The sequence below is a fragment of the Canis lupus genome, chromosome 25 (assembly GCF_048164855.1).
Source record: "Canis lupus baileyi chromosome 25, mCanLup2.hap1, whole genome shotgun sequence".
NCBI lineage: Eukaryota > Metazoa > Chordata > Mammalia > Carnivora > Canidae > Canis > Canis lupus.
The window spans coordinates 5493438-5611143 of NC_132862.1; the positions used below are offsets into that span (position 1 = coordinate 5493438).

Sequence of the window (117706 nt, forward strand, 5' to 3'; positions counted from 1 at the left end):
GCACTCGGGGCAGCTCTGCCTGCTGCGCTCTCTGGTGCCGGGGGAGATGCCCAACTGAGGGGCGAGCTGTAGGACAAGAACGTTCCCTCTGGCCAGAGTCCTCTGCATCCATGGCGCTGCCGGCCAGGCTGGTGCCCCTGTGCTGCTTGGCACTCCTGGCGCTGCCCGCCCAGAGCTGCGGGCCGGGCCGGGGGCCGGTGGGCCGGCGCCGCTACGTGCGCAAGCAGCTCGTGCCGCTGCTCTACAAGCAATTTGTGCCCAGCGTGCCCGAGCGGACCCTGGGCGCCAGTGGGCCTGCCGAGGGGAGAGTGGCGAGGGGCTCTGAGCGCTTCCGGGACCTGGTGCCCAACTACAACCCGGACATCATCTTCAAGGATGAGGAGAACAGTGGTGCAGACCGCCTGATGACCGAGGTAAGCTGGACCTCGCCCCACCTGTGCCAGGGCACTGCCAGCTCGTGCGCAGCCCGGGAGGGTGGTGAGCTGGGCTTCATCCACGGGGACCTTAACCTCAAAGGTTGCCTCTCCCTACCCTTCCACCGCTCCCCACCCCCTCCCCCCCAAAACCCCAAAGCCGTGCTTACTGGGCTCAGTGATCAGAAGGGATCCCAACCGGGGAGGCTGGAATGGGGAGGGGAGGAGGGACTAGTGAGAGTGAAGCCCGGAGAGACGGCGAGGGCGGGGAAAAGAGGATGGCGGCCGGCGAGACGGGAAATGGCTGAGGCGTGGACCGGGGGTCAGCTACCGAGCCAGGCAGGAAGGGCTGGGGTGAGCTGGGGGCCAGGAGCTGGCCAGGCCGCAGCAGAAAGCTCTACCCTTAGCCTGGCTCCTGACCGGATTGTGGAAAAGCTCTGTGGGCTACAGAGACTGAAGGAGCCAAGTGGAAAGGGGGTGGCCAAGGGTTAGGTCACCAGGCCATCTACCTGAGAAGGGACTGGGCGGGAATCGTCTTCAGCACGGGGGAGGCATCCTAGAACCAAGGCAAGACTATTCTAGAGCCTAAACGACTGTCTTGGGTGAAGATAGTCCTCAATGGGAAGAACAGATGGGCCCACCTGAGAATCAAAGTGCTCCGGCATCCGTCAAGCTCAGGGGGGTTTACCTCCTGGGGGGTTACCTCAAGGGGTTTCCTTGGGATTAGAGAATTAAATTCAACTAGCATGTATCGAGCCTCTGCTGCAGGTTGGAACCTAAGCGACCTAGGATGGGAGGTGAGCGATGCCCTGCGAGTGAAGGGCCACCCTCTGGCCAATGATCTCAAATGTCAGACCTGGAAGGAAACTTGGAAGTCATTCTTCCACCTCCTCGCTTCAATTTTGCAGCTGAGAGCTGGGCCCCAAGAGGAAAAGCGATTTAATCAAAGTCTTAAAACTAATTAGTGGCATGGCTGGGACTAGAATTCAGCACTCCTGATTCTAAGTCTATACACTTTCCATTACACCACCTAATTGTGTATGGAGTGGGGAGCTGGAGGGAGAGGGAGTGGCGCGGATTTCCTCCGATTAATTGCCATAGTTTTCCAGGTTACTTTGTTAGGAAAACCTGTCCAGGGGAGAAAGAATTCCTTCTACTACTACTCGGAGATTAGGAAAGGGACACTCCTTCCCTCCTTGGTCATGGAATAGTGTGGCCCTGTCGCCTGGCTGCCACCTGCAGCAGAGGGTCCAGAACAAGGGACAGGCCCAGGAGGGGCTCTGACGAGGCCTGGGAACCCCTCGGTCCTGCTTATCTCCCACACCCTGGCTGCAAAAGGCCTCCATTGAGTTGGCTTTGCACTGGGCTGCTGCCCCCGCAGGTCAAGGCCCCAGGGCCTCCTTGGGGGACAAAACGACAAAAAGTTGGAAGGAGTTACCACTTTTCCTGTCTTCCCCTCCCCTGCTCTCCAACCCTGCGGAGGTGTAGAAAACTCGGGAAGAAGGGAAGGAGGAAAGTGCCCCTTTGGCACTTAGGAGAAAACCAAGTCTGAGGTGAGAGGTCGGAGCGGGGAGAAGAAAAGGAAACTGTCCTCTCTGCGCCTCCTCCCGCCGTCGGTGCCGTGGTGCGCGCCAAGGTCTCCGGCTCCCAGACGAGAGCCGCCCAGATAACCGCGGTCTCACTCCCCCGGGCGCAGGCTTCCAGCCACCGCGGCTCTGCCTCCTCTCCACTCCCACCCTGCAGGGGGCCCCCCAGTTCCGCGCAAGGGCAGCTCCCGCTAATCTCAGGTGCTGCTCCCACGCCTTTCGCGGCTGCATCTGGAGCAGGGATGGAGAGCCGGGGCTCGCGGCTGGCAGGGCCGGAGCTGGAATTGGGAGGGCCGGTCGCGCTGGGGGAGGGGGCCCGGCGGGCGGGAGCAGGGATGGGGGGCGCGGCTTTCTGCCCTTTCCTCTCCCGGAGCCGGGGCGGCTCAAAAGCGCCTTTGTGGATGGAGCTGCTGAGTCCGCTTCTCCCGGCGCGTCCCCGGCCTCGGCCCGGGATTCTCGCTCGGTTAAGTCATCCGGGAGAATGGCCATTGTACTTCGCGCGGCCCCCGCCACCCAAACCCTTTTTCCAGCAGCCTTGGTCCCGCACGGCTCGGCTCGGGCACCTCTGTGGGGGGCACTCGCACCACGAAGGGGTTAATGCTAGGGGCCGAAAGGAGGAGGAGGAAGGAAGGAAGGAAGCGATGCCCGGTGCCAGGGAAGGCAACGAAACAAAAGATGAATCAGGCGGAGGGAGGGCAGCCGGGGCTTGGGGCGGGGGCCAGCCTCAAACAGGGGCTCCTCTCGGGGCTCCGGGCTGCCCAGCCCCTCCCTGCCCGAGCTGCCACCCGCCCGCTCAGCTCCTGCCCTCTCCCAGGTTGAGCCGAGGTCCCTTAATGAGTGAGCGGCGGGCGTCGAAAGTGGGCATGGATAGGCACCCCCTCTCGATCCCTGGGGCGACCCCACCGTCCTCCCACAAACGCTCCGGGAAGGAAGTGCATATTGGCCACTACACCTCTTCGGGTTCTCGCTTCCCCAGGACACTCAGAAGCTGGGAGGAAGTGGTGTGGGGCCAGGAAAACAAGGAACCGACCCCCTTCCGTCCAGGTCCCTTCTTGCCCCGGCGGTGGCAGCGAGGAGACTGACTCCTTTATTCCCCGCCAGCGCTGTAAGGAGCGCGTGAACGCCTTGGCCATTGCGGTGATGAACATGTGGCCCGGAGTGCGCCTCCGGGTGACCGAGGGCTGGGACGAGGACGGCCACCACGCGCAGGACTCGCTCCACTACGAGGGTCGTGCCTTGGACATCACCACGTCGGATCGCGACCGCAATAAGTATGGGCTGCTGGCGCGCCTGGCGGTGGAGGCCGGCTTCGACTGGGTCTACTACGAGTCCCGCAACCACGTCCACGTGTCGGTCAAAGCCGGTACAGTAGGGGGTGGGTGGTGAGGTCCGCCCAAAGACCGCTCCTTCCGGGAAACTGAGGCTGCGCAGCTCTGGGGCGACGCTAGGGGAGACCAAGCGGGCGTTAGTGTTGTAACCCCCCCCCCCCCCCCGCAAGGTTGGGGCCAGATCCGTGGGAAATTACACGTCCCGGGACTGGCGAGGTCTGCCCCGGGCTTGACCCGCATCTCTCAGAATCTGGAACCGCTGGTCTCGATTCAGTCCTCGCTGTGCTTGTTCCCTGCAGATAACTCGCTGGCGGTCAGGGCCGGCGGCTGCTTTCCGGGAAATGCCACCGTGCGCCTGCGGAGCGGCGAGCGGAAGGGGCTGCGGGAACTGCATCGCGGAGACTGGGTGTTGGCGGCCGACGCGGCCGGCCGGGTGGTGCCCACGCCCGTTCTGCTCTTCCTGGACCGGGACTTGCAGCGCCGGGCCTCCTTCGTGGCTGTGGAGACCGAGCGGCCCCCGCGCAAGCTGTTGCTCACGCCCTGGCACCTGGTGTTCGCGGCTCGGGGGCCCGCGCCCGCGCCCGGCGACTTTGCCCCGGTGTTCGCGCGCCGGCTGCGCGCGGGGGACTCGGTGCTGGCGCCCGGCGGGGACGCGCTGCGGCCGGCGCGCGTGGCCCGGGTGGCAAGGGAGGAAGCCGTGGGCGTGTTCGCGCCGCTCACGGCCCACGGGACGCTGCTGGTCAACGACGTGCTGGCCTCGTGTTACGCGGTTCTGGAGAGTCACCAGTGGGCGCACCGCGCCTTCGCCCCGTTGCGCCTGCTGCACGCGCTCGGGGCGCTGCTTCCGGGCGGGGCGGTGCAGCCCACGGGCATGCACTGGTACTCTCGGTTCCTCTACCGCTTGGCGGAGGAGCTACTGGGCTGAGCGCGACGGACACGGAAGCCTCGAGGCGCCTGCTCAAACCCCGGCGTGCGGGCGGAGAGCTGGGGGAGTGGGCAGCAGAGGATGCTGACTCGGGGGTGGGGGAGGAGGGGAGGCGGAGAACCAGAGGCAAGCCTGGACCGCTTGGTGTGGGGGCAGCCTCCACCCGAGAGGAGATCCTGGGTCCTAGGTAGATGGTGGGTACTCCTTGACGAGGACTGTTTCGCCTCTTCCTCCTCAGTGCCTCAGCCCCACCCGATTATTTTATTTTATTTTCTATTTATAAATTGTAATATAATGACCTGCTTGCCCCGCCTGGCAAGGTGAGGGGCCAGGGCACGGCGTTAACACTGTTTGACACAGCCAGCCAATCTGATGTCTGACATTTTCCTACAGGTGGGCTAATAAAGGGAAGGCTTGCAGGAGCTTATTGGAAAATCTCTGTATTCAGGGGGTGATTCACCTCAGGAGGAGGGGAGAAGGGGACCAACCCTGAGTCACTACCCTACATCTGACTCCTCCTTCCTTACCCAGCAGCTCTTCCTGCCTGCTTCCTCCCCTCAGAGGGGGCATCCCAGTCCATCAGCAACTGGAGACCAGAAGAATCCTCCTCTTTTCTAGGCTGTTGGCCCCTTCTCCCACCCAGAGAGGACCAGAATTTTACCTGCATGACGCATACCGAACAGAGGGGCCAGGGATGTTGAAGGAGCAAGAGGGTCCACGCATGTCCTCTCTGGTTCATAGTGGCTCCAGCAAGGTCTCAGGCCGTTACATTACTGCTACTCGGAGAATTCTGGTCCCTGATTGTTAGGCTGCAGTCCTAGTCCCTCCCTGAAGGCTGCAAAGAATCAGCCTAGCTCCCATCCTACCCTGGTGTCAGAGTCTGGATAGGGATGATGTTTTATTCTGGGATGTCACTGGACCAACTGATGGTCCTTGGGAATCCCTAGCTAATTTATAACTGATAGTCCCCATACACTCTTGGTCAAGAGAAAGAACGAGAACAGAGGGCTGGAACCTATCTCTCCTGAAGGAGAGAGAACAGCTTCAAGCCCTGGCGTATGTGTGTTTAGGGGGAGGAGGGAAGGCTCTCCATGCAAGGGCCTATAGGTATTACAACCTGAGTGCTCTTCTTGATCGCCTCTCCTAGTTGTTTCTCTTGGCTTCCTCCACCATCCCCCTCTTCCTCCTCCCCTTCTCCAGGCTCTGCCTCCCCCACCTGAGTGTTCCTGGAACCTGCAGGTTCCAAGGCAGCCAGAGAGGCAGGAACTCAGACAGGTGCCCCGAGTTAGGAATGGAAGCTCAGAGGAAGTTGGACTTCAGTGGAAGGGGAATGAATGTCTGTGCTGGAGGGGATGGAGGGGTTTGGTCATACCACCGGGGAGCCAGCACTTGCCTGTAGGGAGCAGTGCAACTTCAGTCCACGGGGTCCCTGCTATCTACCGCCCTCTGGTGGCTGTCGGGACCAGTTCTCTTCCAGACCAAAGGAAAGAGCTACCTACTTCCTGCGGGGATGGGTAGACTGGACCTGTGCGGAGGAGCCTTATCTCAGGAGGTGAGAGACGGTGGGTGGGGCTGGGTAAGATGCCAGGGCTGAGCCACAGGTATCACGCCTCTCCTTGTGAAAACCCTTCTAAGTCTGGCATTTTTGCATCCCCCGTGCCTGGTTTAGCTCTGTGGCTCCCAGAAGCTGGAGGTATAGTTGTAGCCAGATTCCGTGCATGTTCAAGTTGCCACCTCATCTCTCTTACCCTGTGACCCTTGAGTTCAATGTCTGGAGGTAAAAAGCATACTTAGGGTTCCAGGAAGTGATCGATAAAGGCAACCTTTGGAAGCAGAATAATTTTTACCTTTAGTGTCCTTCCCCACACCATTTCTTTCAATCCATACCTGTTACCTGTTAATCAGGTACCTGTTACCACTCCCTCTCCCTTTCCGGATTTCACAATCCAAGCTGTGGATCTTGCCCAGAGCATGGCCTGGAAGTCATGCAGACCTGCAGATACTCATACCACCCCAAGAAGATTGTTGAGAAGATCAGTGTGTGTACCCAATGTGGAATAGACACTCTATTTTCTATGCTCTGCTCCCATTTCTCACTGCCTTTGCTGCCTTCTGCTGTTGGTCTGCTTTTCTCCTCACCACTCCACTAAAAGCAGGATTTATCCATGGGTCCCAAGTATTTTGGGGGGTCGTGTTGCTCCCATAATTGTTTGACTTCACTACACTCCTTCAGAAGGTGCTGTGTGAAAGATTTGGGCTTGCTTTAGAACTAAAGTATAATTAAAAGTGATCTTGTTTTGAGAATATACAGAGTATTTTGTAATAATCTTGCTTGCCAAGACCTCTCTGCATGCTGGGAAACCAGAGTTGAGAACCACTGCTTCGAGTTTCAGTTGACCTTTTTAAACTCCCCTAGTCCAGACTTTTTTCCCCCTTCCTTTCTTCAGGTGGGGTTTACTGAACATCTACAGTGTAGCACTGTATTAGGCATGAAAAATATATAAAATATTAAGAAGCAGCTTCCTCTATGAAGGAGTAGACTTAAGGGTGTAAGATGGTTACCTGCCAAAACAACATTGTTACTTAATCAGGATGAGTTGAATGGGTGAAAAATGTCATATTGGTGCAGAGAGCCTTGTGAAGAAAGTAGGGCCTGAATAGGGTATGGAAGCATGTAGATGGAGGAGACCAGATAGGGCATTCCAGGCAGAGGTAGCAACATGAGCAGGGACTTGAAATCTGGAATGAAAATGTGCAGACTGGCTAGAGTGGGAGATGGAGGACTGTAACTATATGTAGCTAATGTTTCTTGAGAGCTTGCTATATGTCAGGCCCTCTTCTAGCTCTTTACATGCATTCTCATTTCATGCATATGACAACCCTGTGGGATTGTATTACTGCTGAGGAAACCAAGGCAAGGACAGGTTTAAGTCACTGGGTCAAGTTTTTGCAGCTAGTAAATGGTAGACCTGGAGCAGAAACAACAAGAAGACTACCTTGATGGACGGGGCTATGTCCTTAAAGGCCTTAAGAAGTTTTTGACTCAGTGCCCCTGGGTGGCTCAATCAGTTAAGCATCGTGAACACTTGGTTTGGAGGCTCAGGTCAGGATCCCACGGTTGTGGGATTGGGCCCTGTGTCAGGATCGGAGCTCAGCGGGTTGTCTGCTGGAGATTCTCTCTTTTCCTTTCCCTCTGCCTCTCACTCTCAAATAAATAAATAAACAAACAAACAAACAAAAAGTTTTTGCTTCTTCTTCACTGAGTCACTAGTAAGTCCTAGCTTTTTGATAGTCATTTCTCTCTCATTTTCAGTGGCTCTTCTTTCTCCTGCCTGGATTGCTGGCTTCCTTAACTAACGTTACCCATACAGTAAAGGATCATAGATATATATATATATTCACACACAGAGTAGAAGTGAGTCTGAGCTTTATCATAGACTGAATATATGTGTCCCCACTCCAAATTAATAGGCTCAAACCCTAAGACCTGTGTGTCTGTTTTTGGAGGTGGGGCCTCTAAGGCTGTAATGAAGGTCAAAGGAAATCATAGGAGTAGGGCTCTGATCTGATAGGATTTCTGTCTTTCTAAGAAGAGGTGCCAGAAAGTTGCTTTCTCTCTCTTTGCATGTACCGAGGAAAGGCCATATAAAGACATAGCAAGAAGGCAGCCATCTGCAGGCCAGGAAGAGAATTCTCACCAGGAACCAAATTGGCCAGAACCTTGATCTTGAAATTCCCCAACCTCCCAAGTAGTGAGAACATAAATGTTTGATGTCTAAGCCACCCAGTCTATGGTATTTTGTTATGGCAGCCCTAGCAGACTAATACGATCTTCCAGAAACACATGAAGTAAGAAGCCGGTGCTAAGATGGAGTGTTTACTTAGTGAAAAGAATGAATTCTGGAGAGTGAGCATTTCTGACCTAGAGCTTTCACATGTTTATCCCAGACAGAGCCTCTAGGTCTCTACTATATTGGAGGAAGTGTTCTTCTCTGGCTGGAAGACAGAAGAAGCTGTCTATGGGAAGAAGGGTATAGCTGGTCAGGCTATTTCCCCGTGGGGGTTGTATGGCCATTTAGCACATTCACACTCCTCTCGCTATATATGAATTGGTTGATGTACACACGTGAACATCTCCCATGGGGGGGGGGATATCTTCAGGTTTTACTGAGTGTCTCCCTTGTGCCAGATACCATGCTGTGCCATGGGGAGAGGACAATAAGTCAGGGCTGGCTCTTACAGCTCACTTGGTCAGAGAGCTGGGGAGGAAGAGTAAATTGAGCCCAAGGAGCATTAGTAAGTTCAGTTTAGTCAAAGGGAGGTGTGATAGACTTTAAAGATTGTAAATTTTATCCTGAAGGTGAAAAACAACTATAGGATTTGAGGCAGATGAAAGGAGAAATCAAACCTGTATTTTAAAAAAGGAATTGGGGGATGCCTGGGTGGCTCAGAGGTTGGGCTCCTGCCTTCAACCCAGGGCATGATCCTGGAATCCCAGGATCCCTGCTTGGAGCCTGCTTCTCCCTCTGCCTCTCTCTCTCTCTCTCTCTCTCTCTCTCTTTCTCTCTCTCTGTGTCTCATGAATAAATAAATAAAATCTTAAAAAAATAAAAAAGGAATTGGCAATTGGATGGGCTTTTTGGGTCATCTTTAATCTCTAAGTAGGTTGGTCCTCCTCTGCCTGTGTGAGCGTTGCTAGTTTTGATTGCAAGGAGCAAATGCTCCTGTCCACACACAGAGTGTGTTATGGGAGCAGATGGTGGGGGGTTGTGTACGGATATTGGAGCAGGGTAGGATAGGATAGGGACAGACCTGAAGGTGATACCTCCAGCCCTGGCTTTCCTTCTCTCTGAAACCGAAGTCCAAACTGTCTCTTAACCTCTCTCCTTGGGACCACAGAACCTAAGAACACAGCTATTTGACTCCAAACCACATGATGTTCAAACAGGAGTCCTTGGAACTGGCAACTCCTTTTTTTTTTTCTCTATTCTCTTTTGCTGTCCAGCCATTCTTTCAGCAGAGGCAGAGTTTGGCTTAGTGAGTTGCTGATGGCCCTAAACTGAGACAGAGCTGCCACCCGGAGAGCTAGGTCTGGACTGAACATTGCAGCTGCCCAGGGAACAGCTGGCTAAGCCCTCAGCAGCTGCAGCAGCTGGGATTCCACCCAACATTTGAGCTGGGATTAATCCCATTTCCTCCACGCACGTCCCTTCCCAGTTCTAGTCCCTGACTAGTCTATAGTACCCCTAGAATTTTTGAGACTAAATGTCACAAGTCTCGCCCTGAACTAAGCTGGAGCCAAAGTCCTCCACCTTCCTCTTAGAGGCAGCTGACCCAAAGCACCTTAGGGCCATCACAGGAAAGAGGGTGTGGGTCTCTCTCCTACACAATCTCCTTTCTCTCATCGTCTCTATCCTTTGATAAACTGGCTAGGATGGATTATTCTTTGAAATGTCCGACTTTCCATAACCGTTAGAATTGTCTCAAGAAGGGGCTTCTTGGGTGGGATGAGGAGGTAAATTTCCTTTATCTTTGAAAAATTGTATACCAAGGCCTGGAAACTTGGTGGGAGTGCTACAGAAGGATCAAGCATCATATGGATGCTTGTCAGTTTTCAGCCATGATTGCTTCCCACTTAACTGTGATTCTATGGTTGTGAACAATAGGGCAGTATATTCTATTTGGTGCTTAGGCACCAGCTGTGTGACCTTGAGAAAATCACCTTGTAAGAGGTGCCAGAGGCTATAAGGAGGTGCTTCCAAGAAGCTGGAAAGAAGGAGGTACCCTGAGATTTGAACAAGGCAAATTAACACACAAAAGGACAAGACCCTTCCTCCCAGGCTCAGAGATTTGACTCCCTTCCTTCAACAAATGTTTATTAGGCCCCTGCAAGTACTAATAGGCATTTTGCTCTGCTACGGATTTTTAATATTTTTCTAGAGAAACAGGCAGTCATTGGAATAGATTAGATTAATTTTAATTAGGTTTTAGCTTGGGAGAGTGGCCTGATCAAATTTGGATTTTAAAAAGATCATTCTAAAAAAAATAAAAAGATCATTCTAGTTGCTGAGTGGGGAATGGGTTAGAAGGGAATTAGTGAGTCTAGGGAGAAGAGCACAAGAAAAAATAGGGTAGTGCTTGGTGCAGATGAGAGATGATGCTGTTGAGATAAAGAGGTGGCAATGGAGATGAAGAGAAAGGACAGCTGCAGGCAGTATTTATATTTGTGGGATTGATAGGACTTAGTGGTTGATAGGATGAAGTAGGGAGTGAAGAATAAGTAGGAGGAGAAAAGGATCTCCTTTGGGGCCGCCTGGGTGGCTCAGCGGTTGAGCATCTGGCTTTGGCTCAGGGCATGATCCTGGAGTCCCAGGATCAAGTCCCATGTCAGGCTCCCCACAGGGAGCCTGCTTCTCCCTCTGCCTGTGTCTCTGCTCCTCTCTTTGTCTCTCATAAATAAATGAAATCTCTTTTTTAAAAAAATATTTCTCTCAATTTCAGCTGCAGGATATAATGTATCTAAAATGAAAGAGAAAGGGGTGCCTGGGTGGCTCAGTTGGCTGAATGTCTAACTCTTGATTTTGGCTCAGGTCAAGATCTTAGAGTCATGAGAATGAGCCCCGTCTGTGAGTCTACGCATAGCATGAAGCCTGCTTGAGATTCTCTTCCTCTGCCCCTCCTCCTCTTCTCTCTCTCTCTCTCATTCTCTCTCAAAATAAATAAATCTTAAAAATAAAATGAACTGAAAGAGAAAGAATAATTGATCAGCCAATATCATTCTATTCTTTTTTTTTTAATTTTTTTTAAATTTTTATTTATTTATGACAGTCACAGAGAGAGAGAGAGAAGCAGAGACACAGGCAGAGGGAGAAGCAGGCTCCATGCACCGGGAGCCCGACGTGGGATTCGATCCCCGGTCTCCAGGATCGCGCCCTGGGCCAAAGGCAGGCGCCAAACTGCTGCACCACCCAGGGATCCCTATCATTCTATTCTTTAAAAGATTTTACTTATTTATTTGAGAGACAGCACAAGCAGAGAGGAAGGGCAGAGGGAGAGGGAGGAGCAGACTCCCTGCTGAGCAGAGAGCCCCGTTGCAGAACTTGATCCCAAGACCCTGGGATCATGACCTGAGCTAAAGGCAGACTCTCAACTGATTGAGCCACCCAGGCTCCCCCAATATCTATTAATCCAAAATGGAATGTGGCAAAAGGGACAACTCGGTCAATAAGAATTGTTACTTATGCCGAGATTGATCTTGGTGAGAGAGGTGCCCAGTGTTATTAGTGGAGCAGGAAGGGTTCTTTAGGCCTCCAGATGACTGGTTGAAATACCCCATAGAGAGAGTCCTAATGTTCTGCTCATCAGGCAGCAATCGGGTACCTCCCTGGAAAGGGGAGTTCCCTAGATAGAGGATACAGGCATCCTGGGCAGTGGAAAGGGAGTGTGCTGGATACATTAGCATGCATGGTAGGACCCAGACCAGGCACTGAGGAATTACTGCAAGGCTTCCCTAGCATTTAAATATTTGGAGGTGTCCTAAGCAAGTCCAGTTCCCAAATTGGCTAGACTGAGTGTTCTTCCCAGGATCATCTTTCTCAGTGGTGTCCGGGGAAGAAGCCAGACCATCTGCCTTCCTCTGGGCATACCTCTAGGCAAACTGTGAATTCACTCTCAAACTAATGATGATAATGATTACGATGGCTTTAATTCAGTGAGTACCAGCTCTTTCCTAATAGAGTACTCTATTAAGAAATGTATATCACATTCATTATCGCATTTACTTCTCACAACAGTTTGCAAAAATAAGTGTTTGAGGGATCCCTGGGTGGCGCAGCGGTTTGGCGCCTGCCTTTGGCCCAGGGCGCGATCCTGGAGACCCGGATCGAATCCCACATCGGGCTCCCGGTGCATGGAGCCTGCTTCTCCCTCTGCCTATGTCTCTGCCTCTCTCTCTCTCTCTGTGTGTGTGACTATCATAAATATCATAAATAAATAAAAATAAAAAAAAGAGAACAGTAACAATGAAATCCTACTACAGCTGCTTTGTAATAGGATGTTCTCCCTCCATTCCCACTTCTCTAAAAAAAAAAAAAAAAAAAAAAAGTATTTGATTCCAGAAGGATTTAAGCAGGTCATAGGGACCACTGGAGACTTGGGTTCTGAGGCTATGCAGCCAGAAACAATGCCTCAGAATCACAGATCCAAGCCAGTGGGGGCACTGTGGCAACTGCCAGTAAACACTCTAAACACTAGACGCTGCAATTTGCAGACCAATGCTGACACTGACATGGATGCTGGAAGGTACTGCTGACCCCACTGCCACGGGCCATCCTGGAACTCGATCTTTCTGCCAGCAACCAGAAAGAATGTCAGACATCTGCTACCATGCTGTTCCAACCATTTTATAGAAGAGAAACTGAGGCTCAGAGCAGTGAAGTAAACTGCTTAGATCACATAGGGAGTAAACTAGGATTTGACACCAGGTCTGGTTGACTGCAAAGTCTATGTTCTTTCCACTATGTTTAGCCACTGTGACTCATTTTACTTCTCCAGGCTGCTGCTTCTCAGCCTATAGTCTGGAGACATTGTGATACCAGGTGATCACCAAGGTCCTCTAGCTCTCATAGGTTATAATTAAATTATTTTGCATATTGCTGGTTATGGTCTCTTGATTGAGAGACCATTTTTTAAAAATGCATTAATTCAGTACTCTCCCCTTACCCTCACTAGAAAATTTCTGTTCTTCCTCCCTTGTCCCTTTTTTTTTTTTTTTTAAGATTTTATTTACTTATTCGTGAGAGACACAGAGAGAGGCAGAGACACAGGCAGAGGGAGAAGCAGGCTCCCTCTGGGGAGCCTGACATGGGACTCAATCCCAGGACCCCAGGATCATGACCTGAGCCAAAGGCAAACACTCAACCACTGAGCCACCCAGGTGCTCCCCTCCCATGTCTTCTAATCCTATTCATGGAATTGCCATCTTCCTTCCCTTTGCTTTATTAAGGCCATCAACTTCACAACTTCTACCTGGAGTGCCCTCTCTCTGAGTTTCGCTATCCTTTGCCTTGTTACCTGGTCCTGGCCATCATCTCCCTTCTGGGTATTGGCCTCCTAATATGACTTCCACCTCCAGCTCCAACCTTTCTTGGTACTATGTCCTCTACGGGGCTGCCAGTGTGACCTCCTAAAGCAGAGCTCTCCTTGTGGTACTGCCTCTCCCCATCACCCCACCAAATTAACGGCAAAGACTCCATTGCTTACTGCAGCGCTACCTAAGCCTTGTACTGTTTTCATGACAATGTCTATAGTGTCTTTCCACCCATATAAATGTTTAACATTCTTCTCAAATTCTATTGGCTTTTCTTACTACCTACTTTAGCTTCTGTGAAAGAATATTTGTGAAGTCATAGTTTTAGCGTTATAGCTATTGTTTTTCCCAGCACACATTAAAAATTACATAACAAAACAAAATTTTAAAGTGTGTGTGCTATCTGAATCATCTAACATACCACTAGTGGTATATTTTGAGAACCTTGGATACCGAATAAAGGTCAAATTCTTTTTGGTAAACTCTACCCCCAACGTGGGGCTTGAGCTCATGATTCCAAGATCAAGAGTTGCACACTCTACCAACTGAGCCAGCCAAGCAACCCAAATCAAATTCTTTTTTTTTTTTTTTTTTTTTGAGGGGAAGGGCAGACGGAGAGGGAGAGGGAGCTCTTTCTTTCTTTCTTTCTTTCTTTCTTTCTTTCTTTCTTTCTTTCTTTCTTTCTTTCTTTATGAGAGACACAGACTGAGAGAGAGAGGCAGAGACACAGACAGAGGGAGAAGCAGGCTCCTCCCAGGGAGCCCAATGCAGGACTCGATCCTGGATCTCGGGATCACAACACGAGCCGAAGGCAGGTGCCCAACCACTGAACCACCCAGCGTCCCGAGAGACAGCATTTTAAGCAGACTCCATGCCCAGCACAGAGCCCCATGTGGGGCTCAATCTCACAACCCTGAGATCACAACCTGAGCAGAAATCAGGAGTCAGATGCTTAACCAACTGAGCCACCCAAGTACCCGCCAAATCAAATTCTTAACACTGGCATTCAAAACCCTCCCTGATTTGATTGCAGTCTAATTTCCAGCTTTGATTTCCCGACAGCCCACATGCATAGAATGCTGCAGATATAGGGTCCACTCTATATTTCCAGAAATACCGTCTTCCCTGAACTTTTTGCCTTTTTGCCTTTTTCCCTAGGGCCTTTTTGAGATTTAAGTCTAGGCTCAATTATCAAGTACCATGTGAAATCTCTGATCCTTTCAGACAGAATCAACCCCCTCCCTTCCATTCTCCCTTCCTTCTTTCCCTCTTCCTTCCTTCCTTCATTTCTTCCTTCCCTACTTCCTTTTCTTCCTTCCTTCTTCTCTTCCTTATTTTCTTTTTCTTTAGAATGGTTTCTTCCTCTATGCTTCTAGCTATTCATACTGTGATGTGAGACTTAATATAATTTTGCCTCTAATTTTTTACTTGATAATCTTCCCTCTATAGCATTCAGAGGTATATCATTCAGAGTCCTTGGGGAAAACAGATTGCATCTTTAAATATAATGCAATATAACGTTAAGAAATGTAACGAAAGAGCTGTTCATACTTCCATAAAGTGTGGATAGGGTTAAAGAATATCAGCAAGAGAGGTGAAACATTGAGTCTGGCCTCAGTGAGGAACACTAGAAGTAGTAACCCCTAGGCCTGAAGGGGCCAGGGAAGGAAGGGTTACAAGAACCCAGAGAGATCTGTAAGTTGCTGTCGTTTAAGGAAAGGGCCACCCAACAGGGTCTGTGGCCTCTGGCAACCACATGAGTGAGTCCAGGAGACACAACAGAAGAGTTGCCAGTTCAACCCACGGAGTGAGGAGAAATAATATATATATTTAAACCATCAAGGTTTTGTCATCGTTGTTGTTGTTTTTAAGTACTCTCTATGCCCGGCATGGGGCTTAAACTCATGATCCTGAGGTCCAAAGTTGCATGCTCTACAGATTGAGCCAGCCAAGTGTCCCTGGAAGCCATACTTTAAAAAATATATAAAATAAATAAATAAATATATAAAAAATATAAAAAATATATAAATAAATAAATACATAATTTGAGGGAGAGAGTGAGAGAGAGACAGAGAGAGAGAGAGAGCATGCATGATAAGAGGGAGGGGCAGAGGGAGACAAAAAGAGAGAAAGAATCTCCAGCAGACTCCCCACTGAGTGTGGAGCCTGACATGGGGTTTGATCCCAGGACCTTAAGATCACGACCTGAGGTGATCATGGGTCCCTTTCTGAGGTCAGAGTAAGTGGCTCTTTGAAACAACTTTTGTAGATCTGGACTTTTTAAAGTATTAGGTAGTTCCACAGTATACAAGAGTTGGTCACTTAACTGACTGAGCCACGCAGGCGCCCCAGAACCCATACTTTTGATACAAACATAGTAAAAATGTTTTCACTTCTCAAGGAGATACTTAAAACAGTTTTCTGGGAGTATTTAATCTTTATTTTGTCTCAGTTGTTTGAGACATAGCAAAATATATGATGCCATCCCTAGAAATTTTATTCCAAGCCCATTTACCTGCCATTAGGATAGTTTACTTTCCTTAGTTGATTCTATATTCGTGACCTGTGTATATCTGTGATCTTTACAAAGTAACCAATGATGCATTACTCTTTAAGGTGATTGATATTTAATAAACACATATCTTGGTCCTGAGGTGTGCAGGTCTTGTAGATTGGCTCCCTGAACATTTATTCCTAATCACCTTCTCTTAACCTTCCTTTATTATAGAGGGTAGAAAAGAAAACGTTAAAATTTCCAGGCTCTCAGGGATCCCTGGGTGGCTCAGCGGTTAAGTGCCTGCCTTCAGCCTGGGGCATGATCCTGGGGACCTAGGACCTAGGATCGAGTCCCATGTCGGGCTCCCTGTATGGAGCCTGCTTCTCCCTCTGCCTCTCTCTCCATGTTTCTCATGAATAAATAAATAAAATCTTAAAAAAAATTTTTTTCCAGGCTCTCTTGCAGCTTGAGATGGCCATATAATAGTTCGGTTTAAGGAAATGTAGGTGAAAATCTGCTGTGAGATCTTCTCTCCTGTATAAAAAGAAAAAGCCACGAGAGGAGGAAGCCCTTTGTCTTAGTCCGATTCCTTTCTTCCTGATTGAAAGCAAGAGAATTTGAGGATGATTTAATAAAGAGAATATTTACAAAGGTGCGAACAGGGTGTAGGAAAACCACAGGGGTAAAGTAATACCCTAGGGTGAGTATCAGAGCAGCTGTTACCCATGTAGGCCTGAAGGGGAGGGAGCAACTAGAAAACAGAACAAGAGGGAGTGTGTATGGGTGTGTGTGTATGGGGGGTGATGTGAGGGTGCTAGGACCTTCAGTGGGGGTTACAGATACTCTCCCCACTCCATCTGAGCTTCTGTGAGGGTTTCCCTTAGACTGAATTCTGCTGGGATGCAGGCAGCAAGGTCTGCCTCCTGGAAACCAATCTGGGTGGAAAAGAATAGAGAGTTAATCTGGAAAGACAAACAGCATAAAAGGCATCTCATTTATCTTTATACCCATACTGTGCTAACACGTGGTGAGAGTATCTGGTACAAAGTAGGAGATGAACAAATTTTTGTTGAATTTACTAAATCCAGTTCTTTGTTCTACCCTGTAGTGCTTAAGACTCAATCTGAAATCTCCACCAAGCTCACTCAAGCCAAATAATTCAACATAAAATTGCTAATCTGCAAGGAACTTCCTTTACCCAGTTGAAAAGGCATTTGGGTCCCTTTCAGAGGCCAGAGTAAGTGGCTCTTTGAAACAATTTTTGTAGATTTGACTTTGTAAAGCATTAGATAGTTCCACAGTTATACAAAGCCTGTTCTCTTGGGATGCCTGGGTGGCTCAGTGGTTGAGTGTCTGCCTTGGGCTCAGGGCCTGATCCCAGGATCCAGGATCCAGTCCCACATTGGGCTCCCTGCATGGAGCCTGCTTCTCCTTCTGCCTATGTCTCGGCCTCACTCTCTCTGTGTCTCTTATGAATAAATAAATAAATCTTAAAAAAAAAAAGCACTTCTCCTCTAGTACAATCTAACTTACCTGAGACTTCAACAGGCCCTTTCAGAAGAAATAACTTCTGTGTGCTATCTATATGGCTAAGCCTCAGCTTTCACATCTGTAAAATTAGAGTAGTAATAGCTACCCATCATCAAGTCTCAGGTACAAATGTCACTCCTCAAGATATCATATAAACGGAGTACCATACCCCATCACTCTCTAGCCCATTAATACCTTGTTATTCCCCCCTTGCAGTGATTACTTTTATTTTTTATTATAGCTTATTTATTATTTGTAGATTATTGGTCTTCTCCCAAAAGAATATTTGCTCCTTATGAGCAAAGACCTTGTCTGTGTTGTTTATTGCTCTATTTCCAGCATCTAGAATGGACATGATTGTTGTTTGATAAATATTTGTTGATGAATGGATAAATAATACCAATTATCAACTTTAGGGCTGTTATGAATATTAAATAACATAATAATGCAATGCACCTGGCACAAAGTAGAACACCATAAATCTAGCTGTTGTTTTCTTTCTTCTTTTTCCCTCCCTCACCTCCTATATTCAGTCCTTTAGCAAGTCATTTTGACCTCAGCCTCAAAACATACCTGGAATTCTCTATCTACTTCATTCATCTCTACCAGCCTACTCCAGCCCCCTTTCCCTCTCACCTGGACTACAAGTAAGGCTCTTAGCTGATCTCCCAGCTTTTCCTCTTGCTCCCGTCAGCTTCATTCTTCACAGAGAGGTTGTTTTTTCTTTTTTTTTTTTTTTTTAACCAGGGAAATCCTTTATTTTTTAAAAGATTTTATTTATTTATTCATGAGAGACACACAGAGAGGGCAGAGACATAGGCCAATGGAGAAGCAGGCTCCCCATGAGAAGCTGGATGTGGGACTCGATCCCCAGACCTGGGATACCACTGAACCACCCAGGAGCCCATAAACCAGGGAAACCTTTCAGAAACACAATTCAGATATTCATATCATCCGCTGCTTTTTGGATACCCAAACTTTGCAAGGCCTGGCCCTCTGCCATCATCTTAGACTTGATCTGCTTTAGGCTGACATAAACTCTTCTCTCCCTCTCTTTCTCCTAGAATTTAACGAATTTATTTTCATCGCAGCACGCACAGCCCTGATGGATTCTTCTGCCAGAATTTAGTTCTAGCTAGCTCCTTTCTGTCTTTCAGACCTCAGTTTAAATAGGGATTCCTTTGAGAGGAAGTATTACTCAATCTAATGCGGTCATCTCTTATTTTACCACATTTTATAGCGCTCAATACCATCTAATATTTCCTTGTTTATATGTTTGTCTCTTCTAACTACGTTTTAAGCTTTGTGAGCACAGAGACCTTGTCTGTCGCGTTCGTTGCTCTATCCCCTAAGCTGGAACAATGCCTGCAGCATACAGTACCTGCATGATAAATATTTGTTGAATAAATGAATGCATTGATTATGATGATGGTCACCAAACTTCAGACGACCTGGCCAAACATTCTGACGACTTCCTCACGGATAACAATCGCATTTCCGAAAATCCTGGTAGACTGTGGAAATCGACAATAAAAAAGATCTGGGGCCGAAATCTGGGGGAAGCAGAGGTAATAGAGCGGAACTTGGGCCTTTTCTTCCCTCTCCAAGGACTGCAGAGACCTCGCAAAAGGGCAGCCTAGAATCTTCTGACCAGAAATTCCCGCCCCGCCACAACGGGTATTTTTCCATGCATGATTCTTCGCAGCCACTTCTGCGAGGTTGAAAATGCGCAAACACCTCTAGGACCCCGAGTTCCTTTCTGTTTCTTTATGAATGAACCGGCTCTAGTCTGCGCAGGCGCAGCTCCGCGTTCTCCGGCTCCACGTGAGGCCCACCCTTCCCTCCCGCGGGCGGCCCCGCCCTCGTCCTTTCTAACGAGCCAATGGCGAGCGGCCTGGGGGGCGGAGCCCGGAGCGCGCGGCACTGTAGATCCCCCGGCGCCCGGCTCCCTCGCGTTAGTCTTGCTGTGTTGTGATCACGTGGCCAGCTCCGGGCGCGGCGCTTGTTTTGGTTTCCCTCTAGCAGGTCCCTGGCAGCTCCGGAGTGAGCGACTTTCCTGGGCCGGTTGCTGCGCCTGCCTCACCCCCTGATCTCCTCCTCCTGGGGCTCCTGCAGCCCGCAGCTCGGCAAGCCCCTCGGGGCCGGCTCCTGCCATGCCGCTAGTTCGCTACAGGAAGGTGGTCATCCTCGGGTACCGCTCTGTAGGTGAGTCTCCGCCTCGGGGAGAGCGCGGACGCACCGCGGCTTTGTGGCCAGAGGAGGCGCGCTGTCGCGGGAACGCGACCCAGAGAGGAATGGTGGCATCGTTAGAACGGGGTTGTAGGGCGAGGACTGAAAGGATGGAGGAGGAAAGGCTGGGGTGGTGGCGGCGTGTGGAGGGCTGAAGGAAGTAGGAGCGTGCAAGGGTTAACGCGGGCTTGGTTGCAGGAACACAGAGTGACCCCCAGCGTTACCCTGGGAGGGGTGGGGATGGGGTCAGGATTTGATGCTGAGCGGGGCGGGGGGGGGGGGGCGCGGTCTGTGCGGGGCCCGTCTCAGGTGTCCGGGTGCGGGGCAGACTTGATCCTAGGGGAATCCCGGATCTTCCCGGGGGTGGGGTGGGGAAAGGCGGCAGGAAAGGCTTCCTGCGGCGCTGCTGAATGCATCCGGTGGCTAGGGTGCAGAGACCCAAGGCGAAGAGAGAGTGAGGGTGGGCTAAGGAAAAACATTGCATGGCACCCGCAGGCTGGGCTGCTCGTGTGGTCCTCTTTAGTCCTGGGCCACAGCCCGAAAGGACAGAGGATGTGAATGTGGTTGGATGATTTGGCTACAACTACCGCTGCTTCCCACAGGGAAGACATCTTTGGCACATCAGTTTGTGGAGGGCGAGTTCCTGGAAGGCTATGATCCTACAGTGGAGAACAGTGAGTAGATTTCTCCCCTAGGGGTGGGGCAGGGAGGTCTTTGTTGCCCCACCCAATTCCATAATTTGGGATTTTTCTGGTCCCAAGGGGCTGATTTTAATTAGCCATTAGATCTAATCTCTTCTGTAGCAATCCTGTTAGTGGAGCTAGAGTATGGGTTTTGCAGGATACTGCATCCAGGATGGTGTCGACTAGACAAAAAGAACCTGAAGGTTGTCTCTCCAGCTGCCTGGAGAGCCGCCTAGAGCTGGTCCATCAGAGTTATCCCTAGGGTTCAGAACATATCGGGGCACACATTGCTAGCCCTACAAGGCAACTCATAGTCAAGTTTTCTTTTTCTTTTCAGCTTACAGCAAGATAGTGACTCTTGGCAAAGATGAGTTTCACCTACACCTGGTGGATACAGCAGGGCAGGTACCAGTTTGGGGTAGGGTATCTAAACTTGGGGTAGAGTATCTAAACGCGGCAGTCCAGTCGGGGGAGAGGAAGTCTGGTTGCCTCTGTGGCTCATCTGTAAAGTAGTATTAAAAGGAAAGCATCTTAGCAGCTGGTAACGTGCCGTGCACATGGGAGCTACTCTGTACGTACTTGGTCAAACGGAAATGACTGCAGGAGGAAGTGCCCCAGAGAGGGTCCCCAGGACGCAGCCCACCAGCCTTTTGGCATCTGAGCGCTGCGTGGTTAGTGTTGATGTTTGTGTTTCTCGTCAGGACGAGTACAGCATCCTGCCCTATTCCTTCATCATTGGGGTCCACGGTTATGTGCTTGTGTACTCTGTTACCTCTCTGCACAGGTAAGTGACCAACATTGAGGTGGGGACTTGGGAGGATCTGAGGGCTGTCCCAGAATAAATTTATGGTTCTATTCCTTGTGTTTAAAGCTTCCAAGTCATCGCGAGCCTGTACCAAAAGCTACACGAAGGCCATGGGAAAACACGGTAAGTGGCCCTGGGAAGCAGACACACATCCGCAGTGTGGACATGATGGGACGGAAGAGAGGGGAGGGTCCAAGTTACAGAGGAGGCCAGCTCAGAGCCTATCCGGCCTGCTGGGAGAATTGTCCAGCCCTGATGCGAGGGGAGTTGGGTTCCATGTGGAGCGGAGGGTATCCTGTAGTAACTCGTATTTCTTCACAGGCTGCCAGTGGTGCTAGTGGGGAATAAGGCCGATCTCTCTCCAGACAGGTAAGGAGATCTCTATGGCTCAAGGCAAAGGGAAGTGAGATGGACTAGCAGCCAGTCGGGTTCTAGTCCTGGCTCTGCCGCGGACTTGAACAAATTGTCTCACCTCCTTTCGCTTCTAACTTGAAGGTTAAGACAAGATAACCCTTCTATTGCAAAAGCTATACTTTCATATTTAGCCTCAGTCTGAGACTTCTGGGTTCTCTTTTATTTTCTCCTTCCCCAACCCACCTCCCAAACCTTGGAAGTGGGTTGGGTCAGAAGAAGTCTAGATTCTATATAACGATTTTGTAGAGAACATGGGGACATTGCTATCCTCCATCTTCATATCCCCAATTTGCTTCTAGGGAGGTGCAGGCAGTTGAAGGGAAGAAGCTGGCAGAGTCCTGGGGTGCAACGTTTATGGAGTCATCTGCTCGAGAGAATCAGGTGCTTGGGCTGAAGATTAGGGGCAAGATCAGGGTAGTAGTGTTTTTCTTATGGCACTGCTTGGTGGTGGGGATGGTGGGGGAGTGGGGTTTACACCTCTGAGCTGGGTCGTATTGGCAATGAACTGACTTTTTTGCCCGAATCTTTGTCCTTGCAGCTTACCCGAGGCATCTTCACCAAAGTCATACAGGAGATTGCTCGGGTAGAGAATTCCTATGGGCAAGAGCGCCGCTGCCGGCTCATGTGAGCCCTCAGGCATTGGGTAGCTGCCTTGATTCTGCCCCTGGCACTTGCCAGGCTCCAGCGGGTGTAGGCCCTTAGGACTTCACGGGTATGGTTGCCAGCTGTGTCCCCAGTCCTCTGGTCGCACAGTGTGGTACCCTCATGTTTGCACACTATTCCAGGCTCCAGTGGCCTGGTTGTCAATGTTTACAATGGGGCAAGGATGTCTCATGGGCACTGGCCTCTAGTCCTCTGTTTTTGCTAAATGAATTGTTATAACTTGCAAGATTGGCATATGAGTCCTAAGCATTGTTTATTTAGGACTCAGTCTTCTGTGCAGGTTTTGGGTGTTGGCTGGGTGAAGGGAGCTGGGGACTCCTGAAGTGGAGCTGGCTCCCTAGTGTGACAATGTATATATGCAAATAAACTGAGAAATCTTTTTGTGGTTGACTTCTGTATGTGGGGAATGCTTGGGGCCAGTATCTATTTTTCCAAGGAGTGGTGACTATGACTTTTGGTGGGGAATCAGGGCTCTTGCATTCTACCTTATTCCTATTCCTTACTCCTCACTCATTCAGGAGGACCATTATCTGAAGACTTACTACTTACTTTTTCCCACCTTTTTGCTAGGCTCTCCTATGCAGGTACCAGTTGGCTGCCACTCCCATCCAAGATTGTAGACTCAAGATCCCCTTAACTACAGAAACACCACCCTCTAGTGGCCAGCTTCCACATGCTGACCTAGCTTCCCTCCTGGGGCTTTGGCATTCCCTGGCTGGCGCTCAGAGAGGCTAAGGTTTGGGGAGGAAGGAAACTCCTCATCATAGGGATGTAATAACTGAGAAGGAGTGTAGAGGCAGGGACTAAAGTGTTGGTGAGGATTTTGGCTTTCGAAGAGAGTTGAGTAAAATAAGAAATAATGCCCCTGGTGTATATCAATCCTGCTCCCCATGTCCTCAGAGCCTTTCATTAAATGGATATTTGGTCTTTTCCTACCATTGGTGACCTCTTCATACCCTTTACATCTTTGGAATTGTGCCACTTTTTTAGATGTCAAAGGGTAATGCTTCTCTTTTTTTAAAAGATTTATATTAGAGAGGATGAGAGTATGCCTGAGCCCAGGGAAGGGAGGGGCAGAGAAAGAAACTCAAGTAGATTCTGGGAGCTCTATCTCATGACCTTGAGGTCATGGCTAAAGCCAAAATTAAGAGCCGGCTGCTCAACTGACTGAGCCACCCAGGCACCCCTACTTCTATTCTTTCTTATTGACCAGCCATCCCAGTAGGAGCATAGACATTTCAGCTAGGTAGGGTTGGTCCTATCTGCCTCCGCTTTTCCTGCTCACCCTCCACCCCTACCAGACCTAGGGCCTAACTGGCCAATACCTCCTCTAAGGACCTATAAGGGTTGCTGGAATAGTGTATCCTTCATAGGGAGACACAGACTTCTCTTGCTACCTGAGGGAGCCTGAGGTGGGAGGATGGGGAGGATGGGCAAAGTCTTAGCTGTGACCTTGCCAGTGCCTGACTCTAGGCTAGTTGGGCTTACAGTTGGGGAGATTGTCCTGCCGGTCTTCAAAAGTGCTGCCAGCTGCTTTTGCATATCTAACTAGAATCTAAAAAATAAGAGCTGTTGGAAGGGGCATTATCCAAACAGCAATCTCAGTAGTTTGGGATTCTCTTTAGGGTTGTCACCACCCTCTTTTTTCTTACATTAAGATCGGGTCCTTTTCCACATCTTACCTGAAATACTCATCACAGGCTATCTATTGCCCTGCTGCCATTTCCATGAGGTCTAAGACAAGTCTTGTTTGAAATTTTCTAAAAGTGTATCAAACAATCTTAAAGGCCTGATAGAAGAATGAATATTAGTTAATGGCTAGGTTGGAATACTTTTCCACTTAGCTGTGTGACCTTGTATAGTCCCTTACCCTCTCTAAGCCTCAGTTTCTTATTTATGAAGTATAGTTCAACCTTCACAGAGTTGAGGTGAGAATTAAATTGAGGTGATATATGAAATGCTTAGAACAGTCAAACATAATAAACTCTTAAATGGTGGCTATAGTGCTATTGGAGGTCTTTTTGGTGAAGGTCAGCCTCCTCGTTTCTGGATGTAGAAGGTAGGGAGAGACCTAACATTTTCCAACTTTGTAAAAAGGTTTATTTTTAAAGATTTTATTTTAAGTAATACCTATACCCAACATGGGACTCAAACTTAACAATCCTGAGATAAACAATCACATGCTCTGACTGAGCCAAGCCAGGTATCCCTATTTTCCAACTCTTGTCTTGGTTAATTAATTAAAATATTTATTCATTCATGAGACACACACAGAGGCAGGGACACAGGCAGAGGGAGAAGCAGGCTCCTCACAGGGAGCTTGATGCGGGACTTGATCCCAGATCCTGGGATCACGCCCTGAGCTGAAGGCAGATGCTCAACCGCTGAGCCACCCAGGTGTCCCTTGTCTTGGTTATTTAGTATAGCTGAGACAGGTGTGGGGTCACTGCTGGACTTTTTGTTGAAATAAACCTGAATGGTCAGTGCAGGCAGGGTACGTGATGCTAGCATGGGCTAGCACAGGCTATTGCCTATTTCTGATCCCTCCTATGAACCTGGCTGGTAGGGATTTAGGTTTTCTGCACTGTCCAATATGGAGGCCACATATGGCTACTTAAGTTTTAGTATTAACGTTAAAAAGTTCCTCAGTTGCACCATCTACATTTCAAAGTGTTCAACAGCTACATGCAGCTAAGCCAAATTAGACAGTGTAGCTGTAGTGCATTTCCATTATTGCAGAAAATTCTATCGGACAACATTGTAAACCCTTTCCCACAAAGCCAGCCCCCGTCTCTGATTTGCCTCTTTCTCCACATCCTCCTTAAAATAACGTTATTTTATATATATATATCTATCTTAGGAAAAACATGGCCATTGGTTTGAATCATGGATGTCACTCGATGTGGTTCACTGGGAAATTTTACCTATTTCATTTTGCCTCGATCTCACCATCACAGACTTAATTCCACATAGTTCATAAAGAGGGTGAGGAATAACTAAGAATGTATAAAGTATCTAGCACATAGTTAATTTGTCTCCTCCTGTTCGTCCGCGGTTACAGCTGATGCAGAAAAGGCATTCCAGTCCCTTCTCACCCAGACTTTATGGGGGTCGATGGGGGAACGCCTGTAAGTAGTGTTTTGGGATGTTGGCTAGAGTAACAGCACTCCGGCCAGGTAGCAGGAGGGCTCCAAGGTACGTCCTCTCTGTTTACTAAAAAAGGGGACACAGGCCCTGGAGGTCCCGAGAGAAAGACTGAGGGTGGGGGTGGGGGGGGGGAGCGGGAGCACCCGGGAAAGGAAGGAAACTCCACATTTATGTTTTGATGGGGGAGGTGCGTGTGGCGACTGTGGGGGCACTGACTCTTCTTTCCCCACGAGGGGGTTGCAGAGCCAGAAGGAACGGCTGGGGACTCGTCCCGCTCTCCTCTGGGCCCCCGAACGTGGCAAGAACCCACCCATTGCAGCGCCAGGCGCCGTGCCTCACTTTCTCCATTTGCGGACTCCAGTTCCCAGGATGCAGAGCAGCGGCCAATCTCCTGGCTCTTCTTCCATCCCCCTCCCGCGAAAGGCTGCCCCTGGCCAAGGCAAGGGGGCAGGTGGTTCCAGGGGCCGAGAACCGCGAGGGAACGGCACTAGAAAGTGGCCGGAGTCCTAGTTCCCGCAGCCGCGCGGAGAGGGAGGCAGGTCCAGGGCCGGGGCGCGGAGGAGGGGGGCTTCGTTCCCACGTGTCTGCCCCGCGGCCGGCCCGGCGCAGTCGGGGTTAACCCGGGGCGGAGGGATCCCGCAGCGTGTGCGTAGAACTGCAGAGTCACAACCTTTCCTCCGAGAGGGCCGTATCCCTCCGCCGCTCCGCTCCAACACAAAATAGGGCCGCGTCTTCTCCTTTCTCCGCTTCTCGAGTGGGGTTCCCCAGGCAAAAGGGCCCCCCGGATCTGGCGCCGGAGGCTTCCTGAATCTCCACGACCGCTGCCGAGCTCTTGGGCCAGGAAATAGCCCCTTCGCAGGAACCACCCTACCGGCCGAACAGGAGGCGGAGGGGGGGAGGCGGAGCGGCGCCGCGCTGCACTACTTTCCTCTCCGGTTGCAAATGGCTGCCTCGTTCCCCACTTTCCGCTCAGTTTCCTGACCCCCCGGTGCCGGGAGCCGGGGTTGGGCCATGCACCTCTAGGCCCCCCGCGATCACAGCCAGCCGGGGGTCGAGAGGGTGCCGCCGATCACAGCCGGCCAGGCCGGGGGCGGGGCAGCTCCCGAGGCCAGAGGGGAAGGGAGGCGAGCGCAGGGCCTGGAGCGGCCGGAGGGGAGCGGGCAGAGGGCTCGCACCGCCCGCCCCTTCCTCTTCCTCGCCCACCTACCCTCCTCCCTTCCCCGGGGGGGAGCAGAAGGTGGGGGGCTCGAAGCCTCAGAGGGCGAGCGCTCGGGGCCGAGGAGCCCGGCGTTGGGTGTGTGTCAGGTTCAGCCCCGCGGCCCCGCCGGCTCCGCGTCGCCGTAGCTCGCGCGGCCCCGGGGCGCCGGCCCGGGCGGGGAGAGGGGCTCGGCGCTCCAGCGAGGGTCTCACGTTCCATCCGGGCCCGGCGCGGGGCGGCGCGGCATTCCTTCCGGGCTGCTGGGGAGGCGCCTCGACGTTCCATCTGGAGAGCCTCGACGTTCCGCCCGAGCCCAGCGCGGGCGGCCGGGGCGCTGGCCCGGCCCTAGGACTGAGAGGCCGCCGGGCGACGCGGATGCGGAGCCTGCTTGCCCAAGATCAAAGCCACCGGTGCTCTCTTTGTGTCCGCTCGGGATTCGCCGCCCTCGGGCTGTCCATGGAAACCTAAACTGCTGGAACCCGAGGCAGAGAACCCTTCTTTGGCTTCTTGCTTTTTTGCGGGGGGAGGAGGGTGGCCACTCCGACCTGGATTTACCGTTCTTGGCCCCCTTAAGCCCCCCCGTGCGGGGGGCGGCTGTGATCGCTCTGGCGGTTGGAGGTCGGGGAGCGGCCCGGGCTCTGGCCATGTTCTCGGATGAGGATTTCTGGATCGCCCTGTGAAGAGGTGAGTGAAGTCTGCCCGGCCAGGGCCCAGAAAGGGTTGGACTGGGGGCATAGCCAGATGGACTATCTTGGCCGGAGCTGGCCTTTAGGTTGGAGAAAGGGGTGCCAGAGCTGAGGAGGGTTCCTTTGGCAGGGTCTGTCAAGGGAACCTGAGCCAGTCGCCGGGGCAGAACTGAGGCCTGGTGTCTGGGGTGTGCCTCTTTAAAGACTAGGGGTTCAGGGAACCACGGGAGTTTGGGAACCTGGCCAGATCGCCTTTCTGCCTGTTTATTTTTGTGTTGGGGGGAAGCTCTGCTAAACTAGGACCCAGGCCCCGATGCCAGCACCAATCCCAGTTGGCCGCTTCTCCCTCAGGGTTCCTTGTGGGCCTTGGGAACAGAACAACTTTGGGAGGGACGGTAGAGTGCCACTGCCAGGTCAGACTTACTGCCAGGTTGGACTTTAAGGTTGTTCTGGCCCATCCGGGCACCCAGAGCAGTCACTGGGAGACTCCAGGAACCCTGGATCTTTCACCAGGCCTTGTTTCACTGTGCAAAGGGGGAGAGTGTGTGGAAATTGCCTAGTGTGATGAACTGGGTGGCTGGGGCAAGAAGGAGGCGGGGCTGGGGGCAGCTCTGGCCTTGCTGTTCAACTTTAAACTGCCCCTGCCTGGCAAAGTGACCCCAGCGAGGCCTAGTGCTGTCTTAGCCTGCTTTGCCTCCCCTCCTCTGGGGATGGACATAATCTCTAGGGGATTATAGAGGAGGCCGTTGAGATTTGCTCCCTGCGAATGTGGGCTGCAAAAAATGGCTTTTGTCTCCCGCTTTCTCTGGGCCTAGTGTGGAGAGCTGGTTGCCCATAAGTCCCCAGCCAATCCCACAGGCTCCTCCCAGACCTCTCCAACCCTTTTCAATCAGGGAATGTTAACTGGTCCTCTGATCCTGCCCCGAGCCTGCAGAATAGGGTGGCCTGTTCCTCTTTGGAGGAGAAATGACCTGATCAGAGCTGTTTCTCCTGAAGCCTGTGTTTCCAACCCTGGCAGGAGGTGTTAGGGAGAAGGGGTGTGTGTATGAGTGCATGAAAGGTGCAGCATGAGCCTCATGCCTCTGGGCCTTGGGCTGGGACAGCCCCTCTCAACAGCTGTCATGCTGCCCAGCAGGGATTTGGCTGGTGTGTTTCGCTCCCTCACTCCACCCCCTCCAACATACATAGGCTAGATCTCTTCGAGCCTGGTCTTGGAAAGGATAAAATCGGGATTTTGCTCTTGAACGATTTCTGGGTGGTAACCCTGAGGTGAGAGGTGCTACAGGGGTGGTGGAGTGAGGCTAGCTGTCACCCCCCCCCACTCTCTGCCCCTGCTTCTTCAGGAGGATGACTCCTGTTGTGTGTCCCCAAAGAACTTCCTTAGGAGAAACCTCTCCTTGTTAGCTGTGGCTAACCCCAGGATGACCCAGAGACAGTCCGCAGGGTCGGGAGGCCAGTGTTACCATTTGGATTCTTCCTGGAGGGCCGGCCCAAAATGGGGGTGGGGAGAGGTGTGGTTTGATTCTCAGGCTGGGAACCAGGAAGTCCTGAGTCCTGAAGAAGAGCTGTTCACTCAGGGGCCTGTTTCAGCCTTTCACCTCTCCAAGCCTCCATTTCCCCTTTGGCTGGGAAAATGGAGTTAAACTATTGGTCTGGGATGGAGGCAGCAGGGAGATTGGGTTGAGATGAATCCATGTCTTCTTCCTTGCTGTTTTGGGCCTGTTAGGCCCAGGACTGAGGGAAGCCAGTGCAGTTTTACTCTCTAGATCTATACTTCTCTGGGATCTCTAGTTCCCCAGAGGAAGCCTGGCTAGGCATTAACCCAGTTTAGATCTAGGGAAAAAGCCCTTGGTGTGTGTGTGTGTGTGTGTGTGTGTGTGTGTGTGTGTGTGTGTGTTTCTGGCTGTGAAAGATGGGACAGGGGAACCTATGGTCTTTATTTGTTTAGATCTGTTCAGGGACCTGGGAACTGGGACTCAGCATTAGGGTGCAGTTGCTAGACTGCAGGGGTAGAGAAGAGCCCAGGCTTCTTGGAGGTACCCCTAGATTCTTTCTGGTACAGCTTGGAGGATGCTACTCTTTGCTTCTTGGGTCTGTCTTCCATGGCCCCATGAATTGGCTCTGGCTTTGGAGGATGTTGGTACTCTGTCTTCCAAGGCTGGACGAAGGTGGTTTCTGTACCTCCCTGAGCACTGCCAGCCCTACCAGCTTGAGAGGGCTGCGCTCGGGGGAGGGCAGAGGAATTTGTCCCTCTGGCCTTGTGTGAGGCAGTCCTCCTCCCACCTACTGTATTATCACTGTTGCTTTTTATTTCTTACTGTTTGTGACTCTTTTGGCCTTAACTCTGAGAGCACAGCTGTGGAGGACCTTTGGGGGCATGTAGTGGTAAGATACAGTAGGATGTACACATTTAGGCAACTTTGAAGTCTCTGGGTGTGGTCAGGCCTTGAATGACTGACTAGGAAGAGGGGCCTGCCTGGTGCCCTGACTTCTAACCCCTCCAATTCCCAACTGTGGCTGCTAAGGGCCCCTTGAAGTTCCAGAGCAACTTTTCTATGGGCTGGCCAGATGACCACCCTGCTTTCCTTTCAGGTGTGATTGTGTGGCAGGTTTGGGAAAGAGATGACCTGGGAATGGAGGTAACATTGTGTCTTTCCCAGTCTAGTGGATTCTGATAACTTGAGGGGGGAGAAAAAGTAAAACAAATTTTGTTTTCCTGTGATATGTCACAGAGAGTGCGTTGCCCGTCTCTGGAGATGGGAGTGTGAATGCATGGAAAGAAGACTGATAATTGTGGTTCTTAGCTAATTGATTCGCCAATCCTGGACCTTTGAGTGTTCCCCATCTCATCTGCCCCATTCACTGAACCCCAGTGGCCAACCACTGGGGTATTCGGTTTGGCAAGAGATAGTTGTCTAAGGTTGATGTGGTCCCTGTGGTTAAATGAGAGGAGTGGAAAAGGTGGGAGAGATAAATATCTCAAACTTTTATTTAGAGTTCTGTTTTAGGGATTCCCTCCTTCCCATGTATACCTTCCCCCCATCCTTACCAACACTATACTTCTTTTCTCTACTTAAGTCCTTACCCTTCCTATTAAGAGCTGCTGGCACCTCTTTCTCCTGTAAGATGTCTTTCTTCTTCCTCACCTCTGTAACTCTTCACTTCTCTCTTTTTTTGTACTGTGCTTAGTTCCCTCTAAGGTTTAGGAAAATATGCCCAAAGAGTGTGTCTAAACCCTCTTAGGTATAACTTTAATGTGTTTCTTTTGGCTGTGGTATAGGCAGGCAGATTGTAGAAGAGGGGACCGTTACCCCCTGCCCCCCACCCCCATAGTGTGTGTGGAAACCCTGCTTGGCGGAAGAGGAAGGAAGCTACTCTGCTCTGCTGTGTCCTCCCTGGTTTAGAACTCCTCCAAGTGGCAGTGTGCTTCCTGAGACTACAACTCCCAGCATGCCTAGCTTCAAGCCTGGCTACACATGCTCAGTAACTCTTAAGGCCCACTTCTGTTAACTACTAGGGACATCTGAGGAGGAAGGGCAGTTGGCGTTGCTAAGGGCAACGACCTGAGGCCTTCAGGCTGGGTGAGATCCTGAGCTCAGTCTCAGCAGGGGCCAGAGCTGGATTTGGATGGGCAATGGGGGGAAATTGGGAAATTGGGGAGTTTCTTCTGTTATGATTGGGATCTGAAACCAGTGGAAGTAGGAGCGAGATCCATCCATAACTGGGCTTTAGTTTCAGTAATGTATTCTCTATCCTGCAAGACCTCAGACTCTGACTCTGGGAGAGGGATTTTGACTGTACTCAGACTTCTTGAGTTTTAACTACCCTTGGGTTGGCACTGACATACCTCTAGGATGGTAGCTGACTTGAAATCTGAAGAAAAAGGCCAGGGAATAGGGCCCACCAAGAACCAAGAACTCAGCCATGGGGCAAAGGGTGGTACTAGATATAGATTGGATGTGCTTCTAGTTGGATGCTATTGCCTTGGGAACTCTTACGCAGGAGGTAGGAAGGGGGAAAGAGGAGTGGATCCCCTGGGAATCCAGAGTGGGACAATAGGGTATGTGTTTATCTGGGGAGGGAGTAGGCAGTGGGATAAGGGTTAGGGAGAAAGACTTTCCATGTCATTAGAACAGGAGTTTGTAGGTATGGCTTTGCTTGGCTTTCTGTAAAGTCTAGTTAGCAATAGCTATTTTATACCTCCTAGGATTCTGGGAAAAGTGTTTAGTTGGGGAGACTTACTAGACATATAGATCTTTCTTTTTGGCCCTGACAGGTCTCCCCGAGAGGGCCCTGCCCAGTCGGAGAGAGGGATGGACAGCCAGAAGCCGCCTGGTGAGGATAAAGATTCAGAACCGGCAGGTGAGTAGGGCAAATTCTGGGTTTGCTGGCAGCCTTCTGCCCTTCCCAGGCAACCTTAGATTTCTGGCACTGGCACAAGGACTGGAGCTAAGTCTGTCTGATAGACAGGTAATTGAAGGACTTTGTTCTTTGGAACAAAAGTCAAATTGCCATCACTGTGAGGGTTTTGGTTAATCTCATGGGTCTGATGAGTGGACTAGTGTTATATAGAGGATGATGGCTGATACATGCTTCTCTGTCTGTTCATTCAGCTGATGGACCTGCAGCCTCTGAGGAGTCAGGCACCACTGAGCCAGACCTTCCCAACCCATATGTGGGGGAGGTCTCTGTGCCCAGTTCTGGAGGTCCTAGGCTTCAGGAGCCTCCCCGGGACTGCAGGTAACTAGTTTGGGGGAAATGAGGATATAAAGGCACACAAAGATTTGATTTGAGAGTCTGGGCTTTCGAGGAGGAAGATGAGTGTTTGGCAATCATAGGCATATTATGGGGATGTTAGGCTTGTCTTTGGGCAGGGGCCTGGCATGGTGCTGATGCTTGTATGTCCACAGTGGGGGTCCAGTGCGGCGTTGTGCTCTCTGTAACTGCGGGGAGCCTAGTCTACATGGGCAGCGGGAACTACGGCGCTTTGAGTTGCCATTTGACTGGCCCCAGTGTCCAGTGGTGTCCCCTGGGGGGAACCCAGGGCCCAACGAGGCAGTGCTGCCCAGTGAGGACCTGTCACAGATTGGTTTCCCTGAGGGCCTGACACCTGCCCACCTAGGAGAACCTGGAGGTAAGTGAGGGGAGGTGGGGTAGCTGACTTGGGCAGGAAATGGGGTAAGGGCTGCGTGGTCCTGAGCCAGTAGTTACCTTTTTGCTAACTGCATTCTGTTTACCCCTCTCCATTTTAAAGGGTCCTGCTGGGCTCACCATTGGTGTGCTGCGTGGTCGGCAGGTGTATGGGGGCAGGAGGGCCCAGAACTATGTGGTGTGGACAAGGCCATCTTCTCAGGGATCTCACAGGTGGGGCTGGGGCCAAGGGATTGCATAGGTAAAGGGCAGAGCGAGCAGAGCTGGTGGGCTTCTGAGGGGTAGAATGGAAGGGCAGTGGGTAGACAGAGGCGGAGCTAGTGCCTGACCTATTGCTCTGGAGAGAGTGGCTGGTACTGACCCTTTGTCTCTACCCTGGCAGCGCTGCTCCCACTGCACCAGGCTCGGTGCCTCCATCCCTTGCCGCTCACCCGGATGTCCACGGCTTTACCACTTCCCTTGTGCGACTGCCAGCGGTTCCTTCTTATCCATGAAAACACTGCAGCTGCTATGCCCGGAGCACAGTGAGGGGGCTGCACATCTGGGTAAGAAGTCCTCTGGCCAAGTGTGCCCAGGGGGTTTTGTGCTCTGCAGAGCAGTGTGTGTATGCGCCACTAAAATAGACGTGAACTTTGTGAGCACAGGGACTTTGCCTGTGTTGTTTACCATGGTATCTGCAGTGCCTAGAACAGTGCCTGGCATATATTAGGCAGATTCTCAGTAACTATTGTTTGTTCATTCTGTGTCTATGGAATGCCTGTTATGTAGAGAGCACTGTGCTGAGTCCTGCGAGGAATCCGTAGCTGACCCGCGTTCTCTGTCTCTTCCCACCATAGAGGAGGCTCGTTGTGCAGTATGCGAGGGGCCAGGGGAGTTGTGTGACCTGTTCTTCTGTACCAGTTGTGGGCATCACTATCACGGGGCCTGCCTGGACACTGCTCTTACCGCCCGCAAGCGTGCTGGCTGGCAGTGCCCTGAATGCAAAGTGTGCCAAGCCTGCAGGTAAGAATAAGGGGCAGGAGAGAAGCCTTAGGTGAAGTGCAGGTTCGGGTTGAAAATGAGGGGAGGAATGACCCTGTTCTGTGCCCTGTGTCCCTGCAGGAAACCTGGGAATGACTCTAAGATGTTGGTCTGTGAGACGTGTGACAAAGGATACCATACCTTCTGCCTCAAGCCACCAATGGAGGAATTGCCAGCTCACTCTTGGAAGTGCAAGGTGAACGTCCTCCGGGTCTGCCTTCTTCTCCTTCATTCTGCCTCTTATAACATCTTCTCAGTTGTGGGGAGTCTTTTGCGCTCCTCTGGTCTGTTCTCTGACCAGTGCCTCTTTTGCCCACTTACTTCCCCTAGGCATGCCGGGTATGCCGGGCCTGTGGGGCAGGCTCAGCGGAGCTGAATCCCAACTCTGAGTGGTTTGAAAACTACTCACTCTGTCACCGCTGTCACAAGGCCCAGGGAGGACAGCTTATTGGTTCTGTGGCTGAGCAGCATCCCCCTGTCTGCAGCAGGTAAGTAGCATGGCCCGGGAGAGAGAGGGATGGGGGTTCGGAAGTACTGAGACTGGCAGGAGATGTGTTAAAGCAAGTTGACTTTGAGAGGAGAGCCCCAAGGTGGGCAGTAGGATCCATAGTATTCATGCCTCGCCCCAGGGTGCTCTCTGGGGGGTTGATAGTTGACGAGAGCCACGGTGCCTGCTTCCCTCTACCCTCTGCAGGTTCTCACCCCTAGAGCCTGGCGATACCCCCACTGACGAGCCCAAAGCTCTGTACGTTGCATGCCAAGGGCAGCCAAAGGGTGGGCACGTGACCTCCATGCAACCCAAGGAACCGGGGCCCCTGCAATGTGAAGCCAAACCACTAGGTGAGTGGGGTTTGAGGGTCCCTGAAAGTAATTCCTGCCGGTTTGCGGCAAGAGACAGTTTCCACTTTGCCCCAGGCCCTGTACTTTGTATGGAGTAGAGCTGGGCTAGGTGGGAGCCTAGTGTGTTATGTCTGCAGGGAGAGCAGGGGCCCAACTTGAGCCCCGGTTGGAGGTCCCCCTAAACGAGGAGATGCCACTGCTGCCCCCACCTGAGGAGTCGCCCCTCTCCCCACCACCTGAGGAATCGCCCACATCCCCACCACCTGAGGCATCGCGTCTGTCCCCACCACCGGAGGAATCACCCCTCTCTCCGCCGCCTGAGGAGTCTCCTCTGTCTCCTCCACCTGAATCATCACCTTTTTCTCCACTGGAGGAGTCGCCGTTCTCTCCACCAGAGGAGTCACCCCCATCTCCCCCACTTGAGACGCCCCTGTCTCCACCGCCTGAAGCATCACCCCTCTCCCCACCATTTGAAGAGTCTCCCTTATCCCCCCCACCTGAGGAGTTGCCCACTTCCCCGCCACCTGAAGCATCTCGCCTGTCTCCACCACCTGAGGAGTCACCCATGTCCCCGCCACCTGAAGAGTCACCCATGTCTCCGCCACCTGAAGCATCTCGTCTGTTCCCACCATTTGAAGAATCGCCCCTGTCCCCTCCACCAGAGGAGTCTCCCCTCTCCCCACCACCTGAGGCATCCCGTCTGTCCCCACCTCCTGAGGACTCGCCTATGTCCCCACCACCTGAAGACTCGCCTATGTCCCCCCCACCTGAGGTATCCTGCCTGTCCTCCCTGCCTGAGGTGTCACGCCTGTCCCCACCACCTGAGGAATCTCCCCTGTCCCCACCACCCGAAGAGTCCCCCACATCCCCTCCACCTGAGGCTTCCCGCCTGTTCCCACCACCTGAGGACTCCCCGACTTCCCCGCCGCCTGAAGACTCACCTGCTTCTCCGCCACCGGAGGACTTACTCATGACCCTACCGCTAGAGGAGTCATCCCTGTTGCCACTGCCCGAGGAGCCACGACTCTGCCCCCTGCCCGAGGAGCCGCGCCTGCCCCCTCAGCCCGAGGAGCCGCGCCTGTCCCCTCGGCCTGAGGAGCCGCGCCTGTCCCCTCGGCCCGAGGAGCCACGCCTGTCCCCTCGGCCCGAGGAGCCGCGCCTGTCCCCTCAGCCTGAGGAGCCGCGCCTGTCCCCCGCACTTGAGGAACCATGCCTGTCCCCCGCGCCTGAGGAGCTGCGCCTGCCCCTTTGGCTTGAGGAGCCACGTCTGTCCCCCCGGCCTGAGAAGCCATGCCTGTCCCCTGCCCCTGAGGAGCTGCACCTGTCCCCCCGGCCTGAGGAGCCCTGTCTGTCCCCCCGGCCTGAGGAACCGCGCCTGTCCCCCCGGCCTGAGGAACCGCGCCTGTCCCCCCGGCCTGAGGAGCCGCGCCTGTCCCCCCGGTCTGAGGAGCCGTGCCTGTCCCCACGGCCTGAGGAGCCACGCCTGTCCCCCATGCCTGAGGAGCCGCAGTTGTCTCCCCGGCCTGAGGAGCCGCCCCTGTCCCCCATGCCTGAGGAGCCGCCCCTGTCCCCCGGGCCTGAGGAGCCGCGCCTGTCCCCCCGGCCTGAGGAGCCACGCCCGTCCCCTCAACCTGAGGAACCGCGCCTGTCCCTTGGACCTGAGGAACCGCGCCTGTCCCCTCGACCTGAGGAACCGTGCCTGTCCCCTCGACCTGAGGAACCGCGCCTGTCCCCTCGACCTGAAGAGCCCCCTGAGGAGCCAGGCCTATGCCCTGCACCTGAGGAATTGCCCTTGTTCCTCCCACCTGGGGAGCCATCTTTATCCCCCTTGCTTGGAGAGCCGGCCCTGTCTGAGCCTGGGGAACCACCTCTGTCCCCTCTACCAGAGGAGTTGCCGTTGTCCCCATCCGGGGAGCCATCCTTGTCACCTCAGCTGATGCCACCAGGTAAGGGGATATTAATACCCTCTTACCTGGGACAGTCTTAATTCTTTATGGCACATCTAATCTAAGAGCCTCCCTTTTTCTCTTTCTCTCCAGATCCTCTTCCTCCTCCGCTCTCACCCATTATCACAACTGTGGCCCCGCCGGCTCTGTCTCCTTTGGGGGAGTTAGAGTACCCCTTTGGTGCCAAAGGGGACAGTGACCCTGAGTCGCCGTTGGCTGCCCCCATCCTTGAGACGCCCATCAGCCCTCCACCAGAAGCTAACTGCACTGACCCTGAGCCTGTGCCCCCTATGATCCTCCCCCCATCTCCAGGCTCCCCAATGGGACCAGCCTCTCCCATCCTGATGGAGCCCCTTCCCTCTCGGTGTTCTCCACTCCTGCAACCTTCCCTTCCTCCCCAAAACTCTCCTCCTTCCCAATGTTCTCTTCCTGCTCTGCCATTGTCCGTTCCCTCCCCACTGAGTCCCATGGAGAAGGCAGTGGAGGTCTCAGATGAGGCTGAGCCGCATGAGATGGAGACTGAGAAAGTCCCAGAACCTGAGTGTCCAGCCTTGGAACCCAGCCCCACTAGTCCTCTCCCCTCGCCCATGGGGAACCTTTCCTGCCCCGCACCCAGCCCTGCCCCAGCTCTGGATGACTTCTCTGGTCTGGGGGAAGACACAGCCCCTCTGGATGGGACTGACACTCCTGGTTCACAGCCAGAGGCTGGACAGACCCCTGGCAGTTTGGCTAGTGAACTTAAGGGTTCCCCTGTGCTCCTGGACCCCGAGGAGCTGGCCCCCGTGACCCCTATGGAGGTCTATGGCCCAGAAGGCAAGCAGGCAGGGCAGGGTTCACCCTGTGAAGAGCAAGAGGAGCCACGTGTACCGGTGGCCCCTACCCCACCCACTCTCATCAAATCCGACATCGTTAATGAGATCTCTAATCTGAGCCAGGGTGATGCCAGTGCCAGTTTTCCTGGCTCAGAGCCCCTGCTAGGCTCTCCTGACCCCGAGGGGGGCGGCTCCTTGTCCATGGAGCTGGGGGTATCTACAGACGTTAGTCCAGCCCGGGATGAGGGCTCCCTGCGGCTCTGTACTGACTCGCTGCCAGAGACTGACGACTCGCTACTATGTGATGCTGGGACAGCAATTGGCGGAGGCAAAGCCGAGGGGGACAAGGGGAGGCGGCGCAGCTCCCCGGCTCGTTCCCGCATCAAACAGGTGAGAAACTATCCAGCCACTGGTTGTGGTCATGATGCCACCCTTGAGGATATTGACCTGTGTCACTGTCTACCTGGCTTTGTTGAATCCTAGACTCGCAGAGATTCTTCAGTTCATCCTCTTACTTCATTAAGGGGAATACTGATACATTAGAGGGGGAAGTGAATTGCACGGGTTCGTGGTCACTCAGTAAGAGTACAGACTGGAAATTCAAGTCTTTCTGGCCAGTGTTTTTCTCATTGTGCCATGTTGGTCACTCTTTCTCCTTGGGACAGGGGAATGGTTTGAACTGGAGCTACCTGCCTGTTGCTGTCCGAGAGCTTGGCTTTTCCCCTGTCCTGGCTGGGACTCCTGGACCTTAGCACCTATCATGTTCTGTCCGTTCGTTTCTTCTCTCCCCCTACGCTGTAGGATCGCAAGCTCCCGACTTGCTCCTGTAACCATCCTCTTCCCTCACTCAGGGTCGCAGCAGTAGTTTCCCAGGAAGACGCCGGCCACGTGGAGGAGCCCATGGAGGACGTGGGAGAGGACGGGCCCGGCTAAAATCAACTACTTCTTCCATTGAGACTCTGGTAGTAAGGAGAGGCTTCCCATTTCCCAAACATGCTTCAGCTGGTCCCTTCAAGATTAAACACCCTTTAAATCCTGCCAGTCCCCTGCACGCTCACCTACCTACCTACCTGCCTGCTAGCCTAGGGCCTGTCCAGCAATGTCTGTGCTCCTTCTGTCCACCTGGCCCCCAGGCTTCTCTGAAATCTCTGCTGTCGGGCTGAGGCCCAGTTTGGGAGCTGGGGTGTTCTTCTGCTTCTTAGTCCTGGCTCCTGGCCTTCATCTTAGCCAGGGGTTCACTCCTCCTTCCCCCAACACCAAAGAGGAGAGCAGCTTAGTGGGGGCAGATTTAGCTGCCTCACTTGCCACAACTCTCTGCCTGTAAGGTTGCTGATATCGATAGCTCTCCCAGCAAAGAGGAAGAAGACGACGATGACGACACCATGCAAAATACTGTGGTTCTCTTCTCCAACACAGACAAGTTTGTCCTAATGCAGGTACCGTACTTGACTGGTGTAGTCCCATCCTCAGCACTGAGACCTGCCAAACCCAGCATTGGGTGTGCGTATTTTGGTGGGACGGTAAATGGGGAAAACCAAGGACCTACTTCTGGGGATATTCGGCTAATGAGAAAACAGACAGTGAACCAGGATCACGTTTCGTTCGTTTGTCCATCCGTCAAATTTCTGTTTAGACTCAGAGGAGTCTGAGCTTGGCACTGAGCTAGGAGCAAGGGGTATAGCAATGAAAAAGGCAAGAAATGCCCTCTGCCGCATTGGAGCTTATGGCCTAGGGAAATTAATGTACATTCTCACCCGAATAATCTCAAAGCTGATAGAATTTTGTCAGATACATTCCTCTCTCATCCTGACCAGTCTTTAACTTTCTTCCCTTCCTTTGACTTCTCTTTCTTTTACCCAGTCGGGATGTACCAGTTCAGATCCCTGGTCAGATGAGCAAGGCACGCTAGGAAGGACCAGGCCTGTGATGGCTAAGTGTCCTGATGATGGGGGGTGGTTTTTGGTTCCCTGACTCCCTCCTTTCAGATTAGTGTTAGTTGGTCGCTGGGACTGAGTGAGATGAAGAGACCAGGTTGGATATTTAGGTTTCTGTATTTCTCTAGGACATGTGCGTGGTTTGTGGCAGCTTTGGCCGGGGGGCAGAGGGCCACCTCCTTGCCTGTTCCCAGTGTTCCCAGTGCTATCACCCTTACTGTGTCAACAGCAAGGTGAGTTCAAGGCCCAAGAGGCTTGGGCTATGGAATGGGGTCAGTTATTTCTTATCTTAGGCCCTTGTTCTGGTCACTTTTTTTTTTTTTTTTTTAATTTTTAAATTCGAGTATAGTTGACACCTGGTCACACTAGTTAAAATGGCTGTTGGTCATGAAAGTTATTTATTAGTCACTAGTGGTTATCAAACTCATCTTGGAGCAAAGTACTCTGGAAATTATGGTGGTCTTTATTAAGTTTCTTTGTGGTAGACAGTGATTTGTTGGTATAACTTTATCGTATACGCTGGGAAAACCTGACTAATAGAAAACATGATATGGCTTGGAGATAAAGTATGAAATCAAAATTGCAAGCACATGGCTACAAAGAGAAGGCGCTGGTTTTGATCCCCGTGTGATCACTTGTTTTGGGGTTTTCATTAATGTTAATTGAACTTTTTTTTTTTTTTAAAGATTTTATTTATTTATTCATGATAGACATAGAGGGAGAGAGAGGCAGAGACACAGGCAAAAGGAGAAGCAGGCTCCATGCAGGGAGCCTGATGTGGGACTTGATCCCGGGACTCCAAGATTGCGCCCTGGGCCAAAGACAGGCACTAAACCGCTGAGCCACCCAGGGATCCCCATGAACTTGTTCACTGCTAACATTCGTGAACTTTAAGCAGTAGCGGTTTCTAAACATTCAAGAAAAGTTGGGGAAAATGCAACCTAATTCTTCCCATAGTCTTTTTGGGGATTTGGCTAGTGAAAGGTTGTAGTGAGGCAATGGCTGGGTGAGGCTGTTCTCTGACCAGTGGAGATCCCTGAGAGCCTTAGTTTTAGAACCACTGCTTTTGGGGGTGAGGGTGCTCTGTATAGCCTTCCTGTGCTCAGATGGAGGTCTGGCCTGGGCACCAAGGTCCTCCAGCTCTGCCCATTGTAAGGCCCACCCTCCCCTAAGAGATCTTCCCTCTCCTGTACATCACACCCTGAGAAGTTGGCATCTCCCACACCAGATCACCAAGGTGATGCTGCTAAAGGGCTGGCGTTGCGTGGAGTGCATCGTGTGTGAGGTGTGTGGCCAAGCCTCGGACCCCTCACGCCTGCTGCTCTGTGATGACTGTGACATTAGCTACCACACATACTGCCTGGACCCGCCACTGCTCACCGTGCCCAAGGGGGGCTGGAAGTGCAAGTGGTAAGGAGACCGGGATCTTGGGGGGCCTGGGCCAGAAATGTTGGAGAGATGTGATGTTGCTAACATGGCAGAGGCTGGATTTAGGAGGCAGGACTGGTTGCTCGCTTCTCAGTGTGAAGGTGCCTCCAGGTGCCTCTGGAAGGTTAGGTACCAAGGGTCTGTCTTTCTGCTCCTACCAGGTGTGTGTCTTGTATGCAGTGTGGGGCCGCCTCCCCTGGCTTCCACTGTGAATGGCAAAATAGTTACACACACTGCGGCCCCTGCGCCAGCCTGGTGACCTGCCCTATCTGTCACACCCCATACGTGGAAGAGGACCTACTAATCCAGTGCCGCCACTGTGAACGGTGAGGATGGCCCTTTCCCCTATATAGGCCTTTACCCTGTTCTCCTCCTTGCACTATCTGGGTTTATTTCTTATGGTCTCCCTTCTTCCAGGTGGATGCATGCTGGCTGCGAGAGCCTCTTCACGGAGGATGACGTGGAGCAGGCGGCCAATGAGGGCTTTGACTGTGTCTCCTGCCAGCCCTATGTAGTAAAGCCTGCTGGTGAGTGCCAGGTGCTGGGGAGAGTGGTGAGGGATCAGGGCAGGGGGGGTCTTGCTTTGGGACTCAAGCTGCCTTGGTTTGTCTGTCTCTTCCATAGCACCTGTCGCACCTCCAGAGTTGGTGCCTATGAAGGTGAAAGAGCCAGGTGAGTCACAGAAATCCCCAATGCCAAGGCCAGAGGAGACCTAGACACCGTCTAGTCCAGCTCCAGCCCCTGCCCCCCCACAACTTCCTCTACCCATTTTCAGAGGAGGAAACTAAGATCCTTGGAGGTTGAGTGGTCTGCTCAAGGTCATGCCAGTAGGTTAGTGGTAAACCTATGATGAGAACAAAAGCCTCCATCTTCCCAGGCAGAGTTCATTCTGCTAGGCAAGCATGACCTTCGCACTGCCAGATTCTCACCTCAGAGAGCACAGAATAGAACTTTTTCTCCTCAGTGAAGGAGGCTGTGGCCATTGCCTCCTCCAGCAGCATGTGGGCCCTGCTCCTGGCATCTGGGACACTGTTTGGTGGCATTCGGCAGGCCCAGGCAGCTAGAGAGTATATTTGGTGAGCTAGTGTTAGTCATGAGCAAAGTCAGGCTTCTGTAGTAGCCGTCTCCATGAACCCCTCCGGGTCACTGAAAGAGAACTCAGGCCTCAGATAGCACCTGTCAGTGGCCTGTCCTTTCCAACCCTCATGCGCCAGTGTTCACTTTGATCTGTCTTTTGCTGGTTTTGTCCCAGCTGGGGACTTAGGCTGAAACTTAGAGTTCTGGTTTCTCTGGGGCCTCCATCCAGGGGTTACATGCTCTTCCCCTTTGTGCAGAGCCTCAATACTTTCGCTTCGAGGGCGTGTGGCTGACAGAAACGGGCATGGCTGTGCTGCGTAACCTTACCATGTCACCCCTGCACAAGCGGCGCCAGCGGCGAGGACGGCTTGGCCTCCCAGGCGAGGCAGGGCTGGAGGGTTCTGAGCCCTCAGATGCCCTTGGTCCTGATGACAAGAAGGATGGGGACCTGGACACTGATGAGCTGCTCAAGGGTGAAGGTCAGGCGGGGGAATCTCAGGAAGTGCCCATGTAGTGGGAGGGTGTCAGTGAGAGTAGGGCATTGGTTGGGGCAGCATTGCCTCTCCCAGTCCCCCTGGAGCCACTGTTGGTCTTGCCACATGGCTTTGTAGCAAGGCACTGGGCACTCTGTTCTTGGGTGGCTGGATGACAAGGTTAAAAGGGCCCATGTCTCTGATCTTTCTCCCTCTCTCTCTGTGCCCGTACACAGGTGGCGTGGAGCACATGGAATGTGAAATGAAACTGGAGGGCCCTGTCAGCCCTGACGTGGAGCCTGGCAGAGAGGAAACTGAGGAAAGCAAGAAACGCAAACGCAAACCCTATCGGCCTGGTGAGGCCCTGGGATGGGGAGGTGTGTGGCAAGGGATAGCTTACCAGGCCCCCCAGCGGCTTCTCAGTCTCGGCTCTGCCTCCTCGTAGGCATCGGTGGTTTCATGGTGCGACAGCGGAAATCCCACACACGTGTGAAAAAGGGGCCTGCTGCACAGGCGGAGGTGTTGAGTGGGGATGGGCAGCCCGACGAGGGTGAGACGGGTGAGGGCTCCAGTGGGGCCTGGGAGAAGGTGGGGATCACAGGAACTGTGGGGCACTGCCAGGGAGGCCCGGGAGGTGAGGGCTCACTTGTACGGCCAAGAGGGTGGTGGACCCAACTGGCATTGGGGAGAAAGCAGCCCAAAAGCCTCCCTCAGGTGCGTTGGGAGCAGCATGCCTGGTGTTCCCTGAGAGGGGCTGACATCTCCCCTTCTGTCCCCAGTGATGCCTGTGGACCTGCCTGTTGAGGGCCCTGTGGACCAGAGCTTAGCTGATGGGGATGAGAAAAAGAAGCAGCAGAGGCGAGGGCGCAAGAAGAGCAAACTGGAAGACATGTTTCCTGCTTATTTGCAGGTGGGTCTTAGGCTCTGTGGGGTGAGGGAAGGCCTGCCCTGCAGAGCATGAAGAAGCCCAGTTCTCCTCCTCCTCCCTCAGGAAGCCTTCTTTGGGAAGGAGCTGTTGGACCTGAGCCGGAAGGCCCTTTTTGCAGTTGGGATGGGCCGGCCAACTTTTGGCCTAGGAACCCCAAAAGCCAAAGGGGATGGAGGCTCAGATAGGAAGGAGCTCCCCACCTCACAGAAAGGTCAGTCATGTCGGGGTGAGGTGATATGAAGGGATCCAACCTCCCTGTGCTTAGGAGCTGGTGGGGGGATTTGGTAGGGAACAGGCTCGTCTCCTGGAATTGAGGGTGGGCCAAGTCCCTGGCCTGTGGAGCTGGGGACCCATTCTGGGCATGAAGCGTAGGGCATCTCTGACTGGAGCGGGGACTGTTGCTCATAGGAGATGATGGTCCGGATGTTGCAGATGAAGAATCCCGTGGCCCTGAGGGCAAGGCTGATACACCAGGTGAGGGCTGCTGGGAAGAACGCGTCTCCTGTCTTGGTTTTGCCTGTCAACATGTTTTGCCCCTGAGCACAATCCGGGTTGGGGGCTGAAAACTGTTTCATGCTCTCTGTGGTTCAGGGTGGCCAGTGTGGTGCCTCTACGCTGTCTGTGGCTGACAGGTGTCTCCTTGCAATTGCAGGACCTGAGGATGGAGGTGTGAAGGCATCCCCAGTGCCCAGTGACCCCGAGAAGCCTGGCACTCCGGGTGAAGGGATGCTTAGCTCTGACTTAGATAGGATTCCCACGGAAGGTGAGGCTATGGCCCACACTCCTTCGGGTATAAGCATCCTCTGTGGGAGAAGAAGGTCCTACTTGTGGGACTACCATCTGCACAGCTGCTTTGATGGGGAGTCCCGGGCACCTTTCCTGGGGTGTCCCCTCAAATTCCCAGTCTTCCTCAGCGGCATCCTTCATCAACCCCCCACAGAACTGCCCAAGATGGAATCCAAGGACCTGCAGCAGCTCTTCAAGGATGTTCTGGGTTCTGAACGAGAGCAGCACCTGGGTTGCGGAACCCCCGGCCCAGATGGCAGCCGTACACCGCTGCAGAGGCCCTTTCTCCAAGGTGACGTGGCTGGGAGTGGTGTGAAGACTGGGTGGCCAGGTTTGTCCAGGCTTGCCCCCAGGAGGGGTGTCTTGCCCCCTTTCTCTGATCCTCCGCCTCTTGTAGGTGGACTCCCTTTGGGCAATCTCCCCTCCAGCAGCCCAATGGACTCCTACCCAGGCCTCTGCCAGTCCCCATTTCTGGATTCTAGGTTGGTATCTATGCCTAACTTCTGTGGGCAGTCCCTATTGTCCCTTCCCTCCCACTGGGGCCGTGCCAAAGGAGGGGACCTTGGACTCCTGGGTGCTGCTGTAGCAACACTTCCCCCCTGCTCCTTAGTTAGTGACCTGGGGGCTCCAGGCAGTCTGTCTGGGGTGGGGCTTGGCATCCCTGCCCTCTGTGACTCTCTGCCCCTGCGCCCCAGGGAGCGCGGGGGCTTCTTTAGCCCGGAACCCGGTGAGCCAGACAGCCCCTGGACAGGCTCGGGGGGCACCACGCCCTCCACCCCCACCACCCCCACCACGGAGGGTGAGGGCGACGGGCTCTCCTATAACCAGCGGAGCCTTCAGCGCTGGGAGAAGGATGAGGAGTTGGGCCAGCTCTCCACCATCTCGCCTGTGCTCTATGCCAACATTAACTTTCCCAATCTCAAGCAGGATTACCCAGGTACCCATAGGACGGGGGCAAGGGCAACAGCCTGGTAATGTGGTGGCACAGGGTTTGCATGCCAGGTCTCCTCTAATGACATGCTTTTGCCCTCCAGACTGGTCTAGCCGTTGCAAACAAATCATGAAGCTCTGGAGAAAAGTTCCAGCTGCTGACAAAGCCCCCTACCTGGTGAGATGGCAGGGAGCCTGTGTCTGGGTGGAAACTGGGGCTTGAGGATGTCTTTGGGAAATTCACCTCAGTTCTTTCCATTTCCCACTCCTAAAGCGACTGGGCCAGAAGGGATCTGCTCCTGGGTAGGGAGTGAGTGACATGAGGGATGGGGGCTGGGCACGAAACTGAGTCGTAGGCCTAAGGCTGTGTCCTGTATTCCTCAGCAAAAGGCCAAAGATAACCGGGCGGCTCACCGCATCAACAAGGTGCAAAAGGTGAGTGGGGGCCAGGCCGGGCCATGCCACCCAAATCCTGTAGCCTGGGGGCCTCTCTGAGGGTATGGGGGACATAGGGCCTGCCACAGCAGCCTGACTGCTCTATGCCTGGTCTCCCCCTATAGCAGGCTGAGAGCCAGATCAACAAGCAGACCAAGGTGGGCGACATGGCCCGTAAGACTGACCGACCAGCCCTACATCTCCGCATTCCCCCCCAGCCAGGGGCACTGGGCAGTCCGCCCCCTGCTGCTGCCCCCACCATTTTCATTGGCAGCCCCACAACCCCCGCCGGCTTGTCTACCTCTGCGGACGGGTTCCTGAAGCCGCCAGTGGGCACAGTGCCCGGCCCCGACTCGCCCGGTGAGCTCTTCCTCAAGCTCCCACCCCAGGTGCCCGCCCAAGTGCCTTCGCAGGACCCCTTTGGACTGGCCCCCGCCTACGCTCTGGAGCCTCGCTTCCCCACGGCACCACCTACCTATCCTCCCTATCCTAGTCCGACTGGGGCCCCCGCGCCGCCTCTGACGCTGGGCGCCTCATCTCGTCCTGGGACTGGCCAGCCAGGGGAATTCCACACTACCCCACCTGGCACCCCCCGACACCAGCCCTCCACACCTGACCCCTTTCTCAAACCCCGCTGCCCCTCACTGGACAACCTGGCTGTGCCTGAGAGCCCAGGGATAGGGGGAGGCAAGGCTGCCGAACCCCTGCTGTCACCCCCACCTTTTGGCGAGTCTCGGAAGGCCCTAGAGGTGAAGAAGGAAGAGCTTGGGGCATCCTCTCCGAGCTACGGGCCCCCAAACCTAGGCTTTGTTGACTCACCTTCCTCAGGCCCCCACCTGGGCAGCCTGGAGTTAAAGGCACCCGATGTCTTCAAAGCCCCCCTGACCCCTCGGGCATCTCAGGTAGAGCCCCAGAGCCCGGGCTTGGGCCTAAGGCCCCAGGAGCCACCTCCTGCCCAGGCTTTGGCCCCTTCTTCCCCCAGCCACTCGGACATCTTTCGCCCTGGCCCTTACCCTGATCCCTATGCCCAGCCGCCATTGACCCCTCGGCCCCAACCCCCACCTCCTGAGAGCTGCTGTGCCCTGCCTCCTCGCTCATTGCCCTCAGACCCTTTCTCCCGAGTGCCCGCGAGTCCCCAGTCCCAGTCCAGCTCCCAGTCTCCGTTAACACCCCGTCCTTTGTCTGCCGAGGCTTTTTGCCCATCCCCTGTTACCCCTCGCTTCCAGTCCCCTGACCCCTATTCCCGTCCTCCCTCACGCCCTCAGTCCCGTGACCCATTTGCCCCCTTGCATAAGCCACCCCGACCCCAGCCCCCTGAAGTTGCCTTCAAGGCTGGGCCTCTAGCCCACACTCCACTGGGGGCTGGCGGCTTCCCAGCAGCCCTGCCCTCAGGGCCAACAGGTGAGCTCCATGCTAAGGTCCCAAGTGGACAGCCCCCAAATTTCGCCCGGTCCCCTGGGACGGGTGCTTTTGTGGGCACCCCCTCTCCCATGCGTTTCACTTTCCCTCAGGCGGTAGGGGAGCCTTCCCTAAAGCCCCCTGTCCCTCAGCCTGGTCTCCCTCCACCCCATGGGATCAACAGCCATTTTGGGCCTGGCCCTACCTTGGGCAAGCCTCAAAGCACAAACTACGCAGTAGCCACAGGGAATTTCCACCCATCGGGCAGCCCCCTGGGATCCAGCAGCGGGTCCACAGGAGAGGGCTTTGGGCTGTCCCCGCTACGCCCCCCGTCAGTCCTACCCACACCTGCACCCGATGGATCCCTCCCCTACCTGTCCCATGGAGCCTCACAGCGGGCAGGCATCACCTCTCCGGTCGATAAGCGAGAAGACCCAGGGGCTGGAATGGGCGGCTCTTTGGTGGCACCTGAACTTCCAGGTACCCAGGACCCAAGCCTGTCCAGTCTCAGCCAAACAGAACTGGAGAAGCAGCGCCAGGTGGGTAGACATCCTGGAGCAAACCTCCCCCACCCCCCACAATACCTTTACTGTCTCTGTGCCAGCCCCGTGGTTAGAGTAGAATGGACTTACTCCACTTTTCTGTTCTCTGCACAGCGCCAGCGACTCCGGGAGTTGCTGATTCGGCAGCAGATCCAGCGCAACACCCTGCGGCAGGAGAAGGAGACAGCTGCAGCAGCTGCAGGAGCTGTGGGGCCCCCGGGCAGCTGGGGTGCTGAGCCCAGCAGCCCTGCCTTTGAGCAGCTGAGTCGAGGCCAGACCCCCTTCGCCGGGACCCAGGTAGGTAGAGTGGCAAGGGGTGAGGGGCTCAGGGTCCTGAAGATGGCCCCCCTCATCTATCTCTGTCTCTCCTAGGACAAGAGTAGCCTTGTGGGGCTGCCCCCAAGCAAGTTGGGGGGCCCCATCCTGGGGCCAGGGGCTTTTCCTGGTGATGACCGACTCTCCCGGCCACCTCCACCAGCCACCCCTTCTTCTCTGGATGTGAATAGCCGGTGAGGCTCCAAGGGGTTCCCTTGGAGTAAAGCAAGGGAACAGACCTCCCCACCTGTGTGTGCTCCCCCTGGTTTTCCCATGGCTGATCCTTGTCCCCGTGTCACTTAACTCTTCCCCATTCCCTCTGACTGCAGCAACTCCATCCTTCCCTGCTGCCCTAAGCCTATTTTCTAGCTCTCCATCCTGATTTCGTCGTACTGACTATTGCATGTTTTTCCAGGCAACTGGTGGGAGGCTCCCAAGCCTTCTATCAGCGAGCGCCCTACCCTGGGTCCCTGCCCTTACAGCAGCAGCAGCAGCAGCAGCAACTGTGGCAGCAGCAGCAGCAGCAACAGCAGCAGGCAACGGCAGCCACTTCCATGCGACTTGCCATGTCTACTCGCTTTCCGTCAACTCCTGGGCCTGAACTGGGCCGCCCAGCCCTGGGTTCCCCCTTGGCGGGACTTCCCACTCGCCTGCCTGGCCCCGGAGAGCCAGTGCCTGGTCCAGCTGGTCCTGCCCAGTTCATTGAGTTGCGGCACAATGTCCAGAAGGGACTAGGACCTGGGGGGGCTCCATTTCCTGGTCAGGGCCCCCCTCAGAGACCCCGTTTTTACCCAGTAAGTGAGGACTCCCACCGAATGGCTCCTGAAGGGCTTCGAGGCCTCGCGGTATCAGGCCTTCCCCCACAGAAACCCTCAGCACCCCCGGCCCCTGAATTGAACAACAGCGTCCATCCAATACCCCACACCAAAGGTCCCTCCCTGCCCACCAGCTTGGAGCTGGTTAGCCGGCCCCCCTCAAGCACTGAGCTTGGCCGTCCTCCTCCTCTGGCCCTGGAAGCTGGGAAGTTACCCTGCGAGGATCCTGAGCTGGACGATGAGTTTGATGCCCACAAGGCCCTAGAGGATGATGAGGAGCTTGCTCACCTAGGCCTGGGTGTGGATGTGGCCAAGGGAGATGATGAGCTGGGCACCTTGGAAAACCTGGAGACCAATGATCCCCACCTGGATGACCTGCTCAACGGGGATGAGTTTGATCTACTGGCCTACACTGATCCTGAGCTGGACACTGGGGACAAAAAGGACATCTTCAATGAGCACCTAAGGCTGGTGGAATCGGCCAATGAAAAGGCAGAGCGGGAGGCCCTTCTGCGGGGGGTGGAGCCAGTATCCTTGGGCCCTGAGGAACGCCCTCCACCTGCTGCTGATGCCTCTGAGCCCCGTCTGGCATCAGTGCTTCCAGAGGTGAAGCCCAAGGTGGAGGAAGGTGGGCGCCACCCTTCCCCTTGCCAATTTGCCATTACCACCCCCAAGGTAGAGCCGGCACCTGCTACCACTTCCCTAAGCCTGGGGCTGAAGCCAGGTCAGAGCGTTATGGGCAGCCGGGACACCCGGATGGGCACAGGACCCTTTTCCAGCAGTGGGCACACAACTGAGAAGGGCCCCTTTGGGGCCACGGGAGGACCACCAGCTCACCTGTTGACCCCCAGCCCGCTGAGTGGCCCAGGAGGGTCCTCTCTGCTGGAAAAGTTTGAGCTGGAGAGTGAGGCCCTGACCTTGCCCGGTGGCCATACTGCATCTGGGGATGAGCTGGACAAGATGGAGAGCTCGCTGGTAGCCAGTGAGTTGCCCTTACTTATCGAGGACCTGTTGGAGCATGAGAAGAAGGAGCTCCAGAAGAAGCAGCAGCTTTCCGCACAGCTGCAGCCTGTTCAGCAGCAGCAGCAGCAGCAACAGCAACAACAGCAACATTCCTTGCTGTCTGCACCAGGCCCTGCCCAGGCCATGTCTTTGCCACACGAGGGCTCTTCTCCCAGTTTGTCTGGACCCCAACAGCAGCTTGCCCTAGGACTTGGAGGTTCGCGACAGCCAGGCTTGGCGCAACCACTGATGCCCACCCAGCCACCAGCACATGCCCTGCAGCAACGTCTGGCCCCATCCATGGCCATGGTATCCAATCAAGGGCATATGCTAAGTGGGCAGCATGGAGGGCAGGCAGGCTTGGTGCCCCAGCAGAGCTCCCAGCCAGTGCTGGCACAGAAGCCCATGGGTACCATGCCACCTTCTATGTGTATGAAACCTCAGCAGCTGGCCATGCAGCAGCAACTGGCTAACAGCTTCTTCCCGGATACAGGTAACTTCAGCCAGGGGCACTAGCTTAGTTATTTAGGGGTGATCACTGCTACCACCAAGTGGACACTAGTGCTATGGGACCTATAATCATCCCCAGCTAAGGGAAGTGGGATTCAAAGAGCATGGGCTAAATGCCATACTAGCAGTGCAGGCAGAAGTGTTGGAGCTTTTGTGAAGGGAGGAATAGCGCCTGGCATATAGCAGGCATTCAGATGTTGGAATGAATGGAATGAATGCATGAAGCCTGATTAGCAAAGGCTCTGGAGCCGAGGCGAGACCAGCAGATGGGGAGTTGGGAGAGAAGTGGTGCAGGACAAAGCAGTCCGGGTAGGGGCGAGGACTTGAGTGAGACTGCTGGTGGGAAGCCAGCGAGTACGTTTGGAGACAGCAGTGAAGTGGTTAGGCAGGAGTGGACTCTGTGTGGAGGGAGGTGAGTGGGTACTACCCTAATTTTGGACATGGAAGAAGTGGGGCCAGGTTAAGAAAGATCTTCAATTATAGTAGCATTTATTAAATTGTAATTTGCTAAGCAGCCTGCCATGCACTTTGTGCTCGTCATCTGATTGAATCACAAATTTATTAAATAGGTACTGCTGTTATCTTCAATTATAGAAAGGGAAGCAGGCTTGGAGGTTAAGTATCTTGCCCAGTTCATACAACTGACAGAGCTAGAGTTTGAATCCTGGCCTTCTGATCCTCTTACCTATTCTTTCAGAGTATGAGGAGAGGGAGTTTGGTTAGTCCTTTAAAAAATTGAGAGTTAACTTTTGTGAGCAGTAGAGAAATACACAATGTGCGAGATTTTAGGAAGATTTTAAGTTTTGGTTGGTTGCTTATTTCTCCTTTTTTACCCAGGACCCTGAGCAGGCAAGAAAGTGGGCTATAGGTGATGCATGTCGCGCCCAAAACAGCTCTGGCATCTAAGACTTTGGCACAGTGCCCACATCTTGGGTTCTTGGGCTGTACTAGTTGCCCTAAGAATATTTTCTTTGAAGAATGTTCTCTGGGTCATACAGTGTACTCATAGTCTGTGTCACATTTGATCCTCTCAGTAGTTCCATGAGATAGGCAGAGTAGGGAATCATGAGCTGTGTCAGATAGAGGAAGAAACTGAGGCTCAGAGAAGTCAAATGACAGTGATGTATTGGCCCCACGAATCCTTACTTAATATCTCTTCTTAGCGCTGTGCAAGTGAAAACAGGACCACGTTCCTATGAATTATAAAGCTGAGTCACCCAGGCTGCCTGGCTTCTAGTTCAGTGGTCTTTCTACCCTTATTTTGCCATTCCGTTGTCCTACTTGGTTCAGCGGAGGCCAAGGTGTTGGGTGTTGGAAGGCACAGCAGACATAGAGGGGATTATTGACTCCAATGTCCAGCTTACCCGGCTCTCCCCTCTCCAGATCTGGACAAATTTGCGGCAGAAGATATCATTGATCCCATTGCAAAGGCCAAGATGGTGGCTTTGAAAGGCATCAAGAAGGTGATGGCTCAGGGCAGCATTGGAGTGGCACCTGGTATGAACAGGTAAGACTTGGGAGGTGGGGGGTGATCAGCTCTTTTCCTTTCCTAGTCCTTCCCCTCTCCTTCCTTGTCCCCCTCCCTACTTGTCCTACCTCTCTGCCTTTCAACTTTCTCCATGACCTACACATCCCCTTTGTTGTGGCGGACTCTAGGCAGCAAGTGTCCCTGCTAGCCCAGAGGCTCTCAGGGGGGCCCGGCAGTGATCTGCAGAACCATGTGGCAGCTGGAAGTGGCCAGGTAAGTGATCAGGTGGGATTAGGAACGTGTGTCCTCTCCAGTCAGGCCACGCTTAGGGCCTGCTATGGAACAATGACCCTTCAGCAAGTTTCTCTCACCACAGGAGCGGAGTGCTGGTGACCCCTCCCAGCCTCGTCCCAACCCGCCCACCTTTGCCCAGGGAGTGATCAGTGAGTATAGGGATGGGGAGGAGTGTGCAAGGGAGTGGCTGGGGGCAGATGGTTGAGGAAGAGGGATTCCGAGCTCCCTTTGGCAGGTCCCGACACCCTGTTTCTTTTCTCAGATGAGGCTGACCAGCGGCAGTATGAGGAATGGCTGTTTCATACCCAACAGCTCCTACAGATGCAGCTGAAGGTGCTAGAGGAGCAGATTGGTGTGCACCGCAAGTCTCGGAAGGCTCTGTGCGCCAAGCAGCGCACTGCCAAAAAGGCTGGTCGTGAGTTCCCGGAGGCTGATGCCGAGAAGCTCAAGCTGGTGACGGAGCAGCAGAGCAAGATCCAGAAACAGCTGGATCAGGTACGGAAAGCAGACTTCAGCCTGGCAACCAGGAGCCCAACAAGAGGGAGGGCACGGTTGGGCTGGCTCCAGGCTGACTTCCCAATTCTCCTGTGCTAGGTCCGGAAGCAGCAGAAGGAGCACACCAATCTCATGGCAGAGTATCGGAATAAGCAGCAGCAGCAGCAGCAGCAGCAACAACAGCAGCAGCAGCAACACTCAGCTGTGCTGGCCCTTAGCCCTTCCCAGAGTCCCCGGCTACTCACCAAGCTCCCTGGTCAGCTGCTCCCGGGCCATGGGCTGCAGCCACCACAGGGGCCTCCGGGTGGGCAAGCTACAGGTCTTCGCCTGCCCCCAGGAGGCATGACACTCCCTGGACAGCCTGGTGGCCCTTTCCTCAACACCTCCCTGGCACAACAGCAGCAACAGCAACACTCTGGTGGAGCTGGGGCCTTGGGGGGCCCCTCAGGGGGCTTTTTCCCAGGCAACCTGGCTCTTCGAGGCCTAGGACCCGATTCAAGACTTTTACAGGAAAGGCAGCTGCAGCTCCAGCAGCAGCGCATGCAACTAGCCCAGAAACTGCAACAGCAGCAGCAACAGCACCTCTTAGGACAGGTGGCAGTCCAGCAGCAACAGCAGCAGAGCCTGGGTGTACAGGCAAACCAGGCTCTGGGTCCCAAACCCCAGGGGCTTCTGCCTCCCAGCAGCCGTCAGGGCCTCTTGGTCCAACAGCTGTCCCCACAACCACCCCAGGGGCCCCAGGGCATGCTGGGCCCTGCCCAGGTAGCAGTGTTGCAGCAACAGCAGCAGCAGCAACACCCTGGAGCCTTGGGCCCCCAGGGTCCTCACAGACAGGTGCTTCTGACCCAGTCCCGGGTGCTGAGTTCCCCCCAGCTGGCACAGCAGGGTCAGGGCCTCATGGGACACCGGCTGGTCACAGCCCAGCAGCAGCAGCAGCAGCAACAGCAGCAACAGCACCAACAGCAGGGATCCATGGCAGGCCTTTCCCATCTGCAGCAGGGCCTGATGCCACACGGCGGGCAGCCCAAACTCAGCACTCAGCCCATGGCCGCCTTGCAGCAGCAGCAGCTCCAGCAGCAGCAGCAGCAGCAGCAGCAGCAGCTCCAACAGCAACAGCAGCAGCAGCAGCAACTCCAACAGCAACAGCAGCAGCAGCTCCAACAGCAACAGCAGCAGCAACTGCAACAGCAGCAATTACAGCAGCAGCAGCAGTTTCAGCAGCAGCAGCAACTACAGCAACAGCAGCAGCAGCAATTTCAGCAGCAGCAGCAACAGCAGCAGCAGCAGCAGCAACAGCAGCAACAGCAGATGGGCCTCTTGAACCAGAGTCGAACTTTACTGTCTCCACAGCAGCAGCAGCCGCAGCAGCCACAGCAGCAGGTGCCCCTTGGCCCCGGCATGCCCGCCAAGCCCTCACAACACTTTTCTAGCCCTGGAGCCCTGGGTACCACTGTCCTGCTGACAGGCAAGGAGCAGAGCATGGTAGAGACAGCTCTTCCTCCAGAGGCCACGGAGGGGCCATCCACACATCAGGGGGCACCGCTAGCCCTAGGGACTGTTCCTGAGTCGGCAGCCACTGAACCTGGGGAGGTGAAGCCCTCACTCTCCGGGGACTCACAGCTCCTGCTTGTCCAGCCGCAGACCCAGCCACAACCCAGCTCTGCGCAGCTGCAGCCACCTCTGAGGCTCCCGGGGCCACAGCAGCAGCAAGTTAACTTGCTCCACACAGCCACTGTGGGAAGCCATGGGCAAGCAGGCAGCGGCTCATCCTCGGAGGCCTCACCCATGCCCCACCTGCTGGCCCAATCCTCTGTTCCTTTAGGGGAGCAGCCTGGGACCATGACCCAGAACCTTCTGGGCTCCCAACAGCCCCTTGGACTAGAGCGGCCGGTGCAGAATAATGCCGGGCCGCAGCCTGCCAAAGCAGGATCTGTCCCCCAGTCTGGACCGGGCCTGCCTGGGCCTGGAGTCATGCCGACAGTGGGTCAGCTTCGAGCGCAGCTCCAAGGAGTCCTGGCCAAAAACCCCCAGTTGCGGCACTTGAGCCCGCAGCAGCAGCAGCAGCTACAGGCACTCCTCATGCAGCGGCAACTGCAGCAGAGTCAGGCAGTGCGCCAGGCCCCACCCTACCAGGAACCCGGAGCCCAGCCCTCTCCCCTCCAGGGCCTCCTGGGCCGCCAGCCCCAACTTGGGGGCTTCCCTGGATCCCAAACAGGCCCCCTCCAGGAGCTAGGGGTGGGGCTTCGACCTCAGGGCCCACCCCGGCTCCCCGCCCCACAAGGAGCCTTAGCCACAGGACCGGTCCTCGGCCCTGTCCATCCCACTCCTCCACCATCCAGCCCCCAAGAGCCAAAGAGACCTTCCTCACAGCCCCCCGGAGCCAGCCCCCTGGTCCCATCCCAGCTCCCTTCTGAGGCCCAGCTCCCTCCCACCCAGCCAGGGACCCCAAAACCCCAGGGGCCATCCTTGGAGCTGCCTCCTGGGAGGGTCTCACCTGCTGCTGCCCAGCTTGCGGATACGTTCTTCGGCAAGGGGCTGGGACCTTGGGACCCTCCAGACAGCCTAGTAGAAGCCCAGAAGCCAGAGCAGAGCAGCCTGGTACCTGGGCATCTGGAGCAGGTGAATGGGCAGGCAGTGCCTGAGCCACCCCATCTCAGCATCAAGCAGGAGCCTCGGGAAGAGCCATGTGCCCTGGGAGCCCAGGCGGTGAAGAGGGAGGCCAACGGGGAGCCAATAGGGGCACCAGGTACCAGCAACCACCTCCTGCTGGCAGGCCCCCGTTCAGAGGCCGGGCATCTGCTCTTGCAGAAGCTTCTACGGGCAAAGAATGTGCAACTCAGCACTGGGCGGGGGCCCGAGGGGCTGCGAGCTGAGATCAACGGGCACATTGACAGCAAGCTGGCTGGGCTGGAGCAGAAACTACAGGGTACCCCCAGCAACAAGGAGGTGAGTGCTCTAGATAGATTGAGCAGATAGAGTGGGGACTGCAACCCGGGGCAGCGTGAGCAGGTCTGGTTCACCCAGGAGAGGTGAGGGCTCTGAGGAAGACAGTAGCCTTCACTGTGGGTTTATCCGGCTTAGGATACAGCAGCAAGGAAGCCTGTGACACCGAAGCCCAAGCGGGTACAGAAGGCAAGCGACAGGTTGGTGAGCTCCCGAAAGAAGCTGCGGAAGGAGGACGGGGTCAGGGCCAGCGAGGCCTTGCTGAAACAGCTGAAACAGGTGACCCCCAGGAGCCAGCCCCCTGGTCCCATCCCAGGATAGGGGGCACCCTGGCCCCCAGCTGTGCAGTGGCAGAGATGTACACGCTGCAGGTGTCCAACCTTGTCGTCTTGCCCCTCCTAGGAGCTGTCCCTGCTGCCCCTAACGGAGCCTACCATCACCGCCAATTTTAGCCTCTTTGCTCCCTTCGGCAGTGGCTGCCCAGTCAACGGGCAGTGCCAGCTGAGGGGGGCCTTTGGAAGTGGGGCACTGCCCACTGGCCCTGACTACTATTCCCAGCTGCTTACCAAGGTCAGAAAAACGGCAATACCTTTGGGGGATGACAAGGTTCTTGGGGAGGTGGAGGTGGGAGTGAGAAAAGAGGAAATCGCTGATGTCGTGCGGGGCCAGGAGATTACGTCATTCTCCCTCTGCCATCTTGCACACAACACCCCACCCCACCCCCAGAATAACCTGAGTAACCCGCCGACACCACCCTCGTCGCTGCCCCCCACCCCACCCCCATCGGTGCAGCAGAAGATGGTGAATGGCGTCACTCCATCCGAAGAGCTGGGGGAGCACCCCAAGGATGCTGCCTCTGCCCGGGATACTGAAGGGACGCTGAGGGGTAAGTCAGGAGCAGAGTGGGCCTCTCCTTCTCCGGTGGGACTTGGTGGCCGGGGCAGTGTGCCCTCTCGTAGGGTTTGAGACAGGAATGATTGCACGTTGTCCTGTGTGTGCGCGTGACCATGTACCTGAAATAAGGAAGGGCCTTCTCAGTGCTGATTTGTTGGAAATAAGGAGTCCAGAGCACACGCAACCGAGGAGGCGGTTGGCAGGAAGAGTGTTGATGAGGCCTTTGTCTATGAGGTGCAGCCTTGCTTTAGTGGGTATAGAACTAAAATCTAGATTTGAATTCTCCAATTCCTATATTCATTTAGCTGTTAGCACGGCTAAGTAACATGAACGACTTGTGTGGGCCCCGATTTCCTTACTGTAAATAGGTCTTATAATATTCCTCTGCTGGAGTTGTTAAAGGCTGATAAACAAAGCCCAGTGCCTGGCACATAGGAAAGGCTCGATAAATACAGCTCACCTGCCCGAGACTGGTATGTAGGTGGGTGGGCAGGCAGCAGTCATGAGAGCTAAGTTAGATCTTACACTAGTTAGGCCTGAAATATGGGGGAGAAGGCCCCATCAGCTCTGGCCACCAGCCTGACTTTTCTTCTCCCTTCCTACCCTTCAGATGCTTCAGAGGTGAAGAGTCTAGACCTGCTGGCCGCCTTGCCTACACCCCCTCACAATCAGACTGAGGATGTCAGGTGGGGGTGGCTGCAAATGGGGATAAAGAATGGGATGGGGGGCAGGGTGCCTCACTTTTTCTTTTGGCCAATGGCAGATTTCAGATAAGGCTATGACATCTACTAATTTCTAGATTCGGGAGAGGGAGTCCGAAGGGCTGTACCAACAAATGTCTCTTTTTGGCCCCTAGGATGGAAAGTGACGAGGACAGCGATTCTCCTGATAGCATTGTGCCAGCTTCGTCCCCCGAAAGCATCCTAGGGGAGGAGGCACCTCGTTTCCCTCAGCTGGGCTCAGGCCGGTGGGAGCAGGAAGACCGGGCTCTCTCCCCTGTTATCCCCATAATTCCTCGGGCCAGTATCCCAGGTAGAGGCTGCTCTGAGCAGGAGCCTGGTGTGGCTGGGTTGTCAGGGCCCAGGGGAGAGAGGCAGCTGGAGCCTACACAGGTCCCTCTCTCGTTCAGTCTTCCCAGATACCAAACCTTATGGGGCCCTGGACCTGGAGACCTCTGGAAAGCTGCCTGCCACAACTTGGGAAAAGGGCAAAGGAAGTGAGGTGTCGGTCATGCTGACGGTCTCTGCTGCTGCGGCCAAGGTGTGTCCTGGGGGTACCTTGGAGGCCAAAGGGACCCTGGTCAGAAGGCAGTCCCTGGAGCTTGTGTGGATAAATTCAGTCGCTCAGAACTGTGTACTAGGGCCTACTGTGCGTGAACGCCTGGGCTGGAGGCTGCAGGATTAGGGTAGATAAGGCAGGAGGGGTCGCCGCCCTCAAGGGGCTCACAGTCAAGTGATAGACCCAAGTCCGCAAATAAGGAGAGTGCACATAATGCGACATGCTGCAAGACAGCGTGTCCCCAGTCACGTTTGGTGGAACTCTGTTATTTTTTAATGTTGACAGGGTTTTGTGGTCAGAAAATTGGAAACCCCAGTTGAAACCACAAAACAAGTTTCTTTAGTACAAGACTCCTCAGATCCTGTAAATTGCTAATGTGTATCATGAGTCTCCGAGTTGTGAATATAGTGTGTGTCCGTCTGAAACTTGGTGGGCATGGGTCCCTTCTTGGGGAGCGCCCACTAATGACCACAGCAGTCTGGGAGAGGTGCTGTGAAAGAAATGTGTGAAAGGGCAGGACTGAGTGGCCGCTTGGGGAGTGCGGTTCTGGGTGTTCTTGTCCCCACCACACTGGTGGCAGTGCCCGCTCCACACTGCCGACATGGTCCTCCCGTCCCCTTCCCTGCCCTGGCAGAACCTGAATGGTGTGATGGTGGCAGTGGCAGAGCTGCTAAGCATGAAGATCCCCAACTCCTATGAGGTGCTGTTCCCAGAGAGCCCTGCCCGGGCAGGCATTGAGCCTAAGAAGGGGGAAGCTGAGGGCCCTGGTGAGTTTGGCAGGAAATCTCCTTGGGACCTGCAGGGAGTGATTCTGGTGGGAGGTTCTGACCCCTTCCTTCCTGCAGGAGGGAAAGAAAAGGGTCTGGGAGGCAAGAGCCCGGAAGCTGGCCCTGATTGGCTGAAACAGTTTGATGCAGTGTTGCCTGGCTATACCCTCAAGAGCCAGCTAGACATCCTGAGCCTCCTGAAACAGGTGGGTCTGGGGGAGAAAAGAGGGTGGGTGTCGCTAGGGCAAGAAGGCAGAGGGCTTCTGGGAGAGTGGAATGTGGATGAGAGGAGGGAGGCGGGCTAGTGGAGCGAGGAGCTGGCACTAACGATACCGGGCACATGCCCTCCCTTAGGAGAGCCCTGCCCCAGAGCCCCCCACCCAACACAGCTACACCTACAACGTCTCCAATCTGGATGTGCGACAGCTCTCGGCCCCACCTCCTGAGGAACCCTCCCCGCCCCCGTCCCCCTTGGCACCCTCTCCTGCCAGCCCCCCTGCTGAGCCCCTGGTTGAACTCCCGGCTGAACCCTCAGCTGAGCCACCAGTCCCATCGCCTCTGCCACTGGCCTCGTCCCCTGAGTCAGCCCGACCCAAGCCCCGAGCCCGGCCCCCTGAAGAAGGTGAAGATTCCCGGCCCCCTCGCCTCAAGAAGTGGAAAGGGGTGCGCTGGAAGCGGCTGCGGCTGCTGCTGACCATCCAGAAGGGCAGTGGGCGGCAGGAGGACGAGCGGGAAGTGGCGGAGTTTATGGAACAGCTCGGCACAGCCCTGCGACCCGACAAGGTGCCTCGTGATATGCGGCGCTGCTGCTTCTGTCATGAGGAGGGTGACGGGGCCACTGATGGGCCGGCGCGCCTGCTGAACCTGGACCTGGACCTGTGGGTGCACCTCAACTGTGCCCTGTGGTCCACAGAGGTGTACGAGACCCAGGGTGGGGCGCTGATGAACGTTGAGGTCGCCCTGCACCGAGGGCTGCTCACCAAGTGCTCCCTGTGCCAGCGCACCGGCGCCACCAGCAGCTGCAATCGAATGCGTTGCCCCAACGTCTACCATTTTGCCTGCGCCATCCGCGCCAAGTGCATGTTCTTCAAGGACAAGACCATGCTGTGTCCAATGCATAAGATCAAGGGGCCCTGTGAACAGGAGCTGAGCTCTTTTGCTGTCTTCCGGCGGGTCTACATTGAGCGGGATGAGGTGAAGCAAATCGCCAGCATCATCCAGCGGGGAGAGCGGCTACACATGTTCCGCGTGGGGGGCCTTGTGTTCCACGCCATCGGACAGCTGCTCCCTCATCAGATGGCTGACTTCCACAGTGCCACTGCCCTCTATCCCGTTGGCTATGAGGCCACGCGCATCTATTGGAGCCTCCGCACCAACAACCGCCGCTGCTGCTACCGCTGCTCCATCGGCGAGAACAACGGAAGGCCAGAGTTCGTCATCAAAGTCATGGAGCAGGGCCTGGAGGACCTGGTCTTCACGGATGCCTCCCCCCAGGGTGAGCACTGGGCCCTCAAAATGCTAATGTGTTAGTGGAAGGGATCCACAGGGTCCTTGTGAGGGATCTTCTTCCCCTGGCTTCGGGCAGGTGGGGGTTCTTTTAAAGATCCCCAGAGAAAGCATTTCAGCTTCTGTTAGTCACCCTAAATTCCCTTGTGATTGAAGATACTTTGCTTGTCTACTTCACGTATTTTAGCTCCTTTTCCTATCCTCAGTGGAACTAAAGAATACGATTCTGAGACCGCGTCAGCTGGATCACTCACCCTATTCCTAACCATGAGTTCCTTACGGTTGCTTTTCCCCCATCAAAATTCTTTTGCCCTGAGTTTTAGCGTTAAGGATAGAAATAAGTGAGCAAGGACTGTGTGCCACAAACTAAAGTAAGTGATTGACATAGGTTGTTTTGTCCGTGGCAGCCCTGTGAGGTAAGTACTCTTGTTTTGCCCAGTGTACACGTATAGAAAAAGAGCCTTCGAGAGATTGGAGTATTGGCATAAAGGCCCATGGCTGATACTAGAACCTGAACCCACATCTTCCCAACTCCAAAGCATGCCTGTTGCGGCTCTTGGTCAGGCACTGAGGCCTGTGATGGGTCTCCTGGGCCCTGGGGTCACCCGTCTCCTTGTTAGAGGGCTCTCTGCTGCCCCTACAGGGTACGAAGCCTTCTGGCATATTGAGGGAAAAGGGGACTGGGAGGCCAGCTCGGGGCCTTGAAGAACCACACAGCCTCATGGCGGGAGGTAGGCAGGCTCCAGAAAACAACCATGGCTCTGGCTCAGGGTCAGGCTGAGGTCAGGCAACAGAAGTTGCATCTGAGGGCTACTCTCTTTCCTTGCTCCTTAGCTGTGTGGAACCGCATCATTGAGCCTGTGGCCGCCATGAGAAAAGAGGCCGACATGCTGCGGCTCTTCCCCGAGTACCTGAAGGGCGAGGAGCTCTTCGGGCTGACGGTGCACGCCGTGCTGCGCATAGCTGAATCAGTAAGGAGGGTGCTGGGGGCCACGTGGGCACCGGGAACTCTGGTTCCTGCCCCTGAAACTCTCAGGCTAAGGCAAGCACAACCTGTGTCCACAGCTGCCTGGAGTGGAGAGCTGTCAAAACTATTTATTCCGCTACGGACGCCACCCCCTGATGGAGCTGCCACTCATGATCAATCCCACTGGTTGTGCCCGATCGGAGCCTAAAATCCTCACACACTACAAACGGTGAGCTTGTGGGATGGGGGCCGTGGGATCCGGGAGTGGGGGTTGGTAGGAGCCCTCCGGCCGATTATGAAGGTCTAGGGGTTCACCCTAGGCCTCCTGATTAGAGGGGATGCAGGTGTCACTTAGGTTATCCCTTTCCTCTTCCTCCACCCTGCTCAGGTGTCCTGGGTTGACCTGGGGTCTGAGGCAGACTCATCTTGGGCCCCCTGGGAATGGCTGCTGGGGAGGTTCTGGGTAGACAGTGGTGAAATTTTATGAAGTTGATAAGGGAGCCAGTCACCTCCTTCCTCTCTTATTTTGCTTCCAGGGGGCCTGTGATTCTCCCAAACCTGAGACGCCCCATAAAGGCTAGGGTCACCTTCCCTTCCCCAGGCTGAGTTGGTGTCAAAAATAATTAGAAATATAATAGAAAAATAATAAAACCTTACGTTTGTATAGCACTTTATACTTTTTTTTTCAAAGCGTTTTCACATCCATTATCTCATTTGATCCTCACAACAACCTTATGAGGTAGGTAGGGCAGGTGGTATGACCCCCATTTTACAGCTGAGAAAACTGCAACCCAGAAAGGTTAAGTGACTAGACAAAGGTCACACAGCTGGGACCAGAACTTTACCTCTCAACTCGTGGTGCACTGCTCTTTCTGTGTGCCACAGTAGCCTGACTTTGGTCCCTGGGTAGAGGGAGGCACAATCCTTATAGCAGGGTTTTCTCGAAGGCCTCTTGTTGCCTCTTGGGCTGTCGTGGAGCGTCAGGCTCTACTACCCCAGTCATTCCTAGTCCTTGATGCTCTACAACAGTGGTTTTCAAACTGTGTGTGTTTCAGAAAGTCCTGGAACACATAAACTGAATAAGCAGAACTTGGCCCTCCCCGTGCAGAACTCCCCCTTCCCCAAATTGGATTCAACCGGAGGCATCCTCTTAACATCTACTTCATGTATTGGAATGCCAGTAACATTTTATTAAAGAAAAAAAAGATCTCTATTAAATAAAAAAGAATCAAAAACGTTTGAAAACCACTGCTCTGGGACGGGCAGGATTTTGGCTGGTGCCCTAGGGTGGTGAAAAGGCATCGTGCCAGGCAGCAGTCATTCCCCTGCACTGAGCCCAACGTTATATGTCAGAGAAGGGGACAGTCTGAAGAAAGGAAAGGATACCACCTTTCGGCTATGAATTCAGAGCCACTTTTAATTCAAATCCAGCCCAGTGTGGTAGACACGGCCCCCAATTTCAGGGCTTCTGGTATGTGCAGGAGGTAGAAATCAGATGTTTGAGCAAATCATGAGCTTAAATGCCAGGCCTGGGCTGCTTGGGGAAGACCCCCCAGAAGAGTGTGGCCTTGTGTAATGCTCGGTAGGAGGGTGGTATAAGGCAGGGAGATGGGAGAGTGGGCTCAGTGTACGGGAATTGGTGCCCCCTCATCTCCCATCCTGGCTCTCTGTGCCACTCAGGGTGTTGGAAGGGTCCCCACAATCAGTGGCTGTCTCATCAAAGCCAAGACCCACATGCCTCCACTCCCATTTCCAAGATAGCACATGCCCCTAACTGGCATGTTGCACATCCCAGGGAGGAGGCGGGTGGTGTGTGCCTGGTCTGAGGGAGAGCTGTCTTGTCATGGCCTGTGTCACCTCCCAGGCCTCACACCCTGAACAGCACCAGCATGTCCAAGGCATATCAGAGCACCTTCACAGGCGAGACCAACACCCCATACAGTAAGCAGTTTGTGCACTCCAAGTCATCACAGTACCGGCGCCTGCGCACTGAGTGGAAGAACAACGTGTACCTGGCTCGCTCCCGTATCCAGGGCCTGGGGCTCTATGCCGCCAAGGACCTAGAAAAGCACACAATGGTCATCGAATATATTGGCACCATCATTCGCAATGAGGTGGCCAACCGGCGGGAGAAAATCTATGAGGAGCAGGTAAGGGCTGGCAGAGGGGCTGTCTTGGCTCGTGGTCCGTGCTCCTTCGAGGACCAAGGGGCAGAATGGGATCAGGGGAGCAGGTGGAAAGCTGTGGGAGGGGAGGGGAGAGATGGGATAAAGGCAGAATAAGAAATGAAGACAAGCCCATGGCCCGAGTCCGCTACGGGATCCCCCCCACCAGCACTGCTGCCATGCCCTGATACCCTTCCCACTTCTACTTCTTCCCTTCTAGAATCGCGGCATCTACATGTTCCGAATAAACAACGAACATGTAATTGATGCTACGTTGACCGGAGGCCCTGCCAGGTGAGAGAGGAATGAGAAAGGAGGAATTCAGGGGTCGCTGGGGGTGACGTTCGGGGTGGGCCAAGAAGGAACCAAAACCATCCCGACTCAGTTGCCTGGCATCCTCAATTCTGGCCCGCTGCTTAGGTACATTAACCATTCCTGTGCCCCTAACTGTGTGGCGGAAGTTGTGACATTTGACAAGGAGGATAAAATCATCATCATCTCCAGCCGGCGAATCCCCAAAGGAGAGGAGGTGAGGAAGTGTCCTATGTGGGTGACAAAGCAGCCCCCTCTTTGCTATTCCCCAGAGCCAAGTTCCAAGGCCACTGCCGTCAGAGGAGATCTCTGGCCTCCCCCACTCCCTCTGTGGGGCTGGCATCGATTCTACCCTCTTCTCTTTCCAGCTGACCTATGACTATCAGTTTGACTTTGAGGACGATCAGCACAAGATTCCCTGCCACTGTGGAGCCTGGAACTGTCGGAAATGGATGAACTAAGAAGCTTAGAGGCTACCAGGCAGGGGAGTCCCCCCACCCCCAACCTCTTCCCTGAAAGGGATGAGGGGGAAGAGAGGTAGCAGCCAGAGCCAGGACCCAGGGCTGGGGCTGCCGGCTGACCGGAGCCCCTGGAGCAGGAGGCTGGGGCAGAGGGCCCTAGGCCAAGCCCACCCTGGGCACCAGGGACAACCCTCTTCCCCGCCACCGGCCCCCAGGCTGGCATATCTGCCCCCAGCTCCAGGAGGGGCCAGACAGAAGCAGCCATTGGGCATCTCAGGTTTGAGGGGGATATGGGCCGGGAACTACCCAGAAGCAACTGGGAGGCAGCAGGGAGGGGGGAGGAGGATGTGTGGCCGGGCCTCACAAGCCCTGCTGCTCCCACCGACCTCTCCGGCCCAACTCAAGGCTGCAAAGAGACTTGACTAAGCTTGACAATCCCAAAGGCCGGGTCCCACACCTGGCCCTGCCTGCCGGGTCCTGCCCCCACCCTCACTCCCATCCCTTCCCTCTCAATCTGTCTCTGTCTCCCTCTTTTCCTCTGTGTTTCTGTCTCTCTATGGGTTGTGTTTCCTTGTTTCCACTCTGACAAATGCAACATGAACGGGAAAGAGGCGCCCAGCTGCCCAGGAGGGCAAGCCAGGCAAGCCGGGCAAGGAGACCCCGCACCCACACCTACCTCATTTAAGTGTTGGATTTTTTGCTGTTTTGAAATGTGAGACCCTCTCCAAGCCCCCTACTGCCCCGACCCTCTCTTCCGCCTCACTGCCCTCTTCTGAGTGGGTGGAAGGGGGGTAGGAAGAGGAAGAAAAACAACAACAAAAAATCCATCTTTGTTTTTAATTATGGGCATGGGATGGTGGTTGAGGCTAATGATGATGAAGATTGGGGATAACTGGCCCCTAGTTGCTCTAGAACTTCCTTCTCCATCTGGACATGGGGGCAGGAGGGGTGTGCTAAACCTAGGACCAGGATATCTCCCTCCTGTTTTCCCAACCCCATCATGAGCCCATTTGCCCTCCAGCCCCTGGATGGGGTGGGTGGGTGGTAGGGTGAGGGCTATCCCTGAGTGGCATGCCCATACCCAGTGAGGCAGGGTGTGGCCCGGAGCTCCCACTTTCCCTCAGTCACCAAACTGCTGCTGGTCTGGTGGGAAGGGGTGGTGATGTGGGGGTGGGGAGCTTAGTGTCAGCGCGGGGAGGGTGGGGGGTATTTATCTATTTATACATGGGATTGTACATAGTCTTGTGGGGAATGGGGGAGCCGGCTGGAGGTGAGAACCCTCCCCTCTCCCCCCACCCCCGGGGAGAGCAAATGTAAAACTACTAATTTTTGTGCTTTATATATTCTATATAAATATATCTATTTTCTTTTTACAAAACCAGTTTATAAATGGTAGGGGGGTGTGGGGCGGACACATGGAGCTCCCCTTGTGGGGGGGCCCCCTCCATTACCCAACCTACCGCCCTTTTCCTCACCCCCTCCTCCCCACCCCCTGGCTATGACTGCTGTAAGGTGGGGGTATAGAGGCTGGGCAATTCTCACCCCCGTTGTATAGTTGGACTATGTTATAACGCACAAAAGTGAGCTGGCCCCAGGGGGAGCCAGAGGGTGATGGGTTCCCTGCCTCCCTTTCCTTCCCCTTTCTGCCCAAGCTTGTGCTGCAGTTGAACCTCTTCCTGGGGGGGTAGGGGTAGGTCGGGGGTGGGTGAGGCCCCAGACCCCTCTCTAGTAGGGAGCGTGGGGATGAAGATGAAGCTTATATGCAGTTCTCTCCTAGGGGCTGTGGGCAAAGGGCATTTTGTAATTAATATTTTCAAGAATCAAATGTCTGGAGTGTAGGGGTGGGCTTGGTGGCGGTGGATGGGCGGGCCTGCTGGAGGGGGAGCAAGGTCGCTGTTGTGATTTTAGGTTTTTTGTTTTGTTTTGTTTTTGAATTTGGGGGGTTGCGGATTGATGGGGGTAGGGAGATTTTTTTTTTTAAGCTGCTTCCTCAACTGTTTCAAGCTGCAAATGTTTAAGAGAATAACACCCCCCCACCCCCACAGAAACCGCTGTCATTAAATCAGACAGTGGGAGACTGGGCTGCTGCCCCCAAAGCCATTGGATATTCCTTTTCCAGGAGCAAAAGGTCTAGGCTACAGGGAGGGGGAGATTGGCTCCTGTGAGCCAGGCTCTGGTTGGGGCTTGGGCCCTGGGATTGGGAAAAGGGGATGGGGCAGACTTTGTAAGCATATGCTAGGTATCCGATAGTCCTGTAGAATTTAGTGAAGAAACCTTATACAGTTTTTAATTTTTATATAAACTAACTCAGACCCAAGCTACAAGGTTGGAATTTTGGTTGTTGGTTTTTTTTTTTTTTTTTTTAAAGTACCCCGCCTGTATAATTGCATCTGAATTCCCTCCTCCTCCCCGCCCGCCCCCCTCCCCCCGTGTTTGTATTTTGGGTTGGTTTACACTTGCACATATTCAATTTTCAGTTTTTCCCTTTTACAGTCTTCTCCCCTCACCTCCAGGACCCTCCCCCCTTTTTAAAAAATAAATCGCTGACAAGTGTGAATCCCGTGAAGACTTTATTTTGTGTTGTGTGTATCCTGTACAGCAAGGTTGGTCCTTCGTAACAACGGATGAAATGATTCCCTTTTTTAAAGCGCCCTCTCTCCCTCCACCCCCAGCGCCCTGTCCTTGGCATGTTTTGTATCGGCGATCATTCTGAACTGTACATAATTTATGTTGCAAGAGGCAAAGGGCAAGTTTTGGATTTTGCTTCTTCCAAGTTTGTTTTTAAACGACAAATAAAAAAAGAACATTTTAAATACAAGCGGCTCCGTCCAGTCACCCTCGCCGTCGGCGGATCCGTAAGGTCCGAGGGGACCCGGGGAGGGCGGTTACTCACGCCAGGCCTGGCCGGAAGAGCGAAGTCCCCGCCTTCCGCCCTTGGCCGGCGTGTGCGTGACGTAGGCGGAAGTGGTGTCGCGGTACCGGATGCGGGGCGGGGCCTGCGCTCCCCCCACCCCCCGCCCCTCCCGCGCGGCTCCCAGAGAGCTTCCTAAAGCGAGCGAACCCTGTCAGCGCCTCTTGAAATGGAGACGGTGAGGAGCGCGGGAGGGCGGCGGGGGGCGCTGTGGAGCCCGAGACCCCCCGTTAGGGGCCTGGAGGCTGGGCGGGGGCCGGCGCTGCTGCCCAGTGAAGGGGAAGCCGGCGTCTGTCCCATCCCGTGACGCTGCCCCTCCGCGCCTTCGCCGGGCGCATCTCCGAGGGCTGGGCCGCGCGGTGCCTGCCTCGCGTCCGCGGCCCCCCCGGCCCGAGCCGGCGGGGACTCCTTCCTCTCCGATGGCAACCCGAGCACAGCCTGGCGGCCTCGGGCCTCCTTTCCCCTCAGCACCGCGGGCCTTCAGAGGTTTGGCAGAGAGAGCGGGGTCGTGACCCGGCTTTCCCGGGGGGCTTCCGAGGGGCTCCGGCGGACACGACCCCACTGGCCCCGGGTGGCCTGTGAGCCCCGCAGCGCCGTGGCTGGCAGGCGGGAGAGGAGGAGGACTTCGATACTGCTTCAAGGTGTCGAGCCAAGTCACCCCGCCTTAATAAGACCGCAAAGTGGGCTTTCCCCGGAGGAAGGACTCTTTCCGCGCTAGAGGCCGCGGAGTCCTGGGCAAGTTTAGGTTATGCCCTGCCCTGCGATCTTGAGTCCTCCTTGGCCAGCAGGCCTTGACCGATTGCGGCACGTCCCGGTCAGCCTCCCAGAGATGCTGCAGGTAGCCTGCTACAATGTTTGGATCCCCCCTCACTCTCAGGAGCCCTTTGCAAGCACCCTGGAACCCTATATCCTCTGTCCGGCAGAGTGACTCCTCCGCGTCTTGGTTTTTAATCATGTTACTGGCAGGCTCCTCTTTCTCTGGGCCAGTCTCATGCCCGTAGCAATTCCTTTACCACACCCTTTCTCTGCCTGCAGAGCAGTCATGTCCCTCAACTTATAAAGGAGAAAACAGACGGAAGTGGCAAAGTGACTTGCAGCTGGTCACCCAGGCAAGGGGGTCAGCTCTCACAGACGAAGAGAATTTTGAACAAGAATAAAAGGTCTGGGGCACCAGGCTGGCCCAGTCAGTAGAGCGTGTGACTCTTGATCTCAGGGTCGCAAGTTCTGACCCCATACTGGGCATAGAGCCTACTTAAAAATAATCATAATGATGATAAGTGAAAAATAAAAGGTCTGATCCTGTTAAATTCAAAATAACATTATCAATTCATATTTTACTTACTCATAAAATGTATGAGTAAGGTTTACAAAACACTTTCAAATAGGTTTCTCTCATTTAGCACTCATGCTTTATGTATTAGGTTCTTGGGATAGAAATTGTTTTATTTTTTTTTTAAGATTTTATTTATTCATGAGAGACAGAGAGAGAAAGAGGCAGAGACACAGGCAGAGGGAGAAGCAGGCTCCATGCAGGAAGCCCGATGTGGGACTCGACCCCAGGACTCTGGGATCACGCCCTGAGCCAAAGGCAGACGCTCAACCACTGAGCCACCCAGGTGTCCCTAGAAATTGCTTTAAAAAAAGAAGAAAAGTCTTGCTTTGAAAATGCTCAGCCTGTCTGGAGTGGGGGTGAGGGCATGGCAATGACAGCTGTTACCGAAGGTAGACTGTAATAAATGCTATCATCAAGATGCAGACACGGGACTGTGGAAGCATAGGGGAGGGAGAAATTGTTACGAACCCAGGAAAGGGCATTGCAGGTTGAGAGAACAGTGTAAGCACAGGCATAGAAATTGGGGTGTGTAGAGACTAATTGGGGGTGGGCCAGTGGCGTGATGTCGCTGGAGCTTTGGATTTTGTTTGCAGTGAGAGAAAAGACTGGAAAAGTAGGCTGAGGTCAGGTTGAAGATATTGCATACCACACTAAGTTTGAGCTTTGTTTTGTAATAAAGGGAGCCACAGAGGCTCCATATGCCAGGCAGCGAGTGTGCTTTACGAATGTTCTTAACAGCTCCTGCAAATGGGTGGAACTACTTCAGAAAGTAGTGGGCTCCTAGTTGTTGGAGATAACTTTTACAAACCTGAGATGCTTAAAAACTTGGAGACAACATGAAAGATGAAAAAGGAGATAGATTTAGGGCAGGAAGACCCAATTTAGAGAATGTTGTAGAAGTGACAGGTCAAAGCCTAAATTAAAACTATGAAAGTGGAGGATCCCTGGGTGGCTCAGCGGTTTAGTGCCTGCTTTTGGCCCAGAGCGCGATCCTGGACTCCCGGGATGGAGTCCGGCGTCAGGCTCCCGGCACGGAGCCTGCTTCTCCCTTTGCCTGTGTCTCTGCGCCTCTCTCTCTCTCTCATAAATAAATAAATAAATCTTAAAAAAAAAAAAACTATGAAAGTGGAAAGGAGAGACATGGATTTGAGACATTTCTAACATATCAGCTTAGTTAACAGATGTTAAAGACAAATTTAGGTTATGCCATGCCCTGCGATTCCAAGCAGACATATTGGCATAGCTCATTCTTGGAGGCACCTCTAAGGAGAACAATGCAAAAAACAGATGGGAACCCGAGTAAGACTAATAGGATGAAAGGACAGATGCTGTTTTGTATTGAAGCATCTGAAGAGTCTTCGTGACATCTGTGGTTGTCCAGCAAACAATTAGAAATGTGGACCAGTGGGCGCCTGGATGGCACAGTCAGTTAAGCATCCAGCTTGACTCGATTACAGCTCAGGTCATAAACTCAGGGTTGTGAGATCGAGCCCTACGTCCACTCTGTGCTCGGTGCCAAGTCTGCTTGAGTTTTTCTCTCCCTCTCCCCCAAGTGTGCTTGTGCTCTCTCTCAAATAAATAAATAAATCTTTAAAAAAATATGGATCACGAGTTCAGAAGAAACTGTGAATCCATGTTTCAGGTCTAGTCTGTGTCTCTATAATAATATTTTGTACTCATGCATTACAGTGGTACTTTCTCAGGTTTCCTATGTTATTAAAAGCAGGGAGAAGTGAACATAATTATCCTCCTGTGTGGAAAAATAGGCAGAAAGGTAAAGTCATATTCAGTTGTGCCTGACTCTTGTGTAGGTTTCTGTATCTTTAGCTGTACATCACTTTTCTCTCTGTAACTTAAACCTAGGTCTCTCTGTTCACAGGAGTGTTCATTGTTGTCATTATCATTTTGAGAGTTAAAAAACAAAACAGGGCAGCCCCCGTGGCCCAGCGGTTTAGTGCCGCCTTCAGCCCGGGGTGTGATCCTGGAGACCTGGGATTGAGTTCCACATCGGGCTCCCTGCATGGAGCCTGGTTCTCCCTCTGCCTGTGTCTCTGCCTCTCTCCCTCTCTCCCTCTCTCTCTCTGTCTCTCTGTCTCTCATGAATAAGTAAAGAAAATCTTTAAAAAAATAAAAACAAAACAATTGAGATTTATGTGCAGAACCCTATGCTAGAAGGTATGGGTGATAGAAAGAAATATAAAATAGTTCTAGTCTTTCAGGAATTTAAAACCTGTTTGGATAGATAATGAACAAAAAAAACTGTAGCACAGTGCTCTATGTAAGTATTACATGTCAGGTACAAATAAACAGCTACACAAGTAGCTGTTTCCATGTCTTTGTATAGATCTTTGTGAGACTGTGTTATCCCCATGTGTGTATCTTTACCACTGAATAGCCCTCTCTATCCCACTTATAAGTGATGAGGCTGTTGTTCCGATAGCTCTGCCAAAATGCCAGGCCAAGCTGATAGTCTTATGTAGCCCAGAGAGAAGAGAAGGAGATTATTCCCCTTCTCTCCTACCACCGCCCTGGCCCATTAGGGGAGGGAAATTTAGAGCTGTCCTGCCAACTTGACCCTGTTTACCACCATCCTACCAGGTTCAAGCCAAGGCCTTTAACTTCATGTTACACCATAGTAGCTATGTAGGTGATGTATGACTTTAACTTAGTTTTGGTATGTTACCCAGAACAAAGGAGGCCAAAACTGTTGATTCCAGTGGATTAAAATTATTGCCCCTCCTGGATTCCTAGATAACAATGAAATTTCCAAGTGTTCCCACTTGAGGGAGCCCAGTGATAGTTCTGAAAGTGTCTCTGTATTCAGAGCACTCAAATGTCAGACTGTTATGATCAAAGAAACTTGGAAAACTAGGAGCCTTTGACTTATAAGGATGCTAAGAGGAGTCAGGTTCCCAGTTTCAAAACACTTACTGTCCTCACCCACCCCTCAGTCATTCAAGCTTTAACTCTGTGACAGTCAGCTGCTGGGATCCTCCCCAGATATCGTCCTGTCTCTGTCTTTCTCTCTTTTTTTAGAGAGAGAAAGTGTGTGTGCGTGCATGAAGGTGGGGTGGTGAGGGAGGGAATCTTAAGCAGGTTCTATGCCCAACACAGAGCCTGATGTAGGGCTCAGTCTCATGACTCTGAGATCATGACCTGAGCTGAAATCAGGAGTCGGATGGTTAACCCACTGAGCTACCCAGGCACCCCTAATATGGTCCTCTCTTAAAGGGGTATGTCTTTGATTCTAGTGTCGACAAGTAGGTTTAGTATTTGGGGGAAAACAGTATTGCCTCTCTGGCTTCCATGTTTTTATAAAGTAGATCTGTGAGAACCTTGTGGGTTCTCAGGTTTTCTAGTCTCAGCTTTTAAGATCTAATGTTTTATTAGGCAGTGTAATATATAAGGACATAGGCTTTGGAACCACACAGATATGTGTTCAAACTCCTGTTCTACCCCTTACCCGCCATGTGACCTTGGGCAGGCTGTTTAATATTTCTTGAACTTCGGTTTCCTAATCTGTGAAAATAAGGCTAATAATAGTGTTTACCTCAGGGTTCTTATGATTAAATGAGATACTATTTTAAGAGGGCCTTATGGTGCTTTAAATGAAGTCATTAGTCCACCAGCCCTTCTGTTCATGCTAGGCTAAAATGGATGGAGCATAGGATAGGCTGAATCTTTGTTCCTCTTGTCTCTCCAGGTCACTTCTTCAGATAGCTCCTCAGCTCTGGAAAATGAGCATCCTCAAGGTAAGTTTACTGAAGAAAGGAAACCTGCTCTAAAAGCAATAGTCCAATCCTAACTTGTCCTCAGCAATGCTTTTGAATCTCTCTCAGATTTTTCTCAGGATGCCCCTGGGAAAATTCAAAACTGGGCCAGATAATGTGTCAAACCATAAACAGGAATAATAATTTGGCAGGATCATCCAGGAATAAGTCTTGGGCAGGGTGGGAGTGATTAATACATTCAGTTACCAAACCATTTAAGGGAAATTTTTGAGGAAAAACTTCCATAGGCAACTCTGGGCTGGCTAACCATGTATTAAGGTGCCTGGTATTTTCTGATTATCCCAGAAACAGTGCCACTAGGATTTTATCATCCAGTGAGCTCACTAAAGCCACTGAGTATACACAAGAAATGATAGAAAGGCCTTGAAAGCCCTTAAAAGTAATCTAGAAATAGAGGTACTAAACCCTAAAATCCAGGGCACAGAAGAAGGCAATTGTAGCACCTGCCCAAATAACTGGTTAGAAAGGAATGGTCCAACCCTAGACTATCTAGAAAGAAGCAGAACTTACAGACACCACCTTTAAAGGATTTTACCAGGAAAACTCCTGCGTCTTCTCAGGACATATTTATGGCATTAGGAGTACACACTTTCTTAGAGAATTGAAATATGGGCTGAGATATTAGGACATATTATCAAGGGTCTCTGAGTTCTCCAAAACAATTTTTAAATGTTCTGTTTTCACTTTGTTGGTATCCTAAAAAGTTAATATAGTCATATTTGAATTATCTGGGTGATATTCATAATTGAGTACTGCCACATGATATCAGTGCCTATTTTATGTTTCTGAGTACATTTGTAGTAGCTCCAAGGCAAGGGTCAGAAACTCTAATTATGAACCAAGCAGTGCTGTAAGCTGCATAGTACTATAGATTTCATCACATCTAAAAGGAGATAGCCACTATCCAAGTCTTGTTAATTGTCTCTCTTCAGAAATTCCAGCCTAGTTTGGTCAGATCTGATTTTGAAAGAAATTGAGAATTTGGATTTTTGCGTAAATTTCCAGATTTTTACAACTGGGGAACTGGTTTAAATTATTTTTAAAATACTGAGAAAGCCAAATCAAAGATGTTTATAATTCTGTGGCCTAAAATGATAGTATTTAACTATCAGCGTTGCATGTCTTAAATTGGCATCCAACAGCATGTTCTCTTGGGAACTCCTTAGCCTAGCCACCTTGGGCAAGGCAGGGGAGTTCCCAGATCAGGGACACTTGGAACACTGGAATCCCACAGAGGCCAGCAGCACCAGGCCACAAGAGCTTTCCCTTGAAAAACAATAGTGGGCTTTAGTTAAAGATGATGGATTGAATATATGCATCTACTTTTGTTTCTTCACAAAAAAAAAAAAAAAAAAAAAAAACACTAAACACACCAAAAGAATTTTTTTAAAAGGTACAAACCCAGCAGAATAGAGAGAATAAGAGAGCAGACAATAGCAATTAGAAGCTGGAAAATGGACCCAAGAGTGGTAAATCACTTAGTAGATCCGAGAAAACTGAATTACAAGCTAGCAGTGAGGAAAGCCAAAAGAAGCACTGAAGATCTAAGAAGCAGTTGGATTCAGAGACTCCTACTCCACTGAGTGCAGCTAGGAAACTCCCCCTCCCAACTTTGGCAGACTGGAGGTCTGGAGAGGGGCTCAGGCTCAGTTGAGGGCTGAAGTACTATACTAAACATGGGAGCATGAAGTGAACTACACTGGATGCCGAGATCCCAGTCCTTTCCCCCAGTCTAATTTCCAGAATGCTGACAGAAAGACTTCACCCTCCAACCACAAAATTGAATAAATAATCCTCTCCAGAATCCCCTTGAAGGGAAAGCCCTAAAAATATAAGTATTGAATGTTCCCCATCTGAACATCTCACAGTAACCATGACTCACATATAAACCTGGGCTGCCAATCAGCTTTAAAGACTGCACTCTTAGAATATGGTTTGACTATTCCTTTAAGCCAAGGATTACCAGACATCTAAAGAGAACCTCTAAAAGAAAAAGGGCAGCCTGGGTGGCTCAGTGGTTTAGCACCGCCTTCCGCCCAGGGCCTGGTCCTGGAGATCCCGGATCGAGTCCCACGTTGGGCTCCCTGCATGGGGCCTGCTTCTCGCTCTGCCTGTGTCTCTGCCTCTCTCTCTCTCTCTCTCTCTTCTCTCAGGAATAAATAAATAAAATCTTTTAAAAAATAAATAAATAAATAAAATTTTAAAAAGTGATCCAAATTGCTCCCTCTCAAAAGAAACAAAGAGGGGGAAAAAAGCAACAGAAGGGAAAAATCAAAGCATAAAGAAGAAAACTTTAGAAATTAACATTAAGGGGTGCCTGGGTGGCTCAGTCAGTTAAGCATCTGCCTTTGGCTCCAGTCAGGATTTCTGGGTCCCTGGATCGAGCCCCACATTGGGCTCCTTGCTCTCCAGGGGAATCTGCCTCTCCCTCTTACACTCCCTCTGTGGTTGCCCTCTCTCTCTCTGTGTCTCTCAGATGAATATATTGTTTTAAAAATCTGTTTTAAAAAATTTAAAAATCTTTAAAGAATTAACATTAATATATACTCAGATAAAGAACCTATTTCCACTGTGCAACAAATACAGGATGTCATTTTTTTTTTTAAGATTTTATTTATTTATTCATGAGAGACACAGAGAGTAGAGAGAGAGAGAGAGAGACAGGCAGAGGGAGAAGCAGGCTCCATGCAAGGAGCCCAACATGGGACTCGATCCCGGGTCTCCAAGATCACGCCCTGGGCTGAAGGCGGCGCTAAACCACTGTGCCACCTGGGCTGCCCACAGGATGTCATGTTTTTTTAAAGGAATTTTCAGAAAACAAAGAGGAACTCTGGGACATTAAAAAAGCATAGCAAAAATTTTAAACTAAGTAGAAAGTTTGGAAAATTAAGTTGAGGAAGACTCTGAAAAAGTAGAATTAAAAATCAAATAAGTAGGGTGCCTGGGTGCCTAGTCGGTTAAGCATTCAACTCTTGATTTCAGCTCAGGTCAGGATCTCAGGTCATGAGATGGAGCCCCACACCGGGCTCTGCATTAGGTATGAAGCCTACTTAAGATTCTCTCTTCCTCTCCCTCTGGCCCTGCTGCCCCTTCAAAAAGAAAAGGGGGGTGGTGGTGCCTGACTGGCTCAGTTGGTGGACTGTGTGATTCTTGATCTTAGGGGTTATGGACTTAAGCCCCATGTTGAGTGTAGAGATTGTTAAAAAAATAAAATCTTCTTAGAAACCCACAAAATCAAAGAAGTGAAGAAAGAAAAAGAAGCATAACTAGGAGAGATATGATATTTTAACAATAATAACAACAAATACAACTCACCAAACAAAACAAAAACAACCTTAAAGGGTCAGTCTAGGAAGTCTGGTACCTAAATAATAGGAATTACAGAAAGAGAAAAAGAACAAACCAGAGGGAAGGAAATGATCAAGGAAATAATTCAAAAACATTTCCTGGAACTAAAGGACATTAGTTTTCATATTGAAAAGACTTATTGAGGGGCACCTGGGTGGCTTAGTGGTTGAACCTCTGCCTTTGGCTCAGGTCATGATCCTCAGGTTCTGGGATTGAGTCCCACATCAGGCTCCCCGGAGGGAAGTCTGCAACTCCCTCTGCCTATGTTCCTGCCTTTCTCTCTGTGTCTCTCATGAATAAATGAATAAAATCTTAAAAAAAGAAAGAAGAAAGAAAAGAAAAGGAAAAGAAAAGAAAAGAAAAATAGAAAGAAAGAAAGAAAGAAAGAAAGAAAGAAAGAAAGAAAGAAAGAAAGAAAGAAAGAAAGAAGGAAGGAAGGAAGGAAGGAAGGAAGGAAGGAAGGAAGGAAGGAAAAGAAAAAAGAAAAGAGAAGAAAGAAGAAAAGACTTACTGAGTATTTAGCACAGTGGATGAAAGCAGAACCCAAAGCACAATCATCATAAATTTCAAAGCACTGGAAATGAAGAGAAGATCCTAAGTTTCCAAAGAGAAAAAAAAAAAAAGTTGCATAAAAAGAATCAGAATTATGGGGCATCTGGCTGGCTCAGTTGGTTAATAAGCGTGTGCCTTCCATGCAGGTCATGATCTCAGAGTCCTACTCAGTGGAGGAGTCTGCCTGTCCCTCTTACTCCCCCTCTGTGGTTGCCTTCTTTCTTTCTCCTCCCCACCTCTCTCAAATAAATAAAATCTTAAAAAATAAAAAAAGAATCAGAATTACCTTGGACTCTCAACACACCAGAAACTAAGAGGTGATGGGGCAGTGCCCTCAACATTCTGCAGGAAAATAAATTCAAACCTAGAATTCTATATCCAGCCAAATTCTACATCAAAGATGAGGGTAAAATAAAGATATCTGCCAGCTGCAAGTCTCAAAAAATTTACCTCCCATCCACCGTTTCTCAAGAAGCTACAGGAAGATCTATACAATCAAAACAAGGAAGTAATCACAGAAGAAGAAGGAGAAGGAAGGAAGGAAGGAAGGAAGGAAGGAAGGAAGGAAGGAAGGAAGGAAGGAAGGGAGGGAGGGAGGGAAGGGAAAGGAAGGGAGGGAAAGAGAAGAGAAGAGAAAAGAAGAAAAGAAAAAAGAAAAGAGTACAGGAAACAGGAGTAGGAGTGACAATACAAGAGAGACATCAAAGGGACCTCCGGAGGGTGAAGAAGGAAGATCTCAGGAGGACAGCTGTGCACACCAACAAACCAGCCTACATTTGAGCAGGTCAGAAGACTCCCAAAAGACTTCTTTGGATGGTTTAAATTGATAGACTATCTAAGTGCTTCTGAATTTCTAGAAAGGAGATTTAAATAACTGGTGAAGAGTTTGGGATTGAATTAGTTATAAAAACAAAAAAGACAGTTATTAACTCCAGGGAATAATAATCAGAGGTCCCATCTCAGGGGAGGGTTAGTACAATAGGTACCAGGGACTGCAGTTTTTCTTATCAAAATTTGTAGAACTGGTTGACTTTTATTTTTTAATTAAAAAAATTTTTTTTCTGCTTGACTTTTTAAATTATATACCTGTATAACTGGCAAAAAATTAAAAATTAAAAACAACTGGCATAGAATTTAAGATCATGAACTTTGGAAGCAGGTCTGTGTTTAAGTCTTTCTTGTCACTTACTAATGGTGTGACCTTGAGCAGTTTATTTATCTACTTCCTGTTTTCTCATCTGAAAAATGAGGACAATATTTGCTTTAAAGATTTGTTGTAAGGATTAAATTAAATGATGTGATATTTTTAAAGTCCACATAGCATAGTATATAGCACATTCAGGTTATTATTTTCTGGGTTGGTTGCTTCTCCAAATTAGAGCAAGCAATTAAAATCAGAGGATAGAAAGGTAAACACAGCCAGGTTCTTCCATTTGTCTAGAGTAGGTGGGATGATTTCTGATTCAGAGGGTCATCCCAAGATGGATTCTCAGGGTGTTAGGGCCAGGTTAATTGAGCACTGGGCTCCAACTGAGTGGTGATCTGAAATGGCCCATTTTGGACCATGACTTTTTCATCTGCAGATCTTAGAAGAGCTTTAAGAAGCTTACTTGAATTTTAAGAAGCTTAATTATCTTAATTGAGAAAAGAGAACAAGTGAAAATGTGCTTAAATCTATGAAAAGGAAATTTGAGTTAAAGATGAGAAAAAACTTTTAGATTAGAACAGGATAATGAAAGATATTAATAGGTTTTTCTCTTTTAGTAGCTATCTTTTGCCTAAAGGAGCCAGTAGATAGAGTCCTATCTGGATATGGAGGTTGGATGAAATAGTTTCTGAGGGGCTTATCTGGATTTTCTGGGAATAATAGGAACAAATCAGAAAAGGGGCCTTACAAAAAATCAGGTTCTAAATATTTGAACAACTACACTTTTATTTTCTGCCTCTTTTGATTGTGAGTCGTTGCATGGAAGGAAGCTTCTAACTATCCCACCCTGTGCAGAGACCCCAGAATCCAACAATAGTGTGTATACTTCCTTCATGAAGTCTCATCGCTGCTATGACCTGATTCCCACAAGCTCCAAATTGGTTGTATTTGATACTTCCCTGCAGGTGGGTGAAATCCTCTTCTCCCATCCCCCCTTCCTAGGAGCCTCTGGTTCAAAAACTCTCATCCTATCTCATCCCAAGGGTAATATCATTGTCCTCATATGGGTATAGTCTCATGTTTTCCCCAACATACCCAGCCCCTCTTCTTTTAAAGTCTTGCACCCTGTGAATTTTCCTTTGTGATGATTACTCTTTTGGCTACAGGTGAAGAAAGCGTTCTTTGCTTTGGTGACTAATGGTGTACGAGCTGCCCCTTTGTGGGATAGTAAGAAGCAAAGTTTTGTGGGTAGGCAAAAGTTTCTGGAACACAGTATTACTGGCATCACGTGTGGGCAGGGAGAGAAGCTTTGAGCAGTGCTGAGGGATCTTGTCTTGGCTTCTAGGCATGCTGACCATCACCGATTTCATCAATATCCTGCATCGTTATTATAAATCAGCCTTGGTAAGACACCGTAGCCCAACGACCAAAACTACTTTGCCCATCCAAAGTCCCTCATTCTTAGTTCCTTTCTTCTAAGCAGACTGTGAGGGGTTAATGAAGCAGAGAGATGAAGGCTCAAGTTCTGTGCTTCTGCTTCCAGGTACAGATCTATGAGCTGGAAGAACACAAAATAGAAACTTGGAGAGGTATGTAGACAATGGGGAGCGGGTCGTAAAAGGAAAAAGAAACGGAGAGTTTCCTAGGAAATGGTTTTCCATAGCGGTATTTTGTGAACCTCCCTTTTCCCTTCAGAGGTGTACCTACAAGACTCCTTCAAACCACTTGTCTGCATTTCTCCTAATGCCAGGTGAGTTCCAGCTGCCCGTTCATCCAGAAGGGGGAGAGCCTTGGCACCAGCACAGCTAAAGTCCAAATACCCAGAGATCCAGGGGCAGAAGAGAGACAAGGCTCTCCTTCCAAACACACACACGCGCACTCTGACACACTCTGTAGGTGTGGTTTGAACACTGCTCCCTTCTCCCAACCACCAGTTTTCCCTACTTATAGATACATTCCAAGAAGCTCTTTAGCCAGCTCAGGCTCAGCACTGTGGGACTTATCATTATCCCCACCTTCCCACAGCTTGTTTGATGCTGTCTCTTCATTAATTCGAAACAAGATCCACAGGCTGCCAGTTATTGACCCAGAATCGGGCAACACCTTGTACATCCTCACCCACAAGCGCATCCTCAAGTTCCTCAAATTGTTTGTAAGTGTCCTCAGCCTGGTTTTTACTACTACTTCTTTTTTTTTTTTTTTTTAAGAGAAACAGAGAGCAGGGGTATGAGGGGCAGATGAAAGGGAGAGAGAAAATCTTAAGCATGCTCCACACCCAGCGCAGAGCCTGATGCAGGGCTCAATCTCATGACCTGGGCTGAAATCAAGAGTTGGATGCAACTGGCTGAGCCACCCAGGCGCCGCAGTTTTTACTTCTTATATACTGGGTTGGAGGGGTGTCCAAGGATGATGCGGGGGGTATTGAAGATCAAGCTGATGGTTCTCTCCTCAGATCACTGAGTTCCCCAAGCCAGAGTTCATGTCTAAGTCTCTGGAAGAATTACAGATTGGCACCTATGCCAACATTGCTATGGTCCGTACCACCACTCCTGTCTACGTGGCTCTGGGCATCTTTGTACAACACCGAGTCTCAGCACTACCAGTAGTAGACGAGAAAGGTGAGAGATTGCACAGAAAGAGAGGGAGGGCTCCAGGGAAGCCAGGGTGGTTCTGGGAAAATCTGCTGTCCCTCAGCTCAGCCTGGAGGGCGATGCTACAGGCAAAGGGAGCCTCTGATGCCAGACCCTCCTTGCTGAGCTGCCTCTGCCCCCCTAGGGCGCGTGGTGGACATCTACTCCAAGTTTGATGTTATCGTGAGTGATTGCGGAGGGCCTGGGAGGGAGGGAAAGGGGCGGGCTGTTGAATGTGGAGAGGGAGAAGAGAGTCTCTTCTAATTGGAAAAGGAATTGAACGAGTTGGGTGTGGCTTGTGGGCATGGCTAACAACTGCCCTAAATCCCTCTGGTGCAACTGGGTGGGCTCAGGGTTTGGGGGCTGGCTCCTTTGCTTCCCTGCAAGCACCTTCCTCTCTCTCCCCAGAATCTGGCAGCAGAAAAGACCTACAACAACCTAGATGTGTCTGTGACCAAAGCCCTGCAACATAGATCACATTACTTTGAGGGTGTCCTTAAGTGCTACCTGCATGAGACTCTGGAGACCATCATCAACAGGCTGGTGGAAGCAGAGGTAGGGAGGCCAGTGACCCAGAAGGAGCTAGGGAGAGCAGCTTTGAGTGTGGGATTTGGCACGGAGGGTGGGGGTTGAAGGACTCCTCCTAACTGAGGGCGTCACTAAACATCCCTTTTCTCCCTTGTTGCTCCACACAGGTTCACCGACTTGTAGTGGTAGATGAGAATGATGTGGTCAAGGGGATTGTATCACTGTCTGACATCCTGCAGGCCCTGGTGCTCACAGGAGGAGAGAAGCTCTGAGCTGGGGAAGGGGTCAGGCAGCACAAGGGGATATGCCCCCACTCATTGCCTGACCAAAGTTCTAGGAATCACAGATGAACCCTTGAGAAAATTGTGACTCTGTTCCCCACTTGGGAGCTGGGGAGGGTGTGGGGGGAGGAAGGAGAATGGATTTTTAGCAGTCCTTATCCTCACACATACAGCCTAGCCCAGCCTAGCCTCTGCCGTCTTAGACGTAGCCCCCTTTCTGGGTGAATGATGGGCCGTGTGCCCCTCAGGCAAATTCTGATCTCTAAGAGATCCCCAGACCTCACCCAGCCTTTGCCTCTATCTCTGCCCCTGACTCCACCCTAAGATAACAGCACAACAAAACTCTTCCTAAAGATATTTTTATTCATCCTGTTTCATGCTGTACGGAGGAGGCTGAGTCCATTTAGTGACATTTCTTCCCATAATGGGAGTGGGGAGGATTGTGGGGAGGAGGGCCTTTGGATTCTTGTGCTGTGTGCATATGAAGGCAGATGGGGGTTAGGTGGAGGAGGAGGGCAGAGTGATTAGCTGAGGTTATTGCTTTTCATGGCAAACCTAATTAAAATGACAGGAACCTCTTCATGGTATTGCAGTGTTTGATTCTTGTAGTTGACAGACACTATTGCTCCAACCGTCCTACTTCCTATGGCTTCTTCAACTCACTACTAACAACAACAGGAATAGTGGCACATACATTTACCCACACATATATGTAAAACTGTGTCAGGCACCATTCCCGGTGCTTTATGCATATTAATTAGTTCTCAGAACCATAGTAGATATGATTCCAGTTTTACAGATTAAAAAACAAAACAAAACTAAGGGACAGAGAGGCTAAGTAACCAGCCCAACATCACACAGCTAGTAAAATGTAGAGCTAGGATTTGTGCCCAGAGTCTGGCCCCAGACTCCTGCTCTTTACCACTAACACTAGACTTACTGCCTTTCCATTTCTCCATTCATGACTGTTTCCTACCCTGTTCCCTGCTGTTCTCTTTATTACTCACTTTCCCCTCTGCCTGAACCGTAGCTGGGACCCCAGGAGAATCTCCTAACAGCATTAGGTCTCCAGAGAATAGAGAGACTGAGGGTCTCCTTTAGGCAGAGAGACATGCTACGGCCATCAGCTTTTCTTCATCAGGGAAGGTTTGACTCTGAATTTTGCTGAGCCGGCACTGTCTTTGAACCTACAAAATGGCTCACCATTCTTCCAAGGTGAGAATGAGCTGGGGGCTGAGGAAACAGACTCTACCTGTGCTGAAACCAAATAAGCCAAAACAGGTCAACACCAAACACCATAAGGACCGCTAGACTGTCGGGCCTGAGCCAAATTTTGGGTACCATTTCACCACTGACTTGCAGGTTTAATATCATTTCCTGTCCAAGACCAGAAGCAACGTCAGAGTACCTCCTTGCCCCTCCCCACACTATACCAAGAACTCTGGTGAACCCTGCCCTACCATACCGGTTCCTCCAAAGTAGGCTTCCTCATGGCGCATGGAGAAACATTTCAAGGCAGCTGTCAGGGCTGCCATCCTGGCTTTGGAGAAAGCCCTTGCTTCTGCATTCACCTCTCCACAGCTCACAGCACGTTCTCAGACTTGGGGGAGGGAGGCTTCCAAGTTAATAGAATTAGGGTATGTTTATGTGTGTGGGGGTGAATGCATGGTGGAAAGGACAGATGTCTCCTTATGTCACATTCCATCATAGAGAATTTGTCTAGGGAGGAGGCAAGGGCTTTAAAAAGCCCTAGGACTCTGGTGGGACCTGGGTAGAAGGAAGCACCTTCAAGCAAAGAGCCACCAGAGTGCAGCTGGTAGGTGTGTAAAGCGGGGGAGGGGGGTTATCAAATGGATGGAGTAGGGGCTGTTTGGGTTATCTCTAAATCTCTAAAGGTCCATATTAGGGAGCAGGGGGCCTGGGTTTGGTTGCTCTGGTTCTCATTAAGTCAGTCTCTTACTAACAACAACCCTTCTGGCCCCACCTTCTTAAAAGGAAGGGCCTGTACCCAAAGGGCTGCATGATCTTTTGCCTCTCCCATTCTCCCCTAAAACCTAATCAGTCAGTCTCAGAATCTGAGAATGGAGCAGAAGGAAAGACAAGGAACAAAATTAAGGAGCCTCATAGCCTATTCTTACCTATTCCTCTCAGAAGAGGCAAATTATCCCTTTTCTTCAGGAACCATTGCCATACACACTCTTCTCCCACCTCTCTGCACCCCTCCCCTCCACTGGAGCTGCTGCCATGGTTGCCAGGCATGGTTGCTAAGTCTCTGCATGGAAGGGTTGGCGTGGGCTGTGCTGCCACTAACATTACCATGGTGAATCAGGGGACACCTGGTATAGGCTTGGGGGGGAGGGATCACGTGGATGTAAGCAACACCCCCTGCCCCTGGGACAGAATGAGCGTAAAAGGTGAGCATCTTGAGCACCACTTCAGGTTGGGGGGGCTAAGTGAGCTAGGCATTGTTGTAGTGGTGGTGATGGGGAGCTCCACACTGGGAAATCGGGGCCACTTTTAGCATTTCAGTTGCTAGGGGACTGGTTTTGCCAAGGGAACACACCATTCCTCCTCCATCCCTTCTGAAAGGGTGCAAATGCATAAGTACCTTAGTCTGTCCTCCATAAGGCTGAGCAGAGCTGTGTGGGCACAGAACAGTATGACCCCCAAATCCTGGCTTTTGGATTGCGGGAGAGAGCCTGCTGCGAGGAGAGGGCTCCATGGGTGCCCAAGGACAAACAGCTAGCATAGGAACGTGGGACAGTTTGGATGGCCAAGACAGACTCCTGTGTCCGACCAGCAGCGCTGGGCTGCAACACTGAGAGGGTAAGGAGTTAAGGGTGTGGGGGTCACCCTTTCTGAGCTTGGGGGAGGCAGCTCTCCCCCAGAGCCACATAAAAGCTGTGTGAAAGCCACCGCCTCCTCCCTCCACCGCATGGAAGCTGGTTACTCATCTCTCTGCACCCGAACAGCCACTGCCGCTAAAAATAGACCCCCTGCACCCCAACCCCATGGAAACCAGCAGAGAGTGGCAGGCAGAGACCTTGAGTTCCATTCCCCTCACCTCCCTGTCGGGGAAACTGAAGTCCGAGGCAGGAAGTCGGTGGCAGAACCCTGGTGGTGGGGCACCCCGACCAGCAGAAGAGCTAAGGGTTAAAACGGCAGGAAGGTTGGAGCAACGGGGGTGGGGGAAGGGCACCGTCAGCTTGGCAAGAATAAGAGGTCCCCTGCCCACTGGCGCAGGTCCCAACAGGCTTGGGGGCCATGAGCGGTGGGAAGGGGCGCCCAATCCCGGGCCCCAGGGGGCGGCCGTGCACATGGGGGAGGTAGCAGCGCGGTGCCGTCCGCGCCGCACCGTGTCACATGCGCGCGCACACACACACAGACAGGCACACACGTGTGCCGGGGTATATATAGTCCCCAGTCTCTGGGCCCGTCGCTCTGCAGTGGGCGCCGGCTCCTCGGGCTGGGAGGGGGCTCTCGGGGCGGGTGGGAGGGTGGGGGGCCGGGGTGGGGTGGGGCAGGATGCTGGATGGCCAGCTATTCTCCGAGGGGCCCGACAGCCCCCGGGAGCCCCAGGATGAGGAGTCTGGCAGCTGCCTCTGGGTGCAGAAATCCAAGCTGCTGGTGATCGAAGTGAAGACTATTTCCTGTCATTATAGTCGCCGCGCCCCTCCTCGACAGCCCATGGACTTCCAAGCCAGCCACTGGGCCCGCGGGCCCCAGAGCCGCACGTGAGTGAAGGAGGGGTGACGGGAAGAGAGTGGTGGGGCGGGGAGTGGGGTCCGGACCTCCCCGCAGGCACCAGCCAGTGCTGCTGGACCCCGTTCTCTTTCCCACGCCTCCCCCTACCCCATCCCGAGGGCTGGGGCCTGACTCTTCCCCGCATTGTTTGGGGGGGCAGGAGTGGGTGTGAGAAAGGGCAGGAGGTGAGATGGGGCAGACGCTGTTAAAGTGTGCATGGAGAGATGGCGCGGAGTCCGGCTTCGACTTCAGCCCTAACATATACGCACGTGCACACACGCACACACTCACACACACCCCTCCACATGGCTGCCCCAAATGGCCTCCAGTGCTCCCAGCTCCCCGGACCTCGGCTCCCTTCCCCCACAAACTGCTCACCTGGGTTCCTGCTCATTGTCCCAGGTGTGGGCCGCGCCCGGGATCCCCTGAGCCGCCGCCCCGCCGTCCCTGGGCCTCCAGGGTGCTGCAGGAGGCGACCAACTGGCGGGCGGGGCCCCCGGCCGAGGCCCGAGCCCGGGAGCAAGAGAAAAGGAAAGCAGCGTCGCAGGAGCGGGAGGCCAAGGAGACCGAGCGAAAAAGGCGCAAGGCTGGTGGGGCCCGAAGGAGCCCCCCCGGTCGGCCCCGCCCGGAACCTCGGAGCGGCCCTCGGGTGGCCCAGCCAGTAGGGCCCCCAGCTCCTTCTCGACCCGAGCGCCTGGGGCCGGCGGGGCGACCGCCCCGTCCATCCGCGCAGCCGCAGAGCGACCCAGGGGCGGCGTGGGCGGGGCCCTGGGGAGGTAGGCGGCCAGGGCCCCCCAGCTACGAGGCTCACCTGCTGCTGAGAGGCGCAGCCGGGACAGCCCTGCGACGACGCTGGGACCGCCCGCCACCCTACGTGGCTCCACCTTCTTACGAAGGCCCCCACAGGACCTTGGGGTCCAAGCGAGGCCCCGAGCCCCCCCAGGCGCCGGCCCCCGCCGCCTCTGCTCCGACTCCGGCCAGGACAGAGGGAGGGTGCGCCAAGAAGAGGCTGGACCCTCGGATCTACCGGGACGTCCTCGGGGCTTGGGGGCTCCGGCAGGGGCGGGGTCTCCTGGGGGGATCCCCGGGCTGTGGAACGGCCGCGCCGAGGCCGGAGGCCGGCAAGGGCGCCGCCGAGAGAAGCCTGGGGCCGGCGGCCGCTGGCCTGAGTGCTGGGAGCGACGGCCGTCCCCAAGCCAGAGCTGCCGGGAGCCCGAGCGCCCAGACGGCTCCCGCGGGGTCGGCCCCCGCCGCGCGCAGCCCCCCGCGGCCCGCCCCCAGGGCCAGGCCCCGGCTCAAGGGCTCCGAGGAAGGGAAAGAAAACAGGGAACAGAGCTGGCTCCCCAAATGCTGGGTTCCCTCCCGTAAAAGGCAGCCGCCCCGACAGAGCCAGACCCTCCCCAGACCCTGGGCTCCAGGAGGCACGGGCTGGAGCGAATCCCCGGGTCTCAGAGCGGGGGCAGGACCCTCAGAGGGTGGGAAGGGGACCCGCCGCGCCCACACCCTGCCCCGCAGCGCCCGCGGCCCTGCGCGCGGAGAAGGCGTCTTTGTCATTGACGCCACGTGCGTGGTGATCCGGTCGCAGTATGTTCCGACCCCTCGAACCCAGCACGTACAGCTCTTGCCCGCCGGGGTGCCGCGCGCCGCGGGGGATGCCCCCAGTCCTCCGGGGCCCAGCCAGGAGGAGGGCGAGGGAGCCGCGGCCCTGCCCTCGCCTTGCCAAAAACTGCTCCCGAGCAGTCGCCCGTCACACCAGCTCGGTGGGGGGCGCGGGTTCGAAGCCGAGGGCGGGAAGCCGGCGGACTCCTCCTTGGAGGAGCGCGCCTCCCGCATCTTGGGGCTCCCGGTGGGCGAAGTAAACCTCCGGGACGCCCCCGCGCAGCCCGGTAGCCCGGAGCGCTCGGCCCTGGGCCCGGCGGCTTCGGGAGGCGCGGCCCCCGCCGAGGGCCCGGAGGGAGTGGCGGCGGCCCCCCGGCGCGCGGGCCGGGGCTGGGCGCGGACCCCGGGGCCGTACGCGGGGGCCCTGCGGGAAGCCGTGTCCCGCATCCGCCGCCACACCGCCCCGGACTCGGACTCGGACGAAGCTGCGGAGCTCAGCGTCCAGAGCGGCTCCTCCGATGGAAGCGACACAGAAGCCTCGGGCGCCTCCTGGCGAAAGGAGCCGCCCCGGCCCGGCGATGGCGGGAAGACCGCTGAGCTGAGCGACAGTGTCCGAGATATCCTAGATGTCATCAGCCGAACCGAGGAGGCCCTCTTCGGGACGAGGGACACTAAGGGGGTCCCACAGGGAAACAGGGAGCGGCAGTGACAGGCCCTTTCTTGTATTTGTGTTCCCCACCTTTCCATCCTTGGGGCCACCGGTCCTCTTTCTTCCTCACTTCCTTGTAATCCTTACACCATAGTCATTCCCATTCTTGAAATAGAAGCCGCCCAAATGAAAGGAAAGGGAGCATATGCCAGTCCATGATTTATTTCTCTTTTCTTGTGTCTTCTTTTCTTTCTTCCTTTCTTTTTCAGGAGGGTGAGGATGAGCAGTAGACTTTAATAATGCCTGTCCATTCAGGGCACTGGGGTAAGGTCTTCAGCAGAGGCCGGTGCACTAGGCGTGGAGCGGAGCAGAGTGGCCTCGCCGGGTTGAGGCAGGAGGGCCGTGATGGTGTAGTCATAGGGCAACTTTAGGGCAGGGTCTTGGGGCTGGAGGGAGACAGGCTTCTGACTCAGGTGACCAGGTGACATAGAGGCCTCTTCTTGGCAGAAGAGGAAGGGATCCAGAGGCAACCAGCAAAACAGGAAGAGGGCTCACTTTGGTGTTACAAGTCTTGGGTTCCGATCCCAATGCTGACCCTGACTTGCTGGGTGACCTTAGGCAAGTCACTTCCCTCCTCCAGGCCTCCTAGTATGTAGGGAGGGTTAAGTTCATCCCTGATGTTTTAGATCCTTGGCGGAGGCTCTCATCTCACCCTCTCCTCCACAGGCCAAGAAAGAAAATTAGGAATAAGTGAACAGACTCTGAGGGTCCCTCAGATGGCTTCACTGTCACCTGCACTCATTCTCAGTATTCAAGAGACTGTCCAGGGTTTGCAGAAGATCTGAGCAACTGGGTAAGGGCTTCTATCCCAATCTCTTTAGGTTTAGGTGAGGGCTCCTCGAGGCAGAGAAGGATGGTGGCCTTGTCACTGTCCCTGGCCTGTGGTGGTCCAAGCTGGGGAGGGAAGGCAGCCAGTGAATCAGCTTGGGACCTCCATGGCCTTCCTCCTTTCCCTCCTCCCCAGTGTTCCTTAGTGATCCTCTGAATCGTACCACGATTTCTCACCCCGGTGGTATCACTCATCTGAAAGAACCCCGAGAATTTCTTGCATCTCTGCCTCTTCCAGAAACCTTGGCCAGGGAAGGAAGGCGGAGATTGGGCCCCCAAAGCCTGTAGGGGTGGGATGTGATACTCGCTGTAGCCACTACGGGGCGCGCGCAGGTCGCGGATTTCCCCGGTAGCTCCTTCCCGAGTCCCCCCCCTACCCGGGCACCGCTAGTTAACCAGATACCCAGTTACTGCGCGCGGGTCCCCCGCCTTGCCACCTACTGCCGTGCGAGGTCGGGGGCAGGCCTCTGGCCTCCTGGACCTCTGCAGCGCGCGGAGCCCCTCTTCGTACTCACCCACGCCACCCGGCTTGGGACCCGGACGCTGGAGTCTCTCTTTCTCTCCGGATCTTGGACAGTTCTGTCTCTATTTACTAGCCATGTGAATTTGGCCAAATCACTTCACCTCCCTGAGCCTCAGTTTCCTCATCTGTCAAATGGGGGTTTATAAACACCTACCTCGCAGGGTTGTTGTGAGGATTTTATGCGATAATGTATGTAAAGCGCCTTGTACAGTGCCTGGCACACAGTAGGCGCTCAATAAATCTAAGCTTCCCTTTGTCCAACCCTGGCATCTTTTTCCTCTCGCCGACCCTCTCCCTCCCCCCAGGGCTCCGCTGTCCCCACCCGGCCGGGCTGGGGCTGGGGGGGGGGACTCACTTCTCTGATGGAAACTCCCAGCTCACTCTGTCACCCCCAGTCGGTCTCTTCCTTCTTTGCCCCCCACCCCACCCCCGCTGGCTCTTCCCACTGCCCCGGCGCACTCCCCCCACCCCCCATTCCGGGCAAGGGCTGAGTCAGCCTGGGTAAATTTAGCCGCCAGTCGGCGGGGGCTTCGCCCAGACTCAGTCGCCAGGCCCCGCCTCTGCCCCCATCCCTAGGAGTCACTCCAGCTCTGGCTCAGCGTCCAGCCCCGATCTCAAGCCACTTAGGAGTTTGGTCTTCAGGTATCTCAGTGTCACTCCCTCCCCGCCCCCGAGAGACCAGGCGGGGCAGGACCGGGTAGGAGAGCAGGGCAGTTTGGGAGGTCGCTGGGCTGGCCCCTGCACTGGGGCAGGGTGACCTCGGTTCAGTGTGTGTGTGTGTGGGGGTCTCTTTGGACGTCTGAACCTGAGGGGAGAGCACTGATCAGAATTACCCTGGAGAGTCCATCCCAGAACCTGCCGGGGACTCCCAATGGTTTCAAGTTAGCTCTTGCTGGAGGGAGGAGGTCGGAGACCAAAGTTCCCTGAGGTCTGTCTTTCGCCTGCAAGTCTTAACTGTGACCGTTCTAACTACTGAGCATTTATTGACCCCCGAAGAGGAAGCAGGCATCGGGCTGGGCTCCAGGAAAGAGATGAGTGAGGCCTGCCTGCAGTGGGGTGAAAACGAAAGCACACACATAGGGATGCCCGGGTGGCTCAATGGTTGAGCCTCTGCCTTTGGCTCAGGGCGGGATCCCCACATCGGGCTCCCCGCAGGGAGCCTGCTTCTCCCTCTGCCTATGTCTCTGCCTCTATGTGTCTCTCATGAATAAATAAAATCTTTAAAAGGAAAGAAGAAGAAAGAAAAGAAAGAAAGAAAGAAAGAAAGAAAGAAAGAAAGAAAGAAAGAAAGAAAGAAAGAAAGAAAGAAAGAACACGCATAATGCCAAGAGTGAGCAGCCAGCAGTATTATAAGGAGTCAAGCAAGGGAGACTGTATAGATTTTACAAGATCAGGAAATGCACCATGAAGAAGGTGGCATCTGCGATAGAATTTGGGGAAAGGAGTTCCAAGTAGAGGGACGAGCCAAAATAGAGGTATGGATGTGGGGAGACAGGGTATGTGTAGGAAATTGCCAACCGGTCTGGTGAGACAGGAGTTGAGGGCACATTGGGAGGAGTTGTGGACAATAAAGGCAGGAGTGAAACCCGGGGGGCAGGCTGGGGTGAGCCCAGCCCCCAAAGGACCGTGTGCCTCGGGCCTCTGGGCTTGGGAAGAGAATGGACTTCAGGCCAGGAGGGACTTCGCTCCTGCCCGGGGCTCCAGGCTTGGGGCTGGTAGACGGGGTGAGCCCGTGGGACAGCAGAGGGGCCGGCCCTTGAAGGTAGACTCCACCCCACTGCCAAAGCCTCTTTGAGGCTGAATACACAGGAGGTCAGTTTCTAAGAGCTCTAAGAGCTCGCCCACACTCCCACACTCCTGCCACTATCGGAGAAATAGGGTCGCGTTGTGTTTGCAGCATGGACTCTGGGGCCTGGCAGCATGGGTGGAGATCTCGCTCTGCCTCACACTAGCTGTGTGACCTCTGGCAAGTTACTCAATCTCTCTGTGTCCTGGTGTCCTCAGAGGATGGGTTTGGTTTTTTTAAGATTTTATTTATTTATTCATGAGAGACACACAGAGAGAGAAAGAGAGAGAGAGAGAGAGGCAGAGACACAGGCAGAGGGAGAAGCAGGCTCCATGCAAGGAGCCCGACGTGACTTGATCCTAGGACTCCAGGATCATGCCCTGGGCCGAAGGCAGGCACTAAACTGCTGAGCCACCCAGGGATCCCCTGGGATGGAGTTTTTAATAATGCTTTTCTTCTTCTTCTTTTTTAAAGATTTTATTTATTTGTTCATGAGAGACAGAGAGAGGCAGAGACAGGCAGGAGAAGCAGGCTCCCTGCGGGGAGCCTGATGTGGGACCTCATCCCAGGACCCCGGGATCATACCCTGAGCCAAAGGCAGACAGACACTCAACGACTGAGCCACCCGGGTAACCCCAAGAGTGCTTTCTTTAGAGGCTTGTTGGGAGGATTAAATGATTCAATATGAAAAGCACTTAGAACAATGCCTGGTACATAATAAGTGATATATGAGTAGTAGAGTCTGATTATTATTTCCCTCTAGAGCTATCTCCTTAGTATTGGGGGTATAAGAACAGGAGGGGGGGAAGAGAGAAGTAGGCATTGGGGAAGAGGAGGAACACGCAGCTCAGGCCAGGTCAAGAGGAGAAGGGAGCCTTAGGGCGGAGACACAGTCCCTTGAGTGGGTGAAAGATGTACAGGGAGCGTTTGGGTGATTAGGGTCGCAAGACAACACACCCTGCTTCCCCAGGACTTCCTTCATCTTTGCCTAAGGGTGGAGTCGGCACTGGGTGTTAAAGATCTGGGGAGAAAGACAGAGAGAAGGGAGGAGGGACTGCAGGTCTGGGGGCCAGCCCTTTGGGGAGCCATATCTCAGACTGGCCCCGCATGGCACTGTGGGTGGGAGGCTGGAAGCTCCCTGCTGTGAAAATGACTTCTAAATCTGGCTGTGTCTGCCAGCTGGCCAGCCTCAAGACGGAGGCCACAACCACCCCCAACCCTGGGACAGCCTCACAGGTCAGGTGTAGGGACAGCAGACGCATGAGGGCGTGGTCAGGTTGGGGCAGCAGCCCTCAGGTTAGCACAGGCGATTACCCTCCCAACAGCCAGGTTCTTCCCAGGGAGGCCCTTTTCTGTCCCAAGTGGGGCCCAGTTAATATGGCCTTAGAAGACCTAAGGGCCCCCTCTCCTTTCATACTCTCAGGACCTCCCTGGGACTTCCCTAGATCTGCTACAAATGGGTAACAAAGAACCAGGCCATAACTCTGGGACTTTAGGGGATTCAGGGTCAAGAGTGTATATATGGGATGTGAGGGGTAGAGGACCAGAAGAGATGGCTGGGCATGAGTACCTAGGGAGTGTGCAAAGTGTGTCTGCAGAGAAGGGTGAGCATTTACTCAGTTATTCATTTGTTCATTCCTTCATTAAACTTGTATGCCAGGCCCTACAGGGAGACTCAGGAGACTTGGGCAGGGTTCCTGTTTTCAGGGAGCTTCCAACCTAGGGTGTGTGTGAGACAGGGCAAGGGGTATAGGAAAGGAAACCCACAAAATCATTCAGTGCAGGCTGTAGAACATAGTATATGTTAATGAAGGCATTCCTAAGGATCCAAGCAAGCAAGAAAGAAGGAGCAGTCCCTGGCTGTGACTTCCGGGGAGCAGGAGATGAGTCACTGAGGGTGCACTGGTCAGTGAAGAAAGGCTCAGTCTGGATATGCTCTCCCCTCACCTGCATGTCTTGGCATGGAGTGGGCTTCCTCCCCTGAAGCCCCTGACACTACATAGCTTTTGATGAATCCTTCTAAAGAAGAGTTGCTTCATCCATCCATTCCAGATGGGTGTCAAGAGGGGGAGATGGGGAAAGGGTGCGTTCCATCTATCCATCCATGCACCCATCCTTTTGTTCATCCATGCATGCCTGCATCCACCTATACATCTCACCTGTCCATTTATCCATCCATCTACCAATCCCTCTGTCATGCATCTGTCCATCTATCCGTCCATTCGTTCATCCATTTAAAAAAAGGTTTTATTTATTTATTCGTGAGAGACACCAAGAGGCAGAGACACAGGCAGAGGGAGAAGCAGACTCTCTGCAGGGAGCCTAATGTGGGACTCCATCCCAGGACCCCGGGATCACGACCCGAGCCAAAGGCAGACACTCAACCACTGAGCCACCGAGGTGCCCTCGTCCATCCATTTATTCATCCATCCACCTCTTTCCTCTCTCAATAATGACACAGGATGTGCCTAGCTCGGTGTTGCAAGGAATGCCGAGATGGACACAGCCCAGAGCCCGTGTCCTCAGGAAGGTAGAAGCCTAGTAGGAAGGTAAGTCATGTTCGCAGATAACCCTCCGCGGGACAGCCCGCCTGTGCTGTTAAGGAAAGCCCTGCCAAGGAGCTGCTTCAGGAAGCAAGGCCCCTTTGCCAAGGGAAATTAGAAGAGCTTAAGGGAGGGAGGGACATTCCAGATGGGTGTCAAGAGGGGGAGATGGGGAAAGGGTGCGTTCCAGGGCGTGGGCAAAGTTAGAGAGGTGGGAAAGCACAAAGCCTTCACAGGGAACAGAGGGCCCGGGAAACCAGAGGTGCAGGGATCCTGGAATGATGTGTGTGAGCCAGATCATGAAGTGGCTCTGGAAAGTGAGGATAAACGCCTGAGCTTTAAAGAAAGGAATTGAGGAGGAGGAGAGGAGCAGAGTTTTTGAGCTGTGAATGTCCCACTTGCCTCCTCAACACCTATATCATCTTTTTCTCTGCTGCTTGGCTGTGACCTTCGGTGGCCTTCTTGGAAGGAACAACAAGGCCACCGTCGTGGAATCCTTTGCTGGACCACGAGCTATTCAAGGGTAGCGCCTTGGGTTTAGCTGCGTATCCCCTACGAGCTTGGCCTGGAGCAGGCTCCCAGGGAATGCTGGCAGAAGGTAGGAGCAAGTGGTAAAGCCGTGGAACAGGAACACTGGCACAGCAGTTCAGCCCCAAACACATAGGAGGAGAGGGGGTGCTGCCTCGTGCTCTCCCCCGCCCCCCCAACATGGGGAATAACCCCCGCTTTCTTCCCTGGAGCCTCTCCAGGAGCTCTTCCAAGACGCACCACAAGGTGGCGCTGTTCCAACTGCAGCGCTGCGTTCTGCCAAGGTCCTTAAAATGTTTGCAGTTGGAGGAGTGCCCGTTCAAGAACTGTCCCTGGATGGTCTAGACAGTTCCTTCCAGCAAGTGCTGAGACAGAATAAAAAGGCTAAGGGCAGCTATGAAAAAGAAGAGCCGACAGACCCCCAGCTCCAGTGTGGGAACTGGCCTCACCTATGCATCCACTCCCTCGGTTGTACCTACTGTGTGTCAGGTACAGTGTTAGTCTCTTGGAAAAACAACAGTCACCAAGATATGGTCCCTGTCCTCCAGGAGCTCAACATCTAGTCTTAATCAAAAACCAAATCTTCTTTTGTTATCTTTCTCTCTTTTTCTTTTACACACACACACACACACACACACACACACACAGGTCCTCCAGGCCAATCCCCTTGACCTGGGAAGCCAGCTCCACATGAAACCTACTCTTTGACGCCGCTTATCCCTCCAAGTCCAAGTTTCTTCTTGGAGGCTGGGGCATGGCCACATTAGTGTGACCCCTGGATGGTCCTTTCCGGGAGGACACCCTCGCCCTTTCTGAGCTCCCTCCCAACCTTCCGCATCATATCCATAGCCACCCACCAGCTCTGGAGGCTCTAGGGACCTCCTGAGAGTACACCTGGTATGGATGAGGGCTTCCCAATACTCTAGAACTCTGGAGACTACAGGAACATGAAGGTGGATCCACAGAAGGGCCCTATGAGACCCTGGTGTCACCATCCCAGAGATGAGGAATTGGAGAGTCCAGAAAACCAAAATCTCAGAAACATGGCCCTCTGTGGCCTGGGGGCCCTGCCGGCCAAACCTGTCCCCAGACAGGCTACCTTCCTTTTCTCATCTACCAGGCTTCTCCCTAGCTGCAACTCCATAGTGGTGGCTGTGGGAGCCACTGGTCGGGAGGTGAAGCATCGTGGGACATTGTCCACTTTCCCAACATGCTCCAGGGCCCAACTTAGCCCTTGGCGGGTTTGGGAGAAGAGAGGAGGGAGGGTTGGTGCTGAGAGTGGGAGCCAGGCCCATCGAGGTCCCGGGAGTGAATGCCGCATTGTTGGCCAGGCCAGAGTCACAGATAATTACCTCAATTAGTGACAATGGGAGAGTAATAAATACAGGCTTAGTGTCTCCTACCCCACCAGGGCTCCGAAGATTAATCCAGGCTGACGGGCGGGCCCTGAAAGGCGTGATGGACAATTCATTAAACTCCCCAAATGCCGCACAACCTGGGCGTGAAGGCTGAGTTAGCCCCCTGGGGGCTGCGCCTTTGTCCTGATTGTGTGTCTCCGCCGCAGCAGAGCCGGGCAGCCCCCAGAGAGCGGGGAGGTGAGTGGGGCTCCCCCAGCCGGGCCAGGCGGCGGGAGGATTAGGCCTCGGTCCGGCCCTGGTTGCCCTGGCACAGCAGCCCGGCCGGGCTGGAATGTCCGTGGGGGGGAGCAGGCCGAGCGGAGGGGCGGGGCCGACAAGGTGGGGTAAGGGGGGCACACAAAACCGGGGGCAGGAGGAGTTAATTAGACGCCAGCCGAGGAGGGCGAGGGGCCACAATAGGGCCGAGGGGCCGCCAGGGACGGCCCCTTCACTTCCGAGGATTAATAGGGAGGAGGGAGAGGGGAGGGGTTCAGCCCTGGGGGAGGAGAGCTGGAAGCTTCCCAGGGTGGCACTGCCCCCTTTGGCCCAGCTTGGCACCTACTTGGCAAGTGGCTGGGAGGCAGGAGGCTCCGGCAGCCTGGGCAGGTGCCCCCCAGCGTCCCGCAGAGTGGCTCGGTCTTTCTGGCTCGGTGCCTGTTTGGGGAGCTGATTGGGCGGGGAGGAGGAAAAGGACCCTTCATTTATCTGGGGCATAGCGGGAGCAGGAATGTCCAAGGGCCCTCCCTGTTCTCCACGTCCCCCACCTCCGCCAACCTACTCGGAGGCAGAGCCAGGGGGCTGAAGCTCTACCCTTCCTGATGAGGCTGCCAGGTGAAAGCCAAGAGGTCTGTAGCGGGGCTGGTGCTGATGGGAACACAGGGGATCAGGAGCTGCTGGGTGTGCACACGCGTACATCTGCAGACACTCGTGAGGGCAGGTGTGCTTCTGCCCGGGGCCTGGTGCTCAGCAGGCCCTCAGCAAACACCTGTTGAATGAATGAATGAACTTTGACTTTGCTCAGGATACGGGAGCGTGAGAGAGAGAAGTGGTGCTGAGCCCACCATGACCCGGGGGCCTTGGGCCCTTTCCTTCTGAGACCCCTGCCGTGGCCCCGGGAAGGATGGAACCCCATCTCTGAGCAGAGGAGCCAATGTCCAGGGAAAATGAAGTGGTGGTGGTTCCTTCCCTTTGAAAAGGGCAAAAAAAGTGCAGTGGCCTCTTGGAAGCCCCACTTCCTCCTGGGCCCCAGGAGCAGGGCAGCCCTGGCTCCTCCCTAGGAGCCACCCCACCCTATCCCCTCCCAGGGAATGACAAGGGAGCGAGTTGGCGGCAGTTCCCCGGGCATATTTATAACCTGCTGCTCGCTCACCAGCGTCTGCTTTTAGCCCAGACGGGGGAGGGGGCAGGGGGGTGGTCTGTCTCATGCTGGGCGCCCCGGCTGGGTGTGGAAAGAGTGAGTAAGGGTGAGTGGTGGGCAGCTCTGTATGGATATTCCTGCTCACACCACAGCCAAACAGCTTATTTTCTCCTCATTTTGTTATTTTTCTCCCTCTGGCCTGGAGAGGAGGACTGAGCCAGCCTGAGGTGGGGGGTGGGGGGTGCTAGACCCTGGGGTATTTGCAGCCCCACTGACGGGGTTTTTCCAGGGTGCGTGTGGCAGGGTGTGTGTGGTGCTGGCTCGCTGACCCCCTGGGGACTATGCAGGCCTGCCATCTCGGTCCTCTCAGCTTTTCCGCTCCCCCCCAGGATATTTCAGGACCAGTGCCTCCCTCACTCGCTGAGGCCAACCCTGTGTCCGGGGTCCCTGGCAGCCTCAGATCCCCCTGGGTGTGTGGCACCTGGCACCTAAAGATCAGAGGTGGGCGGAAGGATAACCTGGGAGGATGGGGCAAAGCTGGGGCATCAGGCCCATTCCCGACAACGCTGTCCTGTGGCGACCCCTCTAGGCACAGCCCTTCATCAGGACGTTACATCCAGTTACATCCAAGAATTAGTTTCGGGGCGCCAGGGTGGCTCAGGCGGTTAAGCCTCAGCCTTTGGCTCAGGTCATGATCCCAATGTCCTGGGATGGAGCCCCATGGAGCCCCGAGTCAAGCTCTCTGCTCAGCAGGAAGTTTGCTTCTCCCTCTCCTTTTGCTTCTGCCCCCTGCTCATGTTCCTGCACTCTAAATAAATAAATAAATAAATAAATAAATAAATAAATAAATAAATAAATAATATTTTTTAAAAAGAACTAGCTTCTATGTAATGCTTTGCAGATCCTATATCCCTTTTCTGCTCCCCCCTTTTGTTAGCACCTCGTCCCTTGAGGGCCCTCCCTACACACTTTGCAGTCCCAGCCCCTGGAAATGAAGGGCCGCCACGCAGAGGATTTGAGTATGGGAGTCTGTCCTTAAACCTCATGGGTGTGCAGAGGGCTTTACACTCTCCCTCGGTGCAGAGGGAGCCTTCACCGCACTCCCCTATTATTCTGACAATACGTGTTGACGTGCTCGATGCCCTGGCCACACCATGAATTCCTCCAAGTAGGCACTAGGGCTCTACATCACTGCATCATCGGCATTTGGCATCGGCCTGGCACAGAAGAGGTGACAGCAAGTATTCAAATGACCTGAGTTTTCATGTACACGATCTCCTCTGAACCTCATCACCTTCCAGAAGGAGAGGACTAAGTACTGACAACCATCCCTGTTTAATAGACAGGGTAACTGGGGCTGAGAAAACAACAGGTTTGTTGAAAGTCTAATAGCGGCCAGAAAGGGATTCATTGCTTCCCTTTACCCTCTCTCAGCTCCTATGTGTCAGCTCAGCTCAGAGGCCCCAGCTTCTGGGCCTGAAAGTTGATACCAATTCCAGCTCTTGGAGTTAGGAGTTAGGTGAGAGTGGTTGGGGACAGCTGCCAACCCTTCAGCTCCCCAACCGCTGCTTCTCCCCGACTCTGGGCATTGTCCAGCAGGGCCCCAAGCCCCCTCTCCTGCCTCTGGCAGCCCATTAACTTCTTGCTTTGGGAGCTGGGGGTATATAATAATTCATTGGATTATAGACTGGACATTCTCTGCAGGGGGTTCTTTACTGGAAACCCAAGGCTTATGAGGTGCCTTACACTCTGGATCAATATGTTTTCTATTCCTCCCCCTCCACCGCCCATCAGTGCTGAGCTGATGCTGGCTGGGCAGATGGAGAAGAAGGGAAAGGGATGTTGTTGCCGGGTTGAGCAGTCCGTGGCTCCACTCCCCTACCCCCACACATACCCCAAAGGCCAACAGGGGTCAGAGTTCACATATCCAGGGAGAGGTGGGAGGCAGCAACAAGAGCAAAAGAGTCCTGGGGAGAGTGGGAAATTCTCTAGTCGTCTGGGATGTTGTTGCCTTTGGGGGGTGGGGTGCTTCATAGCTTCCCCCTGGCCCTTAGGTCCCCCCTGGGGGGAAGTGTTAGGATTAGGGATAGGTATTAGAGTTAAGGAAGGGGTTAGAGTTTGTCTGAAGTTAGGGTTAAGGCTAAGGTTAGATCTAGACCTAGGGACGGGGAGAGGATTAGGGTTAGAGATAGGTTTAGGGTGTGGGCAGGATTCGTAGTCCTGCCCACTCCCAGGAATGTGCACGTGGAGATATCTGTGTTGTTCATAACAGTCCTCCTTCGGGCTCTTAATGGTTTGGATATGGACCAACTTGGGTTTCTTTTTGGTTACATCGGTTTAAGCTGTAGCCTCTATTTGGATTCTGGCCCTCCTGCTCCCTTCCCCCCCCCCATCTCTGAGCTTTTGGGTCCAGGACTAGAGCCCATCATGTCGCGTGGATCCTCCTGAGCCCAAGGTTGGGAGCTGGGGTCCTAAGGAGGTGTTTTCTTCTCCTGGGGAGGGAAGTGCCTTTCCCACTGCCCCGTGCCTTGACCACAGCTGAGGTCGATAGGCTTCCAGGACCAAAAGCTCTACAGCAGCACCTTCTCTGCTTGGATTTCTCTTTCTTCTTTGGTTTCTTTTCAGAACACAGTCATGGCTATCACTCAGCTATGGCTATTTTCACAACTCCAGATAGGAGAGGTAGGCTCAGAGTTTGTTTGTTTAATCCCTGTTCAACAAGGGAAGAAACTGAGGCAGTTAAGGACTTGCCCAATATCACATAGCCAGTTGGTGTTAGAACAGGAAGAAGAATCCTGCAGGGTCTCTTGGCTCCTGACCAGGTTCTTCTGGAGCCCTGGAGCCCCAGTGGCCTCATTAAGGTCATTCAAGGGTCAGAATCTCAGGGTCCTCTTGCAGGGCCAGGAAACCAGTCCCCCAACAACGCATCCTATTTGTTTAAGAGAGGTAAGCAATGGTGCGTTCTGGATTCAAGGAAAAGCCACCAAGTCATTGATAAAAATAGAGATTTTATTCTGCAGAGGAAGATACTACATTGGTGGGGGCGAGGAGCCACTAATAGCTACACTGGAAGGAAATACTGATTCCGGTAGGCAACAGCATCTTTGAGAAATTGGGGAGAGGAGAAGAGAGATCAAAAAACGCTGGAGAGCAAAAGGAGAAAAGAAGGGAGAGGGATTGGGTTGGGGTGGAAGTGGTCTCTGCAAGCCAGGCTGGAACCCAGCACAATAAATAGTTTTATTTACAACAACCAGACTCGTGGCTTTGTATCCACGATTCAGTGCAAATTATTTACACACTGATGAGGAGGCAGGACAGGAAGGGGTAGGAGGTGGCCGAGGGAGGCATGGCTCACAGCTGTTCAATGGTTCCATGACAGAGGCTGGGAGAATGGGGGTACTTCTGCTGGGTCCCCCAACCTCCTCTTCCACATCACCACAGCTGCCCTTTCACCCTGGAACCTCCCGGTTCAGCTGGAGGGTGGGAGAGGGGGAGAAAAAGGCCCTGGTGCCCAGGTGTGTGTTCAGGGTCTGTGCCCTGGCAGGAGAATGGGAAGAGCGGGAGGAGAGCTGACCATAAAGGGGAGGGAGAGGGGCGAGGAGGTCACTGGCGGGTAGAGCCACGCTGTCAGAAGCTGACCCCACGAGGTTGGGGGTGGGGGGGGGCGGCGAATCCTTCTCTCACCTCCTGGCCAAGCAGGGGGCAGTGCAACAAGGGGTCTCCCGGGAGAGGGAGGGAGGTAGGTCCGGGGCAGGTCCGTCAGGATGGCAAGAGGGTTCATGCCGGCCCAGGCGAGTGGTTTCAGGAGTCCCCAGGTAGGAGGAGGTGGGAGAAACGATCGCGGAGGCAGGAATCCCGGGGAGTGTGGCCGCAGGGACTGGCTGGGGGCGCAGAGGGGTCTGTTGGGAGGTGCGCGAGAGGAGAACGCTCCCGGGGGCGAGTCCGCGCAGCGTGTCACAGACACTCGTGCAGTACGCGCGTGTGCGTGCAGTTGCGGCAGCTGACGTGGCAGCACCAGTGGAAGGTGCAGTTGCAGCGCTCGGTGACGCGCTGTGTGCGCGTGCGGTGGCCCCGGCCGCAGCAGAGCAGCTCGCAGCCGTCCAGCGCGGGCGACGAGCTGTTGCAGGCGCGCCCCGCCGTGCCCGCCGTCCCCAGGCGTCCGCTGTAGGTGCAGAAATTGGGCGATTTCTCAAAGTAGACGAGGTCGTGGGGGGAGGGCGGCTTGTGCGCGGGGTCTTCGGGCTCCAGGCGCAGCAGCTCCGCCCGGGAGGCGCGGTTGCTGCCGCGGTTGCCATAGAGGACGCGCGAGGCGCCATCGAAGCGGTCGCGCAGCACGTCGCCCACCGCGCGCAGCGTGGGCAGCCGCATCCAGCACGTGCGCACCGTGCACGAGCCCGACATCCCGTGGCACTTGCACTCCTGGCGCATCTCGGAGAACACCGTCTGGGAGGAAGGGGGAAGAAGGGGTGTCCGGGGCACCGTCGGAGCCGGAGCCACCACCCCCGATCCCGCCCCCTCCCGGACCCTGCCAGGACCTCAGCCAAGGCGGAAGGGAGGAAGGGGACGGGAGGCGCGAGATGTCGCGCCGGGATTCGGACACCACCAGGCCCAACTGTGCTCCACGCCCGACGGTGGTCCCGGGCCTGCCAGCCTGGAGGGGCTGCAGGCCATACATTCCAGGGGTGCAGGACTTTAGCCTCTTCCGTTCACCTGCCCGCGGCCGCTCTCTTCATTCTCGGCCTTCCCTTCCAAATCTCCTGCACCCTCCGGACGTCCTCTCCTACTTCCCGACCCTGACGCCTGGCCTCATCACCGGCCGCTTCTCCCCGGAGGCCCCTGCCACTCCGCTTCCAGGAGGAACCCCCGACGCCCGCTCACCGTGCGGCCCGCCTCGTTGTTGTGAAGGTTCATGAGGAAGCGCAGGTCCCGCCCCTTCTCCCCGGAGTCCACAAACTCCCTGCCGAAGAGGCGGCCGAAGTCGATGTTGTCGCTGCAGCCCCCCCAGTGCCAGTCGGGGCCCCCGGGGCCGCGCCGCCGGTAGTCGCACGTGCAGGACTCGATGGAGCCCTCTGAGCAGGAGCGTGCCACTGAATGGGTAACCCCGGCGGAGGTGATGGCGAAGATAAAGGCGGTTTCCCGACAGCCTGTGGGGGAAGGGAGCGGGGGTGAGCGAGGAGGTGTCGCGGGGTGCGGCCAGCAACCTCAACGGAGGGCTCGGGACCCTGGCGTCCGGCGCCCCGACTCCGCCCTTAGCGACCTGAGAGCCCGCGGAGGGTCGCGTCGGGAAGCGGGTCTCCTGGAGAAAGCACGTGCGTGGGCATGCAACCCGGTCCGCGCTGGCAATCGGGGCGCACTTGGCTCCTCGGTGGGAGCGGGGCGGCCCCAGAGAGAAAGACCGAAAAGAGGGGAGCGGAGAACTCGCGCTGCCAGGACCTCTCCGTAGCCCCAACTTTCGGCCGGTGCCTGCGATGCGAGCCTTGCCGGGCCGGAGGCAAGACGCTGTCGCAGAGACCGGCTTCCCAGGCGCCTTCGGGAGAGGCCGGGGAAGCGGTGGCGGCCAGCGGCCCCGAGCAGGAACTCGCCTGTGCTCGGGCAGTGGCGCAGGAAAGTTCAGCTTCGCGCCCGAGGTGCGCGGCTGCAAAACGCCCGGTAGGACGAGTCCGGCCCGGAGCCGGCGCTGGGCATGAGACTCTGGGCGGCTCGACCGTGTGACCCTGCGGGCGCCCGGGACCTCTTCCCTGCACTCGCCCGCCCCTGCCCTGCGGGTGACCCTGCGTTGCCCTGGTCCCGGAAGCGTCGCCTTCCTGGGTACCCACCTCGGTTGACGATCTTGCCGAAGAGGTGGGGCCCCGAAGCCGTGGGGCAGTTCCAGCGGCGGTTGCGGAACTGCCACTTGCACTCTCGCACCGCGCTCTGCAGCCCCCCGCTCACGCTGTGCAGGATCCCCGGGTTCTGACGGATCAGCCTCCGCTGTTTGCGGCTCAGCAGCTGAAGACTGGGCTCGAGCACCAGTTGCAGACTCTTGGAGTCGGTCAGCAGGTTCGTGGAGGAGGCGACGTTCACGATGCCCCTGGTGAGATGCATGACAGGGGCTCAGGCTCTGGAAGGGGACCTGCACTCTAAAGCAGAAAGGTCGTGTCTACCCTGTCCTCTTCTTGGCGTTATTTGCCCGAGAAAGCTAAAGGAGATCAGTTATGAGGCAAAGACTCTGCGCTCCCTGGCTCAGTGGTCTGGAAGGGATGGGCGTGCAGAGTTTTGTGGGGACCGGACAGGGGAGGCATGGGAAACCTGCAGGCGAGATGTCCACCTTGGCCCTGGGAGACTGCTTCCGGGCAGCTTGGGCGAGGAAATCCCGGCCTGGAGTGCATGCCCACCCAAGGCGTGAAATGCTCAGGAGTCCCACCCTCTTCTTGCCTCCTTTCTGGGCGCTGGCCTGGCCCTTGGCTTCCCGAGGCAGGGAAACCTGTGGTGTGGCTACCAGCGTGAGGCTGGGTTTGGGGCTCAGCGAGGAAGGGCGGTGCTAGACGGGAGTGGGCTCCCCGCCTGCAGAATCGTGGGCCGCGCGGCGGGCGGACCATTCACCCCACCTCGTCGGAACTAGATTTCCCGGGAGCGGCTCCGCTCCAGAGCGCCCCTCGGTGTCTCGGAGGGAAGTCCGTGCGGTGGAGGGAGCCTGTCTGCGGACGGATCCCGGAGCGTGGGAGCTGGCTGGGGCTGGCCGCTGGCTCTGCGCCCCGGCCCCGGCCCCGGCACCGGCCCCGGCACCGGCGGCGACCCCGCACCAGCTCACTTACCACCATCGGCCGCTGCTGTTGGCGGCCAGGGCTGCGGGCAGAGCGGCCAGCGCCAGCAAGAGCGCAGCAGAAACCCCGCCGGGCAGCAGCGCCCAGTGCCCCATGGCCTGCCCGGCCTCGCCCGCTCTGCGCTGGAGTGGGGCGGCCTTGGCGGCTGCCCGCGACGTGGGACGGGACGCGGCGGTGGCGGCGGTGGCGAGAGTCCGCAGTCTGGCTCTACCAGCCCCGGGGGCGGGCGGCGGGCAGCATGGCTCGCGGTCCCAGCTGGTGGGCTGAGGCAGCCACGGCGGGCGGCACCGCCTCTTATAGTTGCGGCGCTGGCTGAAGTGACGCGGGGAGGCCGCCCCGCCGGGCCGCACTGTGGCACCAGGGCGCACCGGTCGGGGGCGCAGACAATGGGCAGCGAGCGGGGCCGTGGCTCCCGCCCGTCTGAGGCGCGAGCTGACGGGCTGGCCGTCGGGGCTCACCCCCGCCCCCTGCCCGGTGGCTCCCGCCTCCGGGCCTGCACTGGCCGCCGACCCCTCCCCTTGGGACGCCCTCCCACGCGCGCCCGCCTCACTCCTCCTCGCGTCCCGAGCCCGTCGGGGACCAGCGTCGTCCGCCAGGGGGCGCGGCGACCGTGTGCCACGGGGAGAGTCGCCGCGAGCCCAGCCGCCTCGCCTGGCCACCAGCGGCTGTGGGGCTGCCCCTCGACGTCACCCGGGGCCCCGCCGGCGTCCCCTCTCCCCCTACTCCTGAGTGGGGGAGGGAAGCCGCCTGTTCTGGGCAGCTACTCCGGGGAGACGCCTCCTGCCCAGGAACCCCCCCACCCCCGACGGCTGGACGGCCCAAGGGTGCGAGTGGGGTCATGAACACCCCCCCACCCCGGGGTCTGCCCTGGGGAGAAACCGGGAGCAGCGGAAGGCTGTGTTTGTGGGCTGGAAGGAGCGCACGAGTGACTGTGTGTGTGTGTGCATGTGTGTGTACAAGTGGGACAATGCAAATGTGAATGCATATGAGAAGTGGGAGTGTGTTGTGAGGGTGCACATTCAGGTGTGTCCTCAGGTAGGGGAGCTCCGTGTTTTGAGGAGGAATGCTAGGAACCTTTCCAAAGAATCTTGGAATGCGCTCAGGTCAGAAGGGATCCATCCAGTCATCCTGTCGCAGCCACCACCCAGGACAGTGCATCATCTATGTGTGGGGAAGGGGGTGGCAGCTACCGTCAGGAAAGACCCAGAAGATTGAGGGATAGAGTGTCTGGAACTGTGTGTGGAGGCGGGTGGATGGGTGGATGAGTATGTGTGCGTGGGGAGATTAAATATGCATATATGTGTCACTCTCCCCGTGTATACCTTGTGTCATCCTATGGTGCATCACCCGTGGGATGTGTCAACCTGTGCCTGTCCCTAGGGGAAGGGCCTGAGTCTGCAACCAAGGCAGCATCAAGATGGACAAGGCCTGGAGTGGGTGAATCTCTGAGGATTAGGCTCAGGAAGGGCAGTGGAGTAGATGACAGGTGTGTGTTTGGGTGCAGGAGGGCTGGGAAGAGAAGAGCTCCTGGCTGACCTGAACCCGGAACAGAGAGCTTGTCCCTCCACATGTCTGCTCCTTTTTGGACTTTTCTGTCGAGTTTCTTTCTTTCTCCAAAATTCTGGCTCTTTCCACTCTTACCGCATTGAGACACCCAAAATGCTTGCAAGCATCGCCTCCATTGTACGGTTTTCTCTTTTCTCCCAGGGACTCCAGCTCAGCCTCAAGGCTACCCTGACCTCCCATTGAAGATGTGGCTGCTGTTCCCCATATGGGGCATAGGGAGCCCTGCCAGCCTGGTCATAGTGCCCCACCACCACACACAGATGGCCCCTGGAAGGAGAGATCTCCTCTTTAACATCTCTGCGCTCCCTCTCTGTCTCTCTCTGTCTCTGTCTCTCTCTCTCTCTCATTTTACAGAGGAAAAAGTAGATTAGGAAGCTGTCAGAGGTCCACACGGCTAATACATGAATAAATGGGGGCATCTAGCTGGCTCAATCAGTGGAGCATGCTGACTCTTGATCTTGGGGTTGTAAGTTGGAACCCCACATTAGGGTAGAGATAACTTAAAAATAAAATCTTTAGAAAACGAATAAATGGGGAGGGGCACCTGGGTGGCTCAGTTAGTTAAGCATCCAACTCTTGATCTCAGCTCAGGTCATGATCTCAGTGAGATTGTGAGATAGAGCCCTCCATCAGGCTAAACTGTGCAGTGGAATGTCTGTTTCTCTCCCTCTCTTTCTCCCTCCCCTTCTGGTCTCTCTCCCTGAGTGCGCTCTCTCTCTTTGTCAAATAAATAATAATTTTTTTAAGATAGAGAAAGAGCACAAGAGAGAGCAGAAGCAGGGAGGGGAGGGGAGGGGAGGGGAGAGGCAGAGGGAGAGGGTGAAGCAGACTCCTCACTGAATAGGGAGATCCAGGGCTCTATCCTGGGACCCCGAGACCCTGAGATCATGACCTGGGCTAAAGGCAGACACTCAACTGACTGAGCCACCCAGGTGCCCCCAATGAATCTTAAAAACAAAACAAAACTGAATAAATGGTAGATCCAGATTAAAACTCAGATCCTTGTGACTCAAAGCCCATGCTCTTTCTACCTTATGAGCTCTTTCTGAGTATGCGGCAGTAGCAGGCTATAGGCCCTTGTCAAACTGACAGATAAATAAAAATGATCTTTAGATCTTTCTGTCTCCCTCTCTTTTTCATCTCCTCTGCCTTCAGGGTACCTTCTGAGTATGTACACAGGTCTGATTCTAAAGAATTCCAAGTCTCAGAAATGACCAAGTATCCTCTTCAAGATGGGAAAATCACTCTAAGGAATACCTGTCTGAAAAAAAAAAAAAAAAAAAAAAAAGGAATACCTGTCTGGTAAGCTTAGTCTTCCTGGGGCACTTCCATTTTAAATGAGATGCTGATTAACCCAAATGAAGCCAGATGGAGGTTATTTTTGAGGGCAGCATCCTTCCCAGGCCTATTACCCCATCCACTGTACCTGGCCCCTCCAGGGCTTCGACCCTGAGGGACAAGGTTATACTGGCCCAGCATCCTCCCCAGCTCCAGAAGCCAGCAATCTCTCCAGAGGGCACCCAGTACACATGGCTCAAGTAAATAGACAATGATGGGCAGCTTGTCCTTCTTCCCTTCGGGGTTTATTCCCCCCTGGGGCCTGGGTCATGTCTTTTGGCCTGTGGGCTGATAAAACCCCATGGAGGTTGGAGATGCACTGGAAGACAGGAAGCCCTGTCTGTGGCCATTGGTGACAAGCAGAGGTGGAAAGAAAGAAAAGAAGGAGCCGGTATCTTTTGTTTCACCATTCCACCCACCAGGAGTAGTGGGGAAGAGTGGGAGGGGAGGTCTCTAAGTCTGGGTCACACTGCGCGTGACTGGTCCAAATTTCTACTTAGATCAGATCATCAGTCTGTCTGTTGTCCTGTTTCTTTCCTGCATCTTCAGTACTGGATCATAGCCATTGGCATGCAAAATGCTGTAATATTTCCCATCTAAAATCGCCAAAGCTTCATTTGACCCCACATTACCTCCCAAGATTGCCCCATTTCTGTACTCTCTTTGATGGCAAAGCTCAAAAAGGTTGCTTTAATCACTAGCACCAATATCTTTTCTTTATTCTCTCTTTCCACTCATATCACATCTTTGAATCTGCTACACATCCTCATCAAGATCATCCATGACCTCTGGGGTGTTCTGTAGTCAATTCTTGGTTCTCATCTTAATCCACCATCAAGGAACAGCAGACAGAATTGAACACTTTCTCCTTCTTGAAATACTTTCTCATTTGGTTTATAGAACCCCATTCCTACCTCCCTAGCTGCTCTCCTTCTCATTCTCCTTATCTGGCTCCACGCTGTGTACCCAACTTCTAAGCTTCAGAGTGGACCCCAATTCAATCTAGAGTTTCTTCTCAGTCTACATTCAGTCTCTTGGTAAACTATGTAGTCTCACATTCCTGAATTCATACCTCTGGCCCTGAACTCTGACACTAGAACAAGCATCTCCAAATGTACATGTTCAAAACAATGCCGCATTCTTCCCCATTTTAACCTGCTCTTTCTTTGGTCATCCCATCTCAGTAAAGGGCACCTCCATCCTTTCAGTTTCTAAGGACAAGAATTTTAGAGTCACCCTTGATCCAACTGTCCTCTTGTACTCTGTGACAAGTCCATCAACAAATCCTGTCCTTCTGTCTTTAAAATATATGCAGACCCAGACCCATTCTTACCCTACTGCTGCTACAGTGTTGGTCATAGCCACCATCCTCTCTCTCTTACTCTCTCTCTCTCTCAATACTGCCAGCTCTCCCTACTCCTACCTTTGCCCCCAACAATCTCTTCTCCACATGGCAGCCAGAGCCATGCTTTCTATTTTTTTTTAAGATTTTATTTATTTATTCATGAGAGACACAGATAGAGGCATAGACACAGGCAGAGGGAGAAGCAGGCTCCTTGCAGGGAGCCCCATGTGGGATTTGATCCCGGACCCAGGATCACGCCTTGTACTGAAAGCAGATGCTCAACCACTGAGCCACCCAGGTGTCCCCAGAACCATGCTTTCTAGAACAGAAGTCAGATCATTTTATTCCTCTACTCCAAGTTTTCCAGTGATTGCCTATCTCACTTCAAGAAAAAGGCAACATCTTTACAGTGGCCTACATGGCCCTGTATGATCAGACCCTGCTCCTTCTTCATCCCCTAACTTCATTGTCTACCACTCATTCTCCTGTGAGTTCCTCCCTTTGACTACACTGGCCTGTTTGCTAATTTTCTGAACCAAGCAAGTTCCTGTCTCAATATCCTTGCACCTGCTTTTCTGTGTTCTGGAATGCCCTTCCTTAGATATCTCCATGGGTTTGCTCTCTCACCTTCTTTTTTCATCTCCTTATATAAAATAGAACCCTGCTACCTATGTCCTTTACCTTGCTCTATTTTTCTTTTTCAAAAAATGTTATTTATTCATGAGAGACACACACAGAGAGAGGCAGGGATATAGGCAGAGGGAGAAGAAGGCTCCCTGGAGGAGCCCCATGCAGGACTCAATCCCAGGACCCGAGGATCACGATCCGAGCCAAAGGCAGACACTCGACCACTAAACCATCCAGGTGCCCCTTTCTTTTTCTATTTTTCTATCATTTTTGACCACGGATAACTTTAAAGGCTTGGAGTAGAAAATCAGTAGCAAATCACCTCTCTGAAATAGGGACAGGAGAGAGACGTCGGAGGGGAAAGGGGCTTTACCTTGTCATTGGGGTGTGGGGAGAAGGCAGGGGACCAGGGCTGAGAGTTTGTAGGCAGAGGAACCTACCATCCTTTGAAGCACCAGCAGGCGGCACTGCCTCCTTGTGCTGGGAAGGCATCAGCCTCTGGTAGAGAGGGGGGCAAAGTTCTGTCTATGATAATTCCACAAATTTGTTGGTGCTAACAGCTCAACCGTTGGGGGTTTCCCCTGAGAGTCCAGTGCACTGGGGCGGTGGACCCTTTGGTGCCTCCGGGTGGTGGCCTACGGTGCTGCAGCAGAAGGCGTGAGAGGCGGAGGGTGGACAGCACAGCTGAGCTCACCGCTGAGGGCGCATCCATCCCTCTTGGGCCTATAATTTGGGTTCCCCGAGCTTGGCCGCCCCTATCAGCGGCTCAGCAATAGATGAGTCACCCGGGACCCCGGGCCAAGGCAAACATGAGGGGAGGAGGAGGAGGTGGTTCCCGAGGCTTTGCTCTGCTTTAGCCACCGCCTCAGTTGCTCGATCCCCCAATCTCCCGGGGCCCCCACTCTTTTCTTTGACCCCCGCCCTCCAGGGCCCCAGTGCTCTTCCCAGATTGTTCATGCTACACCCTCTGTCCCCATGGTGGGAAGGCAGCCCTCCAGTCTTCTCATCGAGGGGCAGGGGGACCAGCTTGCTCCCACTCCCTACCCAAAGTAATGACAGCCCCTCACTTTCCCCCTCCAGTCATGGCCCCAACCCCTGTCAAGGTCTCTCTGGTTCCCGCCCCTCCTCTTTCCTGGAGCTGGCCGCGTGCTTGGGGTATTAGGCAATGGGTGTGTACCCACAGCCCTCTCCAGACCCCGCCTGCTCCACCACCCTCCAGCCGCCTGCGGGTCAGTGCTCAGGCCAGCCGGTCGGGCCAAGGGCACTGGGGGCCAGTTCAGGCCACCCAGTCTGCCTGCCTGTGGCCTCCCTTCCCAGAGCCGGGCTTCTGCATGGAGAGGGAACAGGACTGTGGGTCCTTGGATTTGGGACAGACCAGCTTGGGGAGCCCTGGATTCACTGAGAAGTTGGAGTCTATGGTAGTAGTTCTGACCCTGGTCCTCCTTGGCACCTGACTGTTCTATAGCTTGACAAGGGTAGAATCGGAAGTAACAATCGGAACCCCGAGGGAGACCCAGAGACATAGGGAGAGATACAAATGCCTGTGGGAGAAGAGGGGCATAGGAAACCTCATCCCCTTCCTCCAGGACCTGAGTGGAGTCCCAGGCTGACATGCAGGAAGAAGGGCAAGGACGCTGGCAACGATCACTGAATCCAGGTGTAAGGATGAAAACTCCTGAGATACAGCTTACAGATCCCGGTGGCCTCAAAAGCCACACATGGTTTGGATCTTGGCGTCTAAACAGGAAGGAGAGACAGGAGTCTGAGGGCTATTTCTCTTCCTCCTCTGCCCCCAGAGGTGAGAAAGCAAGGGAAAGCAACCCTCTCTGGTCAGAGCTGTCCAGTGTCGGGAACCATGGCACTTTTACCTCTCCGGCCTGCTAAAGACCTGGTACACAAGGGTGGTCAATAAATAACATGCTGGCGGAAGAAAGTCACTGATATCTCTCAGCCTGCTCTGCCCCCTAGACAGCAGTGCCCCCTGCAGCACAGGGCAGCCCCTGCAGCAGCACAGGCTGGAGGCTGACTGCCCAGAAGAGCTGCATAGCCACCACCAAGGAAGAGATGACTGTGGCTGTGGGTTTCGCCCCATGGCTCTGCTTCCCCAGGGGGCCTGTCTCTGAGTCAACGTGCCAGCCTCGGGCGCGCGGGGCCAGTCGTGCCTTGGGCTGCGGTCTGGCAGGGGCGGGGGGCGGCTGGGAAGCCTGGGGCCCCTCTCTGGCAAAAATAGCCCGCAGTGGTTAGAGCTGGGTGGGTGAGTCAGGCAGGAGCGCAGTGGCGCCTAACCCCTTCAGTGCCACTGGAGCTCCCTAAGGTGGCTTGCCCTGGTGTGTGCACCCCAAGATCAGGCTCTTTCCTTGGCTATCCCTAGGCTGAGCTTGGTTGGGGATCCCAAGGCCCTCCTTATTCCATGTAAAGCAAGTCTGAAAGCCTGGAGCAGGAATATGGGCCACTCCAAGTGCAGACCTGGGGTTCCCAGGAAGGGCAGGAGAACTCTGCGGGCAAGTATGCCCTATCAGCCAAGGGAAGCATAGAAGGCTGGAGATCTTTGGGGCTACCGGAGCCTCTGCTAGGACCAAGCTCTGAGGCCAAGTCTGACCCCTCCCAAGGGGCAGGCGCAGAGCTTAGAGGTGGGTGGAAGCCAAGCCACCCAGAAGGGAGCTTTGCCTGCTGGCTCTGCGTGCCCTGCGGCGCGCTCTCGCAGAGGGCTCTGCACAACACTGTCCAAGGAGGAAAGTTGCCCCGCAGCTCCGTCTTCATCTTGTCAAAGGCATTCTCCTGCCATTCAGCTCTCGGCGGGGAAACTGAGGCAAAGAGAAATGACCACGTGGGACCAGGGTCCCGTTTCCCTGGTCGGGGTCACCGCACCCGCCTTGCGGACTTGGCTACCCGGAGCAGGTGAGAGGCGCTCTGGTCACCACCCCCTTCAGTGGGGCCGAGCGCGAACCCAGGCGTCGGGGGAGAGGGTGTGTGTGTAGGCTGGGAGGAGGGGGAGCGCCTGCGCTCCCCGGGTCAAGGCGGGGGGTGCGCGGAGCGGGGTGGGGATGCCCGGGGCTCGGGGAGGGGCCGCAGCTCTGTCAGCCGCCGCAGAGCCAAGGGGGAGCTCGGCGCGAGGCGAGCGGAGCCGGAGCCCCCAGGTCCTTGCGAGACCGCTCGCTGGCTTTCTCGATCGCTCCCTCCCTCCCTCGCTCCCTCCCTTCCTCCCGGAGGCTGCGGCGGCGCTGGGGAAGCGGCGGAGAGGAGTGGCCCTGCCCTGGAAGAATGCGGCTCTGCCGAGGGGGCAGGACCCAGCGCCGTCTCCCCACCGTTTGAGACGCCCGAGCCCCGGCGACCCATCCCTCCGGTGGCGACCTCGCGCCAGAGCAGCTGGAGGTAATCGGAGCCGGGAAAGCGGGGAGGGCAGGGACGCGCACGCGGGGCCGCGAGAGGCACACGGGTAGGCGGACGGACAGACACGCACCCGCCCACCGGGGCTCGGAGACGCGGGGCTGCTGCCAGAGAGAGGGACAGCACATAAAGGAGTACCCCACATCCGAGGGGCAGTGGACCTGAGAGCAAAGGGGTGGGGACCGAGGCTGGCACCTTGAGGGGACCAGACGGGCTGCGCTGGTTAGGAAAGGTGGCCGAGGAGGAAGAGGACTCAGCCTGCGCCGCGTCCCTTTCAGGCGGGAAGCAGGTCCCCTCCCTGTCTGGCGCACCTGGAGCCTCCCCTCTCTCCCGACTGCGGAAAAAGTGGGTAGAGCAGGGTCGGGAGCCCATTCCCCCACCCCTCTGGCGGAGGCTCCTGCCCTCGACGGCACCTGGAGGTGACCCCCCCCCATCGCTCCAGCTGTAGGTGGTGCAGAACCCCCTTCCCACCCGGCCCCCAGTCCCGCCCCCCGGCCCCCAGAGGAGGCTCTGCTGGGCGAGGGAAGCCAGTCGTGGGGCCCTCCAAGGGGGAGCAGGGGCAAGATGGTGGAGTGGGGTTTGTGAGTCAGTCTGTCTGAGTTTGCACGTGAGTGTGTCTGTGTGCCCGGCATTGTGTCTGGCGGGGTCCAGCCCCAGGGGCTCTTGCATAAGCCGCAGCTACACACCGAGTCTCTTCCTCCAGGGTCCAGGCACAAGGATGATTCTTACTGTTTCGCTCAGGGAGGGAGCGATGAGAAGGGTCCCTGGGGTGGCACTGGTGAGATAGGATCCTTGGTTGCCCCGGGCCAGTCCCCCGCCCATGCCGAAGCCCCCAAGTCTCCCTGTCCCGCAGGCCCTGATCCATCCGCCCACCGGGGCCTCCGGGCCTGGGCTTCGACATGCCGGAGGAGCCCCGGCCGCGGCCTCCGCCCTCGGGCTTCGCGGGTCTCCTGCTCCTGGCGCTGTGCAGTCGGTGAGCAGCTCCCCCGTCACCCAGCCTGCGAGGGAGCCCTAGGCTGAAAGCACAGACCCAGGACGGGAGGCGCGGAGGGGGCGCGAGGCCGGGACCACACCCCCCAACCGCCCTCTGCGTTCCCAGGGCCCTCAGCAATGAGATCCTGGGCCTGAAGCTGCCCGGGGAGCCGCCGCTGACCGCCAACACCGTGTGCCTGACGCTGTCGGGCCTGAGCAAGCGGCAGCTGGGCCTCTGCCTGCGCAGCCCCGACGTGACGGCATCCGCGCTTCAGGGCCTGCACATCGCGGTCCACGAGTGTCAGCACCAGCTGCGCGACCAGCGCTGGAACTGCTCGGCGCTCGAGGGCGGCGGCCGCCTGCCGCACCACAGCGCCATCCTCAAGCGCGGTGAGCGCCGCCGGGGCCGGGGTGCGGGGCAGGCCGAGGCGAGCGGAGGCGGGAAGGGGCCGGTTCACGACTCCGGGCGGGGCCTCCCCGGGAATTCCCCCCCGGGAGCCGCCGAGCTGGGCTCGGCCACCCGTCTGGGCCCCCGCGCCTCACTTCCACCTGCGTGCTGCCGGCAAGGCAGCTGGGTCGCTGCTCTCCTACCCTAGGCCCCCCTTTCCTGCCTCCACCAGGCTCGATCTGGGTTGCACCTGCGAGTAAGAGATGCCCCCAGCCCTGGAAGCTTCAAAAGCACCCCCCATTCCCTCCCCCAATTTCCTCCCCCCTCCCTCTTCTGGACAAGCCCAGGCTGGTGTCCCCAGAGCCTCCGCGGGGGTGGGGTGACGCCCCCAACCGTTTAAGGGTTAAACCTACTCCCCTAATTGCTGGGGTTCCCAGGAGCAGAGGCTGGGAACAAAGACCCTGATGGCTTTGAAGCCGGGGAGCAGCCCCCTCCTCTGTGCTGTGGGGGCCCCAGGTGGCTCTCACCTGAGCAGGTGAGGAACGGCTGGAGGGGCGAAGAACAGGTCACTGCTGGTCTGGTCTGGGAGGTATGGTCTGGAAGGCATCCTTGCCTCTTGCCAGGCCATGCCCAAGTTTCCTCCCTGGAGGAGTAAAGATCCATTCTGGGCTCAGCTCAAGGGTGGGGGCAGTACTTCAGGGACTACGGGGTTAATAGGCAGCTGCCATCTGCGGGGGAATTCCCAAGACGTGTGCAAACAGCTTCACCCCTGGAGGGTTGAGGTTGGGGGGGATTGGGAGGCTGGGCCAGAAGCCCTGCATCCTGGGGTGGGAGAGGCCTGGCCCCTAAAGAGGTGTGTCTCTCATCCTCTCAGGGCTCCAGGAGAACCCCTACCCAAAAGGAAGTGAGGGACCCCCTCCTTCTCTATAGGGCCTGGTGCAGGGAAAGGCTTTGATACCTACACAAGAAGCATGGGAAAGGCTTCTCATCTTGAGGCTCTGTGACCCCCAAAATGTAACAAAGAAGCCAACATTTTAGAATGGGCTTAGGGAAAAATCACCCCCACTCCTCTCCCCCTCCCAGCATTTTAGAGAGTAATAGCAGGTTAGGATAACCATAAAGGGCAGTCTTAAAGGGCAAATATAAAACTAGAAGCTGGAAAGGAGGAGGACAGCTCCATGGCTCTAGTGCTCTGGGGGTGTTGGTGGTAGAGGAAGGTTGGTTAAAAGTACCGAAAAGAACCCGCCCCCCCCCACCCACGTCTCTGCTTCCACCCCACCACCCAAGCTCCCTGCTGGGCTGGGGAATTTCTAAGGCTTTCAGATGTAGAACTCTGAACACTTCTTCAAAGACCTCGGGGACTCCCTCTCAGGCACCTGCCAACCCCTGGGGTCTTGCCCTCCAGCTAACTCTTTCATCTGCACCCGAAAATCCCAGACTTATGGAATGGAGGATGGGCCTCAGAGATCATCTTAGTCCAGCCCCTCCCTTAATAAATGAGGAAACTGAGGCTCCAGTGCTTCCATTCCCTTCCATCTCTGTGACTTTCTCCCAAATTACGCAGCTGGTAAATGGCAGGGTCAGGATTCAGTTAGGAATTCCTGGAATTGGAGGGTGGCTTCTTATTTCCTTCCACCTCCCTCCTCTCAGCTGCCTGTCAACCTTATCCCCCGTCACACCCTTTTTATTCCCAGGTTTCCGTGAGAGTGCTTTTTCCTTCTCCATGCTGGCGGCAGGGGTCATGCACGCGGTCGCCACGGCCTGCAGCCTGGGCAGGCTAGTGAGCTGCGGCTGCGGCTGGAAGGGCAGTGGTGAGCAGGACCGGCTGAGGGCCAAGCTGCTGCAGCTGCAGGCTCTGTCCCGGGGCAAGAGTTTCCCCCACTCCCTGCCCAGCCCTGGCCCCGGCTCAGGTCCCAGCCCTGGCCCCCAGGACACATGGGAATGGGGTGGCTGTAACCATGACATGGACTTTGGAGAGAAGTTCTCTCGGGATTTCTTGGATTCCAGGGAAGCTCCCCGGGACATCCAGGCAAGAATGCGAATCCACAACAACAGGGTGGGGCGACAGGTATGTGTGTGCAACTTGTCCTGGGTCTCCTTAGCTTTTGAGGCCTGGTTAGAGTTGAAGAGGCACAGCAGAGTAAAGAGGATGAGATGTGGTAGGGGATTGCCGCTCACCGTCTGGATGACCTCAAGCAAGTCACTTAACCTCAGTTTTGCATCTGTAAAAAGAGTCTAATGGTATCTAGCTTACAGTGTCATTAAGAGTGAGCTAGTAAATAGGGCGCTCGGCAGAGTGCCTAGTCCTTGGCAGGTGCTCATTGCGTGGTAGCTATTATCACAGCTGCCTTCCCCCAGAAGGAGTGCTCATCTCAGTGCTCACTCTGGAAAGAGCACTGGACTGGGAGTCAGGACAGCTGGAGTTGACTTCTGCTACCAGCTAGTTGCCTGAGCTGAGTCTCTGTTACCAGCTAGTGCTTAAAGATGGGCGAATCACTCTGTTCTGGCTTCAGTTCTCCAACCAGAAGATGAGACAGTTGAGCTATTAGGCAGCCCCGCGGTGCCCTTTCTTTCCTGATACTCCGTGGTCATTCTTGCCTATGTTTGTCGCTCCCTGTGCTCTCTCCTGTGCCTCTGTGCTCTGCCCCTTTGCTGCCACCCCCTTCACCTCTCCCCCCTCTGATGCTCTAGGTGGTAACTGAAAACCTGAAGCGGAAATGCAAGTGCCACGGCACGTCGGGCAGCTGCCAGTTCAAGACGTGCTGGAGGGCGGCCCCAGAGTTCCGGGCAGTGGGGGCAGCCCTGAGGGAGCGGCTGGGTCGGGCCATCTTCATCGATACCCACAACCGCAACTCCGGAGCCTTCCAGCCCCGCCTGCGTCCCCGCCGCCTCTCAGGAGAGCTGGTTTACTTCGAGAAGTCTCCGGACTTCTGCGAGCGAGACCCTACCGTGGGCTCCCCCGGCACTCGGGGCCGGGCCTGCAACAAGACCAGCCGGCTGCTCGATGGCTGTGGCAGCCTGTGCTGCGGCCGTGGGCACAACATGCTCCGGCAGACACGAGTTGAGCGCTGTCACTGCCGCTTCCACTGGTGCTGCTATGTGCTGTGCGAGGAGTGCAAGGTCACGGAGTGGGTCAACGTGTGTAAGTGAGGCCCGCTTCACCACAGGGCTGGCCGAGGGGAGGAGCGCCTTTCAGCTCTTTGCTCCGATTTCTGTCCAGGGTCAATCTTGGCTCCTAGAAGCTCAAAGTATCTACCTGGAAGCAGCTTTGGGGGTGGTGGGGGTCAGGCAGGCAGAGTCTGTGGTGTGCAGCCTTCTCCCCTCCCCGCAGTAGGAGGGCCTTGGAGGGAAAACTGTCACTCGTGTTCTGCTCCTTAAGCACCAGAAATGAACTAAGATGAAATGCACTGTATTGCCCCCCTCTCTCCAACCCTGAGGTCCCCTTAGCTCTGGTTCATGCTCCTTCTGGGTGGGGCGTCCCCATAGTTTGACCACTCTTCTCCTTGGAGGCACAGCCCCAGGCGTTGTGGGGGAGCCATAAGGCCTGTATCCAGGGAGACCACTCATTCCTACCTGCTGTTCCCAGACGCCTCTACAGAAGCCTGGGCCCCGTCTTGTGGGGTAATAGGAGACAGTGATAGAGAGGTTTTTCTTTGGGAAGGGACAGAGTACTGGGGGTAGGGGGAGCTCTCCCCTGAGTCCTCAAGAGTTGTTTGTCTAGGCCTTTAGGGAAACTGTCCCAGGCCCTCATTCAGATGGAACCCTCCAGAGGAAGAGTTTTACCTAAGACTCTCTGAGCCTCTTATTGGTTTGTTAGCAGGAGGGATGGGAATGGATAATTTATTGTACTGAGACTTGCTCTTGGTTTCTGTTTGTAACTAAAATAAATTAAACTACTGGACCAGTGGATGCAGGTGGTTATATTTCTGCCCACAGTTGGAATCTTAGACCATCACTTCTTTTACAGGTGAATTCTACTCTCATATACCCAATGACTTTATTTATGTCTATCCTGCCTGTTTCCACAAAGGATCTGAAGTGGTCCTCAGTGATTTTGTTGGCAACTTTCAATGTGAAAAACCAGAAGATACTTCTAGGTGTGAGGGGCTAGATATCCAAACATAGGCCCAATTTACTTTTTATGTGCCTCAACTCCAAAATTTACCTTGGTCCTTATCCTAGAACAAGGGTTGGCATTTTTTTTTCCTGCAAAGGGATTGATAGTATATATCTGACCCTTGAACAACATCAGGGGGTTGGGGCGCTTCCCTCCCCATATAGTCAAAAATCTGTGTATAACTTTCAACTTCTCTGGAACTTAACTACTTCTAGCCTACTGTTGCCTAGAAGCCTTACTGATAATATGAACAGTCGATTAACACATAATTTGTATGCTATGTGTTTTATGTACTGTATTCTTACAATAAAATAAGCCAGGGAAAAGAAAATGTTATTATGAAAATCATAAGGTAAAATACATTTACGGTAGTGTTCCTTTAAAAATGTGCATATTAAGTGGACCTGCACAGTTCAAACCTGGGTTGTTCATGGGTCAACCGTAGTAGGCTTGTGGGTTTTGTTGCAACTACTCAACTCGGCCATGATTACTCAACTCTGTTATTTTTTTATTATTTTATTTTATTTTATTTTTTCTCATTAAACTTTTGTTTTAATGGGTCTTATTTTTTTTTAAATAATTTATTTATTTATTCATGAGAGACACACACAGACTAAGAGAGAGAATCAGAGACACAGGCAGAAGGAGAAACAGGGTCCTCGCAGGGAGCCCGATGTGGGACTCGATCCCGGATTCTGGGATCACGACCCCAGCTGAAGGCAGGCGCCCAATCACTGAGCCACCCAGGCGTCCCTCAACTCTGTTGTTATAAATCAAAAATAGTCATAGACCACACATAGACGAATGGGTGTGACTATGTCCAAGAAGGCTCAATTCACAAAAATGGACTGCAGGTGAGATTAGGTTCTCTGGCTATACTCTGTTGACCCCTGAACTATACCACGTGGCCACCTCTGTTCTGGAGATTTCAAATCCTGAAGGTATCTCAACATTAAGCCTGGACCTAAAAGAGCAGGTGTTTTTTTTTCTTTATGACTCCAAGTCAGAGAACTCAGGAAGTAGATATAAGACTAATGGGAAATATATAGAAGAGATGCCAGGGGCACTTGGGTGGCTCAGTGGTTGAGCATTTACCTTTGGCTCAGGTCATGATCCCAGAGTCCTGGGATCGAGTTCCACATCAGGCTCCCTGCAAGGGAGCCTATGCCTATGTCTCCTTCTGCCTATGTCTCTGCCTCTCTCTGTGTCTCTCTGTGTCTCTATTATTATTCATAATAAACAAAATCTTAAAAAAAAAGTGAAGGGAGCATAGATGCTAATGCTCAAAAAGGAAAAGTTTTGCTCTTGAAACCAGCAAAACCAGCATGTTTTCCTATTGAATTATTTGCATGTGTATTTTGTCCTTTCTTATTCAGAACTCTTTTGCATTTAATCTTAGTAAAATAATTCCTTCATCTTTTAGGAGATAACCAAAACTACAGAAAACAGATTTTTAAAAATTACAATCTATTAATAGCTCAGTGTCTTTGAAAACAAACCATTATCATTCAATTCAGAAAAGGGATAGACATGATACACTCAGAACTATACAAGTGATTGTTTGTGGGGTTGCAAGATGCTGCCTCTAACAGGTCATCTCCTTGGCCAGGGAATGTAGAAATGGTTGTTTCTATTTTTCTAGGTAATAGATATATCTGCTACCCAAAGTACCCTCAAAATCAGGTGATTTTGCTACTCAGGTAGCAAGGACATTTTGAGGAATGTTGGGTTAGGGCAGTACTATATGGGAAAATTTTATGTCCTGAATTTCCACTTGAGAATTCTGGGCTTGGAAATTTGATGGAAGCAGGAAGAAATATCATCTTTACTTAAGTCACTGACTGAGCCTGAGGTGTATGGGGGTGGGAGGGCAGAGAAGGGATGCAGCTAGAACGGACATAGAATATGAGAAAGAATAACGATAAGGAACATCCAGAATAAGAATTTCTCACACTCAGAAAGAGGGGGGAGAATCTCCAATGGTATAATAGCAAGAATATTTCAGCTTTTTCCTGTTTCCTTCCTCTGTATTCCCTTTGGCTCTCTCTCTTTCTAGCTTTCTCTTTCGTCAGACACACTCTGTGGCAAACTTAAGCCCCAAACCACAACCTTGAGAAATTCCAAATGGATTTTGTCAGCAAGGCCAACACCCCCCCCCACCTCCCCACCCCTGCTCCCGGCACACGCGCTGGGCTCAGACCCAGGCCTGGGGTCAGTGACGAGAGTGGGAGTGTGCAACCCACAGAGCGGGTGGCTACAATTTCAGCTTTTACTTAGCTCCACTGGCAGGCAGAGGGAGGGAGAAAGACTGATGAGGCCTCTTGGCCTCCATCAGCTCTGGATGAGCTCTTTTCCTTTAGCCTTTCAAGTGGTTGGGAAGTTGGGGAGTGGCAGTGACTGAATAATTGGCTACGCAGCACCCCTCCTATCTCTGCTCCTGTTTGCTCTGTGGGAAGCACTCAGTGATGCTGTAGCAGACTCCAGACCCCACACAGGTGAAGGATAGAAAGCCTGGGAGATTCTCGAGTCCCATTCATCCAGTTA

The 117706-nt window shown here is 53.9% G+C and overlaps 7 protein-coding genes across 32 annotated transcripts in view; 6 read left to right on the top strand and 1 right to left on the bottom strand.

Annotated features, from left to right (window-relative positions):
- DHH (desert hedgehog signaling molecule) overlaps window positions 1-4674 on the top strand; it is a 4872-nt gene extending 198 nt beyond the window's left edge. The window contains exons 1-3 of one of the 2 annotated variants that reach the window (XM_072798049.1): window positions 1-413; window positions 3044-3362; window positions 3627-4674. The exon at window positions 1-413 is cut by the window's left edge and continues 198 nt beyond it. In XM_072798049.1, the coding sequence (XP_072654150.1) occupies window positions 111-413; window positions 3044-3362; window positions 3627-4252 (1248 nt within the window). In that variant the 5' untranslated portion in view covers window positions 1-110 and the 3' untranslated portion in view covers window positions 4253-4674. The remainder of the gene's footprint in view (window positions 414-3043; window positions 3363-3626) is intronic. The other variant, XM_072798050.1, reaches the window with a different exon arrangement.
- A 14604-nt stretch (window positions 4675-19278) lies between these two features.
- RHEBL1 (RHEB like 1) lies at window positions 19279-22540 on the top strand. 2 transcript variants are annotated; one of them, XM_072798051.1, is made up of 8 exons: window positions 19279-19572; window positions 20199-20270; window positions 20617-20684; window positions 20981-21063; window positions 21151-21207; window positions 21406-21453; window positions 21798-21912; window positions 22037-22540. In XM_072798051.1, exons 1-8 carry the CDS (start codon window positions 19521-19523, stop codon window positions 22124-22126), a joined length of 585 nt encoding a protein of 194 aa, XP_072654152.1. In that variant the 5' UTR covers window positions 19279-19520; the 3' UTR covers window positions 22127-22540. The 2 variants fall into 2 exon arrangements, with proteins under 2 accessions (XP_072654152.1, XP_072654153.1); XM_072798052.1 differs by having other exon boundaries at window positions 19283-19572; window positions 21798-21879.
- A 4512-nt stretch (window positions 22541-27052) lies between these two features.
- KMT2D (lysine methyltransferase 2D) lies at window positions 27053-63220 on the top strand. 8 transcript variants are annotated; one of them, XM_072798053.1, is made up of 56 exons: window positions 27053-27190; window positions 31469-31554; window positions 31806-31932; window positions 32103-32326; window positions 32447-32556; window positions 32726-32888; window positions 33180-33345; window positions 33445-33559; window positions 33694-33851; window positions 34058-34203; window positions 34341-36149; window positions 36243-37351; window positions 37813-37926; window positions 38287-38397; window positions 39024-39128; window positions 40124-40305; window positions 40485-40649; window positions 40741-40850; window positions 40948-40995; window positions 41658-41879; window positions 42110-42229; window positions 42319-42432; window positions 42653-42783; window positions 42865-43012; window positions 43210-43275; window positions 43454-43564; window positions 43742-43879; window positions 43985-44069; window positions 44283-44524; window positions 44622-44695; window positions 44902-44952; window positions 45078-46889; window positions 47007-47189; window positions 47265-47401; window positions 47623-49517; window positions 50918-51041; window positions 51191-51275; window positions 51379-51445; window positions 51559-51791; window positions 51891-54737; window positions 54873-55013; window positions 55137-55304; window positions 55461-55620; window positions 56239-56314; window positions 56485-56660; window positions 56758-56888; window positions 57541-57673; window positions 57752-57879; window positions 58028-59168; window positions 60014-60150; window positions 60245-60375; window positions 60838-60885; window positions 62011-62296; window positions 62532-62605; window positions 62732-62840; window positions 62992-63220. In XM_072798053.1, exons 2-56 carry the CDS (start codon window positions 31506-31508, stop codon window positions 63082-63084), a joined length of 17028 nt encoding a protein of 5675 aa, XP_072654154.1. In that variant the 5' UTR covers window positions 27053-27190; window positions 31469-31505; the 3' UTR covers window positions 63085-63220. The 8 variants fall into 8 exon arrangements, with proteins under 8 accessions (XP_072654154.1, XP_072654160.1, XP_072654161.1 ...); XM_072798059.1 differs by having other exon boundaries at window positions 55527-55620; XM_072798060.1 differs by having other exon boundaries at window positions 55530-55620.
- A 2797-nt stretch (window positions 63221-66017) lies between these two features.
- Window positions 66018-80192, top strand: PRKAG1 (protein kinase AMP-activated non-catalytic subunit gamma 1). Of its 12 annotated transcripts, none has more exons than XM_072798069.1 (12): window positions 66067-66173; window positions 71032-71080; window positions 77022-77131; window positions 77333-77414; window positions 77512-77570; window positions 77710-77755; window positions 77862-77916; window positions 78117-78318; window positions 78619-78784; window positions 78942-78979; window positions 79205-79351; window positions 79492-80192. In XM_072798069.1, the coding sequence occupies exons 1-12, from the start codon at window positions 66165-66167 to the stop codon at window positions 79594-79596; spliced, it is 1068 nt and encodes a 355-aa protein (XP_072654170.1). In that variant the 5' UTR covers window positions 66067-66164; the 3' UTR covers window positions 79597-80192. The 12 variants fall into 12 exon arrangements, with proteins under 12 accessions (XP_072654174.1, XP_072654172.1, XP_072654176.1 ...); XM_072798072.1 differs by having other exon boundaries at window positions 78192-78318; XM_072798065.1 differs by having other exon boundaries at window positions 66072-66173; window positions 76979-77131.
- Window positions 80193-81389: 1197 nt separating this feature from the next.
- On the top strand, window positions 81390-87269 carry DDN (dendrin). 4 transcript variants are annotated; one of them, XM_072798064.1, is made up of 3 exons: window positions 81390-81421; window positions 83268-83339; window positions 83752-87269. In XM_072798064.1, exons 2-3 carry the CDS (start codon window positions 83293-83295, stop codon window positions 85655-85657), a joined length of 1953 nt encoding a protein of 650 aa, XP_072654165.1. In that variant the 5' UTR covers window positions 81390-81421; window positions 83268-83292; the 3' UTR covers window positions 85658-87269. The 4 variants fall into 4 exon arrangements, with proteins under 4 accessions (XP_072654165.1, XP_072654164.1, XP_072654162.1 ...); XM_072798063.1 differs by lacking the exon at window positions 81390-81421 and adding an exon at window positions 82289-82431; XM_072798061.1 differs by lacking the exon at window positions 81390-81421 and adding an exon at window positions 82493-82774.
- Window positions 87270-97607: 10338 nt separating this feature from the next.
- On the bottom strand, window positions 97608-101859 carry WNT1 (Wnt family member 1). Of its 2 annotated transcripts, none has more exons than XM_072798078.1 (4): window positions 101414-101859; window positions 100436-100689; window positions 99498-99763; window positions 97608-99062 (listed from the first exon to the last, which is right to left on the bottom strand). In XM_072798078.1, exons 1-4 carry the CDS (start codon window positions 101515-101517, stop codon window positions 98574-98576), a joined length of 1113 nt encoding a protein of 370 aa, XP_072654179.1. In that variant the 5' UTR covers window positions 101518-101859; the 3' UTR covers window positions 97608-98573. The 2 variants fall into 2 exon arrangements, with proteins under 2 accessions (XP_072654179.1, XP_072654178.1); XM_072798077.1 differs by lacking the exon at window positions 101414-101859 and adding an exon at window positions 100908-101229.
- A 245-nt stretch (window positions 101860-102104) lies between these two features.
- On the top strand, window positions 102105-114954 carry WNT10B (Wnt family member 10B). Of its 2 annotated transcripts, none has more exons than XM_072798079.1 (5): window positions 102105-109196; window positions 109508-109670; window positions 110785-111047; window positions 112740-113113; window positions 113737-114954. In XM_072798079.1, exons 1-5 carry the CDS (start codon window positions 109118-109120, stop codon window positions 114193-114195), a joined length of 1338 nt encoding a protein of 445 aa, XP_072654180.1. In that variant the 5' UTR covers window positions 102105-109117; the 3' UTR covers window positions 114196-114954. The 2 variants fall into 2 exon arrangements, with proteins under 2 accessions (XP_072654180.1, XP_072654181.1); XM_072798080.1 differs by lacking the exon at window positions 102105-109196 and adding an exon at window positions 110539-110658 and having other exon boundaries at window positions 109531-109670.
- The last annotated feature ends 2752 nt before the right edge of the window (window positions 114955-117706 follow it).

Excerpts from the sequence above, each read along its gene's own strand:
- KMT2D (XM_072798053.1), top strand. The coding sequence starts at position 31,506 with ATGGACAGCCAGAAGCCGCCTGGTGAGGATAAAGATTCAGAACCGGCA. Across the intron at positions 32,557-32,725 it reads TCTTCTCAGGGATCTCACAG|CGCTGCTCCCACTGCACCAG; the intron begins GTGGGGCTGGGG and ends CTACCCTGGCAG. Across the intron at positions 55,305-55,460 it reads ATTCCCAGCTGCTTACCAAG|AATAACCTGAGTAACCCGCC; the intron begins GTCAGAAAAACG and ends CCCCACCCCCAG.
- WNT10B (XM_072798079.1), top strand. The coding sequence starts at position 109,118 with ATGACCACGTGGGACCAGGGTCCCGTTTCCCTGGTCGGGGTCACCGCA. Across the intron at positions 109,197-109,507 it reads GACTTGGCTACCCGGAGCAG|GCTGCGGCGGCGCTGGGGAA; the intron begins GTGAGAGGCGCT and ends TTCCTCCCGGAG. Across the intron at positions 113,114-113,736 it reads ACAACAGGGTGGGGCGACAG|GTGGTAACTGAAAACCTGAA; the intron begins GTATGTGTGTGC and ends CTGATGCTCTAG.
- DDN (XM_072798061.1), top strand. The coding sequence starts at position 82,617 with ATGGAAACCAGCAGAGAGTGGCAGGCAGAGACCTTGAGTTCCATTCCC. Across the intron at positions 82,775-83,267 it reads AGGGTTAAAACGGCAGGAAG|TCGCCGCGCCCCTCCTCGAC; the intron begins GTTGGAGCAACG and ends CTGTCATTATAG. Across the intron at positions 83,340-83,751 it reads CGCGGGCCCCAGAGCCGCAC|GTGTGGGCCGCGCCCGGGAT; the intron begins GTGAGTGAAGGA and ends TCATTGTCCCAG.
- RHEBL1 (XM_072798051.1), top strand. The coding sequence starts at position 19,521 with ATGCCGCTAGTTCGCTACAGGAAGGTGGTCATCCTCGGGTACCGCTCT. Across the intron at positions 20,685-20,980 it reads TGGTGGATACAGCAGGGCAG|GACGAGTACAGCATCCTGCC; the intron begins GTACCAGTTTGG and ends GTTTCTCGTCAG. Across the intron at positions 21,208-21,405 it reads GAAGGCCATGGGAAAACACG|GCTGCCAGTGGTGCTAGTGG; the intron begins GTAAGTGGCCCT and ends ATTTCTTCACAG.
- PRKAG1 (XM_072798066.1), top strand. The coding sequence starts at position 66,744 with ATGCCCTGCCCTGCGATCTTGAGTCCTCCTTGGCCAGCAGGCCTTGAC. Across the intron at positions 77,571-77,709 it reads GTTATTATAAATCAGCCTTG|GTACAGATCTATGAGCTGGA; the intron begins GTAAGACACCGT and ends TTCTGCTTCCAG. Across the intron at positions 78,980-79,204 it reads ACTCCAAGTTTGATGTTATC|AATCTGGCAGCAGAAAAGAC; the intron begins GTGAGTGATTGC and ends CTCTCTCCCCAG.
- WNT1 (XM_072798077.1), bottom strand. The coding sequence starts at position 101,197 with ATGGTCCGCCCGCCGCGCGGCCCACGATTCTGCAGGCGGGGAGCCCAC. Across the intron at positions 100,690-100,907 it reads GGTGGACATCTCGCCTGCAG|GGGCATCGTGAACGTCGCCT; the intron begins GTTTCCCATGCC and ends GCATCTCACCAG. Across the intron at positions 99,764-100,435 it reads CGGCAAGATCGTCAACCGAG|GCTGTCGGGAAACCGCCTTT; the intron begins GTGGGTACCCAG and ends CTTCCCCCACAG.